Here is a 144,179-nt window from a genome sequence, read left to right on the forward strand (position 1 = left end):
ACTCCTGCTAATTCAGGAGTAAGGAGCTTCCCTTTGTCACCACTTAGGGACTTAGAGTTCCCCCTTTTGGGGACAAATTCTTGGTGATTGTGCAATTATCACAGATAAGAAAATTTTCTCATGACCTTTATTTTTCTTTAGTTTTGTAAGCAGTTGGGATCCAGTTAAACAACGTCAAATGGCAATTCAATAAACGCTTCCTGTTCAAAAGTATTTGGAGAGTTCTTTCTACTGCAACACTTTCTACCAGTAAAATGTTCATTAAATACAATATATTTTTAAACAAGATTAATACAAAGCTCGTCCTTACAATAGAAACCATCAGCAGAAGGAGCTTATGCTAAGAAAATTTGCAAACATGTACGTAAAACTGTACAGAGAAGAAGAGACCTCGTATTTAAGCAGAACAACTGAAACAACCTATTTCTGAGGCTGTTGGAACTTCAATCTAATTTCAAGAAACAGACTTAAGTAATTGAAAAATACCACCAGAAACTGAAGTTGGTTACAATCCTGTGGTTAAACCACTGAATTTAAAATAAACTCTTTAATCAATGAAAAAAAAACCACTGTGCTTTGTGTGTATGAAATTGAATGGCTTAAACTTGAGTGCCGTTGTCTCAATTAGATGAATATTCAAAGTGGAAATTTTTCCCTTCTCTGCACTGTTCTCCCAACTGTGTAGTTTTTAGGCATGGAAGATGCTTTTGAACCACCCTAGGTGCGCATTTGAAGCAGAACATGGTTCTTTGTGCAGCATTTTGATTTGAAGACTAAGGAAAATTATCAGGCACAAATTAATCAAGGGAAAAAACAGCAAATGACTCATGGAGCTCTTGCTTTACAAAAACAAAAATGGGGGAATTTAGAATGTATTTCTCACCTTGTTACCACCATTACGTGACCACTTCTAAATAGGGATGAAGGTGGTTAAGAACAGAGAAACAACTACTTCCTACATTTTCAAGAACACTGAAGTACTTGGAGAACATTGGCACAGGAACTATATTACACAGGTACATTCACTTGTAAATATTTTAATGTAGCTCCAAACATTAAAATGGTGGTAATTTTACAGAATTCCGTTAGGTATCAGTCCCAAAATACGGTTACTTGTATAAAAAAAGCCCCTCTCTTAAAGTATTGGCATTTTGTAAAGTCATTTTGTGACATTTGTTAGCCACTGACCCCTGCTATTTGTGTACAATTTCAGTTCTTTATGACAACGTACTTTACAACAGTGAGGAAGTGGTGCAAAATCACCTGGAAGGGTCAGGAGGTAACATCCAATTCCAATTTTAGTGAAGACAGCCACTGAAAGATACATGTTTTTACCTGCTCCCCCCCCGCCCCTGTCCTTCTACCTTCTGAAACCCCCACAACTATTAAGGAACTGTTGACTGGCAAAGAGAAGAAATGTGCAAGAACAGGAAATGGCATTTTATATTGGAATCATCTGCCTCACACAAATTTACCGTGGGGCTTGTTTACCCAGTGTGCCTCAAATAGGTGCACGATTTGCTTATTGCTAAAGATCTGCAAGAGCTAATACAATTCAGAAGAGAGCACCCTCCATAAGTATGCTATTTGAGAGAAATACAGGTAACAGCCGTCTTAGCTAAGCTTTCCAATTTCAGCCTGTTTAAGCCCAAATACCGTTTTCATGACACTACAAGCTTAATGACAAAATAACATATGGCACAATAACTTCTCCAGCAAAAATACGTGGACAAGAAAGAACGACAGAGTAAAACCTGACCAAGTGGAACGTTTGCCCTGACCCAGATACAAACCCAGTTTGCTAAGGTCGGTCACAGAAGAACCCAGGCATGTTTTCTGTCCCTACTTTTAAAGCGTAGCTCTAGGAGATAGCGTAGGGCATCTCCCACTCTGCGAAGTGGACGGAAATTTGCAATTCATTTCTGTGGGTTAAAAAGCCTGGGCCCTGTAGTTACTTAAACCATCAAGATATCGGTGTGCTAAGGAGCAAAGTAAGTACAATGCCAAAGAAATGCTGAATTGAGCAACGGAGTTAGCCATGGTGATTAGCAAAGTCTGTTCTTTCGTCTTGGCAAAGTATCAGCAACTCACAGGTTTCTTTAAGCGTAGGTCTTATTCACCGGAGCAGCCCGTGTCCAGCCCTGCCCCATCGCTGCCGTTGCAGCCGTCGGACACCGGAGCACAGTCACCCCCCTCTGTCACCTCATCCGTGCAGCAGTCAGGCATACTCTGTCCGAGGCAGACCTGCGCGTCACTGTCATCAGTATTGCAACTGGCAGGACACGTTTCTTCTGACGCCCTGTCATGATGGGTACCTCTGTCATCGGTCCCAGCTACCTCATCTCCCAAGTCTATGACATCATCCAGCTGCTGTTCTGGATCAGGATTGGCTGCTGTTGAGATCTGTGCTTCTAAGTTTCTTGTATTCTCTGTGACTTCGAATTCCTGCTTCTCCTCTGCCATTTGCTTCTCCCTAGTACTTAATTTGGCCTTTGTGGATTTCTTCATTTGTTTGTTGCGCATGTCGTCTTTGGAGAACCTCCAGTGAAACTACAAGTAAGAGATCCAAATGTTAAAAGACCGTTAGAGACAATCTCACGTGGACATTCGCTTTCCCAACTAGAAATGTTTTTATTGCTCAGTTTTAATTCAAAGACTTGTTTGACTAAAAAGATCTAAGATTTAAAAAACCCGCATGACTAAATCAGATGGCTTAAGATAATTTGTGCCTACACCTGGGTATTGATTATACAGAGAAAAGAGACCGTGATGCATCCTGCTGCCGTTTCACATGCCTAGTGGGTTCCTCTCCACACGCTACGTGGGCCTACAGCATCCTGGCAGACAACCTGTGCTCCGTGCAAAGCAAGAACAGGCAAAGATGTACCAGTGCAGACCGAGGAGGCAATCCTACGGCGTTACCAGGTTAGCAGCAGAACTAACAACACACCCAAGACTACACCCAGACAGTAAGATATTCTGAACCGTTTGTATCAATGTTTTTTGATAAGAAAGCATGAGGCTGCCTCTTGCAGCACTTGCCACAAGACTTACCACAGCCACCATTTCAGAAGAACTCTTTTAGCTACTGTTAAAAAAAAAAAAAAAAAGGGGAACTAGCAGTACCTTGAAATACTGACTCGACAGGTATAACATATATGAAGTCTGACAAATACACCAGTAGTTTATCTGCTTCATTTGTCAAAAAATTAATGGACCTTCCCAAGGAAAGCCAGACCACGTTCCAAGCCACTGCTGAGCGATCCTACACAAGTTTGCACGTGTGAATGTGCACAACCATTTCGTCAGCAGTGTCCACGCTGATGGAAACTCAGGGATGGCTTAGGAGGCGATGTCTGGATGGCATGAACAATCTCGTCAGGACATTCAGCAAATTCAGCTGTGGTCCAAAGACTTTTTTCCAGTGCAACCAGGTCTGTGCCAAAGTTGGTCCAAAGAAGGGCTCGTGTTCATAAATTTTTGATCAAGCTATTTATTCCCTAATCAAAAAGCCATTCAAAATCTATTAAATTTATTAGATTACGAAGATAAGCAATGCTCTTTCCTTCTGCTAGCCAAAAATTAACCTAAAAAGAAAACGGAAAAAAAACACCAACTGGCTTTCACAAGATTCTTCTTGGTTTTACTTAGAGGAAGCCATCTTTCACTTAAGTATAATTACAATTTACAGAAAAAGGAAAGATAACATCTCAGTTCTAGAGCTCAACTGCTTAAAATTTGGAGACACTTGAATACTTTCCTCTTTGATTTGCAGAAGTGCTGCGCGCCCACAGCTCCCTTTCAATTCAAAGCTTTCTTTGATGGGAGGTAAGATCAGGGCCTTAAACGTGATAAAGATCAAACTGTAGGAGACTGTGTGTTACATGTGGATGTACATACACTCAGTCAGGTATTTATATTGTATTTCACAAAAATGTATACGGCCAGTTTCTGCTGAAACTAGCATCACTTCTGTACGAAGTGAATGAACACGATTACCTCATCACTGATACAACATTGCACTAGTAAGAGTACTTCTGTCTTAATAAAGAGAAAAATAAGTTGTACCACTCCTTGTGTGTTTCCTTTTCTGTTCCTCTGGCTAAACTCAACAGCAGCTGGTTGGTGTGCATAGATGGGATCAGTTTCCAGCACTGCAATGTCCTTTTAATCTTACCAGCCTATTTCCCTCGTCTGAGGGGTTATCTGTGAACATTTTAGACATGCCATATCACAAGTTAAAGAAACCCCGAGAGCCTGTGACATTGTATGTGCAGAATATTCAGCAACTTAATCAAATGCTGGCTTTGGCGTCTTTGAAGTGACTCACAACCACCACTTACCGAGGTTGAACTGGTCTTACATTTCTTCCTGTAACTATAATCAAAGTACCTCATTTTTCCTTGACCTTTGGTATGATAATGTGCTGTATTAATTTTTGCCCTCAAATACGTCTGTATATTTAATACTACCAAGGAGCAAATCCTTTGTTTTGTCAACCAGACATTGTTAAATAAGTTTTTTATTTCCCCAAATGAAAAAATTTAAACAAAGTTTTGAGTCATCTGGATGGAATGCATTTGTTATTATAACACGAGAAAACAGTATCACACTAATTTCTCTATTTGAAGTCATACAATTGCTTATAGGTTGCCATCCTTTCCATTAAAACCACACACAGTGGTAGGAAAAGAATGACCGAATACAGGCACTGTAACCCTTATTCCAAGACCCCTTTAATCACCTGAAAACAAAGAGAAAAATCTATCAAGATGGGCTTTGTAACACGTTCACACAATACTCTGGGCTCCAGCTTCATTAATGAGAGAGGGTAAATCCTAAATTACAGTCGTGCTCCCAGCAGTTCTCTCCTACTTCAGTCAGTTCAAACACTCTCCTGGTCTCCACGGTATCTAAAAGACGACTTTCACAGAACCTGGCTCCAAACCAATGAGGGGTTTATAGACCAAAAGTATCTGTAGTTATGCAAAATGTTGGCTAAATGTTCCTAGTGCTCAGCTCTGCTTAGTACTTCCAATCTCCTACTCCAGCTCAGCTTCTGCACACCACTCCTTCAGGTGACATCTGGCTAGCCAGCACTCACGTGAGTGCATGGAGCTACAATAAAACTGAGCCTGTATTCATTAACAACCTCTTCATCATGTAGTTTCAGAGATCCTTTCCATACTTCACCTGGCTTTTCTGATCCCTCTGCATATGGAAAGGGCAAGGCAAAGTCGAGTACTATCAGAAAGTCAGCACTTTCCCAGTTTCCAGTCCTTTTATCTTCCTCTCAGCTGTATACTGTGACAGGTTTAGGCAAGGATTCCCACAGCTACACATTCAGAAATGGAAATAGGAATACATATGTGTATCCACATGTGTACATCATTAGCTGTCAGCTATGTTCTCGGATAATTTAGCTGGATTCAAGGGGTTTTTTTGGTTAAATTCTAGCAGAATTCACTAAAATTCACACAATAGATAGAAACACCAGCCAAGATCAGGCCTACATTGTGCTAGGCTCCACCCAAACACGTAGCAGGAAAGAGAAAGCAATTTAAATACAACAGACGGGCAACGGGTGAGAGAAAACAGTCTTGGTTCCGCCTTGCAGGCAGTGAATACGGGCAGAGAACACAGTGAATTTTAGGTCACATATGGAGGTTTACGGCCAAGCTGTAAAGAGAAATCTACATCTCTTATGCTGCCTTGAGTTCAACAGGAGCTTTCTCATCATTTGAGCATTTTTTGTTTCTTTCATTTGAACAGTTCAATTCCTTGTGTATTGCTACTTAGCACAGAAACACTGAATAGGCCATTTTTATTTCTATGGGAAATCAATTATAATATTAAAATACCGTCAACAAAAACCAAAGAAACCAGGAACTCAAGGTTATTTACCTTAGATTCTTTCTTCTTTGCTTTCTGGGGCAAAGAAGGTCTCTGAAGAAATACAATTTGCTTTGTAGATAAATTCCCCTCCCTGAAAAGAAACAAATGCACACTCCTGAGAATGAATTAAATTCTCATCCAGCATCACTCAAAGAGAAAATCCATCTCAGTCATTTATTTCTGCAGGTCAAAGTACAACAAAATGAAGAATGACCTAAACATTGCCTGTCCTGGTGTCTTTGAGCAGCCTGGTATTTTGGGGGGAAAAAAAGGGCAATTGTTCATCCTGATAGAGCCTGTCAGCCTGTGACACACTTTTGCCGAATGTTTTAGTGTTAGTGTGTAACCACAGAATAAATTGTTTGGAACAAAATGCAAGAAACCCAAGCGCCTCGGTGCCTGTGTGTAGCAGCGTCTCAGTGACACCGGAGTGCTCCCTCTCTCCCTCCCGGGGCACCGATCCGGAACGGGGATGGGTGCTCCCTACAGTGGGCACAATCCCATGCCACCAGCAGTTAGACTGGGTGGGTGCCCTTCCACACCACCAACCTGATCCGTGTTACTGAAGTTATAAACGGGATACAGAAAGCTAGAACAGAAAGAAAAGCGTATTTACCTTTAAGAGACAGAGCTTACAAATTATAATTATGATTCTCCATTCATTCCTATATTTAAATGTATATCAAACACTTAAATACCATTTTCCCCCCAGCACAGATGGCCTTTACTTTTTAGGCTTTTATGTGTAGGAGTAGTCTTCATCCAGATTTCATAAAGAACTGGCCATATTTTTACTCTTCTAAGATAAAAAATCATGACAGATTATACTGGTGTATATATAAATATATTCCTGACCAGTGAAAATCCAGAATGCGCTGTCTTCATGATTAACAAGTGGGATGGTTATTTTTCACCACAGTTATGAAGAGTATTTTTAAATTACTTGCATTTATATTTAAAAACTCAGAATTTTAATAATAGCAAAGTAGACTGCAGAATGATTACATATGCGAACAAGGCTACCAGAATAATGATACACCAATCTCACATAGTTCTGCTCAGCCAGATTGTGTGTACCAGTGGACGAACATCGATTAAGAATAAAATTACTTTTCTTCAGATAGGCAGCATCTCACTCCAAACGTTACCAGAGGTTTTGTCTTCACTGTAAGAGGAGTTACTGGGAGATCCAGAAGAGCAATTTCACAATCAAGGGGTTTACAGAGAGGCAGAGACAACACCCAGAAAATTCATGCAGACACCACACTGCCACCTTGCAGTATTTTGCCCACCAGATAGGTGCTTCCTGCCATACGCGGCTCGTGGTGCTCAGAAAACCCGGAGAAGAGCTGCAGCAGGGTTTGCGAGGGCAGCTGTTGTGCACCTGCAAGGAAACCCACGCCAGCTGCGCAAAGATCTGCTTGTACAGACTGTGGTGCTTGTACAGGAACATCCCCGGCCGAGAGGCAGCGCCCGTCCCCTCCCTACCTGTTTGTCTTCACAATTGGAGTAGGAAGCACGCACGTCAGCTGCCAGCCGTACACGGCGAGGGAGTTCAGCAGCGGCACGTAATCTGTCTGCACTTCAACTCCCTAGGAAAGACAAATCAGCAGTTAGCATCATCACCTGGAGCATGACATTCAGTTTAACACACACACACAAAAAACAACCCACCAAGAAAAGAAACGTGTGTGGGTTTTCTGAGAGGGAGAAAGGGATTTTGTACTGGGCCATTTGGTATGTTCAGCGAGGCAGGAAGGAAAACGTTCGAAAACACGAGCGACAGGACTGATCGCCCATACATCTCAAACTGTTAAATCAGTTTGTTTAAAGTGGTAAACATTTGTGATCCTGATTTATACTGCCTGAGTCATCCATCTAGCTTTAGATGATTCCAGATCTGAACAGACTAAATTCATTGTATTTTACCAATTATCTCCTCCCAAGCAAAAAGATATTTAAGTAGCTAAAAAATGACAACATTGCTTTGCTTGGATTCTGCTCTTATCTATGCTACAGTAAATCCTGAAGACCTGTGCTGAAATCAGTTGGGTTACTCTACCGTGATGGATCAAAAGCAAAATAGTCAACAATAACAAAAATAAAATCTAAGTACAGGTCTACTTCTTTTATCACCCACAAATACGCATCACTTCCTTGTTATTTTGAATCAGGAAATCTGTGGGCGAGACCAAGAATGTTGCTTTTCAGCGCAGAAGCCTGGCTCCAGCCACAGATCGACTCAGCCGAGCTTTGCTAATTCTCCTTCTATGAGATGGCAAACCCTGTAACTCACACAGAAAGAACCACCGGTGGTTTCAACAAAGATTGCTCCAGCGAGGTGTCTAATTGCCAAGACTTCCAATAATTCCGCAAATAGATGCAAGAACATATTTACTGGTTTTTAATTTTAATAAACACAAAACAGGCAAATGGTAACTGCTAGTCTCTACAAACATAGCCATATTCCTTTGGAATAACAACTATATTTGCCAAAAAGCTCAGGCACCTACACTGGTTTCATGTGTATGCGAGGAGTTTTAACTGCCAATTCTCAACACTGGAGTAAGGCACAATAGTTTCACAGCTCAAAAAAATCCATTTGTTTCGTAGTAATAAAATAGTCGTTTGATCAGAACTAATCCAAATCCTGCTGTAGTTATTTCAAGGTATTTTAGTGAATTCCAATCTCAGCCATTCCTTTCTTCTAACAAATGAAATTTAGGTCACTTGATATGTTCATAACTGAATGACTGCCCGACTATACCTGTTAAAAACCTAATCATGACTACAAATGCAAACAGCTGAAGAAGCTGTACCGCTCCTGCTGAAAAAGGAGAATGAAAACTCTACCCCAGAAAGTGCACGCAAGAGAACACTCTGCTAATGAAACTTTTGTTTTCTACACAGAGGCTTTCAGGGACTCACAGAGATACAGTTACTTCACAACATCTCCATGTACAGGCCAGAATTGCTAACTGCAGGAGAAGAGAGAGATGCCCTGCAAGAGGGGAGCAATACCATGTGGCCTCCGAAGCATTCACACAGCTGTGACCCTGGCAGATTTAGTCTTCTCAGACTGCCGTTTGCCTCCTCACCCTTCCTGCTCTTTATACCCTCTGTAAAATGGATATTTCCACCCTCTTTCCAGATTTTTAAAATAGCATCCAAGGGTAATGCAAACACAATGATGTATTTAGATGCCTTTAAGAGCTAATGCCTCAGGAAAACAGATTAAGAACACACTGAGATTTATAAGATTGGTCAACAACGCTTTCCAAAAATAAAGATGGGATTATGCAACACGAGCATTGAGAATAAGGTCAGAGCATCTGCGATTGCAAGCCTGCCTGAGATGTGGACAGACGTGTTAAAAGGATCTGTCCAAAACGTTCCCTCCATCAAACAGTGTTTGAGGAGGAAAAACCAGGAAGAGCTCACTCATTTAGAAGGTGGAAGACTAGCAGGTCAGGAAAGACTAGCACAGCAGACCTTGTCTGTGCCGCAAGCAACGTCTTATGTTGCAAAGAGAATTTCTATTTTGAATTCATTGTCTCAGGTTGGTGATTAGCAAGGAGAACCTTCTCCTTGCATCAGGATGCGCAACAAACGTCAAAAATCAGAGGGAGATTACGGCAATGAGGAAGGACATCAATACCATGCAGAGCTCATTTGGCTGCTGCAAAAGCCAAATTGTTTCGGGGACGCGCCATCACTCCTGCCACAGCCCACTGTCCCCGCAGGCTCCGAGCGGCGAGACAAGGCTGGCTTCGGACCTGTCTGACTTGTCAGGATTAAGCATTGTCTGCAGCAGATGATGCTGTATTTCACAACCCCGGTGGGCAGAAGGGAAAAGAGTAGGTAAAGTACATTCAAAAGCATGAAGTTATCAGAAAATTTAAGTTTAAAGTCAATTAATCGTAAAGAAAAACTTTTTAAAAACCTGGAAACGTAGAAAATTCTGTTGAAAGAGTGCTGTACAACTGTTAAAAAAAAAAAGACCTCTTATCTTTCACATATGCTGGTACCTGACACCAAAATCTGCGTGTCAGGCGGTTTGGAGGAAGGCAGTGTGTACGTTATGCAGAGGTGCACACTTCCTCCGAGCTCCACATGCTCTTTAACAAGCTCCCTCTGACTCCACAAGGACGCTTTGCTGCAGTCAGACACCGCACCTCTTCCCCCGAGGGAACAAACTACTCCTAATAATTGGCTGCATTTGAAGATGATAGACAAGAGGAAGGAGTCACTCCTGAATAAACAGGCGTAATTCATGTGGGCTTCAAGCTCCTTACTTGCAAATACAGATAACTGAAGCTTTCTTTAAGACCACAAGAAATGACTTCTCCCTCCCCCTCTTGAATCATTGGTTGTAATCCTATCCCACGACTGGAATTTGTGTGCCAGCAGGAGTCATGGTTATAGGGACCTCTAATTGGTGTCATATTAAATGCTTTCCAAAGCAAAAATGCTACTAAAAAACCAATACACTGGAGGACGAGTGCAGAGGAAGAGTCATCTTGTATTCATTTTATATTTAATACTATTATTAAAATTATTTTATCTACTATTATTTGAGACAATGGAAATAAAATTTCAAACATACAGTTTCATAAGATGAAATTGCAGTGCTCTTTCTAGCTAGCAAATATTAGATTTGAACACCAGCAGAAGTAGAAAGCACGTGCCAGAGCTCTACTGAAAAAGAAGTGTTCAAATAATGCATCTCAAACTGAGAGACATTTCATTCAGTGAAAGGGTGGAAAATTTTAATTAACTTGCTTCCCACTCTCCTGTGGATGATAAGTAATCTCTGATCACACCTTGAGTGTCAAGGAGCCAGAGCATATTGAGCTAGGTTTTTCCCTTGACTTGCATCACATGAAAAGAATTCATTTTATTTATAGTTGTACTGTTTGTTTTCAGCATTTTCTCTTTTCACAGTTGCGTCTGCTCATTAGAAAAAAAAAATGATTAAAAAATGATAACGATAATATCTAGGGCAAGCCACACAAACAACTGCATTAACAATTTTTCTTTTCTTTTCCCCCCCTACTGCGGCAATTTTAACCACAGCAAGATAATAAACAAGACAACTACTAAGCTCTTGTGAGACAGAAAGAAGTTCTTTAGAAATCGTTCCTTCCTGGGTTAAGTGAATGTGATTTAGTTACAAGGCAGCTATGGATTGTCACTGCTTAATATTTTTTCCAACATGGATTAAAGAGTGGAAGATTGAAAATCCCATTAAATAAATCTTAATAAAACCTTTATCGGCAAATCCTAACAGACTGCGTACTCAGATCTACAGACAGATGGCAAAGAGAATGGGAAGTGAAAAACATGAGTCGCTTTGAAAGTGTAACCTAGTGTTTGCGGGGGAAAACAGGCAGTGCGTGCAAACCCAGCTCCTTACAAATAACCTAGGGGAGAGCCCACGAGGGAGCAACGTGCACCCCCAGCCAGGGCTGGTAACCAGTCCCCACCGCTGCCAAAGCCAGAGCTTTCTGCTAGGGCCCTGAGGGGAGGACAAGGAAGTGGCAAAGGCAGGACTTGCACCTTAGTGGAAAAGAGGGAAAACAAAATGAGAGAAACTGAATATACGGGCTGTGTGAGAATGACCCTGTAAAAGCGTGCTGCAAATGTTTTATGTTTGCAGTAACACTGCCGACACGGAGACTAAATCCAAGCTCTAAATTTGTGAATTATTTGACTTCTTCCTTTTCAGACTTCTTCCAAAAGGTAATTTCTGCTAATGATCTAACATTATCGATCCATTAAAAACACTTATTGGAAGCAAAAGAGAAGTTTCACAAGTGTTTCAGCAATAAAAGTTGGACTATGCTCCTCTAATTTCCACGGGTAATACACCACAGCACCTTGCTAGCCAATATTTGCTACACATCCATTAGCTCTATAGCAGAGGGGTGTGGGATGGCTCCTGCATCCTTAGAAACCACCAGTTGCTTTTGGCAGCAGATGGGTCACTGACCAACACAGACTAGCTGCTAAATTGGGACCAAAGTGGAAAACTGATAGAAAAACAAAGTAAAAATAAAACCACAGACAGGCTTTTTGCTCATTATTCTGGGTATATGTGATTTAGACTTATTTATGATTACTTAATATATGTGAATTCAGGCACTGTGAAATATTTTTGAGATTATAATAAGGCTGTAACACTATAATGGGTAGCATCCTGTTAAGACAGTTTTTCTGAGATACAGATGTATCCATAGAGTAATAGAATCATTTAGACTGCAGACCTTTAAGATCAGAGTCCAACCGTCAACCTAGTCCTGCCAAGTCCACCACTAAACCACGTCCCTAACCACCACATCTACACGTCCTTTAAATACCTCCAGGGGTGGTGATTCAACCACTCCCCTGGGAGCCTTTTGAGTTTGAGTGCTCAACGACCCTTTCATCCTTTTGGTGAAGAAATATCCAACCTAAACCTCCCCTGGCCATTTCTTCTCGTCCCATCCAATCACAATTTCAATACGCACTCAGGCTGCTGAGTAGCATTCACATCTGTCTCCACATCTAGGGTAAAATACAAAACAACCAAAAAACCCTCCTGCGCCCACAAAGCCCACCTCTCTCAGGGACTTCTGCAGATTCGAATCCTAGTTCTAGCGTTATGTATCAACTAACAAAAACGTGCTCCTGATAGTGCCTGCACTTGTAATAGAGAAGCACGTTTGTGCAGCAACACAATTTTGCGTTTATAGAAGCACAGGATAGGCAGCATAAGCTCCACGAGGTGAATGTGTTGACATGAAGGGTTCTCCACAAAGGAAGCAAGGAAGCATCTTAAGAAACATGTTAAACTTATGTTGCACAGGCAACATACACGGTAGGACTACTCCACGTAACTGGCCATGCAGCCCAAGAAATACATGTGATCTAGCAATCAGTGCATTTTCTTAAATAACTGACATTTTTGGTTTGCCAATTCCTGCAATACTTGTGCACTGAATCTTTAGGTGATCGCTAATTTTGCTGTTTGTCCATCAACTGTTTTTGAAAACAAAACTATCATAGAAAAACACTACCTGAGAACTTCTACACTTCCAGAGTGCCTTACCACACACAGCTTAATCATCTTCACACAGCTTCCTCAGTGTAATTTCCTTCAGTTATAATTTATTCTTGAGCAAAATCTGGCTTTTGAAAAAAGGTTTTGTGCACCGCTCCACCATTATGGAACTAATAATCTATTTCCATGCGAGAACACAGCTGAAGCACAGACCCTCTGCTGCCACCGGTTCAGGCAGCAGGACAGTAAACGTTGGCACTGCCCTTCGTTTACGTGCAGGCTGCGTATGTGATTTATGGGGTCCCATCCCCTGCTTCCCGTGTGCCTCAAAACGTGGAGGCCTCTCCCAAACCTGCCTGGCAGCAGCACAGGGTCAAAGAGGTGCATTAGTCAGGGCACTACTGCATGGCTAAAGGCAACCTGCTGGGGAAAAGAAACATGACTTATGCCCTGTGTGATTTTTTACAAAGTGTAAGAGCAGACTGAAATACTTTTTCTCAGCTTGTTCTTAAGTGGAAAGTTCAGATCTGGTATGCTCACTTCTTCCTGAAAGATTTCCCGGGTTAGCAGAGAACTAATTCTTATCTGTGATCTTGTCGCAAACCTAAGCAAACCGTGACAGATAGGAAGTGATTTTTTTTGGTTCAGACTGTTTTAAATCTTGTGCTTCTCTGTCTGTTTAGTTCAAGTGCCCTTTTTACACGTGGTAGAAGTGTTCGCTTTGTTAGACGTTCAATACTGCAAGTATCAGGAAAGTTCCAAATTCATATTGCTAGATTTTAGTACTAAATTTATCAACAAAACCAAAGAAAGATAAGCCTCTGCCTTTTATTCCTACATAGAACATATGTCTACTGAGTTTAGTAGGCAAATATACATGTATATATGCTGCTTTCGTATCTTACATAAAAGAAAGAAACAAGAATTATAAAAATTTGTTGAAGATAACAGGTTCCTGAAGGTTTTTGTTCGGCTTTTCTTGAAAAACAACAAGGGGCAAAATGCTGAAATATTACACCCAGGCAACATATATGTCCTTTGTGTGGTAAAGAGGGTCACGCACACAATTGCATTTCATGCCCGTTGCCATCAGCTCCGTTGCTGACCTGGTCATGCCTTTCTCCCATGGCTAGAGACAGCAGAACATAGCTTAACTGACATATGACCTAAATCAGATTTACAGACAAATCAAATCCTCATTTCCAGGGAATTTGTTTCAAGGCTTACATTAAGGCAACTTGCAACCTAGGCTCAGCAGAGATAATTTTTCAAATCTTTTGATATGTTGCACTTTAAAAGGTTTACCATGTCTACAGCGGACACTGACCCCATTCAATTGTGCCACAGAAATGGCAACACCATGATGTATTTGAGATTTTAATTCATGCCAGCATACCGATGACATGATATAGCAGAAAATTAAAAAGTGATGAATAACCAGCTGAAGATTTTCAATGACAGAATGCCTGTGAATTAAGGGCAATATTTTCAGAATGAACAAGGCTTCAGAAGGAGAACAATGCAGAAATCTGAAACGTTGTATCACTCAACTTTAAAGATAGTATTAGCTATTTTGTCTTGGGTAATGGAGAAGAGAAGGTGACAGATTAGAGTTGGGGAGAGGGAAATCATGCAGGCTATGATTAATCTGGACTGTCTAGCCACATTTGCCTACACAAGCAGAATTAAAACCATCAAACAAGTTTTGGTGCTAGATCTCAGAGACTGTGGTGGAAATAATGCACCCTGACATTTTTAGAGTTAAAGCGATAGGGATGAGCGCGGCATTTTGTCACTGTAAGTCCTGTGGTCATTTGCAGAGGATGCCACAGCTCTGTGTTAAGAAGAAAGAGTTAAATTACTCAGAGCTATTACATCCTGTCTGCTGCTTGGCGGGACCACATACTGTGACAGCTGTGAGCTTTACATCCTCTACAAACTGACATTTTACACACATACCGAGTGCATGGCACTGTTCAGCTTATTTTCTCTATTTAAGCCTTAGCAATTACAAAGACAGCACTTTCTCTGCTAAGAGGTGTGCCAACCCCTTTCTTCTGCCTTTATAGTTAAACAGCAGAACTTTACCTTTTAATTTAAAAGGTTCTCTTTTTATTAGTAAGGGCATCGATATACGCTACATGTCTCCCCTTTTAAAACAGCTTTTGTTGTAGCTGGGATTCTTTTGTTTTTTTCTTCTTCTTAATTGGGATATAGCTCAACAAATTTACATTTAGCTCAGACCACATCTGAACAAGTCCATAGCTCATCCAGATAATCAAATCTGATATAAATTTAAAATAAGGATCCATTATATGCATTTATGTTATGCTGCCCGTCAGTGCTTCTTCCACTGCCATGGTACAAATGAAAATGACAAATGGAAAAGGTTAATCTAGATCAGAGCTGAACCTATATCTAAAAAAAAAAGTCTACATTAATGAGTTATTCCACTGCTCCATAATTATCTCTGTGATAATTATACTTTGAAGTTCTTGTAACAGAAACAAAGCCTTTACTGGCTTTTGGACATCATCTGTCACTACTGAACTCTGTCTCCTTCCCTCTACATCCCCCACTTTACAGTCTCTTCCTCTGCCACTGCATTACTGCATGCTTATGGTAAATAAAGGTGAATTCGACAGGGTTTAAGAGCAAGGTGACTTGGTCTTCTGGGTATGACACTGAGGAAACGTCTACAGATCCCCCAACTTCTGTTTTTTTCATTGATGTGATGACTTTATCTACCTATGCCTATTATGTCTCAGAAAGCATGAGGCATGAAATATCCAGGCAGTTATTTAAATGTCAGGAGAGAAAAACAGAGGTGGTCAACCCTCCTCTTCCTCTAAATGGGTAAGACCTTTGCAAGAGTCCCCTAATGTCTCAACATCCTTCCTTCTGCAGGCTATTTCTTGTCTTTATTCTTCCATTTTCAGGTTGGTGGGTAACACGTTCATAATGTCCCCGAAAGAGGGGCGGGCACCTGCTTAGAAGAGCAAAATTGCCAGGGAACATCCAGCACCCAAATTTTAAATAACAGCAGAGAATAATCTGATCATACCAACAAGCTGTGTACATGCTATCGTCAGTTTCTGGAATTGCACATACCAAATCATACGTCTGGAATAAGAGATTCTCCACGTTAACCCTCACACAAATATGGTGTGCAGCAGTACAGCATCTCTTGATACACCAGATGGCATTGTGAGGTTGATTCCTTAATCTGTTGACCAGATGTGTCTCCAGCATGGAATTGCTAGAATTTAAGGTGAATGACACTCCACCTACCAGGGCTCTAATGCTTCAAGGAGCCCTGTTAGAAGATATTCTTCTGCGGTGTCCTAGTGTTTTGGTCATCACTCTGCCGTCACAGGATCCCCATTATCAGGTGCTGTCCTTGTCATGTAGCTTGAGACAAACTTTCTGGCATCCACACAGACCAAACTAAGAGGTGCGTAAGGGCCATTATGCATAACTTTGTTTCAATACCCTACTGAGACAGAGAACCTTTCACTGCTTGTCTTGAGTCAAACTGGTTCAGACCAAGAAGCCATTTAACTCAGAACGCTGTCTCCAACATGGCTGTAAGTGACAGCTAAGGAAGAGTAATATATATCAGGGCAAGCAGGTAGGATACTTGCCCCAAATATTTTCTGTACTTCCTCTCAGCATGTCTGGTTTAGTTTCTACTGAAAGGAATCTAGTTTGTGCAACATGAGACCATTCTGTGATGTGAGGTGAGACATATTAAGTGGGGAGGATGAGGGGGTTCACTTCAAAAACATTCTTGATCTGAATTAAAATGCTTGTATAAACACAGAGATAGATAAAGTAGAGGAAAAAACAACATTGCTTCCACCTGAACTCATCCAAACTTCTTGAACTCACAGAATTCTCCAGAAAGGAGTTCCACAGATCTGCTACCTGCTGCAGAATTACCTGAATTATCTCCTTTTTGTTTGCTTTGCACCTGGCCCTGACTAGGGCCGTTTGACAGCCCTTAGTTCTTATACTAGAAGAGATGGCAAACAGTCAATCCCTAATGACACACCTCCCATGATTTAGGAGACCTCTACCTATTCCATTCCCTGTAACTCTTGTCTTTTCCAGGCTGAAAGAACACACGATGTAAAGACTTCCTAATATGGAAGCTGTCTGTATCACCCTCACTGCTCTTCTCTGAACATTTACAGTGCCAACATAGCCTTCTGAAACCAGGTGCTGTCAAACATGGCTTATATTGCAGTATATAGTAGTACATGCTTGCTGTTTCACTCTCTATTCCTTTCCTAACGGTTTTTAACATATGGTTAACATTAATGCCTCTTAACATTTGCCTTCCTGATCAGCACTGACCTATACACTCATGGAACCATCTGTCATTATCCCAAAACCTCACTCCTGAGTGGCAACACTACAATTTGACCCTAAAAACGAACAAGAACTTACAGTCGGGCCTGAAATAACTCGAATAACATTAAACGTAATAAAAGAATCAGTTGTTCAGATGCACATTAGCCCAAGAAGAGCTGCCATTAATGTGCTACACTGTTCTTCAAGAAGTTTCTAGCCATTACTAAATGGCCATTTCTTGCTACACTACAAAGTCATCATCTAATAACCAAACACTTTATCCTAGTCTCCTGGAATTTTACACATTTAGTCTAGCAGCATTTTCCCTTAATCTGTCCTTTTGGCATGTGCGTGCCTTGCATGTGTGTGTCCATCTTAGCATTTTACACCATTTACAACATATTCCAAGTGAAAAGATCAGGTATTGCCTTTATAGATACATAACATTATTTCTGGCAGACAAATAATCAAACAACAACAAAAAAACCTTCTAAGAGTTACACAACAGTATCTTCATTTCCCCCATGATCTTTTTGCTTCAAGTCACAAAGAATTTTAAGCCCAGTTTTTCAAATACCTATCTGTGTATCAAATTTGCTGTGGAAGATGGGTGCTGACTGATCTGATCTAAAAAGTGTTTCTACTGATCTGAGCGTGCACTTGGATCAGTAAAAAGCCAATCTACGACACAGGCGGTTTGTTTACAGGGATCTATCCAGGATATACATTTCTTTCAGGACATGAAGGAGATCAGATAGAAGCAAATGCAGTTTTCTGTGCATTCCTACTGCACTAAGCCTACCTAAAGGCCACCTTCTTTAGAATTGTGATGCTACAGTGACTTGTGTGATCATGTTGCCCTGGCAACCAATGGAGATCCTCTTTACAGTTAATCTAGCAGACATCTGTATTTTTGGGACAAATAGCCCTGAGTTTCATCGCTCACCATCACTCACATTTCCTACCCCCTCAATAAAGCACAGAGATTACAAAAATCAAAAGTGCATTGTACAAACCTAGAGTGTAGTTAACTGGCATTACTGCTATGTTGCATCCCTTTACCTCAACTACCTGTCTGGCACTGTGGAAGCACAGATCAGTACATAAGCACCTGCCTCACAGTCTTGCAGTGTTTTGATTTACAAAAAAAATCAAAGAAGAAAACCTGCGCACATACCTTCAGGACAGTCCACTGCTCTACAACAATTGCATCATAGCCTTGCATGGTTTTTCTGTCTTCCACAGGAACATCTTCAAAGAGAAATACTCCATCCATTGACCCATGTACAGAATCTGTGAAAACACAGGGTTATATGTAAGTTTTATGGAAGATACCCCATGTGTAGTGAGGCATTTGAATTTATTAATAACAAATTCTTCCAAGGAGGTTAATAAAAGAGTGCATAGACCTTCCTCTGACAGTCCAGCTCTATTAAATGAATGAGACTAGTATCTCTAGCAGTTTTTAAGGACAATCCTACTCTTTAGTAGCAAACCTTACTGTCCATTCTGTTATTCCAGAGTTTGTCCTCAAAAAACACAGCTCTCCTACTTAAAACAGGCAAAATTAATTCAGACCTTAGTTCAGCAGTACATACACTTTGGAGACTAAAGATCATGTATAACATCCACTTTTCAAGGGGTTTTGAAGGTACACTGAAGACTATATCCATTCATTCACACAAGTCAGAATGCTACATATGGATCAGCTGTTGCAGTCACACCGATCTACATGGAATAAGGATGATCTGGCATATTGGAACAGTGTGAAAGAAAAGATACATTCATAACTATTTAATCAATTTATGAAGGCATTTTGACCATCTGGTTTAGTGGCTCTCTATTCTCATTTGCATTCCCAGCACGTTCAGCCTCTTTTCAGACAACACATACTATTAAAGTTACTTGAGCAGCACTTTCTCCTTCAACTTAGCCGTATACTTCGTAATCAGCAATCACTCCCATATGCAAGAACTCCAATTTTGTCAGCTCCGTGACAGAACGGAATCAGAATAAGTGAAAAAAAGATGATTTACCTTTCCTTGCTAAAATAAGCTAAATGACGAAGCAATAGAATTATATTTAGAAAAACTGTAAATAAGAAGTACTGTACTCTTTAGGAACACGGAAAAATGCTCTCACATTGTCACAAAGCATGTTTTTCAGCCTTTCTGGTTTAAAAAATACATTTACCCTGTATGACTGATTATAAAGGCCTTGCTGATCCCTTCCCCAAGTGTTGTATTTTGCATCATAGTTTCTTTACATTTTTAGGAAAACTATGTTACTTGCATTGGTATGATATATGTTTTTGAAATGCAACCACACATGCCAAACCGACACATTCCTGAACTGTGAGGAAAGTCTGGATAAGTCTGCTTAGCTGTTTCATTAGGTCCTCCTGCTTTCCCTGGCAGATGTTACAAGGTCAAGAAACACCAGCAGGAAGACATCGCTGCCTCCAAGGAAAAACATGTATCAAACTCAGAGCCAATTTTCACAAAGGAGACCATGAAGAGGATTAAGAGGCTTCTTGCCTCTTGCAGACACAATCTCAGTCAACATCTTCCGATGTCATTATATGATCTAAAGTCATATTATCTGGAAATAATAAATTTGTTGTAGGCAAAGCCCCCAGCAAACCAGACTCCTACAGTTGGAAGCTTATGTCTACAAACACACTGCACCAAGACTGTCGCTGCAGGTGTCGAGCATTTGCATACCCCCCTGCTTCTATTCGCACAGTTCACTGCTCTCTCTTGCTGCAGTTTCAATCAAGTCATTAAGTTGTAAGTGAGCAGATGCAAATACTTGTATCTAAACTAACACAGGGTGGTTTTTTTTTGAGTTCGGTTGTGAAGGAAAAAAGTTGTAAACCACTTACTAGGGACTCTCCTTGGGATTCTGTTGGGAGACTCAAAGAAGTAGAAAAACACACTGTCTACTTTTATACTGACTGTTTCCTTAGGCAGGTTTCCTATAACTCCGTTTAGAACAGAGACGAAGACTCCTCACCAGTACAGCAAGCCAGTATTACACATTGCTCCAAGGTGGATGAGCTGGACTACAAAGCAGTAACTCCTATCATCTAGATAGATTTCTCATGCAAGTGAGGAGAACAGACATTTTTGTTGTGAAATAACAGGCCAGATCACTAAGTGGCTGGGCTACAGCTTAGAAAACAAGCTTGCCACGCACAAATGAGTACAATATTTAATTATTATAGTTCACTCAGAAATGGCACTTTGTGAGATCCTACATTTCAAAGCAGGAACCAACTCAACCTCTGTGCAATGTATCACATTCCAACACCCAAAGTCATACCCAAATCTGTTATAGGATGCATAATGTATAAACAACCCTTTGATTTTCCGAAGCAGGGATGACAGGACAGCACCTAAAGCTGAAAGCAGAAACTCAGAGATCCCTGCTAGACACAGACACCCAGGTCTTGCCAGAAGCTTTATACAGCGCCGGTGCACTGCTCCCGAATCGTGAATTCTCTTAATGAAATTCAGTGTCGCACTGTTGGCACAACTGCAGCCCGGGCTTGCCCCGCGCATCTGCCAGCTAATTAATAAGCGATCAAAACACAATCAGCATGCGTGTGTTTACACACACTCGCAAATCATCCTTTATGTTTCACTCTGCTGCACATTCCACTCGTGTAGTTCACAGCTTCCACATATGTGAGCGTTATGGCACCTATGTAATGTTTTAGAAACTAATAGCTGAGCTCATGAGACCCTACAGGCAGCACATAAAACTTGATCGCTTCCTTGTTGGCTGTACAATGATTACTGTTGAATGCTACATCCAGTCAATCCTACAATCCATTAATTTTTTGGCCAGGAAAGAAACCTACAGAAAATGAGTAAACTGGAAGGGGAAAAATGATAAGGGCGAGACAGCTGCTGCATTCTGGTGTCTGCTCAACAGAGTGATGCTGGTGAAAACCTCTGTAGGAGAAGCTGGTTGATGATGCTTCTTAAGATTTTCCCCCTTAACCATAACCAAGTCTCCTCTCTACCTGTTGTGCCACATTTAAACTTTCACACCATGAATGTGTGTCTGCCAATTCTCATACCTTGTCGTACATCTTCCCTTTTACAGGTCATCAACCACTCTTCCAGAGGAAAGGGAGAGGTAAAGGAAAGAATAATTGGATCATTAATTCCTTCGCATGTGAAGCACTTGGGACGCTGAGAATAACTGGGGGAAAGGAGAAGGCAGCACAAAGAGAGCTAACGGTCACATTTTGGAGAAAAGGCACACATAACTCATGCTATGATGTCAGGATCAGCAGGATTTCAGGGAAACTCTTACACAGAGATGTGGAAGGGCAAGGAGATGTACAGATGCACCGAGTCTACCTGTAATACCTTTATTACAGAGATGCTCTAGAGTCTGCAGCAACTTAAACCTACAGTCACATGTTCTAGAGCTGGCCCACTAGGTGAGGTTCACATAATCTAACATTAGAGATTCATGATATAGAGGTCTATCGCTGAGTTAATCATCCAAGGCTCTCTTCACAATTGACGGAGAGAAATAAGCATTATTTCATTCAGGACTCAGTTTCATACAATCATAGAATAATGCAGGTGGATGGGGACCTCAGGACATCTCCAGTCCAATCTCCTGCTCAAAGGAGGTTCAACACAAGTGCAGACAAGATTGCTCAGGGCTATATCTAGCTGCATCTTGAAAACCTCCAAGGATGGAGACTGCACAACTTCCTCGGCAGCCTCTTCCAGAGTGTGACTGTTTTCATGATGAAAGGTTTTTTTGTTATATCCAACCAGGACCTCTCTTGTTTCAATTTATGCATGCTTCTTCTCGTCCTCCTACCATACACTTCAGTCAAGAGTCTGGATCCGTCATCTTTACAACCTCCTCATAGGCACTGCCAGGGATTGTTAGGTCCCCCAAAGCCGTCCCTTCTCCAGGCTGAACCAGCCCAGCTCTTTCAGTCTTTCCTCACAGGACAAGCGCTCCAGCCACTAATGATCCTGTTGGTCCTCTGCTAAACTAGCTCTAGTTTGTCAACATCTTCTTTGCCTCCTTTGGAGGAGGGCCTAAAACTGGACACAGTATGTGGTCTAGCTGCAACCTAATGAGCACCAAGTAGAGGAGGATAATCACTGTCTTTTATCTACTGGTTATATTCTTGTCATTACAGCCCGGTACGCTGTTGACCTCTCTACTGCCAGACTATACTGCTGGTTCATCTTCAGCTTGCTGCCTACCAACATCCCCCAGGACCTTTTTAACAGAGCTGCTACCCAGCCAGGCAGTCCCCAGTCTGGATTAGTGAAAAGGCTTCTCCCTTCCCAGAGGCAGGACATTTGTCCTCATTGAATTTCAAAAAGCTCCTGCTGGCACATTCTTCCAGCCTGCTCAGGTTCCCCTGGACAGCAGCCCAATTTTGAAGCACATCAACTGCACCCCTGAATATGAGATCATCTGCAAATTTGACAAAAGCAAGCCCCATTGCCTCCTCCGTACAACCGATAAAGTTGTTGAAGACAACAGGTCCCAGGACAGATCTCTGTGCTACTCATTACTCCAGGTAAAGTGCAACCTATTAACCACAACCCTCTGAGCCTAGCCATGCAACCAGTTTTTTTACCCATCTAGTTGTCCTCCCATCTAGAGAAGGGTCCTAGACTTGGACACAAAAATACTGTGGGAGCCACTGTCAAAATTCCTTGATGAATTCACCCAAAATGACATCTATTGTTTTCCCTTCATCCATAAATCCATTTTTTTTATCACAGAAGACAATCAGTTTCATCAAGTATGACTGACTTTTGTTAAATCCATGCTGACTGTTCCAAATTACTTTCTTCTCCTTCTTGTGTCCACAAACATGTTCCAAGAGGACTCACTCAATGATTTACCTGGGAATGAAATGAAGCTGACCACCCTGTAGTGTCCTTGGATTGTCCTTTTGGTCTTTTTTAAAGATGAGTGCAACCTTTTCCTTTCTCAAGTGTTGGAAATCTCCCCTGATCTCCATGACCTTTCAAAGATGACTATGAGTGGTCTTGTTATGAAATCAGTCAGCTTTTCCAGCACCCTTGGATGCAGATCATTTGGTCTAAGGAACTCAAACAATCCCTGTCTTGATCTTCATCCACAGCTGCTAGTCCTGCATCTCCTTGAGCCTTGCCTCTAAGCTCAGAGGCACTGAAGACTACGTCAGTGAAGGCTAAGGCAAAGGAGGCACAGAGTGTCTCAGTCTTATCTAGGTCTGCTGTCACTAAATCATCCACTCAAATCTATCTGATCTCTTCTAGATAGCTGGCGTAGGACGAGGTAGATCACAACACAAATCCTACTAACTATATTGGTCTAGGACTAGATCTCCACTGATTATAACAGCACTTGTGGGTGACAACTCATATGCAGGTACCTGCAGGGTTTGCCCTCCCTACTTTTATTCAGCTGAATCTTACCTAACCTATCCGCAAAGATCAGCCATCTAAAGCTTTAGATGGTGAGTTGGTCTTTCCAGTTTCCACTGTTTCTCATGCAAGGTATTTTCCGATTCTGATGCAGGTATATTCTCTTCTGGTAATCTCTTGTTTAAGAAGATTAAGCTCTGGGAACTTAGCCTATGTTAAAAAGGTCTTTAGTAAAGCCAGACGTTAGTTCATTTGCAATACGGCAGTAAGGAATGCCAAGAAAACAAACCATTTGACTTTGCTGGTTTTGGTATCATTTCCCAATCTCTACTCTTGAACTGACATAACTTCACTTTTTCTTAAAGAAAAGGCTCTGAACATAAAGGTTACAATCACTGTCCTTCCTCTGAAAACGTTCCATTACCACTGCATTTTTTATTAAGGTATCCTACTGTGCACAAAAAGCTATTTTCACTGGGTTGTATAAATATTTGATGTAGCTTGGTTGACAAAAAGCTATTTTGATGTTCTTGCTTCTGATTACAAGTAGTATATGGGAAAAGACTTCTTACCTTACCATGACAGCTTTCCTAGTGGGCAACAATTTTCCCCTTGTTGTCTTTGAACTGACTTATCTAGGAAACTAACCTTTAGGCTGCTATTGCTCTCAATGAGGAAAACTAGCTGTCTGTGGCCTTATGTGGCATGTGACCTGAATGTTGGCCTTTGCTTCGTGTTTATATTCATCCCTCCTCCTGAATCTTTTCACCTTCAGTACACACAAAGAAAAAAATCATTATGGATGATAAAAATTCCAGCCACTTCAGTGGATAAGGTGACTATAATTGGCCAAATGCATCACTGGTTCATCTCTGTCAGAGGCAGTGCGAATATAACAGAGACAATCAATCTGACCCTCAAAAAACCTGACTATCCTCTTCCAAGCAACATACATTTTGTTTCATTTGCTTTATTTTTAATACTGTCAATGTTTTCTGGTTGGTTGGCTGGTTTGGTTTTTTTTTGAAGTTTAAAAGGCAGAAAATTCACAGACAGAATGGTAAAACAAATACAAAAATAAAAGACCTGCAGTTCAAAACAACTGAAGATGAGCATGCTTGCAATTACTCTGTTAAGTCATCAAAATATAACCTTGGCTTTGACTCTTCCTCCCTTCTCACTCTCATCTTCTCACTCTGCTGATTAGAGACTTGTTATAGGAAAGAAAGAGACCCCACCTGTTACGTCCTTTCCATTTGCAGTGGTATTAATCTGCAGCTTGCTGCTACGGTCTCCACTTCTCACTAGAAGAGGGCAAGGGTGAAGTCCTATGACCGCTTTAGATCACTAGGCAGGATCAGTTTACACCTGAGACTACAGGCAGTATCAGCAATGACATGAGTTCAATGAAAAACACCAGCAAGTAACTGAACTCCAAATTTAAATAACTGTTATGTGTCAACGGAAGAACATTCAAGGATTAAGCAAGCTGCTGTTTCTAACTTACTAGCAAAATCTGAATACATTTAATATATCGCCTAACCCTGCGTGGTTTACATATTGTGTTTTGCCATTGTGTTATATTTCTGTTTTTAATTATCTGGTACAATAAGCAAAAAGAAACAATTGCTATCAGTGAACCTTAAAACTCTCTTAAAGACTAATTATTAAATTGTTGGCAGAAGGAAGAAACAGATTTATGACTACTGACAATCTGGAAATCTTCACTTCATTGGGTATTCCAAGGACAAAGGGGAAAAGAAGAAAAGAGTAACTCTCCTTTTGAGTCTAATAAGCAAAATAATGAATTTGTACTTTAAGCCAAAGGGAAAACCAGCCCCAGAACAAAGAAATGTGATATAACAAATTAAAGAAAGTATGCTAATATTACCTTAATTTGGAAGAGGATTAATCAGTGAATAAGGAGACCAGCTATGAAGAGCTGGATAGGCTGCCACAGAAGATTAGAAAAAAGTAAGGAGCTGAGAAGCCCTCAGTCCCCTCTTTCCTCCCTCCTCCCTACCCTGAGTTGTTTCATACTTGTTGGCATACGAGTGAAAAAGCTCTTCCATTGCTCTGCAGCATAGGAAAATTTTAGGATTTAAATCATAAACATTTAACTGCAACTGAGAGCAAGTTACAGATGTTCTTAGCAAGTTTTCTTCTCATAGCATGGGCATGTTCATGGCATTTTAACATAACTGTTCTAATTAACATGCTTTTAGAAACCTTAACTCTGAGCTTTTTGACTTCTAAACCCTTTCCTCCAGTAACTGTAAAATGCTAGCAAAAATATTTATTAACATATGAACATACTGTTCATCAATCTCTAATCTAACTTATTCCTAAGTCTGTCCAATTTTACATATTTTGTTGTCCTGTTTACATTGAAACTTTACCGTCATCATTCAAACCCACTTTATCTATGTGCACAGGCAGTTGTCCAGCACCCCTCACTCTGGTATCCGAGTACATGAACTTCCTCCAGGCCTCTGTTATGTAAATGAACTTTAGAAGTTTAAATAACAGAAAAATGCTGTGTTTAAAGCATTTTAGAGTGCACTGATAAGCAGTTTTTATTAAAGAAAACACTGAGCCTGATAGAGCCAATTAGATTTGCCTTTGTGAGTTGCAATTTATACACATAAAGTAAATGACCATTTGTTTTTAAGCAAGTTAACTAGCAATTACAAGGCCTTCCAGGAAGCTGCGTGAAAGCATTCCATCAGCTGAACTTTAGACCTTCCTTTTTTGCTACTTGCTTGCAAAATGAAAAATTAGGATTGCCTGGTAATTTCCTGATTGACTTTTACCAGAACCAACTCGTATTACTGTTTTCTATCATGGGTCCTGGAATTTTGACCAGTAACACAATGGGAAGAAGACGCTCTGGAAGCAGCTCCCCTATAATTTTGAGGCACAAACCCACGAATCTTAGTAGCAGTGCCCAATCTATGGGTTACCACATTCCTTTTGAAGAATGCAAAACAAACCAAAATTAGGTGAAAGACTCAGCCATAAGCACTTTAACCATAAAGCAATACCAGTCACACAATTTTCCAGTAAAATTAATCTGGCTGTAACTTCAACATTTTTATGTTCAAGTAGTTCCCTTCGTTTGTTCTCATGATCCCTTGGTTATGCCTGTCAGATCCCTACCATGCACCAAGGCCTGTCTTTGTACAGAAGGCTTGTCTTCAGAGACACTAGGGTGGCCACAAGTGTAGTACAGACTGGCTACAGTAGTAAGCTAGATTCAGTGCCACATTTTCACAACATGCAAAAAAATCTGGTTTTAATCTCCTCTTCTTAAACCAAGACCAACATTTATCCATCACTTATATGAACACACTATTTAGGATGAAACAAACATAGAAGACAATTTTATAAAACACTGTGTCATCAAGGTGAAAAGGGTCTCTGTAAGAACTGGGAGTAACTGACTACAAATGAAACTGGAGGATCCTTACACTGACCTGCAGTCAGACCCAAATGCAGTGTGTGGCTGGACAGCTAAGAGGAAAGCCACTCTTCCATTTATGTCATCTGCTCTACAATCTTATTAGTTTAATTCATTTTACTTGATACTGTATATTAACTTTGTATATTTCTGCAATTACAGGATCATCTTTAGTACATTTATAAAATACAATACATGATCTGTTTTCCTTATTCAAATGCCAAAATATTTCCTGTGCTTTCGTTCCATTTCACTGAAATAGGCTGATCTAAAACAAATCTGCCCCAAGCCTACATTAAAGCACCTCCCAAATGTCTTCTCTTCAAAGATAATGACCTCTATTAGAGGAGAATGGAAAATAATCACAGCATAATGCTTTCTGTAATTTCCATACCATTTACCATTCCAAGGCTGAAGATGGCGTTTACCAATGAGCCTCCTTTCCTGAAGTGATCTGTCATGTGCTCCAGCCAATTTGCTTCTAAGCTGTTGACAGTCTGCCCATTCCTGGAGATCCTCATAGGGATAGTCACTGTATAATACTGGCTGCATCTTTGTGGGGTTTTTGGCTTGTTGAAGAGAGCGAAGATCTCTGCTTCTACCAAAAAGTAAAAAACAGAGTAATGCAACAACTGTATCATGATATTTCAGCTAAAACAGTCTATAACCCACTGTTTGTCCCTGCCTAATTACACTGTACATCTGCAAAAAATACTTTAGGTTGTGGTTATCTCCTTAATACATTTCTGCAGTGTCCAACACAGTACAATCCCAAAACCCAATATGGTATTTTGATTACTGCTACAATACTAGTTACTAATAATGGATTCACTGTTGATAACGAAATATTTAAAGACAGTGATACCTGAGTACTAACGCACAACTCTTCTGCTGGAGTTATCAGTGTAAACCAAGACAGGAAAATTTGCTCCACAAACTGCTTTAAGTACTGTAGCAGTCACAAAATCACTAAAAGTAATGCACAGAGTATCTTTATTTTTCTACTGAATGAATTGTTAAAGAGCTGTGATACTGAGGACAGTTCAAATACAAAATCTTACTGCAAATTTAGGAGGAACAGCATTCTGTAGATCATGCCCATTAACCTAAAGTATTAAATAACTAGGTTTTGATAATATAATGACATGGAACCAGCAAGTAGCAGTCTCATCTGAAGAAAATGCAATGAACCATTAACATAGAGACCATGCTAGCTGGGTAGTTGATTCACTCTGGGTCTAAGCCAAGGTGAGACATTAACATGACAGCAATGAATTCTGAAAGTGGAATCATGAAGGGTCTTACAAATGAGAACATTTTCTAGACTCTGCTCCGTATCTCCTTTAGTATATCACAGGAGCAGTTAATATATGCTTACCATTATAAAAAAGTCATTGTTAACAGCAAAGCTGAGCTTTCACAGTCCTAAAACTAGAAGCAAGTTTAAGTGCAGATACGCCTTCTGAATTCTCCGAAGGGTACAACCATCAATAAAACTACTGATAAAAAAATTTTGGATATTATTATTTTAGTTATTAATAGACATGGAAATCAATGTTAAAATTTCTATTGATTTCCAAATGCCAAAAATTCTCCCAAAATAAATTAAAAGGTAAAGACATTATATGAAATTCATTCATTCATTGAATAAGCTCCTCTTGTTTCCAATTTATTATATTCTAATCTCAAGTATTAATGTAAAGAAAGAGATGTCAACAGAATTAAGATTGCTCTCTACACACATCACTGAGCAAGAGGTAGTGTGTAAATTGAAAAAGATATTAGAAGGGAGATGCTCAGAGACAGGTGGCAGCACTTGAAGAACAGAGCAGGAATCTCAACTATAACCAAACATGAAAAAGAGATCTCAGACATTAACCATGATTTAAATAGGGTAGAAAGGAATATATTGTTAAGGTGAATCCTCTTGTTGTTTACTACTTGTTTAGAAAGATCGAAATTATGACTATCCTAACTCGGAAGAGCATACACAGAAAATTTCTATGTTCATTTTGATTCTGACCCCAAAACAGACTCATGTTGGAAATGGAGATTGTCTTGGTGTATTTGAAGATATTATATTAGCAATAGCAAATCATGGAACTGGAAAACTACAGGGAGATAATAATTTGGATTTGACAATGGCCTGTGACAACATGCATTTAAAATGTCTGGGAGTCTTTCAGCGGTTGGTTTGGTTTGTCACCATTACTGAGTGTATAGTACACCACTCCTAACGACTGGTCAAGTCAGTACTGACAACAGTTTCCACCAGCGAGTCTGACTGCTCAAGCATGGACAAAGACACCTTCAGCTTGGTTCTAGATAACACAGCACTTTTGGACATACCATTGGAATGTCTATGCCTTGTTCACAGGCAAACAATTTTCAACACTTCTTTGAAGAACCCATTAATAAAAGGGAAAGTGAATGAGCACTACAAAATATTCAGAAAAAAAAAATATAAGCACAAAAATAACACTTGAATAGCATAAAACCTAAAATAAAGAACGAAATTGAGATTCTGCAAACAGTTCAGAAATATTAAATTTTTTAATGAAGTTTTATGTAGGGAAGGAGTTCAAGAGTGGTAGCTTCCTATGGAATAAGTAGGCTCACTGGAAAAAAAAAAACAACCTAACACCACCACCTGATGCTTTCTATCTTCATGTTCCCAAGGAAGGATGGAGAACTGGTGCCAAAGACTGAAATACATTTTCCATTGGAGGAAAAGGGAGTGCTGTAATAACAAAAATTCATACAAGAGTAATAAAGAAATCAGCAACGTTGCACAGGCAATAGATTTGGGAAAAACTCTACTATAGATGAACTGTCACATTAAACTGCCTTCTCAGGCCTTCAGTGGTGGAAAGCATTTGCACAATTTACCAATTAAAAAAACTGTACGAGAAATAAATGAAGCCAGAAAGCACTCAGAGAAAGAAAGATAAATGAGTAAGCTAAAGGCATTTTTAAAATAAAACCTCTTATCTGACAAATCAGTAGCTGTAATAAAATCCTGGGGTGTTACAGACAGATAGAATTTGGGAAGACTGGAGGTGATCAGCTTCATGTTATGCAGAAATAATAAGAAAATGGTTACTTGAAGCAAAAGATTTCCACTGTTTAGTATGGAGAACAGCAGCATCAAAAAGGTGATTAAACTTGCTAGGTCAACCGTCTCAAAGACAGCATATATAAAAAAAGAAAAAACTGGTCTGATTAGGCTTGGAGGTAACTAATTCAGAACTATAAAACTAAGAGAGATTTTATAATGTGTTAAGATTCCAGTGTAAACCAGAACAAATTTTCCAAATAATATCTATGCTTCGATCAAATCTTGCTGCCTCCTTGCCCAGCAAAAATTGAAGAAAATATGGTGAAATATTACTAGAGTGTGATCCAAATCTGATGGCAAAAAGTTAATTAAACTAAAATGCAGCGGAAACCAAAACAATAGTCCAAGGGTACAATGCAAACTCATTCTCGGTCCTACATACAAAAATCCCCAAAGGGGTAGGATTGTTTGACTAAATCTATGTAAGACATAAAGAATAGGGATAAATTAAAGTCAAGGACAGTACCAGCTGAAAGGAATGTAGATGGAATTTCCTTCCATAGGTTTGTAGCTTGTAAGGAAAGTAAGCAAAGTGGTAACAGAAATGAATGTACACACTGTTTTCTAGGATTTAGGCAGATACAGGAAAGAAAAACATTTTGAGGTTTAAACTGAAAATGGGGCAACAATATTTTTTCTGATGACTTTTCATTTTCTAAATTACTCTGGTCTACATCCTATTTCAAACTGCAACTCCTGCTACTGAAGTAAACTTCGAGCAACAAACACCTTAAGGAGAGTACTTTGAGATCTCAGCTGAGACTTTTGCTTTTTGATGGCATAAAATGACATTTAAAAGTGGAAAGCACACCTGAGGAGAAATATGTCAAAAGAAATGAAAGAAAGAAAAATGGTATAGGAATAATCTTACCAAAAAATGAGGACTGGAAGAAAAATTATTAGGATCACTATTACCAAGAGGACCTTTATTACGAATTAGCAAACATGAGCCATTAACAAAAACAAGCGCTGCTTTCCCGTAATTACAATTCTGACTGTAGCACTGATGCCAGCCTGACTATAGGACACTAGGAGACTTCAGAGTCCATATATTCCATATTCCTGCTGTTCCTGATGTGGTTTAATTTCAGCTATCTGTTCACCTGCTACAAAGGGGCTAGCTGCAATAAGGCTTTGTGACTTATTCCTTCTACTGCTGCAAAACCTTGTCAGGCAGATTAGCAGGGCTTTTTATTCAAATGGACAAAAAAGATACAAAGGTCAAGAGCCCTCAGGGTATCGCAACAAACGCAGAAATGAACCAATTCATCTGAACAGGAGACAAAAATAAGTCTTTACTCTCAGGCACAACAAAGTTGCACCCGCTTATATCATCTCTTCATTTGCCATCTGACTTACACTCAGATGTTGTGAACTGTGTAACTATGCTGAAATCAGGTTAAGTGGCTCGTTTTTTTTCTTTGCTATTACAGCAGTAAGGTCTTCCTGGCATTCCCACCCCCCAAAGGAGCTGGGAACATAATGGAGGCAATTTTGACTTGGCTTTTATGTATGAGAGGTCACTACAATACTTACTGCCAGCAAATGGTTTTAAGCATTGTGCTGGTGTTTCACTCTCCGCCAGTCCATTCGGCTTATCTGCGGCTTCTGTCACACTTGAGTTCGCGTGTTGAACCTGTTCTTCGTTTCCGTTCGCGGACTTGAGATTCAGCTCTTCAGTAGCCTGTCCTTCACCTCTCCAGCCCTCCCTGGATGCGGCACAGTGGTCAGCGCTTTCCTCACTCGGTGCTGGAGTACTGCATCCATTAATGCCACCTATCTTCTCGCCATCCGGTGAAGCATGATCCTCGGGGTAATTTGAAACATTTTTATTATCTCTTGATTGCACAGAGTTGTTACTGGCGGGTGTCAGGGAGGCGCTGACAAGACAGTTCTTTTGGGAATGGTACTGAGGTATAATTCCAACAAATTTCAAGCCTTGACTTGCAGCATCTTGAATCTACAAGTCAAAGAAGATTAGATTTTTAACTGTCAAGCTGTCATAGCTAAACAGAAATACAGAAAATAACACCCTTCAAGGCAGCTCGCATGTCATTTTGCTACTTCTGTCCACTACCACAGGAAATTGTCATGTTACATTTACATAAAAAGTTACATTCTAGAGAAGCAGAATGAAAAGCTCCCTAAATCATCTGAAATAATATGAAAGTGAGGGGGAAAAAAAGAGGAAAAAAAACCTCAAAAAACAAAACTGAAAAAATATTTCTTCACAAGGGATAAAGTATTTGTTTAAAAAGTTTAATTATGTTAAATTACCAGAAATGGTATTACATACACAAAGTTTTCGTATCAACCTTATGAAGTCAGAGACTTAATATTATACATTCTGCTGCTTTAGGTGCGTGATTATGACATTTATGCAAGGAAATGGTTATTAATTCTCTCTGTTATATGCACTGGTATAACAACAGTTGTTGTTTTCCCTAGTTTAGATTGAGACACAAATGGCAAACTTTCACATAATGAGTACATAAAAGCAAAGCTATTTTAATACATTGTTTCTGGGAAGATGCAGAACTTGGAATAGAAAAAGGCTTTGTGAGATAAGCAAAGAAGAATACTGGAAACTAAGGGGTGCTATTATTAATCCTTTACACTTCAGGTAAAGGAGGAAAATGAAGGAATCAAATCACAAAAGATCCTAAGAAAAAAGCATTGGGCTAGTAGTAATGACAATTTGATAAAGCTGGAATTAGTTAAGAAAGGCTTGAGACAAAGCAGAAAGAGAAATCTCTTTTAGGCAGACTCAGCACTACGGATGTACCATCCATTTGAGTCACTAGCTTCACATTCCTCAAACCCAGGAGAAGCCGCAGGGAGAGCCAGACTGCTGTGAAAACATGAGCGTCTGCTGACTCTTTTATAAAAATCACCCACCGAAAAGGAAAGGTTTCCATGTAATGTACACCTTTCATAAAATACAAAGTCTAAACACACACAAATATTTCAAAAAGAAGCGCCTTGAGAGTGGAGAAATTATTTCACTTTCTCTGCATAGCATGTAATTCCACAGAGTTAAAGTGTCTTAATTATTCTCCAAGGCTCCATTTAGTATGAACTTATGTGAAACAGTTCAGGTCATTTTTTTCAAGAGCAAGTAAATAGGAAGAATTTGGTACTTTTTTTTTTTTTAAGAGGAAGTTCATTTCTGCATCTTCCCTACCCAGAATTTTTATTTTTTTTTTAATGAATCATCTACTTCCTGGTAATGTGTTACTGTTCTGAACACACAAACCTACAGATGATACCTGACCAACAACAAGAACTTCCTCTTTCAAATCACTATTGTATTTTCCATGTTAAGTCAATTCTTGATTTCGTGATCACAGGAACTTAAACACAGCTCTCCAGGAAAGCAGCGAACAGTCTTCACAGGTGTTTAGCCTGGCGAACACGGGATGCTGACTTAACCAAAAGTCATTGCTAAAGAGGACAATATCCTCCAAATAAAAATACTACTAGCAGTATCCTGATGAAATGAATATCTGCCTACAAAGAAAGTTAGCATGTGACTAGCTTGCTCAGAAAGGTTTATGCGAATGTCAGTGATAGATGCATTCATAATATGCTTAATGATCCTGACTCCCTGTTGCAACTTTACAAATACTTTTTTATACAGTCAATGATAGAGTTACAAATTCAGTTCATCTCTTACTGCTAATCTAGACACACCGCTACATTTGTTTAGCAGGTTGCAGGGCAGCTAATTATGGAAATTTAACTAGTATGCAACTGTTAAGAGTTTGAGGACAGTACACATGTAGTAATTTTATTGGTCCTGGTCAATAAAGACTGCTTGTCAATCTGTACCAGACTCTCCCACGCTACGATCTGGATGAGAACAGCTTTTACAGCTATTGTAGCAATGTTTTACAGTCCTGGCTCACTAAAAAAAAAATGTGTTTGTTCTAAGGAATATCTGATGCTGAGGTTTTTCTTCTGAGGCTCTTGTTCTCAGAATGGAAATAGGAGGAATTAAGGACTGAATGATAGTCTAAGTGTATTAGCCTAACAGTTCAGCAGAAAGATTGGAAAAAGAGACTATATCTTCAAGGCCCTTTCCCAAAAAGTTAATCGGTTGTATACAGAACATAAAATCTTATTTAAACCTATATTTCAAATTTTCCCAATTACATAAGGGAGAACAAAGCATCTCATTATTTTCAACACAGCCAATTTAGCAGGAAATGTTACATCAACAGTGCAATGTAAGCTGCAGATCAGCAAAGCGATGTATCAGCAGATGCAAACAGTCTTTCCTTCCAACTTTCCAGAAAACCACGAAGAGACTAGCTCTCACATCATAAATGAAGTATAAAGTCTGAACATTTTTAAACTACAAAGATAATCTGATTTTTCGGCATCCTGTTGAGAGCTTAAATAGTATAAAATTTTAGTTGCCTTCACATTCAGAATGATTTATGCCATGTGATAGACATTCACATTTCTGTTTTCTGCATTGGAAATATTGAATATTTGAATTACTAAAACCAAACCAAAACAAAAAATAACAACAACAACAAAAACACCCAAACAAACCAAACCGAAAAAACAACCCAGACTTAAACAAGCCTAAACCTCAGTACCTGGACAGGTTGTGCCCAGGAACTACACAGGGTAGAAGGGCTGTTTCTACCAGACACCTGTGGTTTTTGGACCCTTTGAGGTGTCCTGTGCTGGTAGACACTGGCAGATATGTCTGTTACAGCCTTTTGGGAAAGTATCTTAGCAGATGCAGTGCTGGGAACCAGTAAGAGGGCAACACATGGGAGAAAGCGGGGATAAAGCTGAAATGAGTGGGAAGAACACAACGCTACTCTTACAGGCTCACCCAGAACATATTCCACATCAGATAAATGCTACAAATACTTTAGAGTACTAACAGAGTACTTACAAAGGTCCTTGTCATACAATGTGGTAAGACTAAATGAGAGGAAAAAAGCATAAAAAGCAGAACAACTGCATCTCCACCACTTACCACATCAGAAGAAAAGCTAGATTAAAAATGCCCTTACAGTAAGTGATCCGAACAGATTTCAATTGTTTTACTGACCTTTTTTGTATATTAAATATGCAATATGCTTCCTCTTTACATCTTGGGAAATTTTAAAAGGGAAATTCCAACAAAATTTAAAATAATTAAAACAAATTCTTTGGTTCTTTCCCCAGATATGAAAGGAAACATTTTTAACACCTCATAAAGTGCTGCTTGGATGATATTAACCACAAATACAAGAACAGGTCACCATCACAAAAGATGTTATTGTTCAACAACAGAAGCAGAACTTGACTCATTTATTTCAATCTAGATAAATCCCCAAGTGGGTACATCCAAATTTGTTTATAACTGGCTTGCAACAAATTTGATTTACGCCAGTTTAAAAATAGAACCTGCTTAAAGAAGGGGTGAAATTTCATGTGTTCTGAGGGTAGAGCCAGTTACAGAATTTAATGTCATCCCTGTAATTTGCTTGATTAGAAACCTGGCATTTTCCCTGAAGGGAAAAAAAATGACAGATTTAGCCTTTGCTATCTGTGAAATAAATATCCAATCTCCCACCAACTCTAGCAGGAATAGGAACAAGCACTGTGTCCAACCCTGATGTCACTACTTTAATAGAATTTTAGCTGGGGCACTTGTTTTAACATTTCTTAACATTTGTGAAGTGTTATTGTTTATTTCAGAACCGACTGACCGCTATTTTTATACTGCACTTAGAAAAGCGTACAAAGCGGTGTCACTAAACATTACGTTGATGTAGCAAATTCACGTCCCATCTTTTGAAATACTTCTGGTTCTCTTGAAGGCTCCCTGCCTAATTAGAAAATGGCTGACAGTCTAATTTAAAGATCTGTAAAACTACAGCTGGCAACGGTATGGCTGAATGATGAAATCCTCTGTTTTGGAAACTACTTGTTTTTGAACTATAGGCCTTGCAGCCATGAAAGGAGCGCAGAGACCTGTGGCCAGGTCGAAGCCACACACAGGTTTTCTTTTCAAATCTATTTAGAAAAAAAACACTTAGCAAGTTCACTGTACAGTCCACATACTATTTGTGATCCTGTGTTTCTTGTTGCATTATCAGGTCCATAATAACCTCCTATTCATAGCGAGCATGATGGTACTACTTATAAACACAGAAGCTCAAGGATATAGATCCCATGCTAAACAGAATTACGTACTTTTGACAGCTCCAGCAATTGCTTACAGGGAGATTCTGTACATTTCTCCCATGGGATGGCACATAGCAAATCAAACATTTTCCACAAGCTCAGGAAAGTATTCCGCTTACATCAGTAAACATGGGAAACAATGCACAGCAATTAAATAACGGAGATCTCTCTCTTGGATAAGGATTTTCAAACAAATGATTTAATAAGACAAGCATTAGGAATTTCTCTTAACTCTTATATGTCAGGAGCTGGACATTTTTGGAAGGCATCCAGAGGAAAAGCAGTTTTACTAATGGCATCGGGGCACTCCAGTTTATAACAGTCCTAAATGTTCTCAAGGCTTACATTTTCTGATGATCTGGAAAAAAAAACACCTTCAAAACCTAAGCATTAGGACTTAACATTTCAATAATAGGTTTGCTATATGGTTCATGGTATGACAAGGTACTGAAAGAACATCATAGCAACCCAGTAAAGGGGACTCCTGCTAATAAAAACCCAAACAACAGAAACAATTTACAAAGAGCACACATAGCAAAAATGCACCTGGAGAAAGAACAACGTTCTCTAGGAGCAATGAACTGACTTTCCAATGGTCAGATGCATTTAGTTAGCTCTGCAGTGAACTAAGGGGAAGACCGTTACGTAGTCCTGCTGATGGCCAAACATATGGCCTTTGAAACAATAGCTGTTTAATTTTGCTCAGAGCTACCCATTTAAACCAAACATAAACTGTCTTAGTCAATATAAAGAAATGCTTGTCTGTCTCTCTGCTTATTTGGTTGTTTTCAAAAGAACAACGTCAGAGGCATTAGATCTCATAATCTGCACCAGAAACAAAATCACTATATTTTTCAACCTTCTTTTTATGATTCAAGCAAATCTCCTTTGACAACAGACATAGCACCAGGGAAAGAACAAATGATCTTGTAGTTTGAGGAGAACGCTATGTACTGCATGCCAGGAGCTGGAACTGGAAAAAGGTGTTCAAGACTACAGTCTTCCAACTATCTTCTCCTTCATTAGTATTTGGTATTATGTATTTCATCACAAATACTGCATATCCCCCTTCTAGTTTGTTCATTTCTGAAAAGAGAAGTTTAAAATTAAGACAGGCTTTTAGTTTGCCTGTGGTATTTTCAGTAGGTCTCACACGCTCCTCCTGAGAAGACAGCAACAGTCATCAAGAGTTTACTGCTTATTTTAAAACCAACTAAGCTTAGCTAATGTTCTGATGGAGAAGCATAGTTCTTTCTAAACGACATTACAAAATTACATCACACACACAAAAAAAAATTCTACTAATCAAACAACAAAGCAGCAATTGCTAATCATTACTCTGTCCTGCTACTCTGAGACTGTTTCACTACTTGCAGATTTCCAAACGATACAACCTTTCTGACTAGGATGCTCTATCATTTAAGCCTGTATTTCCCATGCATTTTTAACCTTCTTCAGTTTACACTCACCAATTCTGAATTTGAGCTAGATGGTTCATGTTCGTATAAATATAAGTAAATATAAATGTAGCTTTCAGAAAGTCAAATCCCAGTCTGCATTCAGGCTTTCAAATTACTAAGTATTTTCACTGTCAATTAGAACAAAATAGGTCATCAGGGATAAAACACTGGAGGGATGCCTTGAAAAATATTACCATAATCCCAAACCACAGAGTTGTCCTTTCAGCAGCGTTGCTGACAATGTTTATATTGATACCTCCAATGAAAACCTTGACCAGAATTTTACTGCTCAGGAACTTTAGATAAAACTATTAGAATGAAGTTTACAGATCCAAGAACAGAGTCTAAAAACAAACCCAAAACCTAAAAACTAATCAGTTTCTTGAAGAAACAGATGTACACTGCCTTTCCATCTTTGCAGTATGCAGCCCACTCAACAGAACCATTGACTTGACACTTTAAGCTCTCGTTGCATTTATGGTAGAGCATAACAAGGCACTGAACAGGGAAAAGAAAGCAAGCTTTGGAGTTTTACAATGTGCTTATTGGTAGTAGCCTCTGCAAAAGGGAACTGAAAGCTACAAACAGAACAGGGAGAAATGTAGGGAAGCAAACAGCTACTGCAACTTACTGCTACAGTGAATAAAACAGAAGACGGGCTCTTAAAGACAGTGCTGCCACAAGATACTAAATTACAGCAAGCTACATGTCTCCTGCTACTGAAGCCAAGGCAGGGATGAGTGTAAAAACTTGAAATTCCTCTTCAGCTTGCGTTAGCTGTACATTCATTCCTGAGAACAATACATCCATACTAAACATGTAGTGCAGCTTGGTGCAAGTACACTTGTTCCTTTCAGCCTATCTCAGGAGAAGACAGCTCTTGAAACCACTGTCTCATCTTTTGTGGTCTTGGGTGTGATGATTCTTTTCAAATTATTGTCTTATTTTAGCATCTGTTCCTTCACAGAGCTGAGAAAGGACCAAACTACAAAGTTTCAGTGACCACGGTACCTGCCCAAAAGCCATGTAACATACCTGTGTCCTCTCACCCTTGCCCTAAACTCTGAAAAGAAATCCTGAATATATCCACATTATTTAAGACTTATTCCCTAAAAATTTTGTAGACCTGCGACAAATGGCTACGGAGCAGTCAGCTATGCTCACTCAACCCAAATACTTGATACCCGCTATCGAAAAAAAGCCTGTACAAACTCTGTCTGAAGAGCTTGATCTGAAGAACAGGCATTTTCAAAATCCAGGTGCAAAATGCAGACCATGTCTTGTATACAAATCTTCTGAGAGAAACTCCTACACTAATGGGTGAACATAAGCAAAGGGGAAATAAAGATTTATGGAGCTGGATGGTTGAGCTTTGTATCTAACAACCATTTTAGCTGGATGAACACAATTCAGTGTTCTTTGTAGAACATGAGAAGACAGTCACTTATTTGGACAAGGCTTTTGAGCAACCTGGCGTAGTGGAGGGTGTCCCTGCCCATGGCAGGGAGGTTGGAACTAGATGATCTTTGAGGTTCCTTCCAACCCAAACCATTCTATGATTTGTGACCAACTAGCACTAACGTGATTCAGAACTGGCACACTGGTTTAGTCCATCTCTGTCCTAAGCAATGCAAACAAAAAAGCAAAAAGTTCAAACCAACAGGAATATTTTAAATATTAAGAATTCAGTCTCAAACTTACAGACTTTACATTTAATTTGCAGAGAACACTTTCTTTTATCTTTATATAAACCAGAGTGTTTCTTTAAAATCACATTGTTTCATCAAGCCATCTGTTACTTGAAGCCAAAATTACAATTTGAATAATTTGCCCATGTTTTATTTTAGCACAGTATAAAATATTACCATATTTATTGTTATTTTAAAAAGCTATTTTTCCCAATAGATAGAAGTAGGACCATTGAAAACATCAACGACATACTTTATAACATCTATTTTTATCTTGGTCAAGAGGATGACTCTGGAAGCTGCTGGGGGGCAAAGGATTATAAAAGCACAACCAGGCTCCTGGGAGAGTCCTGAAAATAGTTTTGCAATGTTCATGGAAGATACATATCAACACCACTCTTACAGGGCTTAGTCAAAAGAACACAAGTTGAAAGAAGCTTAGCCAGGAACAGATGTTTCCCTTCACACCAGGCTGTTTCAAATACAGTATACGCTATTTTTTACCATCTCTTGTTATATATACACTTACAAAATGTTAACAAAATGCACTTTAATAAATATTATCACAGCAGATCACAAACAGCTGAACGATTGATGTTGAGTTTCAACCTCTGCTTCATGACCATATCTACTTCTGAGATCCACTGAAAGCACGCAGAAAACAAAGCAATCATCTAAGTGCTCAGCAATGGTTTTCATTACACTGCACTACAGAAATAAATGTTGTATTGTTCTTTTGCAAATACCCTGGAGAGTGAAGGTTTTGGGGTGGGACTTTTTTGGTTTGTTTTAAGGATGGAAATGATTTTGGAAGGGGTTGAGATCACATCTAGATAAGTAATCCTAGGTAATAAACAGTACTCTGGAGGGGTCATTTTCTAGCCACAGAAGTAAATTCAAACTGCTTATTCACTTGAAGAATGCTCCTCTGAGCAATATTAAAGACTCAATTTTTCCCCTCTTCTATCTTTACTGCCAGCTGCTCTGACTTTATACCCTGCAGGAAATTTGTGAACAGGCCAGCTAAAATACATCTAAAGTAAAGAATAATGCTTAGGATTACAATATTCATCTAATGAACCCTGGCACCAACAGAGCAATCAGAGACTTCACAGAAGAGATCCTTGTAAGACTACAGCAACAGTGTCAAGAAATCCACTGGCAGTCTAGTGCTCTTCAGAACACATAAGCTGCATCTCTTTGTTCCTTCTAAAACAGAAATCTCAATGCAAAGGTTAAGAGATGATGAATAAGAAATAACAAACAAAAAGAGACAAGAATGTGAGAAATACTGGAACAGTTATATAAAACCCAGTATTTTTCTTAGCAATTATAAATAAAGTAAAAAGAAAATTACAAGAGTAGTAATTTTCACATTCATTTTTTCTAGGAAATTGCAGATTTTTGCCTTCTTGTTTGCTTGTCATACTGTTACAAACACAAATAATTATCTATTTAAAAAGCACATATTATTATGAACAAATTTGTCCTATGACACACTTCTCATCTTCCACATTTTCTTGCTGTTTTGTAGTTAGATGGTGAAGAGAGTTTTAAAACTCAGAAGTTGAGACTTCAAAATCATTTAATATTGCTTTCCCACATTATGTGGATATGTGAAGTGCTTTGTTTTGATCATATAGCACAAATGCTCATTCTGACATGAGTAAATACATAGGAAATAAGTGAAGAGCCAAGTCTGGGCTGAATCATTCCCTTGACTGGGAACATCTATGGAAAAGATTTAAAAAGCTCTTGAGAATTCATATATTCATTCGGTTTTGATTTTATAGGACAAACAGAAGTTTTCCTAAATAATCCAACCCTGCTTCTAACTAGCAACTTAAAAGAAGCTGGAGAATTAACCTGTCTTTTAACAGCAACACTAATAAAAAAAAATATTCACCAATTAGAGCCGTAACACAGACGACTCTCCACAAAATGATGCACATGAGCTACAACAGCAGTTATCTTGACAACATCAGAACAGCTACAGATAAATGGAGGGGGGAAGGGGGGGGGTAAAGAAGGCAGGAAAAGAAGTATCTCAGTAGTCTGAAAAAAAACCAACATTGATATGGAGAAATGTGCAGTGAGACTGACCTGTGGTTGTCTGGGGAGTGCAGCAGTTCCTCATCCAACCACTCAGCCAGTCTCCTGCCTGCCACTCCCTCCAAAGGAGTGAGGAGAAATAACAGGCAGGAGGATTGAACCCCTCCAAGCAATATCTCACCTTTCAGGAGTACACTGAGTAAGTTCAAATACAGTTTAAACTTGTTGGTAGTAATGTATATTGATTTCCAGAGCATAAACTAACCCTTGAAACACACTAATTCCTCATGCCAGTTCTGTTCCTGTCTTTTTTAGAAGACATTTAGAAAAATTCCATTTTTACTATATAATCCATTTTTACCATACAAAACTGGCAAGAAGGCTCAAATACAGTAGATCCTTTCAGCAATGTAGAATGTGAGTTCTTCATACAAGTGTTAGTATTGCATGGTCTTTCTTTCAAAGTAGTCCAATTCCCTATGCAACTTCCCTTTGTACCAGGGAGAACTGGTCCCTGTTTCAGATGCCAACTCTAGAACAAGTATATGGGTAGCAGTGTCCTTGCAATGTGTTTTGTTGGCATATTCTTCCCTGGGGTCCCACTTGCTTAAGTCTGAGAGGTGTCATCACCTCCTTGGCCCAGCAATGAGATTACTAGAAAATAAATGTCAACAAACTTATGGGAAAGTCACTACATCTGCAGGAGTCACAACTATTTCTAGGGTACGTTGGACTACAGAAGTTGTTCAGAGGACCACTTAAGGGAGTGACATGTTACAGACAGCTTTTGAGCTACTGCTGGCAATGGCATTTGTATGCTGACTGAAGTTCACCAAGACTATGAACAGAGGCAACACCAAAGAGCAGATCTGACATTGTCTCCTACGGCAGATTTTGTTGCAAGATAAACATCTCACAGGTGTTTCAAGATGGCAGTTGTGTTCCAAGCTGAAGTGGTCCACTTCTGAAAACGCAAAACTAATTTATTCATTTGTACGGTTTGTTGGAAGAAATTAGCCTCGTTTCTGAGTCAAGTAAGGACAGACCAGCAGGGAGCGGTCCTTGTCACACACAAAAGGAAGATGCCTGCATTTGGATTTCAGTTAAGCTGCAGCATTTTTAAACCACGCTTTTCCGTGATTATCATACTTCCGTAGGGAAGGATAATGAGTCCACAGGGACAAGAAATATGAACTCTGCAATGGAGTTAAACTGAAAAAAAGTTAACATACAAGAATTTCCTTCTGACAGGGCATTATTAAGCGGGCAACCAAGGATAAAAAGACGTGCTTCCTAAACTCTAAAAAGTCAGAACTGAGAAGAAATGGTACTAAAACTATCCTCTGTTTCCAAACCTTCCACCAAGACCACAAAGATGTGAACATTGGAGTAAAACCTTCTGCCTGTTACAGTTCTTCTAGAGCATGTAACGCAGATTGATGTGGAAAACAAAGGTCATGAGAAACGTATTTGGAATTCATGTATGGCTGCATATCCAAAATAACTCTCTTCTTGGGATGTCAGCCTCACTTCTCCTCCCCTACTTGTCTCAACAGATTCAGAAGAACATTCTCAGATGAGAAAAACGATAACAGGATACACAGAAATAAAGAGCAACTAAGGAAGTAATTAAAGGCTACCCTATTTCACATGAGACACAAGTCAAAGCACTACAAAATACAGTATCATAGAAGTGACATCTCTGATTTGCAACAACTTCAGAATGATCTGAGCCACAGTGATGAGAAATTCAGAAGTTAGCTTTGCTCATCAAAAAGCAGATGAGCAAATCTTTAATCTCTGTTTTGCCTAAGAGCTAAAGACAGGAGTGCTAATACCAATACGGCAGAAAAGTACATATACAACAGTTAACTTACTTCTTTCATTGCCCAGGAATTACATGACAAAGACACCATGGGACTGTTTGAGCTCTTTAGGACATGTTGAACTGCACTAGATTCACATTGATATGAAAGAACAAACAGAATGTGGTGATGTCAACATGATTTTAAGGTACAGGAGGAGTGTATTCCATGCAACACTATGTCCCCAATACTTAAATGTCTTCCATGGCTGTTATCGTGGTCAGAAACCACAGTGATGGCAAAAACGTACCAAAGAGAGTAGAGAATTGGGACAGAGTCCCAAAGCACAGAAGAATCTCAGCAACAGAACATAATTTTAAGCAGAGAGTTTTCTTCGGCGTTTCTTAAATGTTTTATAGTCAACATTGTACTGAGGCACCTTGTTTCAGTGAGCAAGCAGTATTCTCCAGGTAAAATAACTTGTTTCTACTTCATTACTCTTAAACATTTATATGAAGTTATAGAAGCAGAAGAAAGATGTTACTTATGCTATACGTCATTGCAAAACTGTTTTGTGTTTGCCAGGAGCAAGCAGTTAATATTCAGTATGACATACATGTTCAATGCAACAAATAGCCAATTGAGAAAAGAAGTTATTAAAATTGCATCCTTGTTCAAACTCCATGTAAACAATACTTGCTGAACAGTGCATAATAAAATTAATAAAATTAATTTTCTCAGGGTAGAGGAATTTTTTTCTAGCAAATTAACAGTTGAAGAGAATTTTGACTTGTTATTTTGTTTTGAAAATATGGCTACTCTATTTGGTGTCTTTTATTTTAAATACAGTAATTTCCAATGCAGTGAAGATGGTAAACCTGTGCTAAAAGCCTTTTATGAAAAGCTCTGTCATCAACGATTTGCCTATTCAATTACAACACTCTATTAACTTCAATTGTATTCCTCAGTTTGAGAAGAATTACAGGGTTGTTCATTTTTGAAAGCAAGCAATTGCCCTCTCTAACAGCTTTTTGTAACCACTTTCTTTGAAGAATGTCCTTTATTTTTTTGTTTTGTTTGTAAACATCTGGTTTATATGCCCTTAAAAGCAATGGATATTTTTGTTGCTCAGACAAAGTAGTTAATATGACAATTAATTCCTACTCCCAAACAAGTCCTGTTTCCTGAGTTAGATTTACATAAAAGTGTTGAGACTTTCACAAGGTGTTTAATCAGATAGAGACAGTGACACAGCACACACTTGACAGCAACAGCTTCAAAGAACTTCGAATTCCTCTACATCAAATAACATCTGAGGATGAGCGACATACTCAGCCTATAGAGAAACAGTAAATATATATTTTAGCTATTAAAATTTAAATTATTTTATTTCAAAAAGGCATCTTCATAACCCCATAATCGAATGGCTTCTACCAACAGAAACATTCTCGTGTCTAGAAAAACATTCTAAAGAGTCTCAGAATTGGATATTTATGGAAATAAGCTGACTCCTGGTCTGTCATTTTGTTTTCATGTTAGCCGTACTTTCTGAAGTTACAAATGCAAAGAAATTTTCTGTTGCAATGATGTAAAAATTTGCTACCAATTGTGACAGATAAGCCTATATTTCTACTCTGACTCAAAGAATTGAATAACATAATTCAACATGTTGAAACTGATACACAAGAACTACACCAGTTTTGCCTAGGTGTGAATATAATGAAATAATCCAAGACAGCAGCAGAATGAAGTACAATAACACAAATCCTGAAAAGAAATTCAGACTCAAACTACTGAATATCAGTAACCGTTCATAAAGCTTCAGTTTGTCCTGATAAAATCTAGATATCTTTAAGTATGATGACGATGATCAGACATAGTTGCGTTACTTTTAATCCAGTTTTTGCAATTCATAGTAAAAAGGAAAGATTGCACATGAGCGCAGTCTGTCGAGTCCCTAGCAAGCTCACACAGGCTGTGCTGAAATCTGTCCTATAAAATTTTCTTAACTATTGCAGCTGCAAGATGGATTAAAGCTAGGGGAGTATGCCTACTCACACTATTCTTACACCATGTGGCTAAGTAAACGTTCTAGTTTTTATAACGTGCAATAGGACGTAACAGACACTGCAAAATTTGAAACACACAGTGAATCTGCCTTCACTAAAATGGACATAACCTGCTGATTTCCAGTTTGGCAGAACACTAGAGCATCAAAAATAATTTTAAAAAGAAGGCAACAAATAAAGAATTGCAGGATTCTTCTCAAATTCCCCAGTATATATTAAAGTTTAATGAACTATTCTGGATGCTAACATCACGTGATACTGAAATAAGAACTTAATTAATCTGAGGGATTCTGGGAGATAATAGGCCTTTTAGCTACAGTACTATCCAACAGGATACTTTGACACTAACATGGAAATTATATATATTGTTTCAACTTAAAATGTTTACACCATTATAGGACTGTCTTCTACATTGGCAACTTAGTTGATATCATCTGTGAGAGGTCACCCTCTTGTGCTACTACAGATAATTTTCTTACAATAATACAATAATATGATCAAACTTGTTTCTCTCAAGAAGTATAATTTACCTTCAGATACTTAAAACTGCAAAACACCAAATATCAGTGCAGTGTTTCAACTGAACAAAACGTACACATATTCCTACTGTCTGACAGAACTAGATGCAGTAATTATAGTGCAAATAAAAGCATATTGTAGCATCTTGTGTTTCGGTTTGTGCCACCTTTTTTTTTTTTTTTTACTCACTTTCTTAATAAAATCAGGTATCTCCTTTTTGTCTGAAAGTTGGTTTAAAGAGGAGCAGCACTCTACCTCCAAGACATATCCTTCACTATGGACATCGCCTTTTGGAGACCTAAAGAGACAGACAGCAAAAAAGAATTAGTTTCTGTTCTTAACACCGGATATCCAGACATTCCCTTTATAAGTATTTCCCAGGGAGAGTTAACCTTCAGACAAAACTTCAGTTCCAGCACATCGACTTCATTGAGCTCAACACAGTTCTGACAAAAGGCAGCTACAGCATCTCATCTCCTTGCTAGGGAAGGAAATCACACCAATGACTGTGGATGGGGGAATGCCTCACGGACTTCTAAATCTGTCCAAGGCATACTTTGTCAGCCTGGCATCTATGGCCAACACCAAGGGGATGTACAGGTGATGAGACTCAGAATATGCAGAAAGAAGGTTCCAGTGCAATGGGCTGACAGATGGTCTAAGACCCATAGGGCAGCCTGATGTAGAGTTTGCTTCACAGACAGTATTGAAGGAATCCCTTCTCTTATCTACCACTAGTCTAAGTCAACATTTAAAAATCAGAGGCTAATCAAAGTAGTCTATCCTTCAGCTTTACCTTATGCTTTGTGATTGAGAAAATGTAAAGTTATGTCTGAAATTCCTTCTCTTTCAGAGGACACTAACTGCTAAAATAATTCAAAGAGTATGGCATCTACCATATACATTGTTGAACAAATCAGTGCTGTGGAAACACGGCATCAGTCAAATTATGCCAAGGAAATGTTCGGAAGTTACCCTGAATGATCCTGAGAAATGGTCTGCAGATGCGCACTGCAAAGCTGTGCTACTGAAGGCAGTTTTCATCTCCTTCAGACTCCCATGCAAGGAAACTGATACACCTGACCAATATAGGAAATCTGAAGGATTGTTTGTTTTACCAGCTCTTTAGGAGAACTCATAAAGGAACATACAAAAATAAAAGCTAGTCTATAATTCTTCAGATTAACAAAGCAGTTATTTTAACATCCCATATGGAGTATTGAAAGATCTAGTTTGAAGTACAGAACTAACCCTGGCCAGCAGTCACTTCCACTGGGTACCCACAGGGCAGGAAGAAAGGTGCAGAAGTTTCAACTGAGACTGCTGAGAAAGCAGTGAACAACAAAAGAAGGAGTTTGCAGGCTTGTCATGCTTGCAAAAGCACGTCTGTGTAAAAGCCCTGTTCTGGGGACTGAGACCGTGTGACACGTAAAACACGCTTCAGCTACAGATGGTCCCAGGGGCTTCCCTGAGATGCAAACAGTTACTCGGAGCCCTGAGATGCGTAGGCTGCTGACTGCAAACTGGCAACGTGTTTCCTAGGCAATACCGCAGAAATTTTGTGAAGCATCACAAGACATCATATTTTGTACTTGATCCTCCCACTTTCACACAGGCTATACCCTCACCCTCACTTCATTTCTCTTACCTCACTTATATATGGGACAGGTGGTACCAGACTATGGTTTGGGAACACTGAAGCCCTTTCCCTACTTGTTTTTCCCCTTCTTTCTAGGGTCTTCTCATAACTTGTGGTTCCATTCTTTTCTTGACGCTGGACAAAAACTGTAACCAAACACTGGTGTCCATGGAAACCCTCCAAACATCTTTACAGGATTTACCGAAATCGTTATTGGGGAACTACAAGTGTTCCATCACTACTTCTCCTTAACAGGCATACAGAATTAATTCAAGCACTGAAGAACAACTTTGTCAAGTGAAAAAAAAATATCATTTTGTGAGAGACAACACATGAACTGCAGACAATCATTTTTGCTCTTCTACATAAAGTCCTAGATAAGATAATCTATTCTGAGCAGATTTTCCATCACAGATGAAACTCAATGAGTTCAAGAACATAAAAACAAACTTAAGAAAGTTGCCCTGCCAGAGTATGTACTGTTAAACCTACATTTTTTTCTAATATCTGAGTATGACTAAGTGGAAATGTAGCCCTAATGTTATCTAGCCATGTTCCACAGAGAAGTAAGTATGAGCTAGGGCTCTCTTAACACTCTAATGATCAATAAAACAGCAGAACTGCCGCTTGATACTGCAACACTAACTCCATACAACATCAAACGGAGCAAACTATGATTCTATGAAACACAATTCTCGGGTGCATTGGTGGTTATATAATAAAAAAACAGAAATGGGTTACTAGGAACAGGCAGCAAGGAACCAAGCCCTTTCTAGACAATCAATCCCGTTTTTGGGGAGGACAACACCAAGCCTTTATGAACGTGCTCTCACTGGGGAAACCCACCACACTCACCTTGGTCCCCTTCCAGCCAGGCTGAGGAAGCCACACCCCCAGCCTGGAAACCTTGAAATAATACAGCTCGAATTCGAAGTTAAGATACCAAATCCCAAAAATGAAGTACATGTGCCACGCTATCCATGCTTATTTACATGAAGACAACACCAAGCTGAGTGGTGCAGTTCACACGAGGGATGGGATGCCATCCAGACAGACCTGGACAAGCTTGAGAAGTGGGCCCATGTGAACCCCATGAGGCTCAACAGGGCCAACTGCAAGGATATGCACCTGGGTCAAGGCAACTCCCGGTATCAATACAGGCTGGAGGATGAAGGGATTGAGAGAAACCCTGCCAAGAAGGACTGAGGGGTACTGGTGGATGAGAAGCTGGACACGAGCCAGCATTTACAGCCCAGAAAGCCAGCCATATCCTGAGCCACACCAAAAGGAGCATGGCCAGCAGGCCGAGGGAGATGATTCTGTCACTCTACTCAGCTCTGGCTAGACCCCACTCTGGGGTCCTCAGAACAGGAAAGACATAGATCTGCTGGAGCAAGTCCAGAGGAGGGTAATGAAGATGATGCAAGGGCTGGAGCACCTCTCTTATGAAGACAGGCTGAGAGAGTTGGGGCTGTTCAGCCTGGAGAAGAGAAGGCTCCAGGGAGACCTTATTGCAGCCTTCCAGTACTTAAAGGGGGCCTATACGAAAGATGGGGACAAACTTTTTAGCAGAGCCTGTTGCAATAGGACAAGGGGTAAAGGCTTTAAACTGCAAGAGGGCAGACTTAGACCAGATGCAAGGAAGACATTTTTTACAATGAGGGTAGTGAACACTGGAACAGGCTGCCCAGAGAGGTGGTAGATCCCTCGTCTCTGGAAACATTCAAAGTCAGGCTGGACAGGGCTCTGAGTAACCTGATCTAGTTGAAGATGTCCCTGCTCACTGCAGGGGGTTGGACTAGATGACCTTTAAAGGTCCCTTCCAAGCCAAACTATTCTAGGATTCTATGATTTAACAGGAGGCCCAGGAACGGATAAAAATGATACAAACCCAGAGGTACAATACTACGTGTGCCTACTCTTTCACCGAAGCCTGTTCTTCACATAGCATTCAGGTCTCCACATGAATGGTGGCACTGCTGGAAAGACTTGCTGTGACAAACATAAAACCTTGCTAGCTCCAAAAGAATGAGAAACACTGCATCTTGATGTTTAAACCCACTGGCTATCTGTAAAAACAAACTCTCTTCAACCTATATTGGTGAGGTTTATACACAGGTATAAGGAAGAAGGAAGTTCACCCTTGAACCACTCTCTCCTAGTTCCTCTCCTCCCTCTCAACAACTCTATTTATGTGCAGTTTTTGGAGGACCTACTCCCACCTTCTTTGAAAGGAGCATGAGTTATCTGAGATACAGATTATCGCCATTAAAATATAGCGATTCTTACTGCAACTGCTTAGAATGATAAGTTTATTTTTCCCCCTTTAACAAGCACTTTGAAATACACTTGCTGCTTGTAAATATTTAAGCAAACAGGAGACTGAATTCTTCCTCTAAGAGTCTCAGAGCTACTCTGCACTAGGGCTCATGAAAGAAGCAGCATCAAATATCACTGCACTCTGTTAGGAACATTATTTTACAGAACACACGTAACAGATCCTACTAAAGGCCATAAAATCTTTAGTTAAAATCTTCCAACAGAAGTACTCTATATTACCAAAAAGTATTCTTCCATGCTTTCAAGTAAAATATGCCTATATATATTTAAGGCAAGTCTCTTGTCTATACTGGTAGTTTTCACCTTTTTAGGAAACATTTAAGAGCCTATTATTCTGTCAAAAACAAACAAACAAAACAAAAGCCATAGCTTTTCACATGAAAATAATAAATAGCTGTGGATTTCAGAGACCAAAAAAAATAATCTTCTGAGCAAATCTAGGTGGGCAAGAAATTATTTCCAGCCTCTATACTATAAACAATGCACTTCATAAATGAATAGCAAAGTATTTAATAAATATCATAAAAGTCTCTCATTAAAATCTTTTATTACTGTTAATATAGCCATAGAGAAGTAGCTAAATATAGGTACAGGCAACTTCTATACTTAATAAAAATTACTGTATTTTTGTTGGGTTTTTTTTTCATTTAATGGGACTACTTTTAGGACTACTTTTATTAGACACTATGAATTAGGACCTCCAAAATATGCACATCCATCAAGATCACAGGAGTCAGCGTAAAAGACAAAAGCAGAGCTCAGGTCTCCTGACTTTAGTCTTGCCCCTGCACTTGCATTCCCCTGTTTTCTGAAGAAGTTCTGATGTCTGTCATTTGAAAAATAAAATATTTCAACAGAAAGCAAAAGAGAAATTCTGAGATCAGTTTAGTCAAAAAAAAACGTGTAAGCCCCAACAGTTTGAAAGATCTTAATTTTCTTTTGGATGTACAGGCAGCAACTTCTTCCTCTTCTCTTCTTCCTCCTAGGCTAGAAAACTGAATCTTCCTCCCTTCATTGTCTGCAAACATTTGAGGTTTTTTTATTTTGTTCCTCTAATAAAAAAAATCCCTGGGTTAATTACAAATGTCTCAGACCTGAAAGCAGCACACCTGGATACAGGAAGGCTGTACCCTTCTTGGAAGCCAACATGAACTGGAGGAGCTGGCACACCTTGACTCATTGAAATGTACTGTACTCACTGTAATGCCTTTTGTGATATCTGAGAGAGAACAGAAGGCACAGTGCGAACAACGCCATCACTTCACCTAGCGAGGAAGAGCAGTCTCCTGCCCACCCCCCCAGGAGAGGATAACAACCGGTTAATCATGGAGATTGACACAAAATTTCACTGTATCTTATACACCCTGCACTTAAATAATTTGTTTTTCTTCCTTTATTATGTATCTTGTTGTTTGTTTATTGATTTTCCTGAAGAAGGGTTTTTCTGTCACTGTAGGTACCCTCAGTGACCACCATGGACAACCGTAACCAGCGGGTGGCAAAGAGCTGAGAGGGAATTTCAGTCTACCTGGCACTGTGCAGACAGACGGCATTTGCACGCCCATCGGGGCTGGGGGTAGAGGGTACCCTCAAGTGTTACTGATACGTAAAAGGTTGAGGACCACAGACTTAAAAAGAGTGGTATCTTGAATCCTAAATAGGATCTCTAGTGCAACGAAAGAAGAAGAAAATACATAGAATAAATAAGATTTTCACGTATAATTGGAAGTTCACTGGCCAAAAATATTTTACGACGGTTGTTTCAGTAGGCTGTCATTTCCTGTACAGCTGTTTGCAGTTAAGTGTCATTTCATGGCAGATAAACCATTACCAGCTGTAGAGTACCAGTAACTTACACAGTAACTATTAAAGCTGACAACTCGGTATCTGTTACTAACTGGATTTCCAATCCTTTTCAGATACAAGAAGGAAATGAGGAAGCCAACATTTGGTCCTAATCTTCCTGAAATTCTCCATGCCCATGAATTTGGAAAACTGAAAGCACACTTGTAAGCTGCAGAGACACTCTTAAAATTACTATTTGATTAAGATGATGCTAGGAATATAAGTGCAGCATTGAGATTTTCCACGACATAGGAATAGCTCTACAGTTCAAAATATAACTGTACATTTACAACAAACAGATCTACATTACAAAAAAATAAAACTACATGATGGTGATTAACATGAGCAGTTGGTATCTGTGTAATTCTAGGACAAAAATCCAGTAAAACTGAAGTGTCTGAAAACCAAGGCAGCAATTAAAAACCTACAGGTTTTATGATGCCTACCCAATAAATACACTATTTTTTCTAAAAATAAGAGCAGGTATATTGTATCATAACAACCTCAACTCTAACCCATGTGACACTGTTTTATTACCTAAGTATTTTCTTTACCAGGAATTTTCTTACATAGGAAACCTTATCATTGGAATATATATTCCTTGTTAGTAAAATTTATAAACTTTTTTTAATGACAGCATATAGAGTTTCTTGAGAAGAGCTGAGGCATGTATGGATACACAGGCATCTTTAATGTGCAGTGTTTATAATTTTGAGAACACAGATGAAAGAACATTTATTTTGGGTCAATGTTAAAAGCTGTTGTGAGGAAATATGTATTTCTTTGAAGTTGATACAAATAACAAGCCTTAAAACTCCAGCCATTGTGCCTTGAGCTAAAGGAAGATACCTGTTGACTCTTGGGTATGGAATAAATATTGTTTTTTCAGTGAGCTGAAATCAGCCCGCTGAGAGCAACAACATGCACTACGTTTGCAGAAAAAATGTGTTTGATCCTAATGCTCATGAAAGCAAGGTCAGACATTTGCCACTTTCAAGCCTCAATCCCACGTGAAACCAAACAGATACTCATACACACACGTGTTTACATTTAGATTAAAAATATATTGTCCAATGCAAAGTATCTACTTTCAAGAACTCCGGCAAGCATAGAGATCACTGGTATTTTTTTCAGACTGTATCACTGTAAAAAGCCTTCGACTGGAGTTCCTGTATGTCTGCAGAGATCTTTTGCAGCACATTTCAGGGCCCACGAAGGAGAGGAGAGGAGAGTCGGAAACAGTCAGCGTGGATGTAGCAAGGGTAAATCATACCGGACCAACCTGATTGCCTCTGATGTTAAAATGAGTGGATTTGTGGATGAGTGGAGGGAGGGCAGCAGCTGTCACTGACAGCAATTTTAGCAAGAGGTTTGGGACTGGCTCCCACGCTATTCTTGCATGCAAGTTAGCCTACTACAGTCTGGAAAACCAGATGAGTACAAACCAGTTCCATGGTTGATGGTGACACCCTGTCTGGAGGCCAGTGACAAGTGGAGTCCCCACTCAGGAGCCTGCAACCTGGGACCTGTCATTTTTAACGTCTTCATTGATGACACAGAGAAGGGGACAAGGTGTGCTCTTGTCAAGTTTGCAAATGACATCAGAGCAGGGCACGCAGCTGATATGGCAGAGTACGTGCTTCAAGAAAGCTGGAGACCACTGTGCGTGTTCTATACAGTGACATGCCACTGAAGGTCAAATGCGGCATGAAAAATTTTCACATGGAAAATGAAGAAATATCCACAGAAACTCAAAGACAGGCTTGCCAGGCAGAGGCACTAGTCATGGCTCAAGGCTCTCTCCACTGAATTCTACACAAAGTCAGACCAAGAACTCCCTGTTTCAAGCACCTATCAAAAAAGCTTGGAGAGAAGAAAAGCTTTTTGAGGTTAGAAGGTGTCTCAAACAGGTAAGAATCAGAAATTTGATTAATTGCCTGTTTTTAGAAACATTTTCCTCTGCCTTTGGAAGGCAAATGTGCAAATCGAAACGCCAGAAGACCAAACCAAGGCCTCACAAAGCACAATGCTTCCAGGGCTGCTGCTTCTTCCCAACATAATTACACCTTTCCAAACTTCATCAGTTCCTTGGTATAATACAGTTTTCCTTTGTTTCATGGAAAAGGGCTGTTCACTACTATTAAAAGGGGAGTTTAGTATGACCGGAGAAAGACAGAGTGAGAGAGTTAGTCTTTCAGGTGCGAAAAAAAAATCAGGATTTCCCCTTCAGTCAACATAATTAAGCACATACCAAGCAGACACTGACAACTGGAAATGCAAAACATAGCATCACAGAAACAAACACAATGACTACTGTCTTGTTTAAGTCATTTCACGTCACATGTTTAAGCCATTTCAACCTTTTGCATTTACTTCATGCTATTTTACATTTTCTATAAATTCAGACTTTCTATAAATCCATTTTCTACATTTTCTGTAAATCCCGACTTTAAATGACACAGAGGACAAAAATGTAACTATTTCAGAAGATGCCATTAACTGAAATTACTTGGAAGTAATGTTTCATACCAGCAAAAAAAAAAAAAAAAGAAACTGTACAAATCCTGTTTTACTATTAAACTTTTGAACTCAGTTTGTCAAATTCCTTTGCAGATAAATAGAATTATTTTTGGCCAAGTGATGAAAGTTTGCATTTCATCAGGGCTAATGGATATAGCAAAATTATAGAAACAGAATCAGAATCATCTCATCAAGTGAATCACTGGAACACCTGACAGCTCATTATTTTATCGAAAGGGAGAACAGCTGCAAAGTTGTTTGAGGTAAACATAGAAGTCTAAAAAAATTATTCTTAAATTACACTACTTAGTCTACTTCTGCATGGCAATGTTTCCCTGATGATTGCTTTACTGATTGGAGGCAAGACCTGTAGAAGGGTATGTCCTAAGACATAGATGGAATAACGGAGAGAAAAACCTCTCTGGAATTCAAATTACATCCCCTGCTTCACTCTCCTGAGGTGAAACAGAGCATCTACAAACACGTCCAAACTATTGTAGGCAGTTTACAAGCCCAGACCATGCATCCTTCCTAGTGGAAAAGAATGGAGCTTGCTTTTTGGTGCACAGTATTTAGAAAGGGAAATTAAAACATTTTAATTGACAGTGTATGGCACTAATCATTCTTATCCAGCTGGACTGAGTTGAGCTAATGAACTACTAATTAACCACTCAACTCAAGGTACCTATCCTGCCCACAAGAGGCAGGCCATTTCCTCCTGGCTGTGGAAGATGCAACAGCGTCCCTGGTGCCGCAGCCCAGGCTGGTGAGCAACAACTGGTGACCCCGACGTGATACATCGATGAGACCCTGGAAAGCCCTGGGAAGCCCCGACTCCCTCGCCGAGCCGAGAGCCCTGGCTGCAAAGGAGCCCGAGCCAAAAGAGCCGGAGCCGGGAGCTCGAGCGAGAGTCCTTCGGAGAAGAAGGTAAAGCCGCAAGCCCCGACGTGGTATTCGCGGAAGGGAAGCGTGCTGGAGTTGGATGAATGGGCCGGGTCTCTGCTCATCTTAAAGCCTTTGTGAAAACAAAAAATACTAAAACAAAAAGGGGGAATTATGGCACTAATCATTCTTATCCAGCTGGACTGAGTTGAGCTAATGAACTACTAATTAACCACTCAACTCAAGGTACCTATCCTGCCCACAAGAGGCAGGCCATTTCCTCCTGGCTGTGGAAGATGCAACAGCGTCCCTGGTGCTGCAGCCCAGGCTGGTGAGCAACAACAGTGAATTTTGAAACTTTAAGATACCAGACAGGGGTGTCACACTACAGGGAGCTGGGAATATATTAAAACAGCTTTGTGCTATGGTTTTGTTACAATTTTGTTCAGGGGTTGACTTTGCAGGGAACAGGTTATCAAACAGCCATAAACTGTTTGAAATAGTAACACACACAAGACACCCAAACCAAGACTGTTGTATTAAAAAATAGTGAGTATGGAAATAAAAGGGCAAAGAGAGAAAGGTTATTACACACACAAAGAACTAACAATCTCTGTTCTTCGGCGGAACGTGAGTGACACAACGTGCTACTCTCCTTATGTTGGTTAGCCAGAACCTCCCACAAGCCCAGACCTTTCCCTATCCCTTCCGCCAGGAGACAGACGCTGCCACATGTTCGCACTTTCCAGGGTACCACCATTATCTCCCTTTCCCCGAGATTCTTCTCTAAGCGCAAATCAGTGTGAATCAACTTTTCTCAAGCGTGAATGAACGTGAACCAGCAGGTCAGGGGCTACACTCCACACCTGGAGCCTTCCCTACACTGAGAAAAAAAAACTGTAAAAGCCTGGGCTTGAAGATTTTTCTTTGCATATTTTTAATGAGATGCCTTCTCTGAGAAACCCAAGCATCTCAGAACTCAGCACAGATGTTAAAACAGTCAATTGCTTTTTAATTAAGAAGTCCATTGAAATTTAGAGAGAAAGATAGAGAAGTATTCACAGGAGCACTGAAGCTATTATTCCTTTATCTGACTCTATTCTATTCGACTTCTGAACCACTTCCAATCGACTGGTTAGTGCGCACAATGCGATTAGGTGCTATAGAAATATTTACATTTATTATATTAAATTTAATAAGAGCAATGGCAGAGTCCTTCAGCTATTTAGTAGACTACCTTCATGCCCAGTGCCTCTAAAGAATTAAACACTTCTATATTTACTTCATTTACTTTAATTGAACATTACACTTTTTGCAGTGCAAAAAACTGTATTGTTGATTTTCAAAAAAATTAATGTCTTTTACTTTCATATTCTGCCTAACATTTCCAAGGGACAAACCCTGCTTTTCAGCATTTACAGCTTCCATATATGTTAGGAATGCATTTCCTCAAATGTCCTAGAGCAGGAATGACTATTTCCTTATTTACCAGAAAAAATTAGATTGCTGAGATAACAATGCCACAGAGATAACAATACAGATTAAACACAAAACTATCGCAGTGACTTTAAAAGTCACCTTAAATGTACAGTGACACTGTAAATTCACACTAAGTATTTTAAAACTCCAGGACAATGGCAAAATAGGAGGAATAACACTAATAGGTACTTTTTCCATGAGTTTTAATGCACAACATGCCTAAGCGCTACTGTTTCCATTTTATTCTTCAACAAATGAAGGCAGTGCAAATCTCAGCAATAGCAGCAGCATGTAGTTCCTAATGCACATCATCTGCTGCAGCTAGTATAGCCTCTTCCTGCCTTTGGTGGAGAAGCAGCGCTATAAAACTAAGCCCTCAAAACGTGAGTCAACAGTATTCATTTTAAAACATAAAACTGACATGTGAAAGTGATTAAAGATTAATTCAAGTGTCCAGTTCCATCTCTGTATACCCAGAACTGACATTACTGTACCAAAACGGCACTAATACAACAATTTAATTTCTGTTCCGCTCAGGCAAGAAAAATAGCAAGGCAAAAAACTGCACCTGATATCTGGCAGATAACTGACAGATGAAGCATAGAGTGTTGGAGCCATCCATTGTGAAGGACTTGCAGTAAGAAAGGAGCTACAGCCTCAGGTGTTTTGCAGAAGGTGCCTGGGAAGCCCAAGGGTGGGCCCTACACCAAGGTACAGAGCTTTGTAGGACTCCTTGGCTCCCCATGAACACCTGCAACCGCAGCTACAGAAAACAGCAGGGGACCACTTTGTACTTCAGAGCATAAATGATGTTACTAGCGATCCTACAACTGTACCTGGACTACTTATACTCCTAAAATCTTAAATAAATGCTCATCTGATCAACAAATATCCTAAGCAGACCATAACTTCTACCCAAGAGTTCAACTCTTCTATACAGAGACAGCCTATGGATACCAGATACCTAATAGTCCTCAGTGAAAAATGAGGAAATTTATTCATCAGCAGTGTAATGAGAAAGGTTAATTAAAAAAATTAGCAGTAAGGGTTTTTTTTTCCCTCCTGTCGCATATTTTTTCTCCCCAGCTGTTAGTGGAATGGGATAAACTCATGGTTCAAATACAGCTTGCAGGCTAATACCTATGCAGGCCATAAGTCACCTGAAATCTGTGCAACACCCATCTCTCTTCATTGCACTTGGCAATGCAAATATTCATTGCACCCACACACTACAGAAGTAGCTTCTCCCATACTCTCAGCCAAACTCGGGAACTTTCAAACTACATGAAACACCAAACTGATGTCATTTCCCTTTCTGGTACTTGTCAGTTTTTTACCACTGCACCGAGTCTCTTCCGCTTCCCTAGACAGTCAGAAATGACAGATAAGGGAATGCAAAGAAATGGAGTGTGAATGTAAAAGGAAATATAATTGGTTCAAGACTCTACTGTCTTCAATTCTGTACAGTCATTTACAGCTGTCTAAAGCGTGTGAAACACTGGCACCCAAGTGAGTGAGTAGGCAATTAAGATTTTGTTCTCTTTCACATCTGCACAGATGTAAACTACTGAATATGGTACAAGACAGCAGCAACACACTGAGCACTCTGGCTTAAAGACCGTATTGCTCTGCAAAGAAGGATGATGCTTTTCCCTGATATGTCTTCACAGATCAGTCCTAGAAGATGCTGAACCCTTGGACCTCAATCCAGCAGAAGTGCTTAAGTGCTTACATGCATGAGTTTCCAACGCTAAGTAAATACTTTCATTATTTGCAGCAGGGTATTTTGTAGGAAGGGAAAGCAAAGCCCTACAACCAGGCAAGCTCAGCCCAATATTACTCAAGAAGTCCACTGTTGAGCCAAACATTTTATGTTTTGACCATAAAACTGGAAACTCTTTAAACAATAATATCAGGCAAGTCAGCATAAAGTTCTGTATTAATAAAACTAAAAGTAAGTCAAGGTAAATTGAGTTATTTTAGAAGTTAAAATTGCCTGCAACACCTAATGTCTATATATATTTGCTAATGAAATGTAAAACCTTTTCCTTAGGTCACAGGCTGTAGCAAATTGAATGGTGGCTTTACTTTAGCTTTAAAAAGGTGTCTAAAACAGTTATACACTTTCCTTCAAGCATCAGCACCAAGAGAGGGACTAGGATTGGCAAACAGAGGTTTAAAGAAGGGCTGGACTGGGGAATGCAACTAATGTAGGAAAGCTGCACAGAATGGCTCCAACACTACAGGTAGCTGCAGAGTTGTGGGTGGTCAAATAACATTAAATTATGTTTTAAATCATTAATTAAAATCATAAATATATGTTTATAAATATTCACATCACATTTTAATTTTCTTCTGGGCTATTTAGGAGCATATTCAATCAATATTTTTTTAAAAATCAGATGAAAACATAAAAGAACAATATTCCTGCTTGTTTATTCATCTTCAGACTTAAAATGTATTGAGAATATTTTACATAATAGAAGACACTGAACAAAGCAGGACAGTCATCTTTTTAGTTAAGGAGTTTGTACGGACTGAAAAATTAAAAGAACTTGTACTGTTTAGAGGAAAAATGGGCCTAAAGTCTACACATAAATTTAAGAAGCATGCATTAGTACTGCAGTTCTCAAATTAATCGTAGTAACTCTAACAGTCTAAACACAAAACATGCCTTTTTCAAGCAATCATTTCTTAATTTAACCTAATGAATTCTTAAAGGGTATCAATGGGACCATCCCCACAAATTGTCAGGCACAGGATTGTTCCTTTGCCTTTCATGATAACACATCCCAAAATACAGAGCATTTTTCAACTTGTTCCTCTCCGAGTCCTCTGCCAAACCACAGATGAATCGTAAACATGAAGAACATGTTAAGCCTATTCAAGACTGCAAAAAAAAAGTCTCGCACAGTAAACTCTGCTATAATTTCCTGATGTAGGTCAAAACTCAGCAGGAAATCACATTGTCTATTTTTATCCCAGTTCACTGAAAGTGCTTTACCTTTCTGTTTTCTTGATAAGCACAGCCCTGAAGATTTGTTCCTGGGGAGTTTTCTCTTTTTCATCAGTTGGTTGCACGAAAGGGTGGACAGCAGCCAAGATGAAGCCCTGCTGGTACAATTCTTGCAGCTGAGCTGGAAGATCACACAAGGAGGAGAGCTTGATTGCAGATGATCCCAGCAGCTCAGCTGGAAGCAAAAAGAAATTGGTCAATAATCCTGCACTAGACTATCATGTTTTTTAAAATCCAGGCTCTTCAGAGTCAAGAAAGCTTCACACTGATCTACAATATTAACACAAAAACTGACCTTTCCTGAGGCCCTTTTTGTGCTTCAGATTTTAAGCAGGCTGTCTTGGCAAAGGACTTGTACCACACAAGAGACTGGTGCAATTAAACAAGAAGTCAGACACATTAAAATGCCAAATTCCCTACATAGTCTGGGAGAGATGAGTGGAGGATTTGATAAAAACAAGGCACTCAGTCAAAAGATATTCTAAGTTTTAGAAGTCGCCACAGTAATGCAAGTGGAGGAGAACAAGACATGAGTCACATATATAAAAGAAGAGAAAAGAGATAGTCAATTAAGGTAGAACATGTCAAATTCAACAGCAATAAACAGAACCATTCGTCTACACAAAAGCAGTATTATCAGACTACATTTTGCATCAGAGATCAAATATCTACCAATATGCATAAAGAGTACTTTGCAGATATATTGATAACAGGAACACTAAGAGCAATGCATACCTGTAGTGACGAGAAACGTTTTAGAACAGACACTGAAACCTGTACCTCAGGGTTTAAACAAACCTGCACGTATTAGAGTTGATGATGAGATCTAGTGCATGGAAACAATCCTTCCTCAATGTGCTTATTGTGGGATTTTATGCGCTCCTGTGAAGCACCTGATGCTGACTCCCATCAGACACTCAACACGCACACAGACACTGCAGTCAGTACAGCAATTGCCCTTATTTCCTTGGAGTCTTCTGGGCTTCAAAAGAAAATGCCATAAATCACCTAAAACAACCTTCCGTTCTCTTTCTCTCTACGTCAGTAATTCTTCGTATGTTTTTCATCACTTATGTGAAAAGACATCTTTCTTTCCTGACCTTTGCCTCTTCATTTCCATCTCTCTTGGGGGATATTTATTACTTCATCCCTAACCATGCTAGAGCATATAGGGTGGTGAGGTGCTGGATGGTTTCCTCTCCCACTGAAACCAATAGGGAGCGGATGTTGCAAGAAACGATGGAGGTTCCCAGCACCTTGCTGGCCTTTGTTAAAAGCAGCACTGGAGAACAGTTTGTATGAAAGACACCAGTTATGCAAAATAAGGTTTCACCGTACTGCTTTTTTTCATCAAACTGTGTGGCTACCCTTTATGAATAATGAAAGAGGTTATCAAAAAACTAATAAATATTCAAAACCAATAATACAGAGGAATAATTTAAATAATAATAGAATAGCTGTGCTTGGTATGCTTTTTCTTCATATAAGACTATGTTCCAGAAGAGGACAATGGAACTTTCTGACCAAGAACTGTAAGATGCAGAATTTTTATTATTTTTGCAAATAAAATGAGGAATCCAAGCAACGTGTACGCTGACAGACGATAAGGCTCTAACTTCTACAACCGCATACAAATCACTTCAGAGTCATAAAAAGAGATGCTCCAATGAATAATACACAATAAATAATAAAAATCAACTGTTACTGGACCCTACTGGGGATCAAATTAGGGCAAGAAACCCAGATGTCAAACTACATTTCCTTCTCACAGACTTCACAAATTTTAGACTACGGAGCAAATAGTTCAATTAATCAAAAGAATAGGAAAGCCAGAATATCTTTTCAAATGAAGGTTTTACTTGAATACAATGGAATGACTAAACACTATTCAGTAATGTTAATTCTGGGGATGATGCTCCAATTTTTAACAAACGTCTATGAAAACTGATGCTTATCTTGCATATGAACCTAGTATCTGGATTCTTCTGAGGATGCCTTGGTAAAACTAGTAGAAAGTCTAGTGATTAACATGAGAGAGTGATTGCTTCCTCCTAAAAGCTAAAAATGAGGGGAAAGTGTGGAAATGCGTGTAATTGGAGCCTTGGGATGGATACTTGATGATTAAAAAAGAAAGGTAATAGAAAATAGAGCTGGAGGGATCATCCAGCGAGTCCATCCTATTACCTACAGGCAAGATCAGTTCTAGTTTAGCCATTTCTCACAGTTTCTCTCATCTATTTTTACAAACCTTTAGTAATGGAGATTCCACAACCCCCATAAGTCACGTTTCAGTACCTCTCTATTGTTACTACTTGAAATCTTTTCCTAGCACCTGGCCTAAATTTCCCTCTCTGAAATTCAATATTGTTACTTCCTCACTAGAATATTTCTTTTCTACATCAGCATTTTACAATTCCTAATACCCGTCACTCCTTAAAATGACTTAAAATTACCTTCTTTAGACTCAGTCCTTTCAAAGTTTCCTGTACCCACCTGTTTTCTAGATTTCTAAATAATTTTTGATGGTTGTCTCCTGATTCTCTTCAATTGGTCCACAACTTTCTTCAGGTATAGTACCTTAGCACAAGCCTCATCACCACTTTGTAGAACGGAAAAGCTCTGTCACACTTATTAAACATTTCATCTTAGTTTACATCATTTGGGTAAAAAAAAAAAAAAAAAATTATTTTCCCCACAACTCACAGTGGCCAAACATCCCTATCCTTAGTGAATCTTAAGGTTGTTTTTTTTCTTTCCAGTTTCAAAGGCCATTCTGGATTCTGACCTCCACTGTGCGAACAGCACTTCTCAAATTGTTTACTGAGCTTTGCCATACTCAGCAGTCTATTGCTGGAATAGTTAATGAAAACAGTGAATTTTAAGAGACTCTGGACAGAATCATTTTAAACCTTACAGTTAATACATCTTTTTAGTTTGATGCTGAACTACTGCTAATTTCTCCTTGGACTAGAGATCCTTCAAAAAGAAAAGACAGTTCCTGTTACACAACTGATGCCCACAAGTTCTACATGAGTCTCCTGGGTCTACAGACCTGTGCTGTGCATTCTTGTTACTTTTCCACAGACAAACTGGTTTGTGTAATGCAAGTTCCTCCCCAGAAATCCCTGCTACTCATCATCCTCTATACGTTTTTATAAGTTATCTGTTTCAGTATCTTTCTGGGCATTAAGCTAGGCTAACAGCCACACAGTTCTCTTTAAAAGTAGGTCAAAAAAGGGTACCACAGCTTCGTGGAGGCTTGCATCTGTCATTCAACAGTCTTCAAACTTAAATGATAAGATTTCAATTATTTCATCAGCTTATTCCTCTAAGATGCATACCTGTAGGTTCAACCTACTTGAAAACGCCTACTTTATGAAACCAGTTGTTGATCTAGTCTTTCCTTACTTTACCTTAGAAAAATGTTAACATTTTCAGAAAACCTTAAACAACTTCCAGTAAAATCCATTAAAACTTTTGGTTTAGTTGTTAAAGAGAATTCTAATCATACCACTTTCAAAAGAAAAAGGAAAACTCAAAAAATAGTGTACAACAGGGACTTGTGTAAGGTAAAAGAGCAAATGAAAAACAAAATAAAATCTTGTGCAACTCCAGTGCTTATTATAAGTCTGTATTTAGCCAAAAGATAAAGCTGAATTCTTTTAGCAGCTTCCATGTTGCTCTTGAAATGCAGTTAGAGCTAAGTTTTATATTCTGCTCCATGTTTCCTCATTTATTGTTGCACTCCACAACCTAACCTCAAAAGATTCCTTTGTTTATTCTGTCTACATTTAGATGAGCATATAAGAAACTTGTAAATGACAGATGCTGTGTTTTTCAATTTTGCTAAGTCTGAAAGTGGAAATAGAAGTGGTGGGTGCTTTTGGAACTGATTACCAGGCAAATTAGTTTGTTGCCTGACTGATAATTGAAGCTGAAAACACTTCCAGCAATGCTTGGATATGTGCAGAAAACTACAGCTTAGAGATCCTTCAAAAAGAAAAAAAAAGTTTGTGTTACACAAGTGATATCCATAAGGTGACTTTCCTTGGTCTAGGGACTTGTGCATTCTTTGCTGCTAATGGAAAAACCTGACCAAACACTCACACTGTCCCCATCTTGCCACAGAAAACTCAATAAAAGGACTGAGTTGCATAAAAATCTACAGATTGAGTCATGTGTATCTGAAATAAGTCATCTCTGCAGCTCCAAAAAGCTATTTATATGAAACAGAGGAAGGTGGTGCAGTCTGCCTCAGATATCCTGAGGGACTGAGAGCAGGCTGAGAAATATGGTTGGCGAGACAGGTATTGAGAAGAACTGGTTCCTCCTGTGTTAAGGAGCTCCACTTTCCCTCCCAGTGGATCATCCAGGGCTACTACCACATAGATCAAACAGCCACCAACCAGCTTCAAACCGAAGTATCTCATACAGCCTCTGACAATTGTGCTATGGTCCATGCTAGAGAGGTAGATATATCCTGATCAAATACCAAGAGAAAAGACAGTTACAGCAACTGTCTTAATATAAGTAGGCTAATTTTTCTATTTTAAACAATAGATTTGGGTACTTTTCAGATGCTATAACTCAACACTTTTAAATAAGAAAGGTATATCATGCTCTATAAAATAAAGCATGGATTCGTCTATTAGCCCACGCTTAATAAAGACAAACATCAACTACAGTACATCTTTATATAATATAGATACTCAACAGAATCAGATGCTTTTAACCCTGTTCTATTTGATCAGCAGCAGTTTGCCTTTCCTGCGAGTTACATTTATAACAAAGCTAAAACAAACTTTATTGTTTTTTAATTTCTTTCTACTTGAATGATAGCTATGCTCCAGGAAAAATAAAATGTTAAATGCCAAAATGGTATTTATTTAATTTGTCTTTACTGAAACGGTAAAATTCAGGGTCAAATTTAGGTCACTTTCTCAGTGCTTATCCTTAATACTTTATTTAAAAGGACAAGCATGCAGTTCTGCTCTAAATTTCTAATATCCTGTGTTAGGTGTTTACTCAGTTTGCTTACTCCAACAAAACAAATCATACATTGGGACTTTTTGTTCTTCATTATTTAACATATTTTCCTGATTAAGCTTGCATGCTCTTATTCCAGTCACAGCTGTTAAAGACTGATGAAGCCCTTAATGACAGTTCACATTACACATGAAAATGTTCCACAGAAATACTGGACTCCTTTTAACTAGTTTCTGTTTCCTTTTAAAGTTTTCATGTTCATCTGCATTTTCAAAGTAATGTTCCTCGATTTATTATGAAATATTAAGTAAGACTTTTTCCTTTGCATTAGACTAATCAAAGATCAAATTGGTGTATACGTAGATCATATACACCCTCCGTCTATACTGGGCGCAGAAGGCGGTGCTGTGCACCATTACATGCCCAAAATGTGGTGTATAATGGTATCTGAAACCAAAAAAGGAAGACCAGCAAACTCACCAGACCCAGACTCCTAAGTAACGCAGCAACTCAGTTCCCTGGTAGCTGCAAGCACAATACTCCTATTTGATCAGGCCTAACATACATCAGCAGGCTCAGGCTCTTCAAGAAACACAGTCAAAACTGTCTTCTTTCTCCAAGCACAGGATGAGGCCATTCCCAAGACCATAGTTGGTTTGTGAGCCATTCCCATTCAAGGCACCCAGAGGCAGCGAGCTACAGAGTCACTCGTGCTCCTCCTTCCAGCACCGCAAACCTTGCACGCCTTTCTGCAAAGCTACAGCTGCTCCAGGTGACTCAGGAGAAGGATGATGTCCTCACGCCTCCTCCGCAGGAAAGCTCAGGGCGTACGCAGCCCTTCTCAAAAGAGGCAGGCAGCCGACAGCAGGTTGCAAGGCTGCTGCAGCGCAGCTCTCCCTCTCCCCACTGTGGGCTCAAAGGCAGATAGCTGCCCCTGAGCCAGGTTGTGCTGGAGAGCTAGAAAGGAGCAAACATCCAGGCACGCTACACACTTAGACACTCCTACTCACTGCTTCCAAACACCTCCCTACTCAGCATGACTTTTTTTGCTATAGTCCTTATAAAGCACCCAAATCTTCTGCACTCTGCAGGAGCATGTAGGAGACCACTTCAAAGAACCTAGAGAGTGGCCAGGCATTACCGTCTACGGTCCTTAACGGATCTAGCAACAAGCATGTAAGATGAAAACAAAGTACCAGCAAAATTATGATCATATGGTAACACAGCCATTACCCCGACACCATCCACTGACATCCTGCAGGGCTGTATAATAGATCTGGCTATTTACCTCCTGCCTTTAGTGACCGCCTCGTGGAAAACGGCATTAGCTCGCTCTGTTGTGCCTCACACATCCCACCAAGGTGGTTGTAATTGCATGTCTGCTGGCAGGAAACTAAATAGCAACAACGAATGGAGGCAATAATGTGGGAAGAGAGCAAGTGTTATCACCAAGCACGTTTGCGAGCAAACGCATAAATCCAACCCAAGCCCACAACATTTCCCATGCTTTCACACAGGGCACTTCCCAAGCATGTTTATGATTGTTTATAACAGCCCTGATCATTTTGCAGAATACTAAAGCAAGTACACTTCCTCTATTTAGTATGAGGACTGCTGTTTCTTAATTTAATATTAATTCCTTTCCAGCAAGTTTAATTTAATTTAAAGAAATCAAATCTACAGCAGACTAAGTTCTAGCAGAGCAAAACATTGTCTGTGCACTAGGGCCAGTCAAAAAAATTTAACTGGAAAGTTTACCATTAGAAGATGCAGTTTCACCCGCATTAAAACACGTTGTAGGAACATGTCAAATGCAGCAAAGTTTTTCATTTGGATAACGTTCGGATGTTAAATAAAAGTAATGTATTAATGTTTTACATGATCAAAGTGGTTAAACAAGCTGCATTTTTTCAGTGGTTCTGTGAATTTTCACTGCACTTGAAATTCCATTTGTATTGCTGGAACTGTAACTTCTCGTTGGAAGGTACAATTCGCAGTGACAGAAGGCACACGCTCACACAAACAAACCAGTGCAGCTCTGAACATCTAGCTTCTGCAAGATAAACACTGACTGCTAAATGAAGGACCATGCTGTCAGGTCGCTTTTTGCTTTGCCAAAGTCCTCGGGTTTATCTGTGCAGCCCCTGAGGGCTCAATGGTATCGCAGGTCCTTGCAGAGAGGCAGGTGAACATCAGAATTCCTCCGGAGGAAGGTGCAGGGTGAAAATCTTTTGGGAAGATTGCTGGCTTTTGTCTAGTGATGCAGCACAGACTGGAAAAGATCCCCTCTCTGAACTATAAATAATAAAGTTTGTAATGCACTTTTCACTGACTTATTTAGCACTTGGTTTGGAACAGCTGAAGGAATCCAGATCATCATTCTTCCCAACTCTTAGAGCTTGGTAAGGCCAATTTGTTACTCTGGAGAGCAGAAAGCAAACTATTAACTTGAATATTATCAAAACATTTTATTGACTGATCCTGTAAGAACACGGTTATTTCCGATCAATATCAAACAAAAAATATTAAGGCATCTATTGCAAATTTTCATTCTTTGTTACAAACGCTAAGGAACTCTATTTTACACAGTACAAATTGTTTGCACGGCAAAACAATGCAGTCATGTTACTCTCACTTAACTCTTTCACTATTCTTTCCTCATTCAACCCTCAAATTGTTTCTTGTCAAGGACAAAACCAAAAACCTATCAGAGAATCAGAGTACTTCTAAGGAAAACAAAGGCAAACCCACTAATAATGTAAATTGAAGAGTACAAAGCTGTAAACAGATTTCTGATGAGTTTTGTGAATTCCAAGTAATCATTTCTGAACTAAACCTACCAAACCTCATATCAAGCCGGGGTGTTGGTTGACTACCGGCTTGATATGAGCCAGCAGTGTGCCCAGGTGGCCAAAAAGGCCAATGGGATACTGGCGTGTATCAAGAATAGTGTGACCAGCAGGAACAGGGAAGTGATCCTGCCACTGTACTCGGCACTGGTGAGGCCGCACCTGGAATATTGTGTCCAGTTTTGGGCCCCTCGCTTTAAGAGAGATATTGAGCTCCTGGAGCGAGTCCAAAGAAGGGCGACTAAACTGGTCAAGGGGCTGGAAAATAAAACTTATGGGGAGCGGCTAAGGGAGTTAGGGCTGTTTAGCCTAGAGAAGAGGAGGCTGAGGGGAGACCTGATTACAGTCTACAAATACTCGAGAAGGGATGGTGGGGAGGTAGGGGAAGGGCTCTTTACATTAGTGACGGGTGATAGGACAAGAGGAAATGGGTATAAGCTTAGTCAGGGGAGGTACAGGTTGGATGTCAGAAAGAATTTCTTCTCTGAAAGGGTTGTCAGCCACTGGAATAGGCTGCCCAGGGAGGTGGTTGAGTCCCCATCCCTGGATGTGTTTAAGAAAAGGGTGGATGAACTGCTTAGGGACATGGCTTAATGGGGGATTAAGGACGGTTGGACTGGATGATCTCTAAGGTCTTTTCCAACCTAGAAATTCTATGAAATCTATTCTATGAAACAAATGCTAAAGTAGTACAGCTAACCTAGCAAATATATGGTGCTTTTGACACTATCACACCGCTTCAACTACCTGAAACACACTAATGCTAGAATTTAATGAGTTAAAAGCTCAAGCTTTTGGAGCAACAACTATACAAGCTGTATTATAATCTCTTTTCCTTTCTGATAAACTTTGAGCTTCCATGAGGTGCATATAGAGGTTCCTTGATTTTGAAGACAAGACAGACAATCTGGGTGTATTACTGTTCAGGTTGTCGGCAGAAGCAAGACAGCAGATGCTAACATACCACACTGCTTTTTTGGTTGTGCTAAATGACATTCTCAGTGGTTTTTCTTTCAATCTTCAAGGCAAATACAATAAATGCCCCCACCAAATAACGTAAGAGCAAATACTGAAGAGAAATCAGGACTTTAGATGAAGGATGACTGTTCAATAACCTCCTAGTGTTTACTTCTAGTGAAAATGTAATAATGGAACTTAAAAATATTCAAAAGCAAAGCATTGTATCGTAAGGTAGAGAGGGGAAAAAACACAGAAAGACTGTGAAGCTGCATATATAGCCTTTGAAAATAGGTATGTACATAAGTATGTGTATATAGATATGTATATATATGTAAGCATATATATATATAGTGTGCATATATATAAACACACAGACCTACACCAACATTCTTTTCTTTTCTTTAGGAAGTAGCAGATGTATGCATTAGTCAAATCGAGAAAGTACAAAGATAACTCACAGATTCAACGAGATCAAACAAATTCATCTTATCAATTGTGTTGTCTAATCTCATTGCATCTTTTGAGTTATCTTGTTTATTGTCCAAAGTTTCATTTCTGTATCTTGCAAGCATAAGATAAATATCTTAAGAACAGAGTACATTTGCCACAAACATGATGTGATTATACATGGGATGCATTAATTTTTAGTGTTTCAGGAAAAAAAGAAAATATCCAGGCTATCATCTCCACTAAGTGAAAAAAAAAATTGACAAGCAATTCTTAAATGACTCACAGCTTACACGTATTAGCTTGTGGGCAGAATTATGCAAAATGGGCAAAATTAAGACCACCTACTAGACACAAGAAGGGTTAATGACTGCAAAAAGCAAAATGAAAGAAGATAAAAAAAGGGGAGGGACTTCTCAGTTAAACTGTGCACAGAAAAAAGAATCAAATCCTATCCCTTCTGCACTTGAGTTGCTCTTTGAAATGTTGTTTTTTTTTTTTCGTTTGTCCCTCCCTCCTGCTTGGTTCCACTTCCTAAATTGATGCAGACCAAGCACAGAGATGACACAGATAATTTACATTTCACAAATCCAAGAAAACTCCAATTATGTCTAGCCAAAAGGAGAAAGTGTTCAAAGTTGCAATATTTTATTCATACAGACTTGTTATCTGTACACGCTCCAAAAGGCAAGTATTATATTGAATTACAGAGGAGAGAAGGGGTTAATTCTGAACTACAGGAAGAGCCAGTATGTTAATTCACATCTATTTCCAACCCCAAAAAAAGTACTGGTTCCCTGCCCTAAAGCCTTTAGACACCAAGTTAATCTCCTCATGGCAGCTCTTTAGCTGCCACAGTGGAACACTGAATGCCGTTCATTCTAACAGCTTAGAAGTAGTGAAATAGCCCTGCCCATTGCTTCCACCAGTGGTGTGGCAAGTTATGTCCCCTCACAGCAAGTGGCCAGTAATCAAAGACTTTAAAAGGGAAGGAAGAAGCTATCCAAGGAGAAAAAAAAAAAAAGTAAAACTTACTGAAGAGATCTTCTGATATCTTAGATGATTAGGTGGCACCATAAAATTCAGAAGGCTGATGGACCGTTTTTGCTTTGACCCCTCTCTAACTAATGTGCTTGCCATTTTTCTTAGAACCACCACTAATGAACTCTAGCAAGTTTCACTGCTAACCCTGCAGCCTACAGAATCTTCTCATTCTCTTCCTCTCATACTTTTTAATACCTTCCTCTCATACTTTTTAATACATATACGTCTTTTCTTCCTGGCACAACCCCCTCCTTTTCCCTTTCCTCTGCTCCTCTCTGTTTTATGCTTCACCTTGATGTTCTTTCCATATTTCTGGCAAATTTTCATTTCACGTTTTAGAAATGCAGAATATAACAAAGAAGTAACACTGGATTCTTTGCAAATTTTACAATAAGCAAACTTGGACTGCAGTAAAAGAACTGTACAAAGTAGAGTTAATATCCTCAGAAGAACACAAAAAATTGCCTACTTTAATAAGTTCCACATTATGCGGAATTTATTCATTTTATGGCATACTTTGCAAGATGAGAAAAATCTCCTCTGAAATGGAATTTGTAGCATTTCTAAGCTTTCCAAATCACTATATCCTATTGTCAATAAAACGTTCCATGTGCTGACTCTTCAAGGAGTTTAAAAGCAGAAAGGTTTGTAATCTACTTATTTCCATTGAAACCAACTGAGAGCAACCTTGAGATTACTGGTTTTATTCTTACTCAAGCACAGATGAACAAAGTAGGTTGCATGCATGATTTCAGGATTTTTTTTCCATATTCACAAGGTAGGTAATAAGTACAAATCTGACTGAAGCCTAGTTTCCAAACCAGAAAACGTCAAGAGGATTTCAAAACGTTTAAGGAAAAGGGAGGAGAAAGAAGCCAACAGTAATAACTGTGGCTGAATACATGCACTATGATCTGATGTACATTTTTCACGATACGCTGAAAATTGCGATTAAAATCAAAGACTTGGCACAACTCGGAAAAACAGGAAGATAAAACTGCCATCAACGTATTACAATAAAGGTGTTTTTTTTCCCCAACTCACAAGATAATTGCTGCATATCATAAATACATGCCAGGAGAAATAACCGGAAACTAGAGAGAACATTTAAAAGTTCGCATTTTATAAATTCAGCCTTCAACACAGAGATCTAAATTCTCCGACATATCCATTAACCTCAGGAATAAAGGTCTGGATTTATCAAGATAGCTCTTATTCCCCGAGTCAACCTGTGCAACAGAGAACCGATAGTCTCCCAGGAAACCAAAATCCTCTTGGCAGGTCATGCCTGTATACGTTTTATACACAGCACTTTGAAGTACATATACAGAAAAGGATAGATAGCTTTATAAATGCTTGGAGGCTTTATTCTAATGTTACCTGCTGGTTTCTGCTTCTTTTCACTTTAAATCTCCAGCGTTTCACATGCATTTCCCCTCTGTTCTAACAGGTGTTCAGTCTTTCTCGTAAAATCTTATTTAGGATGATACTGTGCACCAAGTTTGTTGGATTTTTTTAAAAGGTAGAAATGAATTTTTTTTCCAATCCTGTCACTAAAGCACATGCATTACCCTATTTCAGATGTTCTTATTTCTTGACTACATCAACTAATAACATTCTTTTCCTTCAAAAGGCAGCAGTACATACTAAACACTTAACATTTTAAATTAGAATAAATAAAGTATCATAGTGACTTTCATCTTTTTATCTTTTTCCTGGCTTGAAATATTTTATTTTTTAGATAAAGAGAAGACATTTCCAAATTATGCATGTTTTTCATTTGGAAAGTAACATGAAGTGTAATTTTTCAGTGTTCTTTTGGTGCTTCTTTAAATCAAATTTCCCTCTGTGGGAAACCCTGTAATTTTTCATAAATGTCTGTTAAATTGTTTTCAGCTTTACTGGCAAAACTAAGTAAATGTTAAAGCAGCCAAACATGTAACATGCATTGTATAACTAAGCAAGCAGTGTTACTTGAAGTTAGATTCTCGATTAGATTTTGGCCTCTAGTTTGCTTATGTTTGAGAAAGAAAGTTCGATAAGAGAATGCTACATGATGAAATTCAATATAAACAGGAGATACTTGGGCAGGTAAATTAAATTCAGAGGAAAGCGAAATACAATGTGTCTGGATTTTTTTTTTTTTTTTAAACACATTACCCCGTAGTGATCCTAAGACAAAGCCTCCCATGGGCACCTATGCAAGACCCAGAACACACAACAGCTGTTAGATTATAAACAGAAACAAAACTGATCCATCAAACTTTCCAGGAAAACTCCAAATTTTAAAAAGGAACAAAAAGTAAATTAGATCTGTCTTCGTTTCCAATAGTTAGGCCTGCCTGGGGAACTTAAATGAAAAACCAAATGTAAAACATTCTCCAGAAGGTATTTACCCTCTCAGCTCTTCTGCCCTACGCTTCTACTTTTTGTTCAGCGGTACTGATAACGGGAACAACTCCCAACATTGCAAACTGAAAGAATACCTCTGTTACGGAATGTAAATTTCAGGCGAAGAGTCTGTGTCTGTACACAAGCAAGGTTTAAATTTTACTGTCGCAGCAGACCTCGTATCACCCTCACAAGATGTGCTCTCAGTGCCACTGCTGAGCTCCACTTGGAGATCTCAGCTACCCCACAGCATCAAAGGGAGCAATCCAGCTGGAACCAAAGCTTTTCTGAGATTTGCAGCAAAACAGGTCCGAAAAGGAAGATCTTGTGATCCAAACCCTCACTGTTTAAAATTGTCACAGGAAATCCCCTCTCCAATGACACACTTAATATGCGAAGATTTGTGTGGGAACGTATGAAAATACGGTGTGGTAATAATCCCTGTCAAGCAATTTCCTCAATGGTTAATTTGGCATGTGGAAGAGCCCTGTGTTATCCCATCTATGATTTTTAGAATTACCACATAAACTAAAACTAATTCCAGACGATATAAAGCTAGAACCACCAAACAGATCAGTTACTTTGCCACAAATTCGGCAATTACGTCCTTTAAAATGAGCTAAGGGAGAGTTACAGCTATACCAAAGAGGACCTACTTTACAGTCAATACGTTATTGGATTTGCCAACTCTACTGGCACAGGAAGGTGGTTAAAGATCTGATTAAAATCAGTACTAGATAAAACACTTTTTGCTGACTTTTTGTTACCTGTATGTAGTGCTATTACACCAATTCCTACTCAAGACTTTTCCATTAGCATAGCTAAGGAAGAGTGATTCCCGCTGATGAACCTTTTCTTCTCCAACTTCACTGCTGTCACAGCCTCAAATTTCCCTTCTCTTTTCTTCTCACCCCTTGGATTCCTCAAACCGATGAGAAATAGCAATTCTGTGGCTATGTTGGAGCAATGCACTAGCCCGCTGGCCAGCGAGCTGTCCCCGAGGGCAGTGCGCATGGCTTAGTTCACCTCACCTTTCCCTTATCAACGCCGGCCTCTGCCTTCCACCCAGCTGCAGCTTTCACAACATTAGGAGCAGACTAATTGTCTTTGAAAATTTCTAGCAAATTGGTTTAAAATTGTCCACTTATACTTATTTGGAGGAATGAGACAGACAGACTTAAACTCTCGTTTCCCTAGGAAACCGATTCAGAAACAAAACAGAAAAACCCATCGCACCACCACCTCCAAACCCTCTAAAAAGAAAATCCTTCAAAAATAAGGACCCGAAAAGAAAATCCTGCAAAATGTACTATGGGATATTGCCTTCTGTAACACCTCTAACGGTGTATTTAGCAGCGACAAGGCTTTCACAGAATATTGAAAACGACTAGCAGGCAATAGTTCACCACTGGCACCTAAAAGAAGTATGTCACTGCCAAACATACCACATCACTTCGACTTGGCAAGAACACTTGATAGAAAGCCAAAGAGTAGTGGAAAAGGCTGTTAAAAGTTAACAAAGCACTTCCCAAAAGTAATGTTTTGTTTCTTTAAGCAAGTCTGCTAGAGCATGGGTGATGGATTTACTAAAGAAAAAAGTTTTTCTTGGCAAAAACCCCTGCTTTTTTTGCTTAGAGCAAATTTTCCTGTCACTCTCCAGAATTTGAACTCCTACTCCTTCGTTTCGGAAAAATGTGGCCAGTTTCTGCTTTCAAGCGAAGATTCCCACACAGTAATACTGATAGCATGCAAGTCTATTGTTTAATATGGCTCATGGGAAAATGGCCACAAATTCCAGCATCATTAGAACGGAATGACTAAAATCAAATTATAATAAATTTTTATTATTTTTATTGTGCAATAAAATGGTTGTTGTTGCAATTTTGTTTGCAAAGAGTAGAAGAGTATTTCTCCAAATGTTTATTAGAAGGCATCATTTTACCTTTATTTCTCAGTGTAGTTCTGTCAGAAGTGCTGCATCTAAAGCATTTATTGGAAATGAAAAAGCAAGAAGCAGAGACACTGTTACCCAACACCTTACCTTCAAAGCTGCTGAAGAATGAGTTAATGAAGTTATTATAATCTAATCCCAAAGTAGTAAGTATATGCAATAAAGACGTAGCAGATGTCCTGTCCAACAGGGACAGAATTCTTTCATGGCATGAAGGTGGTAATTAAAAAGCATTATGCAGACAATCTTAAGATCTAAGCCTTTCCTTACCCCCTGGAAAGGAACCCTTTTGGGTTACTGACATCAAAAAATTAGTTTCATAAATGCACATTCTTACTGATTAAATAATAAAATACAGAAGCAAATAAACAGGTCAATTTTTTAGTTCCCCTCTCAAGGAATATAGAACAAACTGTATAGGTGGCACAGCGGTGTATGATGACGCGTATTCACAGTCAGCATACGACAACAGAGCTGTTCACCACTATTCTTGTCAGCCACTGCTAGCACCGGCCACACCTCAGCAGCAAATTCGTGCAAGCGTGCAAAGCACAGTGCCTCTATGCCTTGGCTAACACTGTTTTCTCACTCTCCCTCATAACGTAACCCAAAGAGAGGTCACGAGTAGCCTCATGTGGCTCTAACTTCTAATCATATGACAACCCACGTCCAAGACACTTTCACTTCTCTCTATTCTCAAGTGTACTTCGCAAAACAGAGAATCAGTTCTCAGTCCTTTCAGGTCAACAAGGGCCAGACTTGCTACTGGCTAATACTGAAATATCACTGACAAAATAGTCTGAGTTTCCACCAAGGGTTCTGGAAGGGTTCCCTGGAAGTAGCTATTGATAAGCAGATCAATTTTCTAAAAAAATTTACTATAATAAAAAAACTAAACAAACAACAAAGCTGATAAGTAGTGCAAGAGTGCAGCTTGACAACAAAGTCTTACAATTATAAAGTATTTTATTCAGTGAACATGTGGTGAAGAACAATGAAAATAATCCCACAGAATATGTACAATTTTATCTATTTGATCATTTGAAAGGCTTCATCAAGGCATTCAATCCAGCTGGAAAAATTGGGTAGAAGGACTGCAGAGAAAGACAGATGCTGCATTTGAGCTGAGCATTCCTTAGTAAATAAACAACAAAACCAAAACAAAACAAAAAAGCAATTCTGACACAGTTCCAAACTTTATGAGACAATAACATAACAAAAGACCATTTATTCTGTCACTCTTTTCGTTCTTTTGTTTTGTGATTTGAGATAAAAGTAGATGCTGATCTTTTTTGCTTACTAATAATCTGTACAATAATTACTAGTGAATTAACCCATGCAATTTAGCACTATTTGTCAATTCTTGTATCAGTTGTTATTAAGAAATTCAGGAAACAATTGTTCAAATAAAAGAACACTAACAGAGGGTTTAGCAACCGAGGAACTACAGCAGCAGAGTGCTGTTTATTTATATTTCACCAGTAACCATGTCTTGGCTTATCTCTAACTTTCTGAAAAATCCATCTATTTATTTGTAAACCTCATACCTCATTCTCTTTCAGATTTAAGGCCTTTTATCAATTCATTTGGAAACACATGGCATCTTTAGGACTTCTCACATCCTTGATGTCTTTAATTTTTTATGTGCCACACAGTACGCGAAAGCCTCTGTATTATCAGAATGAGATGAACTCTTTCAACTGATGACTGTTTAACAGAGACAGGTAATATTTTTTCAGTTCTTAACTCACCTGATGACTGTCAAGCTTGTCTTTCGTGTGTTGATCAAGAGCTGCAGCTCACAGCAAAGGCTTAATGAGATTCTCCTCCCCTTGAAAGGACTGTTTCTTTCAAGAAGAATCTGTAGCTAATCAGTGCAAGTCTGAAGAGGATGATTATTTGGGGGGAGAAGGAAACGAAGGAAGCCGAGAGTTCTTTACAATTCAACTAAACAGAGTTCCGTTTATATGAAATAAGCAGGGTTTGCAAAAAAACAATTGGCCAGAAAGCCTTAAACTTGCAGTTCCTGTATACGACCTTATCACAAGGCATGGGTTACCATTTACCAGTAAAAGCCATACCAGTTAGCTACAGCAGCTGAGTAAGCATCAAATTCAGCTGAAATTTCTTATATACCACCTCATATCTGGGAAACTCCCTCACACTGCTGCTTGATCTCAAGTTTATCACATAGCACAGTGTGTCGCAAGTTTCAAATCATTTGCAAAAGCACGACTGCACACAAACCAGAGTTTGCTGAGTGTGCAAGTTGTGTCACAGAAAGTAAGTTGCAATTTCATGCAGCAATTATGTCAGCTGGACTCCTCTTAAGTCCAGGATTTCATATATTTGTATGACTGCAAGAAGATGAAACCAAGTCACTGAAATTGTGTTCAGTGTTTAAGATACGGGGCAAAAATATACAACACATGCCGGGGTTTTGCCAAGATACCTGAATGAGTGCCAAAGGAGCTAGCTTGGGAACTGGAAGCACGACTAGCACAGTGCTCAGCAAATGGTGGTAAGTTCCTGTCCTCCACGCGAGCCATGAACATTTTTCCAGACTGCCTCATCACTTAAAGAGAAGGCCACAATCTAAAGGCCCGGATCAATCGTCACCAGCTTTGTAATATGTTATGGCATGTTCAAACAGTATTTCACCACGAAATTACATTGAAGAGTTCTGAAATTGCTGCAGACTAGCCATGAACCAGCAAGCAGGTGCCAGAAGCACCTGGAATGCGGCATTAAACTGAGGCGCATTATACCAGGCCCAATTTGAGATTCTGCTTAGCAGTACATTTACATCTTGTACAGACAGAACACTTATTAGGCTACCTATCGCTCGTGCACATACATACAGGCACTGAAAAATCAAACAGAAACAAAGGTCTCATGTAGATAATGCACTATCACAGACAGGATCAATGCCTCTCTACATACAAAGTCAAGGTAAAGAAAATGCAGGTCAGGCATGCAAACCCCACAAGAAGACTAACCTGAAGAACAGTTACGCTTGGAACACAATCATTAAGGTTTGCCGACTGCATTATTTTGCTGAGTACAATATTCATAACCTTAATTTAAATTCAGTCACAATTATCCTTGTTGCTAAAGCAACAATTCTACCTATTTACAGAACTGGGCAAAGAAAACAAGAAACCCTGCAGTTTCCATGCACAACAGACATGACAGATTTAAACTATCTAAATGTTCTCATGTTATTCTTCAGACAAAATCTAAATCAAATATTGATCTTTCCTAGAAATAGTAGCATTTTAAAGTAACCTTTCCCTGTTCAGTAATGAAGTAAGTCTAACACACTCGGAGAGGTTTTTCACATCACTTTCAGACTCAAAAAAGAGAACAAGTTGTCGTGAAAGTCCCAAAAGGGATCTGAACCCAGAAACCTAAGTTGTTTTCTTCCATACAAGACCAGATGCCTGCCCGTTCACGATACCATGTGTTTTATTCAGGCACAACTCAACAGCAAATCTTGTCAGAACAACAGCCGCAGTCCCTGCCAGGCTTCATTGATATCAACGTAAACCTCCAGCAATGGAAGGCTCCCAAAACACTGAAAACTCATGCCGTGCCAGGTCTTCTCTTCCTACTTAACAAGTCAAACAATATCTGTTCCTCCATTTTTACTGCCATCCATCACCCTCAAGGTTTTTCAGTTTGTGTGTTCAACTCCTCCTGTCCCTTGATATTCTTTCCCTATTTTATCTCCTCTATTTTCCCTCAATGCCACCTCCTTTCTGAAGACCCCGTCTCCTCTTCTCACTGTGCCTGACTGCCCACATCTATCCTGGCGAAGTGAGCAGAGCATATGAAGTATCACACTAACACAGTCTTCTTAGGCTTCCAGACACAGAGATATCCTGCTGTGAAGCCCACTCCCTGTACAAACTCAGAACACAGTGGCTGACATCACAGCAATGGCATTACACACAATGTTTGGGGTCTCCATGCCAATGACTACAACAGCACGGGTCCAGGCCAGAGTGGTTCTACCTCTCCGGAAGACATTGCAATAGGTGGCAAAGGCTGTCAGGACAGTGTCCTGCCCTTTCCTTGTGCACTCTTGAAGTCACCTGGTCAGAGATCCCCTTAGGGAAGCAGCAGCAGCCACATGGTCCAGCTCCTGGAACTCCTCTCAGCTGCGTCTGTGATCCTCTGCAGAGAGCCCACAGCATGGATAAGTCACACTGCACTGGGGAGGTGTTGTTCATTGGAAGGATGTTGGGTGCAGACTTGCTTTTTCTCCCCATTTCAGCATGCAGCCTGCAGATAGGGTGCACACCTCTTATGTTCTCCCATGACTGTAGGTACAGTGCCAGATGCCCAAGGTGGGCTCTGCTGTTCAGTTTTTGCTCCAGTTAATCCTCTGGACATGCCAGTCCTCTGCGGAATGTTTCTGGTTTAGGCCGTATCAGCAAGCCCATCACTCTTATTCCCTACCTTTGTTCCTGCCCCAGAAGTACCAGATCCCACTCTCTCCTTTGCTTTTCACTACCTTATAACTTGTAGGCCATGCTGGTCTTCTCTGAAATAAAGCTGGCAAAGGTGTTACTTGAACTCTTTTGCTGATTCATTGCTGTTTAGCTGCAGCTGTGTCTTCCACTCCACTTTTTCAGCCAAGAAGCCTAAAGCGCCCGTGTTTTCTGGGGTGCAGAAGCAGGAAAGCCATGGCAGGGAGCCTGGCCTAGGAATGTTACAGCTCATCACAAGGCTGACAGACATCTCGACTGCTGCATTTTTTGTGGGAAAGAGCGCGGAGGCAGTTTCTAGGATTGAAGGATTCTGGCTATGAAGACCCGCTGGAGCTTCATACGAGCTGACACGTCATCTGAGTGCTGACAGCCTATCAAGCAGCTGACAGGGCACAGTCCTGCTCCGAATGGGGTGCTTCAGCCAAAAGCCTAGGAACAGGACTGGCAGGCCATTTCTTCTGAAAGCTAAAAGGAAAGCAGGGAAGGAACAGATGCTTCCCAGGGAAAGATGCATGTTTCCTTGTTGAGAATAGAGGAGAGCTGATCTCCAAAATGCAGGACTTAATCAGTCTGTACTACCTCCCTTCCTTGTCCTTTAAAAGTCTCTTCTCTCCAAGCCAGGGGAGCATGAGGACAGATTTTATTGCTTTCCCCTCTGTCAGTTCTCCCTCCTTTGTCACTTCTCAGAAGAGCGGGGCACGAGATTCACCCTCAACTCTCCCTTTTCCTGCATGGCGTGCTGATGCTACTTTTCAGCTATGCTTTTTTCTTAGCAAAAAACTCAGTCCTAAATCTGTCAGGTTTCCTGAGCAGCCAAAGGAAGGCATCTGCCAACAGGAAGAAAAAGTCAAAATAAGCATTGAGAGTCATGGAAGAGACAAGTAACTATGCCCATCTAAAAGGGATAAATGGTCAAAATGCCACTAAGAGAAGAGTCAATCTCCTCACTTCTAGACACTCAGCTCTGCTGGCAGTGTTCAGAGGATGACATTGCAGACCTTGATCATGACCTCATCCACTGCAAATTTTGTCCTCCCTCCCCAAACTGGTTAGCCACTGAACAATAGGTACTGCAATCATGTGACTCCATAGGGTGACAGCCACACTTGTGACTCCCAAAATTTCATTCCGTGATGGTGAAGTCATGGCAGTAGCTTGTAAGAACAGCAAGTTCCAATCCACCACACTATCCTCAGTGCGGAAAGGCAACCACTAGCCCTACCAGTCTAACCTTGTGTCCCACAGCCACAGTACTCTCCAGTGATCTAGGGCAGAGCACACAGAAGAGTGAAAACTCAAGAAAGTAAAGTGCAGTCCATGTCTTCCTCCTCAGACAAAAGAAGAGAAGAAGCAGGAGGGAGTCAGCTCACCTGGGGTGTGCTCACACAATAGCTGCCACAGCTAGAGGAGGATGCTCATCATTCCATCCTCAACTCCCTCTTTGTTTGGCCAGTGGCAAAAAAAGTCACGAGAAGTCATCAGGCAGTAGGTGCAATGGTAGCATGTACAAAAAAGCAGGAACAAAAAACAAACCAGGAACAGAAATTAAGACTTGTTTCTGCATGTGAAATCTCTTTACACATCACTGCATCTCTTTACTGCATCACTGGAAGAGGCAATGACAAGCTACAGCCATCTGCATGAGACAGACGTTGGGACAAAATGGCACCTCCTAAAGTGGCTCCAAGAAGGGCCTGCAAGCAAGAAAGCAAACGCCTCTCAGATACCTTTCCTTCAGGTTGCTTCGAGCCACATGTAGTGGGATGTTCAGTGTACAGGAGGACACTGACTCTTGTCCAAAGTAAAACCCTCAAAATGCCTACAATGCAGCATACACTCCTCAGAAGCAACTGCTCCAACCTGGCTGTCTACTCCTCTTGCACCACACTATGGGCTTAAGATACGTACAGCCCGATACCAGCCAGTGCTGAGCTATGTGGACCCTTGGGTTTGACCCACCAAGACACTGTTGCAGGTTATGTAAAATAGCTAAATGTCCACACTGTTTCCATCACAATACTCTCCGTTCTTCATATAAGAAGATTAGAAAAAAAAATGCAAAAAGAAAAAAATCCCACACAATCAAGGTGCATCTACTCAAGGTTTTCTTTTCAGTATGGTTAAGAAAAGTGACTTTTCACAGTCAAGAGGAGCTGACACCAGCAATTCCTGTTTTCTCTCAAAGGGGCTATCCTCCACTCAGAATTAACCAATTCTAAACCTTTCATTTGCATGAGATTTAGCCAAACAACACCACTCATTTACAAAGTAAATTATTAAGAACTCCATTAAAATTAAAATACTGCATAGATTTTGTATATCATCTTTTATCTGGCTGACGTCAAGGAATTTGTAGTAACAAGTCAAAAAGACTAAGCAGATTACTACAGAGATGACTCTTAATCACTTCTCTCCCATAATAAAACCATGTGGCATTTATTATTCAAAGTTAAAAGCCACTGTGTGATCTCCTGTTCCAGTTAAACACAGAGGAAGTTTTGCTTCTGGGAAAACACGACTGGGCCCCTGCAGCTTGAAGAATTTCACCATGCCATCAGAAATGCCTGTCTACCAGCCTTGCAGACTGCCAAGTCAGGCTCCTTGACTCTTGCACAGCATCAGGAGGATGAAAACCACATGAAGATTGGAAAAATGTGCAAAGCCAGAGGCAAAGAAAAGACAGCGTCACTCAGAATGATCACGTGCAACTCCTGAGTTGCTGATAGAAAGAAAAAGTTTCTTGGAAGTTCAGAGCTCTTTTTAGACAGATCTTCAACTATTGTTCCATGACACGAGTGAACTAAACGTCATGTATGTGTGACATACGGTATGCATCTCTTGTGAGAATTCAACAACTACATCAAGAAGAAGCCTCAGCTAACACAGTAGATACAATCATGACTGCATGGTAAGAAGTACTGGAGTATTACAGCTATCCATTCTTCAGTCTAAGAATGGGTACAGCCTAGGAAAGTCAGCACGAACCTGACTATTACAGCATCCATAGTTTTTCACAACATTGAATACGCATAAATAGAAAACGTCTGCAGATGTTCATTCCCTCCCTAGTCCATTTTTCATTTGTACACATCCACTGCCCAACTACATATGCAGAATCCATGTAGAAAAAGCTGCTATTACATTGCTAGATGTATTTGGGGTGAGATTCCATAAAGCATCTAAAAGAAAACTACGTTTGCAATCACAAGTTTCAAAACACATCCTACACATGGTCTTTAACATATCTGAGACTTCTCATATACATACTATATTGTATCTAAGCTTTCACCTAGCCTATAATGTATTATTGTAACACAAAACAGCAGTTGCACAGTTCAGTTGTATCTTGAGGAGACAGGAAATACCAGCAATTCACTTTTTTTTTCCTCCATTTGAAAGTACGTGAAAGGTACAGCTTTTTTGCAGGTACGTAACTGTTAGGATATGGGCTAGGAAATTTAATTCATGGTATTGACCAGCTTTGTGCTTTAGATTCAGTAAGAAGGGTGTTTTGAAGGCCATGATCTAGCCACTAGAGCACTGGGCTGCCCAGGACCTATTCCCAGTTCTTTCACTGTCATAATAGGACTTTAGCGAAAGCTTTTTGTACTTTCTGTTGCACAGTGCAGCCATAAAGCAAAACAGAAAGATCGAACATTCCTATCCTCGTGCATTACGACTCTCAGTAATATAAACGCATACAGAATACATATGTGTGCATATGTATTACACACATATTACATACAGATACAGATATGCTTACATATATAGAAGATAGAGTGTGTGCATACAGTCTCCCATAACAAGGATTTATATACAATAATTATGGAAAGCAAAGCTTGTATTTAGAAACTAGAATATGTCTAGCAGATTTTACTCGAGTTATGCATCCTTATTAAAAAGCCAACCATGGTAAAGAAGTTCAAATTATTCCTAACAATTCTTTAAAGCAATTACATTTATGATGTAATTTATTGCATTTATTAAACTACTAACATATGGAACGCTCCTTTTATGTCAAATTGCAAGTTTCTCAAGGCACACAAGTAAGTTTTATAAACTGTTACAGCATGAACTTTTCATTTTGCTCTGACTTACAGTGGCAAGTCCTGAAGGGTTACATATTACTGTAATTCACTTGAGACAAAATACCAAGAGAAGTCAAAAAATTTCTTTTCTTCCTCTCTGTGTTACTGGAGAGGACTGCAGCCCAGATCCAGCAAACCTCTTATGCCAGCCAGTTCTTTTTATCATGTGCATATTATGTGCTCAAGTACATATAATCAAAGTAAGTTGGATAGAACATGCACACAGACAAAGCTTAAACGAAGGGGAAGCATTGGCAGAACCTGGGCTACACAGAAGTAATCCATTGGCCCCTTCTGCTCATCATCTTACTACTGAGAACTTGTTACATATTAATCTCTGAAGCAATGTTTTAGTCTGTTGTACACTATCTATACACAGTCTGGTTCAAGCTATCTATCATGTTAATAACCTAACAATATTTTGCCTTGCCAATTTTATTTCATCACTCCTGAGGATAAGATGGTGGCAACAGACCTGGTCAACTGGAAAATCAACACTCAAATGCTAATTTCATTTATGTTCTTTTGCTTACAGAAATGAAAACAGGCAATTAAATAACTTCACCAATGGGGAAACAATTGCTTTTACTAATCTTAAATCAAATAATAACACCTGCAAATGCAGAATTGCAAGGATCGTTCTTTTTTCAGACATACAGCCACTTGCTCAGAGAATTGGGGGTTTTCTGTTTGTTTTCGATGGATTGGTTTGTGTTTTTTTCAAGTAAAGGGTGAAGAAAAACAGAAAGCAGAAGCCAGGCACAAATAACTGCTTAATGTAATATAAAAATTACTGATACGAAGAGACGGTAAGCACTGAAGTCAAAAACAAATATTACATTCTGTAGCAAATATAATTTTCTGATAAAAAAATGCATATGTATTCTATAGGAAAAATAGGTTTTCTTTCCTGAACTCGTACACTTTCCAGTGCATGACACTTCCAAGTTCCAATTAGACTACTTCTTTCCCTCTCTCTGAGGGGAAAACTGAAGGGTTTTTTTATTAATTCAAGCCTACACACAACTGAAATTTCATCCCAAATTAAGAATATGTCCATACAGAAACGTTTCTTTAACTATTGATTGTAATATAATAACGTATTTTATAAGGGTTCATTAACACATTATTTGTGTCTTTATTAGGAAAAAAAACCAATAAAAATCAATCAAAAGCCTAGTCATAGCAGTTGTAATAAGATTGTAACAAATATTTTTGAGCAGTGTAACTGGTTCCGAAACATTATTGTATAGTATCCAGAAGCTTGTCAGAACTTGAAAGATAAATATACTTTCAAATCTTATATATATGCATACATATAAATATATACACACATATAAAAAAATGCCTCAAATTAGAAGGTTTTACGTGTGTAGAGAATTTGTTATATCAGGAGTATTGTCCTGGTAAAATACATGTCCTTAGACAACAACACTTAAAACACTTAATCAAAAAATAGTGGAAACGTTGAAATTTACCTAATAATCTTAATTTTAGTAAAAAAAAACGAAGAAAATTATTTAAAGATACAAATTCTTGACAATAAGGATAAAAATCGTATGGCCTTGTATTCACATTATAACTTAAGACTTTCTTTGAGACATGTGAAGTATCGCTATTTTTCATTCCATCCGCCAAAACATCTGTATTTTAGTGGTTTTACAGCACAAACGGCTTGTTCAGAGTATAGCCTTTCTCCATTTAAAAATAATTTATACCCTATTTCATTCTCTTCACATGGCTAGCATATGCTTCATGCCAACTTTATTGAAGACCAAAACCTGTCATAACTTATCAGGCCAATGAATCACTACAGGAATGTAAAGAAGAAAAAAAAAACAAACAAACAAAAAAACAAACAACCAACCAACCAAAAAAAACCACAACAAATAAACCTAGTCACAATAAATCTAGTCAGTTAAAAAAAACCAAACCCAAATTACAAAAAAACTCTACACTCTTCTGAGGAGAAGGGAAGAGATAAATAACTGTCAGATTCACAGTTTCTCTCAGAAGTTCATTGTAACTTAAAAGAGGTGGAAGAAAAGAAATAAAGGATGAAGAAGGAGAGCTCAGTTTCTGTGTGACCTGTTATTGCAAGTGAAGTTTTCCAAAATAAGCAGATCAGATAAGAGCAGGAAAGGGATGCAGATTATTGAAATATTTCTCTTTCAAACGAAATACCAAAACAAAACAAACCAGCTTGCCCATGGCGTCATTGTTGAAAGCATGGCTGCATCAAATTAAGGCTATTCCATTTGTCAGCACATGTCCTCCTCAGGTTGGCTCATCATTCACCTCTTATTTCTAATAAAACTTGGAGGTAAGAGAGGTACAAGATGACCATTATTCAGCTCCTTTTTATAGAGAGATGCAAAACAAACAACAATTTTTTACTTTGAGGGGTCTGGGTGGGTATGTGTATGTGTGTGTGTACGTCATAAAACCTTTTTGTGCTTTTTTTTTCCAGTAAAGGCCTGAAGTGTATACACGCAGACCTTAACTTGTCTCTTCTGGCTTTGTAGCAAAAGGTTTGCTGCAACATGAATCTAATGCTACTGCCTTTTACTCTCCTCAAATTTTTTACTGTCATAAAACGCAATTGTGGCCGCTTAGCATTCGTATTGTCTCAAGGCCAGTGAGAAGGCAGCCAGCTGAGCAACTATGAGGCAAGGATTAGCCAGCAGAGAGCTAGAAGAACATTCAAACTGCAGATACAGCTCCTGAGAGCAAGCTGCTAAAGTGTGCACCCTCTCCGAGGCATTACCGGCACCCGTTGCATGTCACCACTGGGAGCGTCAGGACTCTCAGATTCCACGACTCAGGGGGAGCAGCAGAAGAAATGACTGAGGATAGAAACCTGTCAGGAGAAACTGGCTGAAGGTGGAGATGACGCAGGACTGGACTGTGCAGTGACAAGTGAGACTGAGTCAGTGGAGGAATGAGCTGACAACAAGGTGGGTGAAGTTCAGGAGCTGGATGACCACATCAGGAATGAAGCTACATGTTGCAGTCAGGGCAACCTAACAGCTCCCTGCTGCCAAAAGGGGAAAGATCCTGCTCTTCCTCCGCGCCTCCTCTGGCATTTTGCTGACCCAGCAATGAGCCATTCAATTTACAAACCTATTAATGTCTTCTTGACGAGTAAAAATACGTGATGATTTTATCAGTTTAATTCTGGTGAAATCTGGTGTGATTTCACCTCAAGGAGAGCAGCAGCTCACAAGCTTTGGACAGTACAGATGACTAAAAAACAGAGCATGGGATAACACTGTCAAGGGACAACACTGAAGACAGACTGACTTCTTGGAAGAGGCCACCATAGCAGAAAAAAGAAAGGTAAAGCTCAGAAGCAAACATTATAAACCCAACAACTCAAAACGAGCACACCTACCACAAAGCTTTGAAATGCCTTAGCTAAGCACTCCTTATTCCTCAAGTGCCAATCTACGCTAGATGGTAACCCTTTGCGACTATCAATTATCACACTTGCTCAAGAAGTAAAGGACAGTGGCAAATCTAACCATTTTAATTCTGCATGGAGAACCATGCAGATTAGCAGTGTTGTCGCACACGAGCAAAACTGATGGGCTTTCATAGTCTGCTTTCCTTGAAAGTTTAGGAAAACTCTCTCAGCACTTTGCTTCCAAGTACGTCAATTCTGTAACACTGGGAAATGTCAGAATGAAGGTTACACTTGCAACCTTAATTCTGTCTTTTGCATCTATGCATTATTATACAGCACTTAAATAAATGATCAAACATTACTTTCCATTGGACATCTGCATCAGTGCAGAGCAAGGCTCAACTTCAGAAATGAATAAAAATGTCTAATAAAGGAGCATATTTCCTTACATTCCTTCAGCTGTGTATGTCAGAAGGTACACAGTAATCAAAGACAGCAAGTAAGAAAAGTTAAGTTTCTGGCTAACATAGCAGAAAATAACTAGCAGGACAGTATTTTATCCCTGTTTTCAACAGAGCAATGCTAAGGGAATGAGTTCATAACAGTGCGAGCTGATTTAAAGAAGGTTCTTTTTCTTTTCCTGACTGCATACTCCCACCACTTCTACCAGCTCCAGCATTCTTCAGACCCTTCCACAAGACACTGATCTGGCAGAGAATAATCAAACAAAGAGACTGCATAGCCTTCTGCCAGATCCATAAGTTAAATCAATTCACAGGGCAGACAGGAGGCGAGAGAGGGGAGCAATCTCCCACATAGAGCTGCAGAAAACTTACGTCCACCTAGTTCCCTGTGAAACCGCAGTTAAAAGATACACCACATTCTGGAAGTGATTTCTGATTATCTGGATATCAGATTTGAGAATACATGCAGTTCCCAACTGTAAATGTGACCAGCATCCACATTTACATCTAAAGTCAACAAAAGCTGCTTTTGGAACACATGAAGAAACGCTAAGGACTTGGGAAACTTCTGGCAGTAATCTGTGTACTAGCTCCCACTTACAACATGGAGTTAATCACACCCTTCTCACCATTAAGATTAAATGCTTGTGAGAGATACAGTTGTCAGAGCAATAAACGCTATAGAAAAGCCCCAGAGAAAAATTAGTACCTGTCTTCAGAGCCAGGCTCACTAGTGTTGTAAATAAGGCCTAGAATAAGGATACAATAACATACTTTGCAGCCACTCATAATTTAGCATGGCTTATTCTAAAAACCTAATGAAGCAGAAAACCTGTGGGAAAAATGTCAGGATATATATATACACTGAAAGGGCTAAAGTAGATTCACAGAAGACAGACTTCACAATCCAAATGTTCTTTTTACACAGCTGTGAGCATTTCATTTTTAGAAGCCTCTGAATCCACACAGGCAGAGGTGAAACACTCATCATTAACTCTGGTTATCTGCAGAGGTTACTTCTGAGCAAAAACATAAGTGAACCAGTGATGCTGCCACCATTGAGAAAAACCTGGAACATCATATCACTAACTAGTGAGACATGAGCCTTCATATAGCCGATGACATGAATAGGGAGGGAGCAGCATAAGCACAAGCTGTTGTCCTGACAATCCTGAGAGCACATACTCATGGGTGACACTTAGGAAACAGAGTAGGAGTAACAGCTCCATCTCCTCCTCATCTGCCTATCCACTGGCATCTTCAGAGACCAGAGTGATGGGGATACAATATGCCAAAGCAGAACTCAATGGGAGCTGGATAGCTTACACTCTTTGGCAAGCCAAAGATCTTGACAAAAGTACTTCTACTCACAGTCTCTTTAAAATCGTGCCTCCTAAAATCATAATAAAACAATCTACGGTGAGTAAGAAAACGTACAAGTACACTTTACAACAAACCTACCCATTTAATCAGGCTTGGAAAGTCTGGGTTTAATTTTTTGCTCTGTGCCAGACATCCTCTGTGCCTGAGGCAAGTCACATTGCTATCGCGTGTACTGATTCTTCCTCCACGCAGTGACAAAGATGAGACTTCATGAGGTATTAGGAGAATGCACACACTAAAGCTTATGAGACAGACAGAACAGTGATGAGCACCTCAGAAAAGGCCACAGAAGTGTGTCCTCAATATTAATTCATTTTCACTAATGACACGATGTGCATTATATCTCAGTAAAAGCCGTCAAACTATCAAATGACATAAACACTTCACTTTGAAATAAAAATACATAAATGTAGAAACAACTGCAATACATAAACATGAAAAAAATTCCACTCCCATTTGTTTGGTGCTCTCAATAACTGCAGTGCATCCTAATTAGTGTAACAAAAAATGTAAGAATCCACAAGTACAGGAGATAAACACTAAGAAAAGTCTGCAAAGACAAAATTTCTCAGCTCCCATGCTGCCTGCAAAAATGCACTCCTGTCCAACCACCTATTGCAAACCTCCCTTTTTTCCAAGCTCAAGTTCACTCACAGCAAGTTTTAAAAACCAACAAATTCAGATTACTCTGGGCTGAACATACTGAACGGCACTAGAGGTGTCACATCATGCAACACACCAGCAGCTCTTTGTCTGACACAGTGAGAGACGTACCGCTTCGGCTTTTCCTTTGACCTGACTTGCAAAACAAGAGAAGTCGCAGCGCACGGCAGGGCAAAAGCACAGAGGCTCTACCTGGCATCCTGCCAGTTAGCTATAACAGATTTTGGTACTGTGTTGTTTTATATATAGCAAGAAGCAGGTCTCAGCCTTCTGCTCAAGCTTCAGATTTCCAAATGGTGGTGAGGAGTAATTGCTTGTAGAACAGGGTAATTTTGAAGTGAAAGAGGGCACAAGCGATGGTGCGAGCAATACTGGCAGAGATGCTTGATGTCAATCAGGAAGGAAAGAAATGGAGTATTTGTGGATTGTAGTGTGAATTAAAGCAAGACTATTTCAGATAGAAAAGAAAAAAAAAGGTAAAAATTGCATGAGACTGGACCTTTACTTTCAGTGTCTCCCACTATCCTGTTTCCACCCATATGGTGCACCCATACTTATCTGTAACCGCGTAAGAGTTGTGTAAGGTAAGTTAGCAAAACTGAAAACACTAACTTCAACCTCTCAAAAATACTCCTGAAGGAGCACAGGGAGCAGAAGGCAAGGAAGAAAAAACAGCAGTAAAGTACATAACCTGGTACACCTGAATTGCTTTACCATATGAAATTTGGATAAATGCAAATTAAGGAAACAAACATCCATATTTAGAGTAACAAAAAAAAAGGGGGGAGCAGGCACAGGTAGAACCACCTACAATTTGAGAACCTACAACTAGATATAACGTTAAGAATTTACAGAAACTTCTCAGGAAGATGCATGTAAGCATTATGACTGAAGAGAAGGCATTTACTTAAAGAAACAAAAGACATTTTTAAAACTCAACTATTACGCACACTATTCTAAAAGCATTATGGAGCAACTAATTTGTTAATTTGAATTAAAAAAAAAAAAAAGAAAAATGCTGTGTACTTACTATCATTTAGTGTTGTGAAGTCCAGGAATCTATATTCATAGCAAACATCTATCTTGGTTTCTACCTGGGGCCTCTTCAAAGTTGAATAGATATTACCAGGGCGTTTTTCATCATGCTTCTCTAGTTTGTTCAATCCACAACCCATTTCAGCAGCTCCTGATACAGAGAGGCAGGGAAAGGAAAAAGGGAAAATGCATAAACACCATTCATTTGGGGTTTTTTTTCTTTCCAGTTTCCTGCACCACAATAGTACATTACAGTGATTTTAGTTTTTTAAATACAAGCTACATACAAACTATACGAAACAGTATAATTAAATAAATACTCAGAGATAGTAACTGAAGTATATATCACTCACATCAACCCTCAGGCATGCTATTATTTTACTGGAAAATTGACAGTTTAATAAGTGTATTTGCATCTTTCAAATGTTTTCAGTAGTATACTCTGGAAGACACATACTCCATTATAAAAAGTGTCTGAAAACGCAAAATAACTTGCTAATATAAGGATTGACAACTTAATAATTTCTGTATATGCAGTTACCATGAGAGTAGATAGTATTATCTTTAACACAGATCTCTGTAACATTAAAATTAACATCTATACTTGTAATTCAATGGAAAAAGCATGTTTGCAGAGAAATATCAGCATTTAGAAAACTACCTCACTTCCTTCCACCTCATTTTTTCAGGTAAGCCACAGGAAATAATGGCACTTTATAGACACTCTCTTCAAACCAGAAGAGGCACATGACCACAGAACCGAACTAGACAAATCTAGTTCTCTTAATAAGCTCCCAGTCCACAACATTTTAAAGGATTACTCCTGACAACCATTTCTGCTCACATTAAATGTTTCTCAATATCCTGCACATCATGGCTCATCTGAGTACGAAAGAACGGTAGAATTATTTGGTAAAAATATGATCCAAATCCTCTCATTCCTCATCAATAATGCTGGTTGGACTGAGGCAAATTATTTCAATCAGCAGTGAGTACGAGAAGATAAAGACACACCAGATAGGCACCTGAGGTTTTTCATTACAACCCACCCAACATCCTGCCTCCGCCTACACGGAGACACTCATGCTTCAGGGATGGGGAGGAATATGCAGAACATAAACACCTGGTGATGAAGAGGGGCTCCCACAGGCCACCTGGATGCTTCGAGGCATGGGATCCATTCAGTGTAAACGCGCTGCATGAAGCGTCACAAAGATGGGTGTTTCAGCCCCCCTGCAACCTCCAAAAGATAGCCACAAGCACCTGAAAAACTTCAGTCACAGACTAGGGCTGACTTTACCTTGACAATTAATAAACCTGAAGTGGAGAATGAAAAACTAGTTCAGTTCCCTGACTCCAAAGATGCGCTTGTAAGCTTATGCCACAGCTCCATCTCCCAAATGGTCAGGAAGTCAGTCAAATTCCCAGCCTCAATGCATTTGGAATCTACTTGCAGAAATTTATTTATACTTATATTGTGCTTTAACTTTTATAATTTTTGTCCCTCCCTCGTACTTCCTTGTGAAATCATTTTCATCCCTTCCTGTATTTTGCTAGGATAAACATACTCAAGTCCTTTCCTGCAACTTACAAGACAGGATCTCTGCTCCATCACCCCACTCGCTCTCATTTACATCACTCCTGTTTTCATTTCTCTATCTGAACACAGGTGACCACATGCTCAAAATGAGATCTTAACAAGGCCTATTAAAATAACATTGATGCTTCCCTATCTCTACTTCCAAATAATATGCCTACTGCACGTTCACAGTTTACCATCAGCTTCCCAGTAGCCAAAGAACCCATTTCTCTTTATTTTTATCCAACACTGCTAATTGAGAGTTTCCACACAATTCATCCCACGTAACTTTGATCTATTCCTTTGTATTCTGCTCCTCAGTGATTCACCTCATTCTCCTGCACCCTGGAAGAGCTGGAAGTCCTTCCAGGCTCAGCAGCGCTGCCCACCTTCACATCATCTGCAGAGCCTGTAAGTGCACACCTGCATCTTATCACAAAATCATTGTAAATACATCAAAATAGGACTGACCAACACGCTAAACCTTAAAAAAAATACCATAGTAAATATTTGATCACACAGAAACTGGAAGAAGAAAGAACATCTGCTAAAAAGATCTGCAGCATCAAGAAAAGTAGACAATGTGTCGTACATGTTCCTGAACATTAATATTTGGGGATTCATCCAACAGATAACAACCTTCCCTGCTTATTTTGGAAGAGAAGTAAAAATTACATTATTTTAAACGATTTCTATAAATGAAAGCTACGTTTTTGAGATTATTATTTTTAATATATTTAAGGTTGAAAATCCTCAAGATCTTCTTCTGTTCCCAAAATGATACTTTCTACTACTTTTTGTTGTAATGACAGCTACTACTATTAAGTTAAAAAAAACAAGACTATTCTTTCATATATACAGCAGCTTCTTTCTTTTGCTTAAGTCTAAATGTAATTTATTTTAATATATAAATGTATATTGTATATTAATGTGCCTAACAGGACATTGTATTTCCATGGTCTGTAATGGAACAGATCCAGCAGTACACTTGTGCTTTACACACTGTAGAGTAAGGAACTAAGACAGCAAAAAGCATTAGCAAGTATATCAAATTTCTTGTTTCAGTGACAGCCCAGTAATTCTTACACATCTTAAGTATACAGTATGGCATTCTGTAAGGAAAAAAAATTCTATTTCAGAGGTCGTTAAGCAGCAGTGCCTGCAACCCTTAGTTATTCAAAGAGCCTGAAATCCACAGGACTCTTCAGACAGTGATGGCTGCAGGAGGAGACCTTAGGGACTAAGTATTTCACATCAAGGAGAGTTCTACATTCTTTCCTAAATTGGGGTGAAAGTGCTAGAAAATCCAAGCCTTCTCTTCCAGCGGCAGCCACAGGCACTCTCCTATGCTTCTCTAGCAAACATTTCCTTGGCTCTTTTGAGAAAAACCGGTCCACTCTCGTTGCCCATGCGAGTAGTGATCTCTGCAAACAGTGCCAACCCACAAGTCGTTCAGCATGGATATACCTGCCTGCTTGGGACTGGACCAAAAACATGCATTTTCTGTATTAATTCACAGAGTGACTGCTTACCAGAAGACTGATTTTTCACCTTCCTGCTGCTCGGCTAAAACTTCAAGTAGTATCCTGGAGGATAAATACATTCCCACATTTCATTAAGTATAGACAATTATATTTATGTTATAAAGCACACGTATGGAAAAGGGTGCTTTCACTTGAAAAAAAAAATTAGGTACCAGTAGAAAAAAATAAAGTTTCACAACATCACAATCTTTTCCACAGAAATTAGGATGCAAGTGCTGCAGCAGTAGAAATTAAATCTTAAAAAATAAAGTTCCTACTCTAATATCGAAGGTCTAAGTATTAAAAAAATTCCAGAGATGTATGAACACTTACAAGTTTTCTCAAATATACTGATGATGTGAGTATGACAAGTAATCACTGAATCACCAAATTCTGCTCAATGTTATCCCACAAACTTCCTACTGGGACAGCTTGCTTTACAACCCTTTCAAAGATTTTAACAGTAGTTATTACTCTCTTCCTTCCTTTCCTTTGCAGCAAAGTTAGTGCTGTTCAGAGTCTTTCCATCCTCAACTGAAAACATCTCTTCGCTCTTCAGTTACAAATCTAGTTGTCAACAAGACATTATTCACCTTCTTAATTATCTGCATTGAAGTTATCAGAGAGTGCTGTAAGAAATGTTCATCACTGATGCATTCAAAGTATATCTAAACCTATTCAATCCCCTTTTTCAGCAGGTATATTGTTTTGCTATAAGGGATGCTTAAGGTTACTGTACTACATATATTTATGCTGGCTTTCCATACCCGCATGTGAATTCTACTTTTTTTATTCAGTATTAAAACAAAACATTGTCACTAGTATTCACTTTTTAGTAAAGTAAATTAAAACCAATCTTCAAAAACACTGCAAAATTTTCAAATTTTTCTGCTCTGCAGTAGGTTCTAAGACAAACTTTTTCATTAATGTAAAAATTTATTATCAACTCACTAGTTCCATACTTACAACAAATATCCTGAGTGAGAGAAACGTAACATCTAATGAAGATTATTAACCACTAAATTAAGATTTAGCTATGCGATCTTACAGCTACACACGCTGGAAAAAACTAATTCTGCCCACAAATTCATTTAGATTGCGAATTAATCTTATGCATGCTCTATAATCTTGATAATCTCTAGAATTGTTCTTGTGTTCTGCCACGTGATGATAAAACTAGAACTGAAACCCAGATCTCACAATATATGGGCTTTTTTAGTCTATAGCTCATTTAATTTTGCAAAACATGAAAAATGGAAGCTGCAATGAGTAGCAGAACAACAGCAAAGCCTACAGTCAATTAATTCCCAAGTTTGTCTTGTGAATGACAGCAGACCCCTCCCTGGTTAGGAAACAAGCAGCGTTTTTTTCTGCAAACTGAGTTAAAAAAATTAATCCAGGTTTTGTACATCCCAAGCAAACGCCCAACTTGCAGGCCACACAACACGCCTCTTCCTGCACCTCCTCCTCCCTGTTTACTGTCCTTTGTCACGAATTTGAAGAGTAGAGCAGGTCTGGGGAGGGTCTGGAGGAACAGGAGAGAAACCCACTCCAGCATGGCAAATGACCTGCCCCTTAACACTCTTTCCAACGCAAGTTTTATTGGAACTGGTACCATCCTTTGCCATGAAAAACAAAAATTAGAACAAACTGTACTCAAGAGAAAAAAAAAAACACAGTATTTTCCTTTTTAAGCACCTCTGTGATCCATTTTTATCCTTAAATAACACATAGGAATTTTTATAGCTTTTTTAGAGATCTGCCAAGTTTTCAACTCGTTATCTCTGAACCTAAGCTTTGTTAAAATACTCTCTCCAACTTGGGTTAGCTTTGTCACTTGACTAGCTTGTGTTCAAAATAGATGAATATAAAATTCAGAATTAGCAAGAACAACATGCATAAAAGAATATCATGTAGCTAACAACTTATTTTCTTGATAATAGCGGCTCAGTCCTCAGATTCCTTTTCAGCAGGAAAAGGGCACAAAGAAGAGAAGAAAAAAACTCTGCCTTCTATCTGCTTGTTTTGGGGCTTTTTGGGAACAAATGGAGCAATTTATCTCCAAGCAATAACAACGAAAATTACACTGAAACGTAACAGAACCACATGGCTAATGGAAGCTTGAATAGACTACCAGACTAAGTAATTAAGGGATGTTTATCAACTAAGTATGTATTGGCTAAACAGTTTATTTCAACTATATCAGTGTTACAGAAAGCATTGTGTCAATGATAACTTACAGAGATGATTTGAAAAGACTTCCTAAACTATTCTTTAAATACATATAGTATTGGAGGCAACTGCTAAGCATATAGGCATTAGACCTGAATATTCAAATAGTCTAATACACGTGTAAGTGCAATGCACTACCACCTGCAATAGAAACAAAGTAATTTTAATATGTATAATGGCATCCAAAGAAAAGGTGCTGTACAGACAGATCACGCTACTGTCAGCTTGTTTTTAAGCGCAATTAGTGAGAACAAGCTTGCTTACATTAACACATTTAAAATGTTTACTGTCCAAAACTAGTGACTTCATTTGTAAGCTTTATCATGAAACGAATTTATTTTTAAAATACATATCATAGTTGCTTTTAAGTTCCTTTGACAAATTATGGAATACAGTGTTCTTACTGGTGAGTGCGGCAGCAAACCAGATAACTGCAGTGTATTAATAGGTTTTCTCTCTTGATTTTGGTTAAGTCCTTTCATCCTGCTTCTTCCTTCCATGCGTAATGCTTAGCTACCTCACAGGGAGTCTAGAAGGCTTTTACAAATAATTACAGGACTTCATATTTGTTGCGCTGTAATGAGATGCACTTATTTTCTTAAACTCTCATTCTTGCAATCCTGACCTTTCCATTTTCAAAATAATAAGCACTCCATGCTCACTTCATGTTCACTTGCTAGCACGTGGTCACTTAATTTTGCATCCTTCCCAGTCTACAAATACCAGAGTGTTTAGTCCCCCACTCAGCTCTAAACAAATCCTGAGAGAGCTTGCAAATTATGGCCGAGTCCCTTTCCTAGCACAGTTAAAGCAATGAAGCAGAGAAGGAATAATGAGGCAAAAAAAAACATCAGCAGAGAAGCACAACCAAAGCAGAGGATTAAAAACACCAGACCTGACAAACTGGGTGCACAGGTAAACAAAGAAAGGAGAATAGTATGCTAGGATGATCCTTTATAAGCTGCCAGAATAGAGCCATGCTCCTGACATTCCCAAATTTCCCACCTTGGCTTACCACTGCATAGGGTTTTTGTGAGATTACACCATTAAGAGGGAAATTCCTTACCAAGAGATACCTACTCGGTCTTTTTTCAACAGTTACCATACAGGTAACTATGTAAGCATATATCCAATAAATACCGCAACAGTTTTTATTTGTGGGGAGGGATCAGTTGTTTAAGTAACTAATGTTTACCAAGTAATCTGAAAGACTCTGAAAGACTTATTTTGAAAACACAAAGAACAATTACCATAAATCAGTCCTATCTGTTGCTGGAAGTCACAACTGACCGATTCTTTCACTGCATAATTAGCAATTGACTAGCACTATTAGAATTTTAGACTCGCAGCTGATAACTAAGTCTCTGCTTATAAAAAGGCTGGTGAAAGAATAATCCCAGATTTATTCTTTATGATTGATTTTATTTAAATTAAACGGTAGAGCAACCCAAGTAAATCTGCGATTAAGGTTTTCAATTTCAAAAGGCAAATCGCAAAAACTAAGGGAACTCATTAGTGAGATGAACAGGAACGAAAAGTTGGAGAACATAAGCACAGGGGAGGTCTGGAACATGTTTAAACTACAATATGAATATCTGCAGAATTAGTAACCCAAGGAAGTGACAAGAGAATTCATAAGAAGGTTTCCAGACCCAGCAAGATGAATTACCTAATAAGAAGGAAAAGTAGAATAAGCAGAGAGCTTTCAAGGGACAGGAAAAAAAGCTCAGCAGAGGAAACTACAGCCTTGGATCAAGAAACACCAGCATAAAGTGAAATGTGCCAGAAGTCAAGCCCAGTTGAGAGGCCAAAGATCCAAACTAACAGAGCAGAAACACAATCAGAGGACAATTTGGACTCATACCAGGAACTATGGAAGACCTGTCATGATGAATTGCAGATCCAATTGCTAGAATTAAAAACAAACTATTGCATCAGCTTTGGAACCATCTTCCTGGGAGACAAGAAAACATACCACCTACATGAAAAAACGAGAAAAACATAACTTGGCCAATTAAGACAATTGCTAGGCTAGCCTCAAGAGTTTGCTAAGCTTTAGGAAGAAAACAAAATAATACGTGGATAAATATCAATCGGATTCAATAAAGTTAGAACCAACTACCCTGATAGGTCTTATTCACAAGCCACAAAGAAAGCACAGCTCCAGCATGCAGCACGTCAAGTAACACGCCACAGTGATAACGTAATTTCAACAAAATATTACTAGGTGCTATTGGTTTTATTACGGTGTTCACAACACTAGCCTTGGGCTCAACCCTGCAGCCCTGCGAAACACACACACTTTCCCCCGCCCTGTCCCTGTCCCTGCAGGCTGGTGGGCCACCTCTGCGGGCTGCCTGCTCATAACCGGGGGCTGCCACCAGCTGCGCGTAACCCTCCCTAGAGAAACAAAGCTGGCGTGCCCGTGTGGTGCACGTGGGCGAGAGGGTGGGAGGAAGAGGAGCAAACAGGCTCAGAGAGAACTGGTGGAGGAGTAAGGCAAGTGTTGTGCCAGTGAGCAATCTGAGGAACAGGAGGATGGTGGGAGACCCTTGCTCCTCAGCCCACCCACGTCGCCCTGTAACACTCCTCCAAAACATTTAATACTTACTAATACCATGATGCTGTCTTTCAGCACAGCAAAAGATTCAGATGGTACCACATTTCTACAAAATGCTCTTCTTAGGCAGGGTATTTCTGGTCAAGATAACAAGTGTTAGTACCACTGGACAAAATACCAGTGAAATTTCTTCTGAAATACCACAGCTGCAAATGCTCAAGTAAGATGCCTCCACATGAAAACAGGGGATGCTAAGAAGGACTACTGATCTACTCTTAAGATCTTAAGGGGAAACTATAGGAGCTAATATTTAAAGTCTACTAAATTAAAGACTGAACAGAACCAACAGAAACGTTCTTAGAAGTCACAGAACCATAGAATCGCTTGGGTTGGAAGAGACCCTAAAGATCATCTAGTTCCAACTCTCCTGCCTCGGGCAGGGACACCTTCCACTAGATCAGGTTGCTCAAAGCCATCCAACCTGGCCTTGAACACTTCCAGGGATGGGACATCCACAACTTCTCTGGGCAACCTCTTCCAGTGTTTCACCATCCTCATTGTAAAAAATGTCTTTCTTATATCTAATCTAAATCTCCCCTCTTTCAGTTTAAATCCGTTGCCCCTTGTCCTATCACTACACGCCCTTGTAAAAAGTCCCTCTCCAGCTTTCCTGTTAATCCCACACCACTCTGAACTCACAGAAAACAGACAAGAAAAACAGATACATAATGCAATGTATGCCCAGTAGCTTCAAGGACAGCGAGTAAAACCATGGGAAAACACAAAGCTAGACAGACTTGACAGTCCTATACTTACTGTCTTCTGCTAGCTTGCCATGGAGTAATACACTGGCCAACTAATTTGGGACAAAAGGTAAAGTGGACCATTGGACCCAAGTACAAAGTTGTGGGTTCTCACATTAAGTTGAAACACAGATTACGTTGATTTTGATTTTTCTTCAAAAGGCTGTGGCTTCAGCTTTTCCACCACAGATTCTAAGGTCATTTCATTATACCCAATATGGTAACTGCGTTTCCCAGTACCACAGCTCAGAACCCCCTAGGTATTTAATCACAGCTGTATCTACTCATTTCACGCTACATTCTCGCCCTCAGACCAGGGGAATGCCAGCATTCAAGCAGTGGAAAGTCCCTTGTCTAATGTAACTAACTTGAGGTTAAGCTAGATTCCTGAACTAACCCTTCATTCTGAGACTATTTTTTCTTAGAAAAAAAACAGAAATTAAATACACAATATGACCACTAGTATTGTGAAAAGGAGGGTTATTGCCAGTAACTTGTTATTCAATACCAGAAGCTGAAATGCATTGGATTCATTAACAATAAAACATAAAAAGATGTACAAAAAGATGTCCCCTTGTAAACTGGAGATGAACTGCATCTTGACAATGTTAGTTATCCTCCTATTTACTTTGACAGAAATCAAACCAGAAGCGGTATACAATCATACTGTAGCCTCCAAACTGTAGCTGAGAACGGTAAAGAACGTTTTGCCAGGTTAAGTTTTTATTATTTTACACCCAACGATCACTTCAGCCCAACGGCCACCCCTACCCAGGCCACCGGAGGATTCCCGCACCGCTCCGCGCCCCGCCGCGCGGCAGCCTCTGGCTCAGCCTGCTCCCCCGGTCCAGGCGGGCAGCGCTCCGGAGCGAAGCACGCTCGCTCCCAACGGAGAACAAACGCATCCCGTTAATTATTCGACCAAGTTGGAAGTATCACAGAAGAGCTCTAAAAGTCCACCCAACTAAATTCCCCTTTTCCAGACATACACAGGCTGAGAGAAGCAGTTGCTCTGACGCGAATTTAGATAAATAAGAGAGGAGGGAGATGTATTTCACGCTCATATACAACTAAGGAGTCACAGCCGCGCCACCTCTCCTTATTTTGTAATAAAAACGCGCGGAAACAGTGTCGTGCCCTTAAAAAGGCAACATCCAACCCAGCCTTGAAAATAACCGTAAAATCACGAACCCCAGCTCGCCGCACGATGGCACGTCGCGACTCCGCCGCTCCCAGGTGCCTCACATGCGACGAGCGGCGCCGGGCTGGGAGCGCAGGCGGGCACCCGCCCGGCTCGGCTCCCCTCAGAGCTCCCCTCCTCTCCCGGCTCTGCCTCGCCGCGCCGCTGGCTGGACGCGAACCGCCGCGCTGGCTGGAAGCGATTTTCGGCCGCGCCGCCTCCGCTCCCCGCCGGCGGCCGGCGGAGCGCAGGGGGTCTCCTCGCTGCCTGACAGGACGGCGCCGCCCGCCGGCCCCGCCGCCTCCCCGGGCCTAACGGCCAGCGCGGGCGGGCGGGCGAGCGCGGCCGGCGGCGCACCGGCCCCTCCGCAAACGGCAGGACCGAAGCGGGCGGCGATCCCGCCCGCCTCGGAGCAACGGTTATCAGCCGCCCTAACCGAAATCCGCTCGGGGAGAGGGCGGGAGGGAGCGCCTCTGCCCGCGCCGCCCCCGCGAGAGCCTCCAGCCCCTCCGAAGCCGGGCACGCCGGCCAGCCCGGGCCCCGCTCCGAACTTCAGGAGCCAGAGAATCGAGACGAGTCAGAGCCCCGGAGCCGCTCTCCCCGCTCTGCTGCGCCGACCCTGCCCAGCAGCGACCCCCGACCGGCCCCGGACCCCGCTCCCGACCCCTCGCCAAGTTTGCCCGCCGGGCTGGGCGGGTGCGCGGCGGTACCTGGGACAGGCGGGCGAAGCACAGCCCGGCGGTGCTGAAGGATGCCCGGCGGGCGGAGACGGCCAACCCCACTGACAGCGCTTCCTCCTCCTCCTCCGGCTGCCGCCCGTGCCCGCCCGCCGCGCTCCGGGGCCGCTCCCCCCTCGGCTCCGCGACGGGGAGGTGCTGGGGCAGCGCCGCGCCGCTACACGGCCCCACCGCCCGGCGGAAAGTTTCTGCGGCGCAGCCCGGGGGCGGCGGCACGGCGCGGGGAGGCGCCTCCGCGGGGCCGCGCCGGGCAGCTCCGCTCCGCTCCGAGCCCGGCCAGCCGGGGGCCGCGGCCACTTCCTCTTCCTCCGAGCTGCGAGGCCGAGCCCGCGCCCAGCCGGAGCCGCGGCGAGGCAGGGGCGCTTCCCGCCTGCGCTGCCGCCGCGGCCCGAAGGGCGGCTGCTCCGCCCGCCGGCCGGGGCTGGAAGTCCCTCAGCCCCCACGCGGCCCCGGCGCTCCCCTGTGCTGCAGCTTTGCTCGCTGCCCCTCGGCCCCAGGCCGGGGTGGACTCTGCCTCGGTGGTTTCAGTCCCACGCAGGGGAGCAAGACTTGGGCTCACTGCAGCAGAGCCGTCCTCCGTACACCCGGAGCCTGAACTCCTGTCGATGCGCCTGTTCTCTTATCCTCCCTTAGATGGTGGCAAGCCCTCTCTTCTCCGCATCAAACAAGTTCCGCTGCCTCAGCCTCTCCTTGCAGGACACGTGCTCCAGCCCTGGCCGTGGCAACCCTCGACTAAGTTTGCTCCAGCTTGTCAACACGTTGTAACAGGATGGGGGATGATAACACACCTGGACACAGTATGTGGTCTAGAAGAGTCCTAAGGAGTGCTAAACGGGATAATCACTTTTTCTGAAGCTACTGACATGCTGTTATCTTCCGTGGCTATAGTCAGCTCACTGCCTACCACCATTCCCATAGCCTTCCCAACAGAGCTGCTACCCAGGCAGGCAGTCACCAGCCTGCATCTGTGCAAGGTGCCCTCCCTTCCCAGAGGCAGGATGTTTGTCCTTGTTAAATTTCAAAAAGTTCATGGTGGCCTATTCCTTGATCCTGCCCAGGTCTTTTTGGACAGCAGCTCAGCCCAACTGCACCCCCAGTATGGGGTCATATCCAAACATGGCAACAGCAGATCCTGCCATCTTCTCCAGGTCCTTGACATAGATGTTAAATACAATAGGCCATCACTTGCCACTGCCCTACGGGCAAAGCACAACTCATCAAACTGCAACTGTCTGAAGCCACACAAGGAGCTTTTTACCCATTTAGCTGTCCCCCCCCCAGACTACAGAACCCTAAGCACATACAAAAACAGCACTGGAGCCAGCACCAAGCACCTTACTAAAGTTGCCATGGCATCCACTACCATCCCCAGGCCTAGAAATGCAGCCATTTTATCACAGAAGGCAAACAGTTGGTGAGGTATGATGGCACCCTTTCTAGACACATGAAATACACAAAAGCAAGTCTGTTCCAAGGGGATGCAACGATACTCCCAGGGACTGATTTCCTCATGGTTCTCCCAATTATCCTTCTGGCCTTTTCAGAAAATGGGTCAACATTTGCCATGCTTTAGTGGTTGGGGATGTAAGAAGTACAGAGAGCAGCTGCTCTCAAGGTATCAGCCAGCTCTTCCCAGCACCCTCATACACAGTCCAGCTGGTCTCAGATTTGTACAGGTCACATCTTCAGAAAGAATCCCTGTCTTGATCTTCATCCATTTCTGGTAGTTCTTTGCTTGCTTGAATCTTGCCTCTAAGCACATGGGTCAGGAAGACTGAGGAAAATGCAGCTCTGAGTACATAGCTCATGTCCAACAACCGGGCTACATGTTCCTTTTTCAGCTTTTTGAGAGCAACATGAGACTCCACAAGCCCTTGTACATGTCAACACTATCCCTACATGCCTTGGCAACATTTCTAATAACCCTTTGCCATAACCTGTTCTTGCTTCCACCATGATAGTTTTGCAAGGAAGTTCAGTCAGGTGTTCCCCATTTAGCCTAGCTGGTAGCCCAACTTCTCAACTTGTTTTCCTATTTAGATATACCAATCTTGCAGAGGGAAAAGATTCCCCTTAAAGACCTGCCAGCTTTCCTATGCTCCCTTCACCTTTCAGAGCTGCCTCCCATGGAGTCCCATTTACCAGTTCCCCAACTACACCAGAGTTGGCTCTCTGAAGTCCAAGGACTTGCCTTTCTTGCTCTCTTCAGGATCCTGAGCTCCACTGCATGATCATGACTACAGCCAGGGTTACTATTATCACATTCCTAAAAAGTTTTTCCTTGTTAGTGGACATCCATTTGTGCAACACCCCTGGTTGGCCCATTCAGTATCTCTACCAAGAAATCTTCCTGAAATCTGCTGGATTGCTTGCATCCCACTGTTACCCTTCCAGCTCTCAGGGAGATAAACTCCTCTCCAAGAATCAGGATCTGTGACCTATGGATGTCATCGAGTTGCTGGTTTAATCAACCTTCATCAGAGCTGGTCTGTAATCCACCAACACGTCACCCTCAGCAGCCTCTCCTCTGATCCCTGCCGTTCTCAACCAGCCTGTCATCCATCCAAGAGCTCCATACATTCCAGCTGCTCTTTTTATAGAGGTAACAACATCCTCATCTTCCCTGTCTCTCCAGAAAAACATATATCCATCCCAAACGTCACACTTGTGGACCAAGTCTGGCACTTTGCTTGCCACCTTCATTGCACTTCCTCCTGTTGCGCCAGAAACCTGTTCAGCAGCTCCTAAAACACCCTTCATTACTACTGAAACTGCTTGAAGCCCTTGTGCCCCAGACACAACTACCTTTGCTACACTTTGTCCACTTAAGAATCTTTCCCTACTGTGTATGTACATAAACCAAATTAAATTATGTAAAAATATGTAAGCAAACACTACATTAGCAACTCAATGTCTTCCTAATTGCAAAATATTTCTGTATTTAAGGCTGGTATCATGATGGATGAAATCCAAAAAAAATGAGAGACTACTCCCTCCACTTTTCCCTCAAGTGTCATCAGAGAACAAGAAAATTTCCCCAGAGCAGTCACTGTCTACGTTCAAGCCCTCTTAAAGCACAACTGTAAGCATTAGCTAGTAGTCACTAGCCAAAAGCATAACACCAAAATGCTGGAAATAGGGAAATTAAGTTACTACTTTACCAGTGCTGAGATACGAAGCAAACACCAGTGCATTTTGTGTGGTGACTTTACCCATCTCCTTTTTCTATTTCCTTTGTGTGTTTTGGTTTTCTCTCCTTGTTTCTTTTAATTATTTACAGTTTTTCCTCTTTCCTCGTCCCTCATCGTTTTTCCTCCACTCATTAGTTTCTCTGGCTTTCTGACTGTGTGAGAAAGCAGCATGCCATCCCATCAGGGTGCCATGTAATTGAGCTGTTTTTTGATACTACTGTTAAAGCACATAAGGGAGAATTGCTAAGTGTATAGGCAAGAAGTGAAAGTGCAGCTTTCCCTTTATTATAAACACATCAGGTCATAGATGGCTCCAGAAGGAGCATCCTGGGCACCAGACCTTGCCAACACCATAGGATTTGCAGATCTACACCTCATGGGTTGAACTGAAAGGATGTCTGACAACATTAAAAGACTTTTGCTGGTGCAAAGACTCCTCGGATTCAGAAAGGCACATCAACACTAAGAAACAACATTCCTGGATGACCATAGATTGCTATGAAGTAGCAGTCCTGTACAGATGAAAAGACTTTCAAATTAATGTTTACAGTAGGTCACATAGTACAAGATTCGGGCACTACAAACCATCTTCCCACTACCCAGTTCACAGTCAGTAACTATCAGACACGTGTAAGGCACGTCTTACAGCTACCAGATCCAAGGCGTTTTGATGCACTAATTTCAACCTGGAATTCTTCTACTCCAGTGTCAATATACAACCCATTAAGACACTTCTGCACTTTTTAATAAGAGACAAATTCGAATTAAAATTTCGTCCATAGGATTTTTGACATGACAGTGTTTTTCTCCAACTACAAAAGTATATTACGGAAGCAGATTAACTACCATGATAGGATACTTCTACTATCACCTACTTAGGTGCGTCTACACTGAAATTCAATACGACAAAGACAATTCAAGTGCCTGGCATCAACGCATGTAAGCTGAAGTGCAGCATACAATCTAAATTGATGCTGTACATCTAAACTATTGTTTCTGGACTACCATTGTGAGACTTTCAGATTTCCACTGCAGCTCACTATAGTGTTCAGATATTTAAAAAAAAAAATGCACTGTTCCCATATTTTGAGATTATTTGCCTCTTTCAGAACCATTTGGTATGGATTTGGCTGGATATGATCTAGAACTTATTCTGACTGTAATAGGTTTTCATGTGGTACTCTAAGAGGCAACATTCTTCCCATGAAATCTGATGAACTTGGAAAAAAAACCCATAAGCAACAGACATTTCAGAGTTGGTTTTATACATATGAAAAAATGCATGTGTTTAAACCCCCTCCCCTCAGAATAATACTACTGCAAAGCACAAGTAACTTGGTAATTAAATAGTAAAACACTGCTCTAACAACCATTTAACTATAAACAACTGAAGGACCAACCTTATTGCTTTAATCCACAGCAGTATGTTGCCCTTTGACACTCCATTAGGGAATATTAGTTTACCTTCTGAGTTAAAAAGTGCTTTGGTATGTTTATTTCTGTTTGTAGCTAGTGTAATCTCTCCGGTAAATCCACACATTTAGCCATGCAGAGCTCTACAACCTCCTGTACCACAAGCAGGAGCGATCACGTTTTCCATTTGCACTTTGTAGTGCTGGGTGCAGCTGGGTAAGGCGAGTTCAATGTAGGTGTAAATTGCTACTGGTAGGGAATAGAAGAATTCTGCTTTGCCAAATATTTGTACTTTTTTTGGCACAGGCAGAGAAAATTACACATTGGGAAAGCAGTGAGAAATTACATGCACAGCATTTCTCTCTCTCATGCAGGTGTTTTAGTTATGCCACTAGATAACCCCATTGCTTGGTTATTCCAAGTATTATTTGAACAACTAATTGGAAAGATCCACATAAGTGTAAACCATTTAGTTTTTCCTATGAAACTCAATGTAATGCCAGTTACTGTTATTTTCACTACAAAGTTGGACTACAACATTCAAATTCACCACATCTAATTTTTTTCTAGTTTTCACAGTAGTATGAAAAATATTTAAAGCCAATTTAGAACAAAATTTGTTTTCTCTGTCAAAAAGCAACAGACACCTGCAACATTACATTGCACAGGATTTCGCAAGACCTAAGTTATTTCCGATTAACTCAATTAACAAAAATATCAATAAAGGAAATTAGTTTTGTTATTTACCTACCACTCTGCAAAGAAGGTTTAGTATCTACTGAGATTTTTTTAACAAGACAAAATACGAAAGAAAAGCCAAAATGAGAAAAGACTCACTTAACTGTTAGTTTCAGATCACCAGTGCAAACTGGTATGAAACATTTCAGACTTCCTTTTTCATTTCTAGTCTGTTTTGGGCACTGTAGTAGAAAGCACCTCTGTCTTACCAATGCCAAATGTATCATTCCCTTGGTATTCAGTGCTGCTTCCACCTCAATTGGTACGAACCGTACAATTGCTAGGGAAAACCATTCCTTTAGTTTTGCACAATTCCTTAGTGCCAAGCAATCTGCCACCATGGTAGCTCCAATAAAGGATCTGTTAGCTGTCTGACCAGCATCTGGTTCAAATTTGTTTTTCCAATGCTCTTGCGCTCTCATGATCTTGAATGGTCTTGTAGTTTTCAACAGGTTTGAGTCATCAGCAGGCTGAAGCACTCAAGACAGCAGAGATAAGCCTGAGTGGAAATTAAAAGTTTTAATTTTTGATGAACTGTTTTCTTACTGCAAAGAAATTATTTCATCAGGTGTTGTTCAGAACTAAGCCACAGCCTCTCAGAAATACCAGGAAAACCACCTCCAAACCACAGGAGGAACCAAGACAACAGACAGCTATGGAGAAGTCAGGTCTATACTGCTGCTAAAGAGAGAATCAGACCAGTTCCTGTCACTGTGGTGGTGGTACAACCCCTTTGGCCCCAACAGCAGCACGCAATCTGACCTTTGCTTAGAAGCAGCAGCAGCTACTTTTGCCTTTCCAGAGTTCCAGAATAGGGAGAACGGGCCAGCAGCTAATGCACACTTATGTACTCAGACTAAGTCACAATTTTAGCCTGATTACTTATTAAAAATAGCCTGTGTTATTTCCAAAGAAGAGTAACTTAAACATGAGCCCTAACCCACCATGCATTTAATGGCACGGAACTACTTTAAAGTTTTTTTATTTAAGTGTTTTTATTGCTCATCTGTAGGCAACTACTAGGAAGCTGCAGAGGTTAGGTATAAATAAGGATCAATTTTCTGTTTTGGAAGCTCTTTTTGAAGCTGGTTTCTACAGTCTCAAAACTTAATAAAAACAGCCATAGATTTCTGAAGACTACACAGTTACATAACACTGTGCATATAATTTTGACTTATCAGTATCTGATAGGCTACGTCTCTGTAGAAGAAAGAGTAAAGCTGTGGCTAAGTTTGAGAATTACTGGCAATTTATTTAATTTCTCCCTATTTATGTTACCATTCTTGCATGTTTCAGTACGCATCTGTGAAATTTGTATTTCTCGTTCTCATTTCATGAATAATTTTGGTTAAATCCAAGCTGTAGAATCTTCAGAAACAGAAGATATGCCCCAAAATGGCTGCATATAAAAGACTCTTGACCAGAGAGCCTGAACTGATACTTCTAGTTACATCCAGTACAGACAGCACTTTTTGATACTTGTTCTTTATGCTGCTTCTTCAGAATCTGAGTTAGATCCTGTACTAGTGTACCCAGTCTTCTCCAAATTTGGAGACTCAGTTATCAAAAGAAAAGCATGAGCGGAGGAGCTACACGTTAGTTTCATATTTTGAAAACTGTGAAACCAACTCTCCTAGGCAGTTCCCTTATGGAAGTGATTCAGCATGCAGAACTTATAGACACCCGAAACAGAAAGCCAGTGATGTTGAAGAAAAGCTGCTTGAACACATGACAAATTAACAAAGTGACTAGCATTAGAACAAGGTAAACATGGATGCTATACTCATTAGCATTCAGATACAATAAAATATAAGTTTGTCTGATCTTATCTGTACACTTATGCTAATAAACAATTTTTTAGTTGACTCACTATAAGCAAAAGTTGGCAATTTTCTGCACTATTTTAGTTTCCTGGAATGGTAAGGTTCTGTCCGGAGTGGCCTAACCCACAACAGGTACAAAACCTGCTGCAAGCCTTTAGAAATCTTATTCTGCTGTGCAACGCACTTGAGGAATAGTATTTGAAAAATAAAACCATGACGTTTCATCCTTAACTTTACAGTTCAGTATGTGTATTGGAAGTATATCCTTGCTGTCATAGGTAACAAATACAGTAAGAAAACACTAGTGGCATTTGTGGCTAGTCACAGCAACTGCATTTTCCCACTAGCTCCACCTTCTCTTTATCACCAGGTATGAAGTGCAGCACACAGGATGAAAGACCAGATAGTAAGATTCTTAAACTTCAGTCTTTTTGACCTGTTACAAAACTTAAGTTTGAAAATTTGATTTTTGTGATACTTAAATTTAATCGTGTTATTTAATTCAGACCAAAGTAAAATGAACTTTGCTCTTGAATAAGGCAAGACAAAAATCATGTTTGTCTCTCACATTCTAGCCCAGTGCCCCTTGCAAGGGGCACTTTGACATTTCAGCCAATAGTCCTCTTAAAACCTCTCCTAAGCTTAAACTAAGACAGAATTCTATCTCCAATTAGGTTTGAGATTTCTGCTTCCCAAGTTGAAAAGCACTCTTTCCAGAGTAATTGACAGTACTGTAATACAATTCTGTTTCATCCTTAGCTTGTACCTGCAGCAGAACATGACTTTTTCTGTGGGGGAACAGAAATATGAGTTTTATGGTTTCTGAAGCTGCACATTACAAGCCAAACAGTCTGGCTTGAGATAATACATCATCTGCTACCAAAACACAGACCCTTGCCACTTGGATTAAGAGACCTCTCTAATAGCTGTAACAGGATCTGTCACCAACATCTCAAAGCTTCAGGTCACAGACTCATCATTAGTTACGTATGTCCCCTACATTTGTTACAAGAATCTTACTCAGACAGTAATTGATCACACACACTAGAACTTCCCTGATTCAGCTTGTCTGGACACAACCTGTGGCCTCAGGAGCTGCTTCTAATTCTGCATACGGGATGTTTTTGGCTGGTTAGGCAGCATGTATACAGCACTTGAGACTACCATATCACAACAAATACTGAGTACTTATGGAGAGCTCTAGGTATAAATATATAGTATTATCTACTACTGCGTTCTTTTTAGGTAGCTCCATCACAGGTTTGGTTTTTTTTTTAATACAGAATTAAAGTTCTTTTCAGAACACCAGGTATGCAGAAAATGTGCTAAAGAATCCTAATGCTCCATGAAAAAGTTTGCTTAATGGCATTTGGTTTGTTTGTGGTTTTTTTTTGTAAAGTAACAGCTTTGTTCCAATTTAATAGCTTGTTATTTAGGTTAAAGCATTGCTAAGTCCATAAAGACAAGATGAAAACATATTGGACTCACATAACAAATATAATTCCTTTAACTACATTCTGACATTGTGGCAAAACACTCTAGTACAGCCTGTCTTGCTACTCTGTTCAATATATACCAAAAGGATGAAAGACAACCTCTAGCTCTGAAATCCTGAGGAACAAGCTGCGCATGTTTTTGAGGATCCATTTTCTTACCTTCTTACTTGCCCATTTACAGACAGGTTTCCAGTAATGACCTACAATACTGAACTAGACAAACCTTCATCTGGACAAGTATAATAGTTCTTAACTAAGACTGCTTAAGGGTCACCACCAAATGTAGGAAATCAGCAAGATAATACTTGATTATATTTCACTTCTTCAGTAGTGCTTCTATAATAAGATAAGCAGATATGTAAGTGAATCTTAAATTTTTTCTCCAGTCTGTTCAACCGTTGGCTTCATAATATCCTGTCATAAAGTGTCATTCATATTGAAAAAATGTCACCCAAGAAAGCAAACATTTCAGAGAGCTCATAATTCCCTAGTGGAAGGAGACGCAGCAACTGAACATTGAGTTATCCACAATTTCTGCTAGATAACCCTCCACCCTCGTCCAACCAACCTAGAAGGATCTGGTCCTAGGAAACATTGAAAACAGCAGGTAACACTAAGCACTGGTAGCAAAGGTACCACGTGGCTGAGTTCCCATCTATTGCCAATTACTGTGTTCCATTTACAAGACCAGAGAGATCCAGAATGAGTATCCAGTTAAAAGAAGTGGTCCACGTTCTTATTCATTTCATCCTACCTCTGCAAAAAAGGGAACAGAGAAGGCAGCTAAATGAGTACATTCAGAATATACTGAGATTTCAGTATCATTACAGGCTTTTCTTTCTACTATTTTGTATTTCTCAAATTCTTGGGATTGTAGAATAAAATAGGCTCACCTGAAAGCAGAAAGGAGGACCCGAAGCCTTTTCTGACTTACAGCCCTTTGAAATACTGTCAAGTTCATTTAAGGATTTCATTTGTAAGCACGGCACAAGTGAAGAGAGGAACTGAAAAGAGTTATGAATAAGCTGACAGGATTTTTTCAGCTACGGAATACATCAGTGGTTTAAACTTCCCTGTCCTGCTTCCCTATGGAGTGTCCAGCTCCATCCTGACAATATACTCAAGAACCAGCACTGAATCTCCTAACCAGCCCTGCCTTTCTGCCAAATCCATCACACACGCTGCAACGACCACCTTTGGTAATCTACAAAGTGATTTCATCGCATGTCTTGCAGCAGTACATTTTTAATGCAGAAACTGATTAGCCTACAATAAGAACAGCTACATTCTGCAGTGGACAGCTTTTATTGTCAAGAGGACAGGCTGTGGTGTTCCACAAGAGAAACATTTTTTAAATTACAGTATTTGGTAGGTTTTTGTTAGCTTATGCCCCACCTGCTGGCTGACGACTAATTACATTGTGGACAGTCATCAAAGAAGTCACATGCCTATTATTCTGTCACCAGTAGGTAGCTATACGCTGTCATGGCAACTGGTACAATTCTAAGTAGAAGATGGACTGCACAGCTGGGTCCACCACAGTGTGAAGATTAACACACAGAAATAGAATCTAGATGATTATAAAACAGACGTTAGTCTTAAGATTTTTAATATCCATCCAGATTGATCACAATGAAGTATTACAAAGCATAACGTGAATAGGAAACTACAAAAACAGTGAACTCCTCAGGTATCTTTAGTTTGGCAAGAATTCTACACCTTCAGCTGTGCCCAGCTCAGTCACCATAATGGGCTATGCTATATTCAGGCATAGTTTTCTCATAAATGGATCAAAGAGTCTAGAAGAAGAGACAGATATCAAGGTTTGTAACGTGAAACTATTTCAGTCTCATTTGAGAATGCCATTTGAAAGAATAGTTTTAAGCTTAACTTATTTTAAAGAATGAGTTCAATCTTCTGCTCACTTAGTAACCAAACCTCACTTGGCCAAAAGGAGTTCTGCTTGTAGTTAGTGCTGGCCCTAAGTTTAGGACCTGCTTAATGATCTGAACAAGCACAAACAAGGGACCTTTCAGATGCAGATGCACCTGCCTGTCACGTCCATTCCCCCAGCTCAGGGAAGTGGAGTCTGTAGACACTTGCTCAGCTATGCCAAGACACAAAATGTTTCTGCAGTGGCCCTGAATTTACACAGGAACCTAGAAAGTGTTCTTTCCCTGGCCATGCACGGATTTGCCAAGGTACCAACTCCAGGATCACCTCCTATTTCAGTCCACTGACTCTCCAGCTCGAGCCTCCTGAATCTCTTGCAGATATTCCCACGTGGAATCAACTGCCTAAAGACTATTATTAAAGCTGAACAAATGCAAGTTATGTGTAGCAAGAGAAGTAAAACTATCCTATTCAGGCTTCCTTCGCTACAGCATATGTTTAGTATCATCTCAGTGTTAGAAAGCATGCTTTGCTGTCAACTGTCCCACAGCACAGCAGCTCCTACCTTCTAGTAGCCCAGCATTCCTAAGCACCATGCACCTTACCAAGTCCCCAGAAACCACAGCAGAACAAAGCTAATCAGCCCAGACCTCACAATTCACTAATGAGCAATTAGTAAATGGGCAATACAGCACTAAAATACAATTTCTCAAACTCCACCACTATTTATCCTTTTTATCTTACTTTGAAAAATCTGGTTTAAACTCCTTAACAAATTGCACTTTTAATTTATAAAACTACCACAGACCACTTAAGAAAACAAGTAATTTCCTGAGTCCGGCTGTCTCCTAAGTCAGGGAATAACCACTGCAACTGTAAGATAAGCACAACTTAAAAGTTCTATGAAAGCTATTGTAACATTCAAACAGAAAGACCACACAGACTTATCTCCCTGTCAAAAAAAACAATGAAGTCCAGCATTTACAGGAAGTGTCTTATCAATAAGGATCTGCTGGTGCAACATTTTTCCTTAGATAAGATTCAGCAAATAAGTTACTAAGTATAAAGATTTCCATTCTAGTGAAAGTAGAATCAGCAGCGCTATGCAAGCAACCTCAACCAGCATTCTTAGCTTTTAGCTGTATTGCTAAATTCTATCTGCACAAGTGAAACATCTAACAAAAAGGAAAAAGCCTTCTTTCAAGATTTTTTTTCTCTAGTATGGAAGCAAATTAACTCTACATGTTTGCTAAAAAATAAAGGTAACTAATGGCTGTAACTTCAGGGAGAGTAAGGGAAATCTTATTCACAGCATTAGGGTTTTCTCTATACACACACATACCTTGACCAATGTTGTTTGCAGCTTAATTGCCTTTGACATCTCTTGACTACAGCATGATCTTGTTACATAGCACTGAATGTCTGAGAGCCCTTTAACAGCTATACTGAAGACATCTGCAGGCTTGTAGCCTACCTGTGAAGGCCATCCAGAGGGACTTGGACTAGCTTCAGAAGTGGGTCCATATGAAACTCATGAGGTTCAACGAGGCCAAGTGCAAGGACACACACCTGGGTCAGGACAACCCCCAGTATCAATACAGGCTGGGGGATGAAGGGACTGAGAGAAGCCCTGCCAAGGACTTGGGGCACTGGTGGATGAGAAGCTGGATGTGAGCCACACACATGCACTTACAGCCCAGCAAGTCAACTGTATCCTGGGCAGCATCAAAAGGAGTGTGGCCAGCAGGTCCAGGAGGTGATTCTGCCCCTCTGCTCTGCTCTCGCAAGACCTCACCTAGAGTACTGTGTTCAGCTCTGGAGTCCTCAGCACAGGAAAGCCATGGATCTGTTGGCTGGAGCACCCCTCCTATGAAGACAGACAGTGTTGGGGTTGCTCAGCCTGGAGATTCTAGGGAGACCTTACAGCAGCCTTCCAGTACCTTAAAGCGGGCTTAAGGAAGATAGGGACAAACTTTTTAGCAGGGGCCTGTTGCAACAGGACAAGCGGTAAAGGTTTTAAACTGCAAGAGGGTAGATTTAGACTAGATATAAGGAAGACATTTTTCACTATGAGGGTAGTTTAAACACTGAAACAGGCTGCCCAGAGAGGTGGTAGATCCCTCGTCTCTGGAAAAGTTCAATGTCAGTTTGATGGGGCTCTGAGTAACCTGATCTAGTTGAAGATGTCCCTGCTCACTGCAGGGGGTTGGACTAGATGACCTTTAAAGGTCCCTTCCAAGCCAAACTATCTAGGATTTTATGAAATCACAGGGCAGCTGCTTAGTTCAATGGGGTATTGCACTAAAAATCCTGGTAAGTCTGAAGAGAATTTTCTCCCAGCAACTAAAGATACTACCTTCAGAGTTTCCATGCTAGTATGTATCTAAGAGAAAGGAATCTTGATACTTCAGTAAGGGTATGTCACAAAGCTTTAGTATATGGCCTCTAACCATCGCATATTCCATTACTTGCCTCAATATCCTCATAAAAACCAGAGGCAATAGTGAGTGCCCATCTCAAATACAAGCACATTTGTAAAAGATGAGTCCACTATGTGCATATAGGATCCCGTCTGCACGTTTAAGACATCATTTATTTTGCTTGTTATGATGCACAGGAGCCACTTACCCTGTTCTGATCATTTAACAACTTTCTACAGTCAGTTTAAAAATCAGCTTATGCCAAGAACTGGATGGCTGCACAGCTCAGCTATGTATGTACGACCCTATGAACTGTTACAGCCAAAACATTTCACACTTTTGAGCACCAATCTTTCCCAGGGAAACAAGCAAACAACCTATCAACTGGTGGTTCTAGTCCTAAATTGTTCTAGGAAGACTTTAAGATAAGTTTTAAGAATTCCTTGAAAAGTCATTCAGAGTGCCCTAAAGAAACCAGCACAAAATAAACATTTGGTAAAGTTTGTTCCAGTCCCAAAAAAGGCACCACTCAGCAAAACATTCTTCTACATTTAAGACAGAAAGCACACAGAGGATAAGGCCAGATTTCTGCATCTTGAATGGGAAAGGGGAAAAATGAAAGCAGCCTCCTTGATACTTCAAACAATACACTGAATAAAGATACTTTATTTTCAGCTCTGATATCTTACAGCAACATATTTTTAAGTGTAAAACTTGTCTTCCTCATGACTATACTTAAAGCCTCCCAATCTTATGATAAAAGAACAAAAAACCCTTTTTCATGTTGTCTTGAACACCAAGTACACAGAAGTTCACACTACGAGAAGAACCTTTGAATTTATTCACAGTAGCTAAAGCCAGAACAGCCACTGGGACAACACAAAAGCCTTTGTAAACTCAGCTGGTGCCTTCTTTCTTCAAAAAAGTTACAGTGAATGTGTATTTCCACCTCACTCTTCAAGAAAGTTGAAAGTTAAGTTCATCCCAAACTGCAGAGTAGGAATGAAGAAGTATGAAGTAAGAATCCATTTAGGTTGTAGCTACTGAAGCTTTTTCTTGAGATGCAAGTTGCATCTGAAGAAGCGCCAACACTTAATTTTTCTCAGCTACATTGAAAGTGGCAGACATTAAAGCTTTTAAATTATACAACATCTATCCTAAAATAGTGGTCTACCAAGTCATTCCTGCAAAGAATATGGACAGTATACCTGGTAGAGGACTTTAAGGATCTGTTCCATTAAGGCATACGAAAGAAAACCTTGTGAAATACAATTAAGGGAAAAACCTTGTTTGTAACATTCAAGGATCACCTTCGTGTAAGACAGAATTTAGCATGTTGCTTTAGCACACAAATACCTAGAAGGAAAAACATATTTCTATTTTGACAGGGCACTCATGCCTGTGCCAGACAATCATTATAATGGAGATCCAAGAATACCATCTGGCTGGCTGTCTCATTCGAACACTAATTCTGTCAGGTGGCAAAGCTTGTAAAAAAAAAGTATGAAAAGGCCACAGCACCAAGCAGCTCACTGGGACACTTCAGGCAAGAACCATAAATAAACAAGTGTCATAGCTCTATAATATCAAGTAAATGCAAGCATTGCTTTCTTCCATCTTTTCTAAACAATTTTCTTTTGACAAAAAGCTGTCTTGCTATTTAAATGACACATGCACTCTTTTCAGTCCTACACAGAATGTTTGTACTCTGGGCAAAGCCAGATCCACAAGAACTCACTCCTGCCTACTAGTTAACAACTAACATGGTCCACTTGGTTTGATAATATGAGGTACAAATTTGCAAGAAGTTCCAATTGTGCACCTATTTGGGAAATGCCTTCAGCTACAGGCATATCAAACAGATGTTTCAACTTTCTGAATGCAACACAAAAAGAGATTTACCTACTGTTTTTTCTGTAATGCTTATAGGGTACTTCAAAAGAACATTAAAATGCATGTTCTTAGTTGTAACTTGTTACTTTTACTGGCATATGCCACAAAATGTATGATTTCCAGATGGGAATAAAAAAAACCCTGGAGTTTCCTACGGGTGAGAAATGGCTAACAAAACCAGCACAACATGATCTAATGGAAGACAAAATAAACGGCACTCATAAGGCCTGGGCTATGCATTTCACTGTGATAAGCCTTCTCAGCACGCCTGTAAGATCAGTTCATATCTAGCACCACCGTTTCAAACATACTGAACAATCAACTTGCTCACCAGATGGTCTTACGGGTAACACTTGGTCAAATAAACATAAAATATGCACTCTATGTAGGTATCTTCTGTTTTATCTCTTCTTTTGGTGTTGAGACTCTTCAATGAGATCTACATATAGGCACTTTGTGTTTTCTTATAGCTACAGCATGAAGTCTCAAATACATCTGATGGCCCAGGGCAATCAAGCCAACTAGAACATTAAGCCAAAATAAAATCTGCATCTGCAAAGAAACAATTACCTTTATCAATAAACTGACATCACAGCTCTAACAGTCTGAGTGGGCTGTTTACATGAGTTGCAAAGGGAAGTTTCCTGATTTCAGAAAGCTCCAGATTTATTCTTTTTTTAAAAATACTCAGTTTAACTGCATAAGATAAAAAAAAAATAAGGCAGCTGGTAAAAGAGAAGTGAAGTATAATCAAGCTACTATCTTTAAAACAGCAATCTGAGAAAAACATAGCAAACTGGTATCATGGGAACACTTAACACAGCACCTTTAGTGAAATAGAATAGCAAGCAGAGAAAGGGTTAACAGCTTTGCTTTTTCAGGTCAACTTATGCTATCAGAACATGGGTAGAATTCTGCATAAAGCAGCTCCAAAATCTATAAATAATTTCTATTTCTCTCCCACCCCCTTCTTCATTAATTAACTCCATCTACAGCACTCCTGAGAAGTAGTCCTTGGACATTTTTCATGCTGCAGTCATATTACTTCAATGTCCAGGTCTGTAGCAACTCAGCTCTCTGTCATTATACATCTACTTCCGGATAAATCTTTTTTTCCCAGCTGTTACTACTCCTAAACCGTCTGGAAATTTGAAGCAGGACATGCATCCCTATTCAAACTCACATACACATCCTCAATAAGAGGAATAATTTCCTTTTATGCCTGGAGAGATTGAGGTGTTAGAGCAGGAATAGAAAAGCAGACTAGGACCCAACTTACAAGACAAACAGTTCTCGGTTCTATTCTATGTTAGGTTACTAGCTTCTATTCTATGTTACTAGGTTCTATTCTATGTTATGTTACTAGCTATGCAGCTAGTAACTACTATGAAGTGAAGCTTGTTTCTACTACTAATTTGTAGTAACTGGAATTCTCATACAGGGTAATAAGTATTCAATAGCTTCAACAAATCCTTATTATGCTGTATGTCTTTCTCAAGGTAGCTTATATTTAACTCCAGTATTGTATTAGCATGTTACTAGAAGTTTGGGAAGGCAAATCAAAATAAAAATTTGTTTTATTTGTTTCAAAATACACGACTAAAATCTACATAATTATTAAAATAGGCTTACAGATATTCTTTGATTAACAGTTTGCATTACATAACAAGGCATATTCTAAATGCAGTGTTTCCTCACAATTTTAACATACGGGTATTTCTAAAATTTTTCAAGTAAAAAAGCATACTCCACTGAGTAGCCAATACAGCTAATTACATTCTTGCATCTTAAGTTACATATAGGAATTTTAGGATTCTCTTAATTACTTTACCAAAACTAATAGTGATGCTGCAGGTACATAAACTGTCATTAATGAACATAACCACATTGATTAGGTAGTCTAAAGACAACCAGGACTTAAAGGGCTTCAGTTGAGTTACAACTTGACATCTTCTGTTCCACTGATTAAGAGCTCAGTTTTAAATACAACCTCTTGGGCCAATAACTGCTTTCCATTTTAAACTGCAAGAGGTAACTGGTCAGTGTTAGTCACTTAAATTGTGGTTCAAGAAAAACTAAGTGTAACATGCAAACTGTACCTTAAAGCTCAGAAGAAAATCCGCATGCACCATGCACCAAACAAAGAGGTTTCCCCATATAAACTCTTTAACATTCCAGTTAGTTAACACAAGAAGCATGCAAATAATTAATAAAATCTGAAAGTTTGTCAACTCTTACAACTTTAAACTTCAAACTACTCAAGCAAAAACAACTGTATTGGAACAGGTAAAACAGGAACACAAACTTCAACATGAAGCAACTTCTTGAAAAACTAAACTGAACTGTAGTAACATCAAATTAATGAATTTAGATAGTTGAGAGCCTTTGTTGATCAAACACTTTGAGTACTGCTCTTCCTTTTCTGAAATGATGCGCCTTCCTCTCCTGGAACGGGATAGGAGAAAAAGACAGGAAAAAATATTTCTAGATAACAATCCGAATAAAGCAACTGAAGTTTCACGAAAAGCATCTCAAGACATCCTATACTCTATTCACCCCATTTCAAAACCGATAAATACAGCTTCTATATTCCGCTTCAGAGTACATGTGTCTAGTTCATGCATCTGTAGTTTTTTTTCAAAAGAAAGCAAAAGTCTTAAATGTAACATCAACAAACAACAGAAATTAAACACCACTTGAATGCATTCAGAAACTGCCATTCTACAAAGACTGAACACATACAGCAAAAATACGATGACCAGCAACCAAACTGGACTACAGTTTATTAATTTATTACTTATTATTACATTTTACACAAACTAGAGAGCCACCATCCACAGAGCATACTTCACTGGTGTAAAGACTATCAAGGCTCAAACGCAACAAACTTGATCCAAACTAAGGAGTAACCCACTGCCCTTTCAGCAATTTGTCACCGAGAAATCATTAGCCAGTCTTATACTCTAAGTGTGAATTGACTGTTAAACAGTTTTTATGCTGTCTGGTATCCACTGAATCCCAATTTCAGCCCTTGTTTCCAACATTAAGCAACTGAGAGCCAACCAAACTTATACATCTCAGAGCACGTACAAGAAAAAACTCAAATGACGTTCCAGCTATTAATCCCTTCATCTTTATCATAGCCTGCTCCTTAACAAGTTGAAGGTCAGCTGTTTTTCTTTTCAGAGATTTAATTTTGCTTTCACTACATACCTTAAAGTAGTCTTCTTGCGATACAAACGTGTTCCTCAGACGATTCTCAGGATTAAACAGACACGACACTACTGTTTGTATGCTCCTGTCCACAGACTTCTGAAATACAGTTGTAGGTGCATCTATAACAATACTAATTTTCATAGTTAGCCCACTACTAGCAATATGGGTGTGTCACAGGGTTCACTTCACATTCATGATTCCTCTTAACTGCCTTACATTTCCTGAGCTCTTTGTCTTTTTTTAAAAAAAATCTTTTAATCTTGGTAACTCATCATCATCCTTAGATGTTACTTAAAAATGTAACAGTTCTGACCAGTGACATGCCAGTTCAGTTGTGGAATAGGCTGACAGCTGAAAAATGAAATCGCCTTTAGAAAATTCAATTCAGAGCCAACTGTTGGCCAAACTGGGGTCACCTTCCACAAAAGGAAGTGAAGAGGGAGTAAATGTTATCGACTCAGATGTCTAAAGCTTAAAATAAATCTGCATAAGATAGCAAGCAGTGCTAGCTAACCTGCTGGTTTAGTATCTGCAATTTCCCCTGTAATTCTCAGCAAATTAAGTAAAGCCTTGTCACTCAAAAACACTGTTATACCTAATGAAGTAGAACACACATTTTATACAGCCCTCAGCACTACAGACAAGTACTAATAGTTTCAAGAAAACGGGAAGCATCTGAACTCATACACGGAAATCAGATACAGCGGATTGACCAACTGGCTAAAGCAGCAACTATAACCTTAGTTTCCAGGATACTGGTCAAAGGCTATCTTCATGAAGCCACATAATCACCACGTGCAAACTTCTGGGAATAGCATTTATGACAAAAGCAATTAAAGTTTTGAGGAAGCACTTACCTTTTGTGGACTGTTAGTAGACAACTGCATGGGCTCTGGAACAGTACAATCTGTCTGTATAAATTCTGGATCCTCAGCACAGTGATAGCTTACTGAAGTATAAACCTGTATAGTTTTTATAAATATTGCAATGTTTCAGTAACACTGGGAAAACATGCACAGTTGTGTTGTCATTGGTCCTCACCTATCCATAAACTACGTCAACTTTATCTTCACACTTTTGATAAAGTTCCATGAGTAGGGGAAATACCGCATCCTGATCTGTTTTATTAAGACAGTTCTACTTCCTTCCAAAAAAGGATATATTCTAATAAATGTCTTTTCTCTAGAATTTGCTTCTCAACCTACTTCCTCCATGTATGGGTTTTGCCAGCAAGTGAAGCAAGTGAGCAAGGAAGGTGTTCACCAAGAATTTGAGACAATAGGCAGGTAATGTCAAGAGATTAAGCACCAAAACTCAGATGAAAGGAAGGGAAGCAAAGCATCTACTACTCTGCCCTACCAAGAAGCTGCTTTTCTCTATACAGTTCCTTTCTAGTCTGAAGCTTCCTTCATGCTAATAGACTTTTTTTACACCTTAAAAAATTTAGTAGAAAAGCATAAGCCATTTTACAGCTTTTTTTTTTTTTTTTTAAGAACTATGGCTTTTTCAAAACTCTCCCCACTTCCCCCTGCTTACAGTGCAGTGTTTCACTTGGCAACTTAGTGCAAAATTTAGCTACAATTGCAAAGAGGCTGATATTCATTACGGAAATATACTTTCAGATGCTTCCAGAGAGGATTAGAGGCTTTTACAGTCAATTTTACCAGGATCTCAACAGCAGGGTTACACACCGTCACTTTGCAGGGGCAAAAGTTCACCCCCTCACCTCAAAGTACCATCTGACACTCCCAAAAGCCCTTCAACACCAGAACTGTAGTTTCAAGCTGATGATACTGGCAGACATGGAAGCCCACATACAGTGTTGGCAGACTACTCCTTTCTGAGCACCATCCTTAACCATCAAAAAAGGTATCATATCTGACCTCATCACAACTGGGGCATTCAATTCATAAATGGAAATTACTATTATCCACCAAACAAAGAAGTAGGTATAAAGCAGTAGACTGAAGGATGAAGTTTCCTATCTCCTTATGTGCCTGTCCTCTTTTGAGTGTGTAAAGTACGGTATCTAAAATTGCTTAACTGACATAGTTCTAGAAAAGTTGTCAGCTCATATCATCAAGCTTAAAACGTCTAATGAAAACCATCATCCACATCTACTCTAACAACTCTCTAGCTTGCTACCATTTAACTGTTAAGTGATACACTGCAGCTCTATCGTGTTCATGGATGTTATACCCCAACACAAGAAGGACATGGAGCTGCTGGAGCGGGACCAGAGGAGGGCCATGAAGATGATTCGAGAGCTGGAGCACCTCTCCTATGAAGACAGGCTGAGAAAGTTGGGGCTGTTCAGCCTGGAGAAGAGAGGGCTCCAGGGTGCTCTTATTGCAGCCTTCCAGTACTTAAAGGGGGCCTACAGGAAAGCTGGAGAGGAGTTTTTTACAAGGGTATGTAGAGATAGGACAAGGGGCAATGGCTTTAAACTGAAGGAGGGCAGATTTAGATTAGATATAAGAATGAAATTTTTCACTCTGAGGGTGGTGAGGCACTGGAACAGGTTGCCCAGAGAAGTTGTGGATGCCCCATCCCTGGAAGTGTTCAAGGCCAGACTAGATGAGGCTTTGGGCAACCTGGTGTAGTGGAGGGTTTCCCTGCCCATAGCAGAGGGGTTGTAAATAGATGATCTTTGAGGTCTTTTCTAACCCTAACTATTCTATGATTCAACAAAAATTATTTCAAGCCAACAAGATCAGTAGTTCAGTAACTTTTGAACTCTTTCAAGTCTTTTTCTGCCCTCATTAAAGCAAAAGGTAATTCTCACTAACAGAAATATAGACTTTCCATGGAAAGAAAAAGGCTGATTTCTCTGCTGAGTAGCTCGAAGTAAAGCTTAGTACACATGACTGGAAGTAAGCAGAAATAAAGTATTCTTCTAATATCAGAGATAGAATTGTCAGGTGCATGCAGGCAGCAATATATATGCACAAGATCCATTTTCTTCATTTTTCCCCATTTACCCTCCATATATTCTACAGAAAACTGCTGGGAATTAGCTTGAAAGAATACCATTCAGAAGAAAATTAAGTATTACAGCTTTTAAACATGTAGCAGAACTGTACTCAATAAATACAAGATCATACCCACAGAACACAAAATGCCTAAGATGAATAGAGTTGGAACTTAAGCTTGCAAGAAATACACTTTTTTTCCTCTCTTATCGAAGTCACTTGTGTAAAGTCACAGAAAACAAGCAGTTTCTTTAGAAGCCATCAGCATCATTTACAGCCTGTAGCAGCCCGGCAAGTAATTTTAAAAAGTTGTTGAAAGGAGTCAAAAAAACCCACAGTGTTCGCAAAGCAGAATATTTTGAGGGGTTTTGAATTCTAAAATATTTGGAACAATAAGCAGTAATATTATACAGATCTTAGAAGTCAGAATTGTGCATCAGAACATCATCTATTTTTCCTTCAACTTTTAATGAAAAACCAATTCCATTCATGTTAGAATTCCAGAATTCTGTGACCAGAACATACAGAGTAACACCATAGAACCAGTAGTTCTGTTCTGCCAGGCAGTTCCTAAAAAAGCATCATGTCAGTAGGTAAGTCCTAAACAATTACCTACTCTGCCAGCAGCCACAGATTTGTGCAGACCAGGTTACATACAGATTTAGTCAACAAACAGTGATATTTTATATATTTTTTTTTAAGTATCACTGTCAAAACAGTGTACTAATTAAGACAAGGTTCCACAAGTTTAACTTTGTAGACTTACCGGAGGCATAACGTAATTTCTTTGCTCCCCAGCAAGCCATTGTGGTTGAACCTTAAACAAGAATTGGACAAGAAACAGCTTTTATTCATTCATTTCAAAGAGCAGTTAGTTGCCCGTGTTGAAGAGCCACCATTTGTAACATTTCATGTCTGAATTTTTCATTAAACAGTAGTTTATAGTATTCTGTCCAGTAAGATAGCTGTTTCACATGTACCTCACATAGGGTCTAGCACAAGGTCATCCTTACCACAAATTCAACTACCTCCTTCCTCTTCTCATTCCAAGTTTTTCAAAAAAAAATTAAAAAATAAAATGTCTAAAGATTAGGCAAAAATGGGAATCGCAGCAGCCACAATGAAAACATGTCAAACTTCTTGTTACTTCCAGTCACTAAACTACGTCTACTTTAGTGTCAAAACCAGGACTTACCCACACTTTTCACTTACGAGTTCAAAAAAATCACTGTCAGCCAAGTGCCTTCCCAGACATTTTTAGAGCTCAAGAACACATCCCTTATCTATATACATTCCATATTTATGGTCTGGCAAGACTCAGTGATTCTGTCTTAAGGAACTAAAATCAACTACCCACACAATAGTTACGTACAAATGCAAAGCTCCTTCCCATGATCCATGTATTTTCTGCTAATTTGGAAGTTGTTTTATCATTGCATATGTTACAAAATAAAAAAATCGAACTAAAAAAGTGTGCTAAGTCATTCAGCAGTTTTAACTGCATTAGAATACAAATAATTTTGGTTTTACTTTTTATTTCTGTGAAGCAGGAGTTGAAGGGAAATAGAATTCACAGAAAGAGAAACACAGGAAGATTAGACTCCAATTAACACTGTTCGTTCCATTCACGTTTTGTCAGGTATCAAACAGCCTTTCTGCTGCTACTAAAAAACTACATACCTGATAGTTGTAGGCTGGTTGATATCCTACAGGAACTTGCTGCTGTATCAATAAAGTTGGTGAACTGTATGGATATGTCTGCAAAATAAAAGTTTTCTTTGAAAATACAATATTGAAGCAGGATAAAAGTATGGTATCTGTAAAGGTATTTATAAAGCCAGGGGCATATTTTTCGAAATACATAGTCATACTGTTACTTCAATTTCTGTTTCAGACTAGCTTCATTATTTAAAAGCAATCCTTACTGATGTCCCATGGGGCTTCAGCACTCCAGGCACTAAACATGTCTAGAAAGTGGGATTCTAAAGCTTTATTACAGATCTAAAAATCCCACATCTGCTTGTAGCTGATCTCTTGTCATTTCTGAAGTACAACTCATCCCATAAAATTTCTCGAGTAGACCTAAAACAGACCAACTACGATGAAATAATGGACTACAGCCTGAACATCAGTTTCTTAGAGCCAAAGGCAAAGTAAATATTACAACTCAGACAGTTTCCCAGCATTTCTTCAGTGCAAGTGATCTGACACAGTGTTAACCTGGAACCTTCACAGCTTCTTCAGATAATAGTTAAAGGAAATTCCAGCATTTGGGAGAATTTGTTCCTCCTACATTATTTCACTCTTCCAATAAACTTAGAGAGTCAGCAAAAGTACTACTACCAAGCTCTTTGCCTTACAAAAAAAGTATTTCCCCAAGTCACTGCAGTTGGCTCATCTTCATTTGCTTAAGAATACATAGAAGAGAATCAGTTTGCAATTAATATTGCCCTGCTGTATTGCCATATTATATAGGGTTAATGCAGGAAGAGACTAATCCGGAAAGCCTCCTGTTTACAGTACAGGACTCATAACAAGGCCAGAAGTACTCTGCCTGCACCTCAGTAAGAATGCTTACGTGAGGTACCAATACAGTGATGTTCTATAGGCATACTGTGCTGGTCGCAGCTGTGAACAGCAAATGCTGTAACACAGGGTTCTTACAAAGACACAACGGCAGTTCAGAAACAAGAATTTGTTCACCTAGGAGGAAAGAAAAGTACCGCAGCCAACTTCTGGTTCCACGCTTGTTTAAAAAAATACATTTTTAAGTTTGTGGTTTATTCTGAGGCAAGGCAGCAGCACATTAAGTATCCAAATTCATTTGATTTGAAACACATCTGTGACAAGTAACATGATCACTTAAAGACTGTTCTAGAATTAAATCTTAGCTCCACCTTCAACAGTTTCTCATTCTCAAAATAAGTACCTCCCTGTCTTTTGTTTTAAAAAAGGTAACATCATTGAATAAATTTTCAAGGTTGTAGCCATTCTTTTGAAGTGGCTTGAAGTTGGGCAATTTTTACTCGGGAAGGTAACATGAAAACAAACCGGAAAGATAAGATTGGAATCTCAATACGTATTCCTGAAGTTGTATGTGCTCGCACCTTTAAAAATATTTGACTATGATTCAAAATCAGTGACATGAACAGCCTTACCTGAACATACTGTGTTACTGGACTCATTACAGCTGGAGGCTGCATGTACGTCTCTGTATTTTGACTACCCATACACTATGGAACTGTGGTGCAGGAGGATTGAAGACTAATTGTCTGGGATGCACATAAGAACCTTGTTTTAAAGTAAAGAAAAATAAAGTATGAAAACATTCTCACATATATTTCATTAGTAATCTGAATTAAAGCTGCAAAAGAACTGAAGTGTTTTGACTCTTAAGTTTAAATCATTAACTATACCGTATTGTGCTACCAACCTGAGTTTTATTATCAAAACTGTACATAACACAAGTAGCAAGGTCACAAAATTCAGAGTTGAAGTTTAATCAGATAAAAAGTATTTGCAAGAATATTAATATACAATTAAGAAAAAATCGAATTTAAACAGATTTGTTTATATTAGAAGTATATGTTACATATACACTTACACAAGTTTTGTTGCTTTCTAATCGCTGGCCCCAGTTTCAGCTTTTTGCCATGGAAGTTGATTTGAGACTGAAAAGACAGGTTATTCTGTAAGCTGGGGAATCAGTGAGACAGGTGGTTTGTTTGATTTAGAGACTGCACTCTGCTTCTACACCACAGCATTATCAACTCACATGCAGGCTCAGCTGCCTCCATTCTCCTCCTCCCACCTCAACACCTTACACCTTTTACCTTTAATTTCCTGCAATGCTCTGAGCACACCTGTTTGCCTACTCACTAACTCTCCAAACCCATTATATATCACTTGCCTTAAAAGCAACATGCACTACTAGTAGCTTGCAACTACGTACTAGTGACTGCCAGCCTTACAGTTTCATCACACATGGATTCAAACTATTCTTGCCTCAGTAAGGATACCAATGTAGCAAGACCATAAGCTAGGTTCTCCTAAAACCTATTTACATCACCACTTATCTTCCTTACCATAAACTTCTAACAGGCTTCACGTAATACTTTAGAAGCTGTCCACCTAATATTAAAGGAAATGGAAGTCTAAGTACTATTGTTTACCTGCATGTTAGAACATCCAACAAACATGTTGGTATTCCACAACTTTTTTGGCCAAAGCATCTATGCAGCACACAGACTAATCACAAAAGAGTGAAGCTGAAATATGGTTCACATGTTCCTCAAACACACAAACCCAGAAATGCAAGCATCTGTAAGACTGGCAAACAGGGCTGGAAACACTCCTCAGTAATCAGCAAATGCCTGAGACATGTAACTTCTCATTCTGCAGGTTCTGCCCAAACATGGTTCATAGAAAAGGCAGGATTTCAGACTTTCAATGATCAAGTACTGCTTTGCCAGCATAGTATCTGAGGTCATAAAAGCACAGGACAATTTCAAGCACTGTTCCTCCCTGCAGAAGTTGAGTTCTGTGTTCTTCAGTGAAACTGCTTAGTTTGAAAGCCAGAAGAAAATTCACCAATGGATGTAGGCTGAAATGGCACCACAACATCCTTATACTTCAAAGTCAATTTGGACTGACTGTAGAAAAGGGTCTGTTAAGATTCTCTTCTCTACAAAACTGCAGTGTAAGCCTGGAGTATAAGTTGCTTTAATACAAGGATTTAAGCAGATTAATACTTATTCAGGTACTTAGGAACTTCTCCATACCAAACTCCCAAAAGAGAACTCACCTTTGGGTCTGACCTCACATTCTCTCCAAGATGCTCACCTACATTTGAAGATGTGCATAGCACACATGACACTACCTAAAAGAGGTACTCTGTTGCAGTTCAGAAGGCCACACTGAGGGCTTACAAATGCTTCATACATCAGCAGTGAAAGATCTGGTTTACCCCAACTAACATAATCTTAGTACCAAGTATTAAGATCAGTATTAGATGCAGATACTTAGTTCATCTTATCTCATGCAACATCAAGGACTTGCCTGCTTCAGAAGAAAATACAGTTTGCAATTTTAACAGACACCTCACTGAGCTTTTTCTCTTATTTACGCTAAAAAAAGTGCTTTGAACAGCTAACAGCAACTTTGTTGACTGTAAATATAAGCAGAAAATAGTGATACTAAAGAAGTCTTACTTGATCATCTTCTCATACCGATAAAAACAGAGTAAAAGGCAAAATACCCTGACTAGTTTGACAGGTGTGGGTTTTTTTTTTAACTAATCCTGCAATCCTTTTGTGCTCAGAACCATGCAATCACCTGAGCAGTGAGAGCTCTTGGAAGACATGGCTACCCTCAGAACAGAAGGTAGCTTTGTTTTGAACTGCAAACAGATTCACACTGGACCAGAATGCCGTTACAAATGGAATCAGACCTTAAATCAGAACAAAAATACTTTCAGGTTGCACAAAGCTACAGAGTTAGGCAGACAAACACAGGCATCTAGAGTGATTCTAACCATGGATAGGCTCTATCTTGTTCATTTACATAAAACATTGGGGCCACTCAGTACAGATCATGCCTGAAACAGTTTAGTGAGGTGATCTCTGCTTATGATTTGAGCTCCAAAATGGAGATGTTCATTCTTCCCCCTTTTCCATCTCCTCCAGAAGCCACTAGCTTTGTAAGAATATTTCTATCTGGACATGCTTCTTCCTGACAAGGCAGTAATTTGTACTGCCTGGACACCTGAAGTTTGCACTAAAAAAAATCCACCATATACCTCTGGGTCTTCCAAGACCTCTGGTATTCAAAAATCACACCAGTATTTTATTACTAGATATACACTGAGGGCTTTTAATTTTGAAGCCTACACAGAAAATCATCAATGTACACGTCTCAAATGACAATGCCACTCAGAGGTCTCTACAGAGATTCTTGCCTCAGACCAAGCATCCCACACTGATCTAGTACACTAAGTGTAACCCATGGTAAAAAAAAAAGTCTTCTCAGAAAAGTCTGTTGCTCAACAGAGTAGAACTTTTGTCAGCATATCATGAGTTGAAGAACAGTAAGCTTTTGAAACCTCTTCTCTTCCCCTTTAAGGAGCCGAACAGCCAGTAAACACATCTGAACATATCACAGAACATTAGATTTGTGCCTGGTACATTTATCCAGACTCGTCTTTCAGATCTACTTCTCTACTCGAAAGCTTCAGAAGCAAATGAGAGACTGTTCATCCTTCAGAGACATGGGAGTTTTCTGAGGCAAATACTTCAGGGAGGGAAATATTTCAATACATGTTATTTTCACAGTTACTGCACTCAGTTTTAGGAGAAAGAGTGAATATAAAAAGCTTTGTCAATAGTTTGTGACCTGCTGAAGTCTATCAGAACAAAATAACAGACTTGGTTGTAAGCACTGAGGTTTAAGATCTCTCTGATACTGAACTCTTAAGAGCAGAAGGGTTCTAACAGTTCCACCCCTTTATCTCCTATGTGAACTGCAGGAAAACCTAATGATATGTCAACAATTGCATCTGTAGTCTACAAGTCTTAAGAAATACTTGCACTCTGGGTAACATCCAAATGCAAAAAACACTGCAAGAGAAACACATACTTCAACTACTGTAAGTAAAAAAACCCTAGTATTTTCCATGTTGTTGTTATTCCCAATAATAATGCTGACAGGTCTACGTATCTGCCATACACACAAGGGTTCTAAGACTATCATCCAATACAGAAACCAAGCAGCCAAAAACACATGTGAGGCTTTCAAGCACATAAATGAATGAAAATGACCAGAAATACAATGACATGAGATGTTCAAGCATACCAAGTCTAAAACTGGTTTTGTTTCTTACTGAAATAAACATATAAAGATTCTACCACCAGTAGAGATTTTAGCAAGTTTAGTTTTCGGGCAGCCCTAGACTCTTCTTGTCCTAATTGTTCTCTACAGGGTAGAAGAACTGGTTTCCTCTCAACATGTCTCCAGCCTTCATATATCAAATTCTCCAGATAATTTATACAAAGAGCTTACTTCTACTATTTTTTGAACATCCACATTGTCCAGGAAAGACACAAATCCATACCTGAAAAGAAAAAACAGGTCATTCAGTAACCTGATTTTTATTTGTTTGTTAGCTAAATTATATGCTGTTAACTGGTCTTGTTCAAAACATGTCAGGTATATGATATTGCATGCCAAAAGTATCAAGACAGACACTAGTTTGTAATTCAGCATGAAAATGTATTTACTGCTAACCAGCAGCATACACCAGTGGGCCAGATGAAAGGAACTGAATGCCAGATGCTAGAATAATATTAAATACATCTAAGGGCTATTATTCCATTTCCTCTACTCAAAATGAGCACCATTATTGGTATTACTAACACAAAGTAAAAATAAAAAAATCCTTTTAAGTACTAAGATCTGAATCATCATTCATATTTACTACAGAGGTTTGGATGAAAGTAGGCATTACAGGAACAGTGACCCTAGTGGGAGAAGTGACCCTAGAAGAGGTTTTTCAAGTTAATTCACTGCCCCCCTGGTTTATCTAGTCTATAAAAATGAAGAGATTTCAGAGTATTATAGGAATAGTTGTGTCAATTAATGGAGTATGCCAATTCATTACCAAACATACCCTGGCTAACTGCACTTCAGAATTCACCATGAAGGTGATACTAGGAAATAAAACAGACTTCCAGGTCATGCATTGCTACATATGCTTAAGAAAAAAACCTGACTTCTTAGAATCTGCTCACAGAACCTTAGAAAAGATTGGGCTGGAAGAAACTTCCAGAGGGGGAAGCCTCCTTCTCAAAGCAGGGATAACTTCAAAACTAGGAGAGCTTCCCCAAAACTCAACAGGCTAAGGTCCTAACACATCCTTATTTAAGTGCTTTACCACAGACAACTCAATTTTTCTACACATCCAATGTGAATTTCCTTGCTGCAACTTTATTCAGTTACTTAGTTTCACTCTTCACCCAAACAACTTTGGTTGTTTTCTTTATTACTTATCCCTGAGTGTCAGCAGAGTGCTGTCTCATTGCCCTGTATAAACCACCTACCCCTACTCTAGCCATCAGAAGAGTCCTACAGCACAACTGCCTGCTTAAGCATCACAAAAGTTTCAAGCTTTGTTTCCACTGGTTAAGTGACAATAACCCTCTTTTCCCTGAGGAGAGAGACTGGAGTTAGGGAAAAAAAAAAAAATCAGTCTATTCTTTTAAAGATTTTACAGATTTAGGGGCAATCTAGATTTATAGGTTTCACAGTGTTAACTCACCACAACAGAAAACTGCAGTCAGTGTTAAGGCTTAAGCATGTCAAGTAGGTTGCTAATTAGCTGCTCTGATAATCTATGACAGAATTATGTCCACATAAGCAACTTAAAATAAGTATTATGCTCTACTCACCCTTTGGAAACACCAGTTCTGTCAGTGATTATTTTCACCTCCTTCACAGTACCATATCGTTCAAAGAAACTCCGAATTTCTGCTTCATTCATCTAAAAGAAACAAAGTCTTAAACTCCTTCAAACACACTGAAGTGATTTAAAGCTGCCAGTACTGTTTTCTAAGCCCATCTTCTACTACTGTAAGAACTGAAGTTTTTCACCTGTTCTAAAAATCTCTCATGACACTGCAACACCTTAAGATTGGTAAAGACATATTAAAAAAACGCAGTTAAATTCCCATTTCCTTCCCACTAAAGTGCTCTATACCTGTCTTAAACAATTAAAAGTATATAAATACCCTTATATCAATTCCACCAACAAAGACCGTGTTTGGCATGATTTTTCCTTCTGGTAAAACATATCCTTGACTGGTTGTTGACAAACGAGTATTGTCCTCCGAGACACCTGCACACTGGGCCTCCACGTTTGCAGACTGAAAAATTTAAACAGAATTACATATTTCAGTCAAATTATTATAATACAATTTAAGATACTAGAACACCTGCACCTTCCTATAGATACAGCATGGAACAATGAATTTCAATAGCACCTTGCCAATTCCTCAAATAAAGTACTTACTGCAAATAGTCCACTCATTGGGAAAAAGCTGAAGTAAGTCTTCCAAGAAGCTTTGAAAAGTTAAATCTAGACCTAGCCTAGGCTACTTTAAGCAGTCCCCCCTCACTATATGAAGTTTCATGACCAGTATTGCTACTGCCAGACACACAGTGAGAACATCAAAATAATTCATTTCAGAACCTTACCAAATTCCTTTCAGATGTAAGCAAGAAATTTAAATTCTTTAAAAATACAGTTTACTGTAAATTGATTATCCAATAGAACAAATTCCATCACCTTCCTGGTCAAAAGCTTTTAATACTTGAGAAGTGAGTAAGCTTACAAACAGTCTTAGTGCACAGATAAAAGCATTATACTACAAGTTAGCTGTAAGAAGAGAAATCAGACCTTGGTAGAATATTCACACTATTCATTTACTCAGAAAAAAAATATCAATTTAACTACAACAGGAATATGAATGACTACAAACGTTTGACTTGTGTTCACCAAAGCAGGATCTTAAGCATGTGTTGCACGTACAGAAGAACTGCAAAGAATGTTAAGATTATAGAGCAACCACAGTCGTGATGCATTCTGCACCCTCAGGCTTCAGATGCACCCTTTTGGTCCTGAAGCGTTTTGTCACAACCTTAAGAGTTACAGATTCATTCAGTGCAGAGGAAGATACAACGCTCCCTAAACAAACCGTAGCTCAGTATTTTGTTCAGATGAACAAACCACATGCAACTTCATTTCTTGTTACTGATGCTAGCACAAGACGTGCTCCATACTCTGCACAAGTTTTACAAAGGTATCTACATGAACTAAAATACAACATAAGCACCGCAAACTCTAGCCCCTCCTGTCTTCTGCTCTCCCGAATAAATGGTTCTAGCTATATGCCATGCTTTGCCTGGCTGGTAAGAACATAAACTACTCTGCTCAGTTCAGTGTTACTCACTCCTCCATATTAAAGTACTCTGAAACATTAATAACCTTTTCCTTACCATTCAACTGGTGTGGCTTTATCCTCACTTCAGAAATTCTGAACTTTGATTCAGTCTAAGTTACCTGGTATTTTGAAACCTAACAATTTGCAAAAGGCAGGATCCAATTTGTTGATGTAACAATCTTCTTGTTTAATGCACATTTAAACTGCAGCTGTGAGTGACAAGTACTAATTCAAACTGGACACCTGATAAGGAAATGAGAAAACTACAAGAACCAAACTATATATATGGCACATGATTTGCCCAGCAATTAAACAAAGCCAAAACTAGAATTCAGCCCTCCAAATACAATTTCAGTGTGACTGAACCAAGTTAACAACGCACCATTGCTAAAAGCCAGAGAGTCTGTCCCATCTCTTTTCCTGCACAAGTTCTAATGCTCCTCAGTTCAAATTAAGCTGGCTCAACAAAATTTGGCAGGAAGATTAACATAAAGTGAGCAGTTTTTCACCCAATTAGTATTCTACAGTTGTGAAGAAATTTCATCAGCTTGCCATGCTATGAGACAAGCACCAGATCCACCCCAGAATCAGTGGATGCAGAAGAGGAAATTGAGATGGAGACAGCTTATCCTCTTCTTCTAAGAAGCACTAAGCCATCAATTCCATTCAAAATCATTTTATGAAGCTATACTGTAAACAGAATCTGGTTTCATCACGTCAGATACTGTTGCCTACACTTAATTTACTCACTGACTATGCTTCCTACTGCAAATTCTCATTATAAGTCACAGGTCAATCCTTCCCCTTTAACCTCTAATAACTCCCTCCACCCTCCAGTGAAGTTGGAGACCACAATGTCCACGGTAATGAAGGTTGTGTATTAGAACATTTCTGCCATAAACACAAAAGGGTAGTTCTCCCCTTTCTGTCCTATGGCACCATGACAGCTCTTTACATCACTCTGAAAGGAAACAAATCCTATGTTTCACAGGAGAAAAATTTTGCAGTACTTTTCAGACACATTCACTTCTGATCCAAGCTCACTCTGCAGTTACATAAACACTTGTGCTAGCATAAGAACACAACAAAGGCAAAAATGAAGCAAGAGGCAAGGAGAAGACCACTTCTCAGCTGCACCCCCAGCTAAAGGGCATCTGAACTGAAATCTGAGACTGCAACTCCACAGCACCCTTAAGCTGACCTAACTGTTGGCTTCTACTTTCTTCCTGGATCTGTTTCAGCAAACCAGGCTAAGAGAAGAGTGTTCACTTTGCTGCGCAAATTCTCTGGCAACCTAGAACAGGAAACAGCTCACAGCAGAGGCATCCAGTAAGTGCCAGAACCAGCACAAGGAAGCGGGTAGGCATACAGATACTGCTGGTACTAAAGCCATAGATGGCCTTGGCTGCCATGGAAGCACAGCATTCATTTCTCACACTAATGATGTGTAACAGAATTTTCAATGAAAATACAATTATTTAATGTTTTTACACATTAAGTATCTAAAAGAAAGAGTAAATAGGCTACGTAGGCATTCTTATGAATTGGTCAACATCAAAAATAAAGCTTTAAGATCTGTTAAATGTATTTCTTAGAATTTGAAGAGGAGCTGTTGTTGAAAAACAGCGGTAAACATCTTATGGTAGGACGACAGGAAACAAAATTTCCTTTCAAAGTTACTTTTCAAGTCTCCAGTACCACAATGCAAAACTTTTACCAATTCAAACAAAGTACTGCCCTATCTAAAACCAAGTTATTTACCAGCACAATGTGTGATTGTTATTTTACTACCTAATGTAGCATTATGTAAATTACTGTACTTCTACATACAGTATGGGCAAAGGACTCACACTGCTGCTGAATCAGTGTCCAAGGCCTAAGCCACCTAAAGTTTTCAAAATCTGGAAAAATCCTGAAGTTGATGAATTGACTACCCTGAAATTACAGCATCAGCTGAAGTGATCCAATTCTTCAAAAATACCCTAAGTAGGGTTGATTCGTCTATCCATCTCATGAAGTATCTTTGAAGTCGAATTTCTAGATGTTAGGAAATTAAAAGTTTTTCCAGCATACTAAAATTAACAGGTTTTTTCCTTTTTCTCATCATAAGGTAAATTTCATCAGTTTGCTCTTTGTATTATTCTAGCAAGCATGAAGTTTAAACTGATGCCAGGAACCTAGATTAATCTCTTGATTACAGCAGTCATGAACCTAGTCACGACTTTTATCAAAAAAAATAAAAGTGCAAAAGGACTACCGTTAGGGCCAGGTGATGGAAATACCTAGCTACTCAGGTGGGTTTCAAACCTCCCTCTTACACACATCTAGAGAAAAAAAAACCTTCACTTTTCTTTTAATCACAGAAGTACAAGTCTCCGATTTCTTAGGCTTCTGTCCTTCCCTGACCTCACATACTCTTAGTTTAAATTAAGGATTACACATTTCCTTTCTCAGACATTTAAAACTTCTGATCCATGTCCTGCTGTGGATGATTTTCGGCGGGCAGGGGCCGGTTGCCATGGCAGCGCAGTACCCGCGGGCAGAAGATGGCTCCCGCCGCGGGGAGCGCAGTCCGCCCGCTGGGCAGCAGGTGGAGCAGGCGGCCCAGCGGTGGCGGCGGCTTGCAAGGCTTCGCTTTCTTTAAAAAAAAAAACCCTGACTTTCGTGCTGTTGTTGGAGTGTCTGGGTTACAGCCGAAAATCCCAGTTTTCAAATAAAAGACTCCTCAAGAAGAAACAGCAACTTGCGCGTTGAAGAAACGACGTGCGAGTTCAGGCAGTAACTCCCACTGACCACACGGAGTCCACAGCGGACTACGCGAAGCCTGTTTCCTGGCAGGTAAAAAAAAAAAAAATCCCACCAAAACAACAAGAAGGAACCTCAGGCGAGCGTGTCACGGAGCCGGCGAGGCCGCCGCTCCCCTCCTGCCGCCGCCCCACAGCCATTTCCCGGCCTCACGTCCTGCGGCCTTCGCACCTCGCCGGCCAAACGGCCGCGTTACCCGACGAGGCGCGGGGAAAGGAGTTCCACGCTCCTGAAGGGATGTGGGGGCGAGGAGAGGGCAGAGGGGAAGACGCCCCTCTGAGGACAATGAAAGCTGTTTTAAAGCCCCCGAGGCGAGGCGCTCAGCCTGACCCTAACGGCAAGCGAGGGCAGGTACTCGAGCCGGGGACGGGCCGGACAGGCGCCTACCCCGCCCAGCCACGGCGCCTGCGTAGCCTCGGCCGGCCAGGCCATGCTCAGAGGTGAAAGAGCCGCGCAGTGCGCACGGCGCCATGTGGCGGCGCCGCCACAAAATGGCTGCTCACGGTGTGAAGCGCCTCCCGTCGCGAAGTCCTCACCGGACGATGCCGCCGACGGCTGCGAGCCATGACGCTCTGCCCCACACAAGCCCCACGCTTTTTACTGGCCGTATGCCCTCCCTGACCTTAATCCTTCACATCCTCTTAAGGCTTTAAAGCCTTCGGCGTGTTAAAACCGTGACAATAACCCTCCGGGGTTCAGCCCAGGCAGCGGCGCACCCTTTACGGTGTTACACCCCAAGACTACTCGACTGCGGGGATCCCCTTCCTTCATCTTACGAAGAAGCCAAAACAGTTAACGCGCAGCTCCCCGCTCCTCCCTGGAGGACCCAGCGAGCCACTGCAGCCCTCAACAAGAGGCCGCCCCATGGGCTCCGCGTTCCAGGCACCCCCTTCACTCCGCGTCCTACCGTGCCGGCCACGGGTCCCCTTTCGTCCGTGCTCCTCCACTCACCATCATTCACCGAAGCTGAGGCAGCGCCCACACACTTAAAAATAAACGAGGCCTTTAAAACAAAAACAAGACGAACTTTCCTGAGAAAACACCAACACTGGACAGTCTTTTTTTTTTTGTGTGCTTTTTTTTTTTTTTTTCTTTTAAAGGTAGAGAAAGGCAGCTCCTCTTGCGTTCCGCTCTTCTCCTTAAGTAGCCCAAGTGGGAAGGGGCGGGGAAAGGCCACACCCGCCCCCGCCGCCCTCTCACAGCCGGCACCGGCGCCGCCTCAGGGGCCCTGTAGGCGCTCGCCCCTTCCGGCGGGTCAGGTCGTGTGGTGTCTGTGTTTTAGGAGAGTGTTTGTAGACAAAGGGTGAAGGGTGCCGTAGTTTTGCTCTTTGTTAAGAGATTAGGTGGGACTATTATTTGTGGCCTTGTTGAGCGGTACATTACTGTTGAGTGCTGTGGCAGCAGCACCTCTTGTCATTTTGACAAGAACGAGCACTTCACTTGCGTTGTTGAGGTTTGAGACTGGTGAATTGTCGAAGAGGCTTTCACTCACTTTGAGACAAAAGCTGAAGCTTTTTCATCAAGGTTTGCATGCACCAATGTCATATAGCTGTTCCAGAGCAAGCTGTTCCCATCCCATACCTTAAGGCCTGTACTGAAAACCAACCAGTTCTCTGTTCAGTCCCACAAGACCTTTCTGGAAGGAAACCTCGCTGTAAGCCCTTCTGGTGCTACAGTAATAAGATGTTTCTACTGGATTTTGGAAATCAGTTTTTAAATAGTTGTTTGTCACTGGTATCAAACGTTTAGAACAGATACAGATTTTAGAAAGCTTCAGGGAGAGAGGGAACTTAGAGAGGTTTCACCAAACAGCCCAACCTCTGGGCTAGCTTAGTAAGTTCAGGGTTTTTCTTGTTTTATGTAGGTTTTTTTAATGGCAAAGGCATAAGAATGATACTTGTTGAAGATGAAAAAAGGAATTACAAAGCTAAACTAAAGTGTATATAGCAAGTAAGCTATTTTTTTTCCTGTGAGATTTTTGTTTCTTCTAATGCATAGATCATTTTTTTGAAATAATGTACAAAGTGCTCACCTCTTTCAGACGCTGATATTAATAATCAAAAGTAGACTGCTGCACTAGATATACCTGGACCTAGAGTTAGTTTAGCTAATAGCAATAACAAAACCTTGATCATGAAATATGTATTTATGTTGACTATAGGAGGGATCTAGTTAAAACTAGTGAGGTTACATATGCGTGGGCTTTCATGCAGCGAATGCCTGTTTACTTAAACAAAAGAGATAGATAGTCTACAATACCATATCAGATCTTTTAAATTTTTATTTGAAATATATGAGACCTTGAAAACGTGGTCCAACAATGGAGGGTAAATATTTGTAGTGGTTTAGCCCAGCCAGCAACTAAACTCCCCACAGCCACTCACTCACCCTCCCCCACCCCCAGGGAATGGGAAAGAGAATTCAAGGGGAAAAGGGAAGGAGACTCATGCGTGGGTTGAGATGAGCAATTCAATAACAATAATATATGAATATATATATGTAAAATGATAATAATATATACAAACAAGTGAAGCACCATATAATTGCTCACCACCTGGTGACCAACGCCTGTACTGTCCCAGTAAACGATCCCGAAACAGGTAAGTCCCGACACTGCAGTCTTGGATGAGAGAGAATCTCAGAGAGAGCCCTCTGAAGAGAGTTTCCCGAAGAGCAAAAGCCTTCCTGGTCAACCCTCATCTACATACTGGGCATGACGCTGCATGATATGGAATACTCCATTGGCCAATTTAGCCCTCAATCCTAAATCTGAATTCAAATCATAAAGGGAGTTGTGGACCCTTTATCCCGGCCATGCTCCCCGCTGCCCTGTTGTGCTCCTGCACACTGGCAAAAACACGGAAGCTGAAAAGTCCTTGAGACCTCAGTGCCAACTATAAACATCAGTGCACTATCAGCATTCTTCTCATAGCGGATCCCAGACTAAAACCAAAACACAGAGCTCTTCTGGCTGCTAAAAAGAAACTGTCCCAGCCTAAACCAGGACAATATTACATAATATCTTTTTAAATTAAATGGATGCATGTTGGGCCTTAAGAGTGGCAACAGGTCAGTACCACTATTTCTTAAGTGCAAAAAGAGTAATTATCCTTTTAATAACTCTTGAAACTAAAACTCATCTTAATACTTCAAAATAGAGCAGGAGCTAGATTGGGAGTGTGGTGGCTGGTTTTTTACCTTCTCTACTCCTCTTTTATGGCCCTAACTACAAGTATTCTTATTTGCTATTAAGTGGAAGATAACTGTTCTGGAAGTGAGAATACAAATACTGTTCCAAGAAAAAGAATTCTTTACCATTTATCATGGAAATCATGAGTATTGTCCCCTTCTCCCAAAACTGGTATGATTTCAGTGTAAAAGCAGAGTAGTGTAGTTGCTATAAAAAGGCAACCCTTACCATGGCACTATATATTCTAGTTTTGTGAGGCTGTCCTGAGGTTCTGTGGACTGAGATTGGGTCAGGATTGTGTCCTGTTTTTCCTTAACTCCGTCTTAGCTTCTAAAATTGAAGAACATCTATTGCTTCAAACAAAGGAGAGAGTCATTTATATTCAGCTGCCAACACACAAATCTCAAAAGAGGTGGAGGGAGTGGAGTAGGAAATTATTGTCTTGGTTTGTTTTATTAATATTGCTACTGGAAGGGTTATTACTCAATAGTTTTATTTGTTAAATGCACTAAGTAGTAGCAGAAGAAACGGATTTTATATTCTGCTATACCATACAGTACTTTTCACTGTAATACATATTTAAAATAAAAAACTGAGTACCTTAGCCAATTTGTGTTCTCCTGGAATCTTACAATTTTAAGTAACCTAGAAGCTATAATCAATTATTGTGATTGTCTCAATGTTACCATAAAAATGAATCAGGGTTTGGCTTTCTGTCTTTGGGTTGTTTGGGTTTTGTTTGTTTGTATTTAAAAATTAGAAGTACTGGTAAATCAAAATAATTCAGGGAGTGCCTCCGGTTTGGGATCTGATAGGCTGCAGTAGGTGAGGATTGTACAAAGAAAACTGATGAAAAATTACCACTGATTACAAACAGTAGTGGTTACATCTTACATTTTAAGAAGTACATACTTTAAAGTACAGGTTAGATTTAGTCTTCATAGATGTAGAACTAAAACTGAATAGCAAGAGTATTATACAGCATTTGAATTTTAATAGCATTTCTTGGAACTCTTCTGCCATTTTGGGACCTTTTCTTAACAACCAGCTTGAGTCTGTAAAGCTGGAGCAGCTAACTGCTCTTAGGAAATAAGTGAACGTGAAAAGAAGGTCATAAAAGATATTCAGGCTATTAGATTAAGAACAGTAGAAGGAAGTTCCCATTTTTAGACAGCTAGGCAAGCTTGCTTAAGAAAAAGATGCTGAGTTACCAAATAGGATTTGAATGTCTGTTTTCTGAGTTTCCTATTTTGCACTGAAGAGAGAATGCCACATGAATTTCATAGCAGTCAGCTTTAAAGGATTGTGCTGTATCTAGTTAAATTTTGGACATTTCCTTTACTGCTGTTTGCATCGGGGTAGCTATTTAAGGGGATATAGCATAATGTTGTGATGAACATCTATATTGGCAAAAAAAATTACATGCTGTTATAATTCACATTGAAATCGCAAGTAGATCAGTGAGAAAAACAGAATCTATGTTCTTACTGGCATAGTAAAATCCGTTAAAATGTAGTGGATCATTTGCTGACTGATTTTTGAATATTTTTTCCCCCTAACTCTGTAACAAGTAATGGAACACAAAAAACTTATTTTAAAAAGACACAGTGAATTTCTGCATGTATAAAATTCCTAAAAAATTACTTTTTTTCCTTGACTTGGATGAAAACTAGAGTATTATTTTGAACATTAGTCCATTAATTTAATTTTCAGTAGTGGAATTCTTTTGGGAGCTTATTTTTCTAGAAACAGCATTATTTTAGAACACATTAATTAGTCTGATAATTTAACTCAATACAATACACAGGCAACAATTCAGTGAAAACTTAACGCCTAAACTGTACGTACTTAAGTTACCCAGAATCTAAGCCAGGATAATGCTGAAATCATTGTATGAGATTTTTCTGTGGTCAAGGTTATATATGACACGACCAATTCACTGTGATTAGCCTTTGGGCATTTAAATTCTGACTAGTTCATTACATTTTAACCTGAATAACTTTACCACTGCAGGAAAGCTGATAGATGCTTTAGTTTGTACTAGGGCACATGGCATGACTGAAAAATTCTAATATATTTTACAGGTATGTAGTAGTCTTCATCCAAACATTTACAAGAATGAATTATGCAAGTACCTAGGAGCATGTAGAAATGGCTATGGTGACACATGGTTTGGATCAAAGCTCCTCTAGTTCAGTATCTTTGTTCATGATAGCTGGCAGGAGGGCTCAGGGAAAGGATGCGAACACTGGAAGGGTGTAGAGCGATTTTTCTTACTTGTGTTTTCTCCTCGTGCTTGGCAGCCTCAAAGGCATTTCTTGAGGCCTCTTCATTACTGTATTTGGTAATACTTGATTTTTCTGTGGATTTCTCTGGTCACTTTTTGAACTCAACTTATAATTAGACCCTCACAACAGAGTTTGGTATTGAATGCTCCAAGGCAAATAGGCATTGTTTGGAAAAAGTACTTGTTTGCTTAAGCTTTTCTGCTGATAGTGTGATTAGAGCCATCTCATTCATAACTTAACAGACAGTGTTTTTCCTTCTGTCACATTTTGATGCCGTTTATGATTTTATAGGCCTTTGTCATAACTGCCTTTCAGTTGTCCTAGCTTTCAAACTGAAGAGTCTCACCTGTGTTCCCTCTTCTCTTTCCTCCTCAGGCTACTAACTTTCAGAATTAGTGAGTGGCCAGCTGCCTTGGCTTGCTCAGCCTCCTATAGGGCAGCAGCTCCTACGTTTGTTTAAACTGATTTGCCCCTCGATGTCACTAACTCATGTGCTGGAGCAAGGGCTCAGCTACAGCAGGCCAAGGTCAGCGTAGAGATTCCCAGCCGCTTCAGGCCCAACGTGTAGTGCTGCACTCCCAACAGAGTGAGAGGTGAGGCCACTGAGTCAGCTGGAGCTTGGAAGTGCATACCTCTGGTCTTTTCCTTAAAAAGAGTTCCCCAAAGGTGAAAAAAGGCTTAAACACTAAAAGACTGACTTTATTTAGACTAGTAATTAAACAGGGCAAGGGATGTTGTTTTCTGAAAGAAAAGACCACTAAATAAGGCAGAATAGAAATAAAAATTGTTTATAGACAATCTTGCCTTGCCATCCTATGCTTCCATAAATCAACTTTGTTAGACCTGAAAAGCCACTGAGCTGGCTGAAACTGGGCGGACAGGCAAGGGCTGCTCTGAATTGTAACAAATTGTACACATCTCCTCTAGTTTCTAGGAATAGTTTTTATTGCAAGGGGAGTTTGACCATCTATCTGCTTTTCTTATTAGTTTCTTGGGTGTGCTGCAGGTTTTTCTACCTTTTCTCTGACCCTACAGACTCTGAAAACTTTTCTTCTCTGAACATGGTAAGGAGTGTGAGTTGCTTGCAATGACAGAAGCTGTGTCCCTTCCTTCAAGGAGTTTCACCTTAGTGCCTCTTGTGTTAAAAGAACGGAATGTGAAAGCTAGAACATAGAACAAATACTGTCTGTCACATAGCTTTCACTGTATAATGGCATTATTAATATCACCTTGTCACTTCCTTGCAGAGCATCACCCCTCCATCTGCTATAGAAGAAAGAAGGAAAAACAGCATCCTGTAATGGTTTTCTGTATACTCTGGAATGGGATGCCAGCCTTTATGGAAACATACACTCATGGCTCAGAGAACCCTCTCAACTGTCTGCCTTGGCCCTGATTTGATAGATCTTTTGCCCAGCTGTCAGCTTCTGAAAGATTTTGGTGTGTTTCTGAACCTAATGGGTGCTTATGTGGTACACCACATACTGAGGCTAGTTCTTTCTGGAGAAACACTGAAAATCCCCTTGCAGTTCAGTAATATTAAGAACTAAAATGTTTATCCTCTTACACCTCTGAGTCCAAAGATACTTTTTTGCTTATACCATTTGGACCCTTTCTTTATTGCCTAAATTTCAACCAGGTCCTCAGCAAAACAACAGCTTCCACAGAGCCTGCATTTTATATTTGATTAAATAAACCCAAAAATTTGTTTGTTATCATTTTTCATTTTTATAAAAATTATCTGCAGGAAAGGATAGAACTGTGAGAGGGATAATGGTACTTTTAAACCTTCTCTTATACAAAATCCTAATTCAAAATGCTGTTTACAGTGTATGTTATAAATGTTCTGAGCTTCTTAAGATTACTTTTGACCACAGATTAAAAATCACATAGGCATTTGACATGATTGCAATAGTGGGCTGTAATCTTACATGAATTTCCAGACACCTGTATGCTTGTGTGTAGAATTGGGAAACACTAAGAAGAGAATTTAGTGCGTTGAGTCTGCAGATGTCAGCTCGTATTTTGAATTTTGGACAAATCTTTCTGATTTTGGGCTGGTTTCATCTACGGCTTGAAGTCCACAGGCTTCTTCTGTATCTTGTGATCTCTTAGATCTCTTGATGATGATTTCTGGCTGAAGGTTTTGACTTCCTATTGCACTGACCTCTGCCTACTGGGATTATTATTCTCTTAAATTCACCCAAACTACATTCTACCTTCCCTGAAAGTTTCTATCCTATGTGCTGACCCTATGAAGAAGATAATGAAAACCAGCAGTGGATCTTTGCAATTTTTACTCCTGTAAGGAAAGCTACTTCTCGAGACAGACATCTGGCACTGAGTTCCTCACATGGATGCTGACTGCCGCAGTTGCAGACAGCAGGTTAGAACCCACGCGGTTTTTTGGAAGCAAAATAGCTGATCCCTACTTAGGGTGAAAGGGCATATGCCACTAGTTTGAACTCTTTCTGCTGCCCCATCGGCTTACTACAGGACACTCCCTGCTGGGACAGGGGTTAAAGCTTCTTTCTTGCTTAGGAAAACATCCCACCGTCATCACCTGAAACCTTTCCCTAGCCACCAAACGGGCATTTGGTACCGTGTGAGGCTGCCTGAGTTTATGTATGGATGTTACTAGGCTGACATCTTCCTGACTTTAGTGAGAAGAGAACAATGAATGGTATTTACCACCTGCTGAGCTCAGTATCAGAATGAAATATTTACAGTAAACAGTACATTTCTGGCTTGTGTTCTCCTTTCTTAAGCAAAGAGTTAAACAGTCAACAGTAGGATATTTGAGTTGTCCTTGGTTATTTGAGAGTTAATAGCAGATTGAGTGAGCTCTTTAACAGCTATTAGACCAGTAACTACAGACCTTTTACAGGGGCAGTACTGAATAGTTGAGGATTATTTGCATATGACTGTCTACAATTGAAAGGTTTGCTGGGAAAGCTACCCTTGTACTGGTCATGCCAGCAAAGTCTAATGATGTAAACACAGTTCATGTCTACATGACAAATGGGTAGAAAGGCCCATTTGCTGAAAGAGGCAGTGTTCCACTAGAGGAGAAATGAGGTATGTTACCGAGTTACTCGTTTAGTGTAACTGCAGCTTCAGTAGACCTTGTAGCTGAGATGTATATACTGTCAAAAATTAAAAAAAAAAATCTATTCAGTCTTATAGCAGGCATATTATGCCAAAAATTCGTGTTGTGTAAGTAAATCCTACAAAATATTTTGCAAACTTCATACCTCAGAGTGTTTTCTAAAGCAGCTGGAGTTCTTTAGGAAGGACATGCTTTTGCCAAAGGGAACCAACAAATACGTTCCCATAGTTTCTAGTATTGTACCACATTTTGTCTCTTGCAGTGTTGGTACTCACTAAGGCAGAAGTCATTATTAACTGCCTGCAAAGCCCGCTTGATTTTAGAGTGATACAATTCTCCAAATTCTTTGCAATCTTCTATCTACCAGGTGAAAATCATATATTCAAATAATGAGAAAGACGTATAAGGTATTGACTACAGAAGGATTATCATTGTGATGTATCTCTCACAAAACTGATGTGTGTAGGATTATAAAAAACAAAGTGCACTTTAAATTGCCTTTTTTTTTTTTTTCTCCACAGGATCACAATATCATTTGGTAATCAGTCATCTGAACAGGCAGCCAAAATCGTTACTCTTCAAGCATTCAAAAATGTTTGAATCAAAGGAAACAAAGAAGAGGAATGGCAAGTACTGAGAATGGGCTATGTACATGTCTTAGAAATGTATTATCAGTCTAGAAGTATGTTATGCCAAAAATACTGGGTGGTGATACTATTGTGTTATCTGCAGTACTAGTCTTGTGGCAGGAGCTCTGTGAAACCCTTGCTGGGAAACTTCTGTATGATAATTTTCATCTTCTTGCTTTCCCCTTCCACTTCAACACCAATGTGCTGAGGCACCTTATTCCGTCCTTTGTGTCAGGACAAAGCCAAGGTGATGATATTCATGTATGGCAAACCGCCGGGTGGGGGTGTTATGTGGCATACAAGTTCTTGTATTGCACAAGATGGAGGAGGAGAGAGAGATTCTAGTCCTGTGTGCCGTCTTCTGATGTAAACTTTGTCATGCAGATATTGCTGGCCATGAAACAGTCCTGACCCTCAAATAAGATTAGATTGTTTATGAAGTGAGAAGAGAAAGGCAATAACAAGGCCTGAAATCTAAAAGCCCTTCTTCAGAAACCTAAAAGCCCTTTTTCAGAAAAAGCCCTTCTTTTTCAGAAAAAAATAC

At 39.8% G+C, this 144,179-nt stretch overlaps 2 protein-coding genes across 2 annotated transcripts; both read right to left on the reverse strand.

The window, feature by feature from the left end:
• Positions 1-2,112: 2,112 nt before the first annotated feature.
• Positions 2,113-90,093, reverse strand: RFTN1 (raftlin, lipid raft linker 1). Its single transcript, XM_009987199.2, has 9 exons — positions 89,949-90,093; positions 59,779-59,965; positions 46,259-46,367; positions 31,818-32,241; positions 27,558-27,761; positions 18,471-18,586; positions 7,384-7,487; positions 5,905-5,986; positions 2,113-2,550 (listed from the first exon to the last, which is right to left on the reverse strand). Exons 1-9 carry the CDS (start codon positions 90,091-90,093, stop codon positions 2,113-2,115), a joined length of 1,809 nt encoding a protein of 602 aa, XP_009985501.1.
• Positions 90,094-117,801: 27,708 nt separating this feature from the next.
• Positions 117,802-130,531, reverse strand: DAZL (deleted in azoospermia like). Its single transcript, XM_009980699.2, is given in 11 exon segments — positions 117,802-117,879; positions 118,648-118,746; positions 119,508-119,612; positions 122,389-122,439; positions 123,303-123,380; positions 124,781-124,848; positions 124,851-124,913; positions 125,227-125,293; positions 128,679-128,730; positions 130,064-130,155; positions 130,403-130,531. Coding segments are annotated over 11 exon segments (792 nt in total). The 5' UTR covers positions 130,442-130,531.
• Positions 130,532-144,179: the final 13,648 nt, after the last annotated feature.

This window comes from Tauraco erythrolophus, chromosome 7, assembly GCF_009769465.1.
Source record: "Tauraco erythrolophus isolate bTauEry1 chromosome 7, bTauEry1.pri, whole genome shotgun sequence".
In the NCBI taxonomy this organism is placed as follows: Eukaryota; Metazoa; Chordata; class Aves; order Musophagiformes; family Musophagidae; genus Tauraco; species Tauraco erythrolophus.

Bases quoted from the DNA above. Each gene is read 5' to 3' on its own strand.
- RFTN1 (XM_009987199.2), bottom strand. From the start codon at position 90,093: ATGGGTTGTGGATTGAACAAACTAGAGAAGCATGATGAAAAACGCCCT. The intron at 59,966-89,948 runs GTAAGTACACAG...TTTTGCTTCCAG, and splicing joins CTTCACAACACTAAATGATA to CTGAGCTGCTGGGATCATCT. The intron at 5,987-7,383 runs GTAGGGAGGGGA...GTTTCTTTTCAG, and splicing joins CCAATTGTGAAGACAAACAG to GGAGGGGAATTTATCTACAA.